The sequence below is a fragment of the Peromyscus maniculatus genome, chromosome 5, assembly GCF_049852395.1.
Source record: "Peromyscus maniculatus bairdii isolate BWxNUB_F1_BW_parent chromosome 5, HU_Pman_BW_mat_3.1, whole genome shotgun sequence".
Classification (NCBI taxonomy): domain Eukaryota; kingdom Metazoa; phylum Chordata; class Mammalia; order Rodentia; family Cricetidae; genus Peromyscus; species Peromyscus maniculatus.
Genome location: NC_134856.1, coordinates 9,613,429 through 9,722,961, shown reverse-complemented (window position 1 = coordinate 9,722,961; position 109,533 = coordinate 9,613,429). Strand labels below are relative to the sequence as shown.

The 109,533-nt window shown below is 46.6% G+C and overlaps 2 protein-coding genes and 1 long non-coding RNA gene across 10 annotated transcripts; 2 read left to right on the top strand and 1 right to left on the bottom strand.

Annotated features, from left to right (window-relative positions):
- Positions 1-42,254: 42,254 nt before the first annotated feature.
- Cfap263 (cilia and flagella associated protein 263) lies at positions 42,255-71,236 on the top strand. Of its 2 annotated transcripts, none has more exons than XM_042277259.2 (9): positions 42,255-42,432; positions 44,532-44,658; positions 46,248-46,403; positions 49,509-49,664; positions 51,491-51,571; positions 54,105-54,260; positions 59,377-59,484; positions 69,577-69,732; positions 71,084-71,236. In XM_042277259.2, exons 1-9 carry the CDS (start codon positions 42,332-42,334, stop codon positions 71,168-71,170), a joined length of 1,128 nt encoding a protein of 375 aa, XP_042133193.1. In that variant the 5' UTR covers positions 42,255-42,331; the 3' UTR covers positions 71,171-71,236. The 2 variants fall into 2 exon arrangements, with proteins under 2 accessions (XP_042133193.1, XP_042133194.1); XM_042277260.2 differs by having other exon boundaries at positions 42,265-42,605.
- A 167-nt stretch (positions 71,237-71,403) lies between these two features.
- Prss54 (serine protease 54) lies at positions 71,404-87,408 on the bottom strand. 7 transcript variants are annotated; one of them, XM_076571618.1, is made up of 7 exons: positions 87,276-87,408; positions 86,561-86,800; positions 86,351-86,445; positions 82,762-82,937; positions 75,817-76,071; positions 75,134-75,265; positions 71,404-72,156 (listed from the first exon to the last, which is right to left on the bottom strand). In XM_076571618.1, the coding sequence occupies exons 3-7, from the start codon at positions 86,409-86,411 to the stop codon at positions 71,626-71,628; spliced, it is 1,155 nt and encodes a 384-aa protein (XP_076427733.1). In that variant the 5' UTR covers positions 86,412-86,445; positions 86,561-86,800; positions 87,276-87,408; the 3' UTR covers positions 71,404-71,625. The 7 variants fall into 7 exon arrangements, with proteins under 7 accessions (XP_076427733.1, XP_006977864.1, XP_042133189.1 ...); XM_006977802.4 differs by having other exon boundaries at positions 75,817-76,075; positions 82,766-82,937; XM_042277255.2 differs by having other exon boundaries at positions 75,817-76,075; positions 82,766-82,937; positions 86,561-86,797; positions 87,276-87,344.
- LOC121829318 (uncharacterized) lies at positions 87,365-109,162 on the top strand. The gene is made up of 2 exons (XR_013051132.1): positions 87,365-87,779; positions 108,161-109,162. It is a non-coding gene; the product is annotated as an uncharacterized LOC121829318 (long non-coding RNA).
- Positions 109,163-109,533: the final 371 nt, after the last annotated feature.

Here is a 109,533-nt window from a genome sequence, read left to right as displayed (position 1 = left end):
GAGCCTACGTCCTCCTCGGGCGCCCCTTTCAGCGCAGCCGCATAGTCCAGCCACCTCGTGTCCACCCACCACGACCTCCCATACTGGCCCTGGTCTGACCTTCCTGTCACCTAGCTGTCCCCACTCCTCAGTGACTTGCTGATACACCCAAGAACCCTGGCCTCAAACTGGCCCCCTCCCTCACTCCTCTTCGCCCTCTGGACCCCACCCTTGCCATCCACAGATCCTCGTTAACTCCAAGACTTCCCATTCCCTCTATGCAGAACCTGTCTAGTCCTAGACCCACCTTTTCCTCCCAATTCCCTCCCGATTCCTCCCTGATAGACCACGGAGTCATCTCTTGGGTCACTTGGTTGGACTAGAGTGGGCCAGGTGGTTTCCCTGTAAAGTTACTGTTTTCTCCCTTTCACTGAACTGGTAATTTGTGGGAGATACTTTGAGACTGTAAATATCCGTTTGTTTGTTTGTTTGTTTGTTTGTTTGTTTGTTAAGAGGGAGAGCTGGGAAGTGAAGAGTCCTGCCTGGAAGGGGAGGCTAGGGGTTGAGCATGGTTAGGTGGGCATCCAAGACTCGGATACTCTTCTCTTTGATCTTCTGGGGTTCCTGGCTGTCTTGCTTTCCTGTCCATATTCTGTATCGACAAGAATGTCCTCATCCAGCTCAGGTTGCTCTGAGTCTAATTTTTTTTCATTGTTTTCTAGATGAGACTGTGTTTCTTCTTTGCATACCTAACTACCCAGGTTCAAGTCCCAGTTCTGTAGCTCGCAAGTGATGCCGATTTGAGGCAATGATTCAACAACTCTGTGCTTCAGATTTTGTAGCATACACCCAGCACCTACTTCAAAGAGTTGTGCAGAGAATTTAACTATGTAAAACAATTGAGACTGTTCAATATTCAGACACTACATGCCCATACTATTTGTTAGTTTGGATTTGGGTTTTTTGTTTTTTGTTTTTTGTTTCCAGACAGGGTTTCTCTGTGCAGCTCTGCTGTCCTGGAACTCATTCTGTAGACCAGGCTGGTCTTAAACTCAGAGATCCTCCTGCCTCTGCCTCCTGAGTGTTGGGATTAAAGGTGTGCCACCACTGTCAGGCCTCATGCTCTTATTAAACTCTATCACCTTCCCTGAGACCAGCACATGTCTGTCTTTCAATTCTTTCTTCCCTTCAGGCTTGCCCAAGGATACCTCACCTTCCCACAGCTTGGCTTTCTCTAAAGTTGATACTTTTTTCCATGTCTTTCATAAAACTTCAGCTTGACATGAGTTCTCTCCTGGTCACCATCTGTCCCTTCCTGTGAAAACAATGTGAAAGCATGACGGGGCACTGAGTGCTCACCACCAGGTCACTTAATGTCTGCCATAGCTGGAGGCCTGCTGGTTACAAAGGGGACCCTGAAGGCCACCACATTACCCATGGACCAACTGACCCTCTGTGTGATCCACTGAGAAAGGACTCCTGTCCAAAGAGTTCAACCTGTGTCAAACTAGACACAGCCAAACTGAGGGGTCACTTGGCAAAGCATCTAGTCTCAACTGCCTAAAATGTCAGTGTCACAGCAAAAAGAAAATGTGGGATGCTACTCTAAATTAAAGGAGACTGAGGGCCACCCATGAGGCTGCCTACTGTAATCCTACCTGAGGGGTAGACTGTGTGTTCAAAGCCAGCCTGAGCTATATAGTAAGATTCTAGTCTTTTGTTGTTTGTTTGTTTGCTTACAGGGGATGTAGCCAGGTGTGGTAGTATATGTCTGTAACCCCAATACTTGAGAGGTTAAGGCAGGAATATCAGGATGCATTTGAGGCCAGTCTATCTGGACTATGGCATTGAGACCTGTCCAAAAACAAAAATAAACCATACACATTTTGTTGCTCAGAAGCCTGGAAAGACAGAGCATTTCTACTGCCATTATCACTCAGAATCAGCAAAGAAGAGCATGCAAAATAAATAAATGGATCGAGCCAGGTTTGGTAGTGCATGCCTGTTATCCTAGCACTTGGAAGGCTAAGTAAGGCAGGAGGGTTGCTTCTGTAATGTGTTCAGGCCAGTGTGGGTTATGTAGACCCTATTTCAAAAACAAGAAACAACAAAAAAGCAGGAGTGTGTGTGTGTGTGTGTGTGTGTGTGTGTGTGTGTGTGTGTGCGCTAAGAATACAGCTAATAGAAAGACTCATTGGGGTAACTTAAATATGGGATGTATATTATATAATACTAATGTTTCAATGTTAAATTGGAGAGTATGAGCTTTATATTGGGGTTAAACAAGAAAAGCCCTTCGATTTTAAAAATTTCAAGTGATGAGGGATGAACTGTTTTAATGTCCACAATGTGTTCTCAAGTGGTTTTGTAGAAGACCAAACAGATAACAATGACATCTGTCCATCCCAAGAACATGGTCATCCATGGAAATAAGGAACCACTGGTTGACAATAAATGAAATAAACAAAATACCTGAAAGTGTACATGCTGATTCCAGCTCTGTGATTCTCGCACCCTGGAGGTGGGCAGGTAGGAGAATCAAGAGTTCCAGGCCCACCTTGGTTTCATAGCAAGACCTTGTCACAAAACAAAAAATTCAAAAAGCCCACAAGTTTGGAACTCTGCACAAATTCAAACACTTTCAGAAACAAAAGCTGAGAGAAAATCAAGCATTTAGAGAATAATGGTCTCTGACCTTTGACTTCAAACCACTGACCTCTGATTTCAGGCCCACCCAGTCTCTGATTTAGCACATTCTCAAGATCTTAAAGCTGCTCTAAGGTTTTTTTTTTTCCTTTATTCATTTCCCCCCCCCTCAGAATTCCCTAAGAACTTGTCCAGATCAGCTAGTCATAATCCTAGCCCTTGGATGGGCTTTCTTAGTTCTAGAAAGCCCACAATGTTGTGCAGAAATTGTAGCTGCTTCAAGCAGTGTTCGTTCTTTCCTCGGCTTGTATCAGATTCTCAAAGGGGGCTATGGCCTGAAGAGGATTCTAAACTGCTGCTGTTGATCTGAGGACTGTGTCCAAACCCAGCCAGGGCCCCATCCTTTGCCTCCTCCACCCTTGCCCACCTCTGGCCACATCCACACTCCCTGTCCCTGCCTTTCATCCTTCACCACCTAGCCCACACCCATGTCTCATAACCTGATCCCACACCTGTGGCTGCCTGAGGAGTCTCCCACACATGGCTCTGGCGCAACACGCTCCAGATTTGGCTGATACTTCATTGGCTCAGCCCTGAAACCTGCAGTCAGCCCTCCCACAGCCAAATGGAAGGTGTTTTTATGGCTTGTTGCAAGGTAGGATGGGTGCCCCACAGAATTGGCAAAGACCCACTTTTTTTCTTTATATGGCTAACTTGGCAAGAGTTGGCATGAGGTGGTACCCTGGCAGCCTAAGCTGAAGGCATCTGGCTTGCGTTTGTGAAGGACCCAGCAGGTACTTCTGCACCAGTCGGCGGAAGGGCAGGGGGAGCCCAGTATTGACTTTTCGTGTCTACTGTGTGCCACTTTACAAGGAAGTGTTATCAGAGTCATATAAAAGGCAATGCAAGAAGATACCTTGAATCAAATCATCCAGCGTTTTCCCGCCAACTCCTTCCCAATTCTATCCAAACAATAAAATGCTTCCCCAAACAAAACCAAAAACATTTTGAAGATCTTAGAGCATTTTCTGTCTATTTTCTCCTGGTACTGGGGATCAAACCTAGAGCCCCCATTCACCTGTCGTGATAAGGTCCATTTTCAAGACATTCGAGAGGTCTACAATCTTTTACCTTGCATCATTTTTTTTTTCTTAAAAAGGTACCTTACAAGTTGGATAGGAGTTGTGTATCTGTGATTCTCCATAGTCTTGAGGCTTAGACAAGACCCTTGAGCCAAGGAGCTAAGACAAGCTCACATAATATAGAAGACCTCGTCTCAAAAACAAGACCAGACAAAACAGAAACCTAGCCTAAAAAACATGAAGATTATAATAGTGATGATAGTTCCTGCATTTTATATAGTTGAATTAAAAAAAAAAACCCCACAAAACTAAAACCACTGAGTTTCCACTTTAAATGAGTAGGCTATATGATATGTGAATTATATCTCAATGAAGCTGTTAAAAAAAATCTATAGTTTATCCAGGTGTGGTGGTGGCACACGCCTTTAATCCCAACACTCAGGAAGCAGAAGCAGGTGAGTCTTTATGAGTTCCAGGCCAGCCAAGGCTAAGTAAGTAGTAAGACCCTATATTTAAAAACAAAACAAAACAACAATTAAAAAAAAAAAAAAAACAAAAAAAAAAACATAGCCGGGCGGTGGTGGCGCACGCCTTTAATCCCAGCACTCGGGAGGCAGAGCCAGGCGGATCTCGTGAGTTCGAGGCCAGCCTGGGCTACCAAGTGAGTTCCAGGAAAGGCGCAAAGCTACACAGAGAAACCCTGTCTCAAAAAAAAAAAAAAAAAAAAAAAAAAAAAAAAAAAAAAAACAGAGAAAGAAAGAAAGGGAAAAATTATGGTTTAGAGATGCAGGACAGCCAGGCGGCAGCGGCGGTGGCGGCGGCACACGCCTTTAATCCCAGCACTCGGGAGGCAGAGCCAGGCAGATCACTGTGAGTTCAAGGCCAGCCTGGTCTCCAAAGTGAGTTCCAGGGAAGGCGCAAAGCTACACAGAGAAACCCTGTCTCGGAAAAAAAAAAAAAAAAAAAAAAAACAACAACCAAAAAAGAGATGCAGGACAATAGACAATACCATACCTTTTCTTTCCTGTTCAGAAACTAAAATATGCTTGTGTGTTTAAATATGTGTGTTGTGTGTTTGAAAGATCACAGAACCAGAAAGGGAATAGTGAGAGGGGAAGAAAAGATTTTTCTTTTCATTTTTATTTTGGAGAGGGGTGGATAGGGTGGGGCATGTGCCGCAGAATTTGTGCTGGAGGCCAGAAGACAACTTTGAGGAGCCAGTTCTTTCCCACTGTGTGTCCAGGGATCAGAGTCCGGGTCAGCAGGCTTGGTAAGTGCTCTTCCCCACGGAGCACCTCCACAGCCTGAGAGAAGAAGACCTCAAGGGCAGCGGGAAGTGGAGAGAGTGATGGAATACGCGTGCTGGCAAAGCACAAAGGAAGACAGAAGGAAGAAGAGGCCCAGCTGGAGGAGAACGTGGGAAGGCAGCGGGGAAGTGGGGGCAGGCAGTGAGTCAAAGTGCCTGCTGTCTGCTGTGCAAGCTTGTAGACCAGGGTTCAAATCCCCAGTACCCACATACCTGTGGGCACCTGGAGCCCCAGTAGGAATGTGGGGGGAGGATTATTACTGGGGCGTTCTGGCTGCCAGGTTAGCTCCAGGTTTAGTGAGAGACCAGCCCTGTCTCAAGACAAGGTAGAGAGAGATAGAGCAGAACACTTCATACACGTGCACACACACCACATACATATTACACACACAAAAAAAAATTAATAAAAAGTAAAACCCACAGGTTGGAGTTTTGCCGCGAGGACTTCCTTTTCTCCAGACGAGGAAACCAAGACCCCGGTGTTAAGGATAATTTGAGGTAGTCAGTATTTGAACTCACAAAGTTATGTTCCTAACCCCTTTCCGATTCAGTCATCCCTCCCTCAAAGAAATTCATTGTGAACTCACAGAGATCCGCCTGGCTCTGCCTCCCGAGCGCTGGGATTAAAGGCGTGTGCCACTGCTGTCCGGCTAAAAAATCATTGTTTTTAATCCTGGGAGTATAAAACAATTTATACGTCAAGCTAAGGGATCAGTTAAAAGAATTACGTACCTTCCTCTAGGGAAATATTAGACAGTGTTAAAATGGTGCTTGTGGTGGTGGCTCACGCCTTTAATCCCAGCACTCGGGAGGCAGAGGCAGGCGAATCTCTGTGAGTTCGAGGCCAGCCTGGTCTACAGAGTGAGATCCAGGACAGGCTCCAAAGCTACACAGAGAAGCCCTGTCTCGAAAAACCAAAGGGGGGAAAATGGTGCTTGCAAGAAATTTTCTGGGATAAGAAGAGTTTTATGATAAAAGGGCTTTTTTATTGTTACAAAAAAGTTACGCCGTTAGTCACGGTAAAAAGAGTGACATGGGACAGTGAGGTGGCTCAGTAAAGTGATTGCCACACAAGCCTTACGATGACCCGAGTTCAAGTCCCAGAACCCATTAAAGGTTGCAGGAGAGAACCTGCTTCACAAAGCTGTCCTCTGACACGCTATAATAAATAATATGTCATAAGTCATAACACAACAATAATGTTTAATAATAAAATAGGCCAGGTGTGGTGCCATGGGCCTAATGATTTTAAAATAAAATTAAAATGAAAAGCAGTTATACCCACTTCCTGCTTTCTAGCTTCTGTAAATGTCACCTTACATGGGAAGGAGTGTTAAGTGGCTGAATTAAAGACTTTGGGGACTGAGAGATTGTCCTGGGTCATCCAGTTGGGCTCAGGTCATCACATGTGAAAGAAGGAGGGGACAGTCAGAGCAGAACAATGATCAGAAGGCTAGAGTTCGGGCTTAGAAGACGAAGGGCTACCTACCCAGCTGCTGTATGGCCTCCTGAAGCTGGAAAAGCCAAGCCAACATTCTCCCCTAAAGCCTCCAAAGTAAAAATGCAGCCCTGTGAGTACCTTGGTTACCAAGGAGACCAATTCAAATCAAGCTGTGTTATGATGTTTGTGGTCATTTGTCAAAGCTGTAGAAGGAAACTCGCTGACCAAAGCTTGAATCCGTTTCCGAGAGTCCCGTCTGAGTAGCCCGGTCAGGAGCTCCCCTCTCTCTTCTTGTCATTGAGCTGATTGCGGCTGGGCAGGAGGAGTCGTTTTCTCCAGTGGTGTAACTTGGGTGAGCTGCCGGTACCTGGGAAAATAACCCCACACCCATGCAGCTAAGCTCAGTAAGTCATAAAATTCAAAACAAAGAAAGACATGAAAACAAGAGGAGGGACTGTTGGAAAGACAAAAGGAGGGGAGGAGATGAAAGCGGGAAAGAGGACGGTAGCAAGGATCCGCAGCGTGGTGTCTTTCTGTTCCTGACGTCTCAGCGCCTCCATCTGTCTTCGGCAATAACGCCCGAGAGAGTAACGCCCGAGAGTCTGGCTAGAAACTGCTTATTCTCGACACTTCCTTCCATCCCACTCGCCCCTACACATCAGCTACAAATCTCCACTTGTCCTTGCTTGAGTTGAGCCGAAGCCCTGATTCGCTGACACACTCTGGTAGACGGTCTCTATGCCTGCCACACCGAATACAGTTCCACTAAGTAAAGTCTGCTTCTCCATCCTCCACAAGTGACACAAATAAGTCGTTCTTTAAAACGAAACCCGCTACTTTGCCAAAAGAAATTAATGTTTCCTTTAACAGTAACAGACATTTTTCCAAAGAATCCAGGAGTCAGTAAGGTAAAAAGCAAAAGCTGTTCTTTGAAGCCTTCTATAATCTCATAGTTTGGTGTATATCCTTCCAGAACTTTCTCCCACAGTAAAAATAAATGATACAACCTATGCCCTTTTATTTTGTTTGGCTTCGCTTCAAAGCAAGATACCCAAATAGATGCCTATATTTAGCAGGATGATTGCAGACAGGTAACAAATGCATAGGGAATGAACTAGAAGGAAATATAGCCAACGCCTCTTGGTCTTAGGATAATGTTCATGTTTATAATCAGAAAAAAAGTCATCAAGGTATATGGACTTGTCCCCATCCTCGCTCAGAAAACTTGACAAGTTGTGGGGACTTTTTAATCAGTCGAGAGGAAGAACAGGGTAAGAAAATGGGTTTTGGGTTCTCAATTTGATATAAGGAGCCCACAAGTAGTGTTGGACTCTCAACTAAGGATCCCTCTGGGGCTCCAGACAGGTGGATAAGCATGTGAAATAGGGTCCAACTGCTGCCCTGGATCCTTTGCACACACGTTTCTTATGGACATTCTTCTTTTATGCTTTTTTCCCTAATCGCCCTTAGAGAGTGACTTGGTGTCCTTCATCCAGACAGTGCCCTACGGGAAGGGCAGAATATGGAACAGCACAGTTAAAAAAAAGGGGGGGGCACAGAAACAGAAATTTTCTGTTAGTCTATCAGTGAGGGCCCCTTTCACTCAGCCCATCTGGCTGGGTGGGGATAGGAGCCCTCAAAGTTAATTGAACTCTCCTAATACAAGGAATCATGGATAAAATCACTCAGAGCAAAATGTAAATAAAATGTTGAACATCTATTAATCTAAAATATGGAACAATAAATTCTTCAAATTTCAAAATCTGTGTGTATGTTTGTGTGTGTATGTATGTGTATGTCTCTGTGTGTGTGTGTGTGTGTGTGTGTGTATGTATGTATGTGTGTGTGTGTGAACACTAGAGGTTAACATCAGGTGTTGCTCCTCCATTATTCTTCACCTTACATTTTGAGAGTCTCTGTGAATCTGGAGCACACCAATTTGGCTAGAGTTGCTGGTCAGCCAACCCCAGGGATCATCCTAGCCTCTTTAGGACTAGGATTTTAAGTGGGCCACTACCTCCTACCTCCTGGATTCTATCTATCTACCTATCTATCTATCTATCTATCTATCTATCTATCTATCTATCTATCTATCTATCTATCTATCTCTATCCCAACAAATCATTCATCATCAGCGTCTTCCTCATCACATCCACCACGGCAACCAGCCACATTTCTCTGCAGATGCCAGCTCACTTCTACCCTCTCACTAAAGTTGCCTGTCCCTTTACATCGGGACTACTCAGAGCCTTTGCCCCAATTTAAGCCTGCGTCACCCCTGCTCCACAGGCTCAATGCAGAGGTCCTCTCAGCAGCAATCCCTGGGCTTTCAGACTCACCCCATGCCAGGCAAAGTCGTGGCTAGGACTCAGCGGGTTCGTGAACTTGGCCAAAGATTTAAATCATCATTCACTAACCTCTATGTAAAATTTAGTATTTCCTTTCATTTTGGATGTAGGGGAAGAAAAAAAAAAAGAGGAAGGAGGGAAGGGAGGGAGGGAGGGAGGAATGAATGAATGAATGAATGAATGAATGAATGAGTCACACAGATACTTGCTTGTCACATTGCAGTTGGTGTAAATGGGGAGTAAGGTTGTTCTCCAGAAAGGCCAGCTGCCCCGGTTGGTATAAGAAAGAATGTGGGGGGGGGGTCCTCCTAAGTCCAGGTGTCCGCTGCATTCCAACCCTCACTCTTTTTCAGTGTAAAACATCCTAGCTTGCCATCAGACTGCTTCTTATGTCTCCTGATGGACACTGGCCACTGCACTCCTAAGAGGAGTAAACTACAGCGTGATACAAATCACACTTTCCTGCTTTGCTTTAGGAAGTGCACTGTGTGCGTGCTTTTGGGTCTTCACAACTGACTGGAGCATCAGCCCATGAAGGCTCAGATAGTAGGGATGTGCCCTATGGCCCTGGGGACCTACCTTCTGGCCTGCCTACCAGAGTAGTGTAATACCAAGTGCCAGGGATCCACCCTCAACTCCAGAAAGCACAATCTAAGCCCCTGAAAAAACTCTGAATGACGCACACCGAGGTGACCAGTCTCTTCATTGAGTCAATGGAGGACACACAGATGGCAGTGGAGAAGGGTGGTGGGCGGAAGAAGACACTATTGAAACCACAGTCGACACTGGTGTCATCCCTGGAACTAACACTGAGTCAAACAGGACCCAGCCTAATTCTCCAGCAAGTGGAAGCATTGTGTCATCAGCAGCCACCTCTACCTCAGAACTGTCTAATTCTAACTCTAACGTCATCTGCTCCGGTCAGCTCCCTTGGAGCACAGGGACATCATGACAGTCTAATCCTAACTCTAATGTCCTCTGCTCCAGCCGGTCCCTCGGAGCACAGGGACACCCTCCAGGCTCACCTACAGCTCTCCTTGTCAGGTGTCTTTCAGCCTCTGCAGCTGACAACAGTTGTTTCCCCACATCTGTTTGAAGACTGAAGACCGACTGCAGAACGTGCAATGGGAGGTATCCGGCCCCATCCTGGACACAAACAACACAGAAATAAAAGTCGGGCTGGCCTCTTTCCATCCTACCGTGGGCATTCAATGTCCATTGATCCACTGCCAGAGACAGTGACGTCAGTCAGTTGATTATCAGGGTACCAATAAGATTTCTCCACTGGAATGTCACCGTTTTACCTTTGAAATGAATACATCTTTGGTTTTGTTTGTTTGTTTGTTTGTTTGTTTGTTTTTGAGACAGGGTTTCTCCATGTTGTTTTGGTGCCTGTCCTGGATCTTACTCTGTAGACCAGGCTGGCCTCGAACTCACAGAGATCCACCTGGCTCTGCCTCCTGAGTGCTGGGATTAAAGGCGTGTGCCACCACTGCCCAGCGGTGGGGGGGATGTTTTTTGTTTTTTGAAAACTATGTAATTCCTCCTGGCCCTCATCAAACACTGTATTTTTTTTAACATAAAAACAGGTTATAATTCAAAACTCAAGGGTTATTTGAAACTGGAAAAAAATTTCTCTATAGAAAATAGTAAAAATGATAACATTTCCCAATAAGCCCTTTTAAGCCAAATAATAGTTGAATTATACATATAAATATTGATTAGATTCTGGGATACAGAAGAAACCTATCTTCATCTGTTCAGAGAGCTATGTTTTACTTAAGTTGTGTAAGTGAGATTCCTATTCATCTTCCCCTTCACTGTTTGATTTATGGCAGACATTTTTCTATAGGCTAATCCATAATCTAAAAAGACTTTAGCCTCCTCTCCTGAAAGTACAGCCAGCATATTCTTTCATCAGCTTGATACGGTACAAATTCTTTTTCTTTCTTTCTTTCTTTTTTTTTTTTTTTGGTTTTTCAAGACAGGATTTCTCTGTGTAGCTTTGTGCCTTTCCTGAAACTCACTCCTTACACCAGGCTGGCCTCGAACTCACAGAGATCCACCTGCCTCTGCCTCTGGAGTGCTGAGATTAAAGGCATGCGCCACCACTGCCCGGCCATGGTACAAATTCTTAATAGTGAAATGTTTCACTAAAGCTTGCCCATTGATTGGGCAAAACCAAAACTTATTATAAGCCACAGTCATCCTAGGGTCCTCCCTGCTAGGTAGCCTCTCTGGTTCTGTGGGTTGCAGTATGATTGTCCTTTGCTTTATATCTAGTATCCAATTATGAGTGAGTACATACCATGTTTGTCTTTCTGAATCTGGGTTACCTCATTCAGGATGATATTTTCTAGTTCCATCCAGTTGCCTGCAAATTTCATGCTGTCATTGTTTTTCTCTACTGAATAGTATTCCATTGTGTATATGTACCACATTTTCTTAATCCATTCTTCAGTTGACAGGCATCTAGGTTGTTTCCAGGTTCTGGCTATTACAAATAATGCTGCTATGAACATAGTTGAGCATGTATCTTTGTGGTATGATTGAGAATTCCTTGGGTATATGCCCAAGAGTTGTATGGCTGGGTCTTGAGGTAGATTGATTCCCAATTTTCTGAGAAACCGCCATACTGATTTCCACAGTGGTTGTACAAGTTTGCAATCCCACCAACAGTGGAGGAGTGTTCCTCTTGCTCCACATCCTCTCCAACATGGACTGTTATTAGTGTTTTTGATCATGGCCATTCTGACAGGTGTAAGGTGGTATCTCAGAGTCTTTTTGATTTGCATTTCTCTGATGAGTAAGGATGTTGAGCAATTCCTTAAATGTCTTTCAGCCATTCGAGATTCTTCTTTTGAGAATTCTCTGTTTAGCTCTGTAGCCCATTTTTTAAATTGGATTGTTCAGTATTTTGATGTCTAGTTTCTTGAGTTCTTTATATATTTTAGAGATCAATCTTCTGTCAGAGGTGGGGTTGGTGAAGATCTTTTCCCATTCTGTAGGCTGCCATTTTGTCTTATTGACCGCCGTGTCTTTTGCCCTACAAAAGCTTCTCAGTTTCAAGAGGTCCTATATATTAATTGTTGTGCTCGGTGTCTGTGCTACTGGTGTTATATTTAGGAAGTGGTCTTCTGTACTAGTGCATTCAAGAGTATTTACTACTTTCTCTTCTACCAAGTTCAGTGTAACTGGATTTATGTTGAGGTCTTTGATCCACTTGGACTTGAGTTTTCTACATGGTGACAGATATGGATCTATTTGCAATTTTTTGCATGTTGGCATCCAGTTATGCCAGCACCATTTGTTGAAAATATTTTCTTTTTTCCATTGTGTAGTTTTGGCTTCTTTGTCAAAAATCAGGTGTTCATATGTGTGTGGATTAATGTCACAGTCTTCAATTCAATTCCATTGGTCCGTATGTCGGTTTTTATACCAGTACCAAGCTGTTTTTATTACTGTAGCTCTATAGTAGAGCTTGAGGTCAGGGATGGTGATGCCTCCAGAGGATGCTTTATTATACAGGATTCTTTTAGCTATCCTGAGTTTTTTGTTTTTCCATACGAAGTTGAGTATTGTTCTTTCCAAGTCTGTGAAGAATTGAAACACTGTACTTATGAACTCACAGTTTCCGATTTTATTCAGTGAGTTACAGTTAAATATTATGAGGTTGAGGATAGTGGTGTACACATATTATCAACATTATCGTGCGTTTTTTAAGGTTAAATTGTTGTGTGTTTGTTTATATGATGTGCATGTGTGTCTGTCTGTGTGTGTGTCATATGTTCTCGAAAGCTGTACATGCCACAGTGCACATGTAGAGGTCAGAGGGCAACTTTTGGAGTCAGTTCTTTCACTCTGCTCTGGGCTGCAGGATTGAACGCAGGTCCCTGAGCTCATACAGCATGCACACTTACCCACTGAGCTGTGTTGTCAACACGTGTTTTTTTTTTTTTTTTGTTTTTTTTTTTTTTTTTTTTTTTTTAAACATTGTTTCTCTGTGTAGTCCTGGCTATCCTGGAACTTGCTCTGTAGACCAGGCTAGCCTCGAATTCAGAGAGATCCTCTTGCCTGTGCCTCCTGAGCACTGGGATTAAAGGTGTGTGCCACCACTGCCCAGCGATGAATTACTTGGATGTTCAAACTGTCCATTATTTTACTAGCGAGATTCCCTTCCAACTGGTTCTGGAGTATCTTGTTTGTTTGTTTGTAGATAACATTCACTAGGCAACCCAGACTGGCTTGAACCCCCAGCTTTCTGAAAGCTGGAATTACAGGTGTGCATTACTATTTCCAGGTATGTTTTAGTTATAATAGACTCCAGGATCATGATGTCATTTTTCCTGCCCCAGCTCTGCAGTCAACTACTGCTTCAAGGTGTCCTTATTCCTTTTTGTAGAGAGTAGTTTTTAGAAGTCATTATTGGGCATGAAGTGTGTTCACCATTATTGCACCCACAGTCCCTCATAATTGCATCAAATCAGCCCCTCTCCCTCTCTCCTCTTTCCCTCCTCATGCATACACACACACACACACACACACACACACACACACACACACACACACACACACACCATTTACTACATTGTCAATATTGAAAACTACAAGTTTAAAGTGTCCATTTCCAGCTAAAACCACATTCTCGCTTTGCCTCTTCTGTGTTCACACCGCCACCGACAGGGAGTGGTCTGGCAGTGCCCAGCTCCTTCAGCTGGCAGAGGGATGTCACAAAAAGCCCCTGCGCGGATGTGAAGGAAGAGCATTTACCACGCAGACTCTGGCACGAAGTGTTGAAGCAGGACCCAGCGTCATCTGCGGTGGCTTGGGCAGAAGTGCTCTGTGGGAGAAACAGCAGGAATCCTACAGCTCGGCCAGCAGGCGACAGCAGCTAGGTAACAGGGAGAGATTTATGGACCTTTGTAAAGAGTTTGATTTTTCAAATGACTGTGATAGGAAGCTATCAGAGCAATCCGAATAGGGGAGGGGCACAGTTCTTAAAGGTCTTGTTCCAACTGTGAACCCCGGAAAGCCTAGAGACCCGCTGTGAACTAGGTAAATGAATGGGATGGTCCACAGGTGTGAAGATACTTGGCTCCAAGTGTCTGGTTGGGAGACTAGTCGACTGGGTGGGGCCTGGGCTCGGAGGGGGGTGGTGTCTAGGAGATGAATACCACTGAAAACCTAGGTACAAGCACTTGCTTGTGTGGTACTTGCTGTCACTGCCTGTCCCCTGGTAAACGATGGAAACCGTGCTTTGCTGTGGCCACCGGCCTCATCTGGTCCTTTGCTGTGTCCTGGAATGTGACAGAGCGATAAGCTTTCAAACTGAGCTCTCTCTATCCTTCCCTACCCTTCTCAGTGAGTCAAAACTCCCACTCTTCTGAGCCCTGATCCTGCAGGATGTGGGTCAGCATCTGATAAGCTAATAAATAATGTTGTATTGGCATCTCTTAGGATACCTACCCCTCCCTGAAGGATCCACTGATTCACTTCTTTTTTTTAGGTGGCAACTTATTTACCTACTTCTGGGAATGTGCTAATAATGAAGGAGCTCCTTTCATTCTGGGCAGCTCCCAGATGGCACTGTCCTAGTTAGGGTTACTATTGTCATGATGAAACACCGTGACCAAAAGCGAGTTGCGGAGGAAAGGCTTTATATGGCTTCCACTTCCACATTGTAGTCCATTAATGAAGAAAGTCAGGGCGGGAACTCAAGCAGGGCTGGAGGCAGGAGCTGATGCAGAGGCCATGCGGGCGGGGGTGCTGCTTACTGGCTTGCTCCCCTAGGCTCGCCCAGCCTGCTTTGTGATAGAATCCAGGACCACCAACCCAGGGGTGGCACCACCCACAATGGGCTGGGCCCTACCACATCAATCACTAATTAAGAAAATGCCCAACAGGCTTGTCTACAGCCCACTCTTACGGCGGCATTTTCTCAACTGTGACTCCCTCCTCTCCAGTGACTCTAGCTTGTTTCAAGTTGACATAATAATACCTGTAGCACGTACCTGTAATTCCAGCACGTGGGAGGTGGAGGCAAGAGGTTGAGAAGTTCACAGCCAGCCTTGGCTAGACAGTGAGTTTGAGGCCAGCCTGGGCTACATGAGACCTTATCTCAAAACAAACAAACAAACAAACAAACATCAGCCAACCAACCAAACAAACAAAAACCAACCAACCAAACAAACAAACAAAACACTGAAGAAAACTGATTCTCCCTCTCCCGGCAGCCTCAGTTGCCAGTAACTCCTCAGCTGGGGGTGGGACCCGCTAGCTCTCTCCTCACTCTATGTGGGGTTTTGTCTGACTGAATTGGCCAGGTCTTGAGGATGCGGTCACAGCTGCTGTCGGTTCACGTGCACATCCGCCCTGGTGTACCCAGAAAACACGGTTTCACTGTCCTCACCTAGGCCCCTGGCTCTTACACTCTTCCTGCCTTCACTTCCGGCCCCCGAAAGGCTGTCCTAGGATATTCCCCCACACCCCTGCACGTTATCAGTACTAAGTGGATTCTACGATTGTGTTTTAACTAGAGAACACATGAAACTGAAAGGAAATCATGGTGGTGGGGTAGGGGAAGAATTGGAAGAGAGGGAATGGGGGCTGGATTTGATCAAAATACATTCTCTGCTTGCAGGAAATTCTCGGGCAAAATTAGAAAAAAAATTGTGTGAATTTCTAATTAGTCCCTACATTTTTCTTGACCAGAAAAACATGCAAGACTAATAGGTGCAATTTAGCAGTTTAAAAAAATATGAAGAGGTAAATAATTTTCATTAACATTACTCACCCCCATCTCTAGCGACTAAAAGTTAAGTGGTCTACGAGTATTTTACAGCAGCATTTTTCTTAATAGCCCCATAGGGGGAGGCAACTCACATATGTACTCACTGACTAATGGCTAAGTACAATTCTGTACATCTGCCATTGAACTGTTATTTGGTAATAAAAATAATGAATTACTGATATATGCTTCAGCATGAATGAACTATGAAATCATTATGCCAAGTGAAGGAAACCAGTCACAAAAGACCCACATATTGTATGATTTTATTTATAGACATCTCTAGAATAGGCAAATCCATAGAGACAGAATGTGGATTACTGGTTGCTAAGGGGTGGGAGGCAATGAGGAGTTACTGTTAATGAGGTTTCTTTTCAGGGTGATGAGAATGCACAACGGTGTGAATATGTGAAAAGCCACTGAACTGTGGGCTTTATATGACTATACGGTATAGGAATCATTTCTCAATAAAAAGTTAGGTTTTTTTTTTTTTAATAAGGAAAACATTTAACTGGGGGCTTGCTTACTATTTCAGAGATTTAATCCATTATCACCATGGCAGGGAGCATGGAGCAGTAGCCCAGAGGTACATCCTGATTCCGAGGCCTTAGGTTTTTTTTTAAATGCAAAGAAGGAAGGGAGTTCCAGGGAGGAGGGAGGAGGGAGGAGGGAGGAGAGAGGATGAATGGGAGTGAGGAAGAGAGAGAGGAAGATAGGAAATGAGGGAAGGAGGGAGAAGGGTGAGAGCAGGCAGGAAGCCAGGGCAGAGCAGTGAGTAAATGAAACCCCCCATGTCTCAGGGGACTGGTCTCGTCTTGCCGAGTGTAGAGAGACAGGAAGATGAGGGTGAGAAAGGACCACAGAAACGTTTTTATTTTCCCTTAGGGACACACTGAGCCTGTGACAATGTGGATTCTCCATTACAGAACAGAGGCTGTGGGACTGGAGAGATGGCCCAGTTGTTCAGGTCACCTGCTGCTCTTTCAGAGGATTGGAGTTCGGATCCCAGCACCCACATTGGGCAGCTCACAATGGCCTGTAACTCTAGCTCCAGGGGATCTAACACCCTCTTCTGGCCTCCAGGATCACCTGCACTCATATGGCATACATACATACATACATACATACTAAAATAGATAAACCTTTTAAAAGCCAATGAAGAGCATTTGAAAACTCCCCAAATTGTAAAAACAAAAGAAGCACCACATATTTTTTTGTGCATTTCTAACAGAGTCCTTAGTGTGGCTTCAGTTTTTTAATTAATTAATTAATTAATTAATTAATTAATTAATTAATTAATTTTTCTATTATCAGCTTGATACAGTATAAATTCTTATCCTAATAGTGAAATGTTTCATTGAGGCTTGCCCAGTAGTTGAGTAAAACCAAAATTTATTATAAGCCACAGTCGTCCTAGGGTCCCCCCTGCTATATAGCCTCCCTGGATCTGTGGGTTGCAGTCTGATTGTTCTTTGCGTTATATCTAGAATCCACTTACGAGTGAATACATACCATGTTTGTCCTTCTGGGTTTGGGTTACCTCACTCAGGATGATATTTTCTAGTTCCATCCAGTTGCCTGCAAATTTCATGCTGTCATTGTTTTTCTCTGCTGAGTAGTACTGCATTGTGTATATGTACCACATTTTCTTAATCCATTCTTCCATTGACAGGCATCTAGGATGTTTCCAGGTTCTGGCTATTACAAATAGTGCTGCTATGAACATAGTTGAGCATGTATCTTTGTGGTATGATTGAGCATTCCTTGGGTATATGCCCAAGAGTGGTATGGCTGGGTCTTGAGTTAGATTGATTCCCAATTTTCTGAGAAACCACCATACTGATTTCCACAGTGGTTGTACAAGTTTACATTTCCACCAACAGTAGAGGACTGTTCCCTTTGCTCCACATCCTCTCCAACATTGACTGTCATTAGTGTTTTTGATTTTAGCCATTCTGTTAGGTGTAAGGTGGTATCTCAGAGTCATTTTGATTTGCATTTCTCTGATGATTAAGGATGTTGGTGGCTTCAGTTTTTAGAGGTGTACCTTTGTTTGATTTGAAGCTGACACTTCATTGGGGCCCAGTGTCTACAGAGTTATATGCTAGTTGACAGAATTTCAGTAGTGACACACACAATTTCTGTCTGCTAACAAGGACAACCCCAGCAGGCACACAGTTAACACACATCTGGAATGGGGAGACTGAAGCAGTAGGACTGAAAGTTTGAGGCCAACCCTGGTTACACTGTGAGGACTTGTCACATCCACATAGAAAAGATAACCCCAAAGGCAATAGTCTCATTGTCCTGTAGGCCATTCATCAATTTTGGTCCTAACCTGGCAGACTGATTTTGGCATGCCTTCTCCTGATAGGCATTCTCCTGTAAGGCATTAGATGGTTCTTTGTACCGTCTAACATTTCCCCATTTACAAATACATCTTGGGTGCATGCTCATTTTAGTAAGAAACTGAAGTTTTGAATATTCTTAAGGTAATAGTTTGACGAGGAACAGGAGTTGATTTCTGTATTACAAAAAAAAAAATTAGGGCTGGAGAGACGGCTCAGTGGTTAAGAGCACTTGCTGCTCTTGCAGAGGACCTGGATTCGATTCCCAGCACCCACACTGGCAGTTCACAACCATCTGTAACTCCAGTTCCAGGGGATCTGACACTTTCTTCTGACCTCTGCAGGTACCAGGCACATGCAGGCAAAACATTCATACACATAAAGAAAAAGAAGTAAATCTTTTAAAATATTTTAAAATTATACTGAAAAGGGATGCCCTTGAATAAAAGACTATATAAAAGAATAAAAGATGTAGATTGCCGGGTGGTGGCGGCGGCGGCGGCGGCGGCGGCGGCGGCGCACGCCTTTAGTCCCAGCACTCGGGAGGCAGAGGCAGGTGGATCTCTTGTGAGTTCGAGGCCAGCCTGGTCTACCAAGTGAGTTCCAGGAAAGGCGCAAAACTGCACAGAGAAACCCTGTCTCGAAAAACCAAAAAAAAAAAAAAAAAAAAAAAAAGATGTAGATCCTTTCTGTCACTGCCATCCTTCCCCTCAGAAAGAGGCCTACTTCCTGTGTGTCTGTCTTTTTATTGACTTTCTGTTCTGCCTTCTCATTGGTTGTAAACCTAACCACATGACCCCTTGTCACTGCCTGTCTGTACAGACCTCTGGGTGTCTATGGTTGGTATTGAGATTAAAGGCGTGTGTCTCCATGCTGGCTGTATCCTTGAACACACAGAGATCTGCCTGTCATGTGACCAGGATTAAAGGTGTGCGCCACCACCGCCTGGCTTCTGCTATGGCTTGCTATTAGCTCTGACCCCCAGGCAACTTTATTTATAAACATACAAATAAAATCACATTTCAATACAAATAAAATATCACCATAAAAGACATCTGAACTTGTACCAGGAAGACCCCCCTTTGCTCTGCATGAATAAAGAGGTATTGCAAAGGATTCTGGGTATTTAGAGCCAGGGGAGATAATACAGCATTGCCATATGAAAAAGGGAGGTGTGAGGAGAGCAACAGAGAAAGATGTCTTGTTCTGGCCTGACATATATGCACGTGAACACCCATACCACACATTTTCATGTAACACACACACACACACACACACACACACACACACACACACAAAAAAAAAAAAAAAAAAAAAAAAAAAAAAAAAAAAAAAAAAACAATCCCCCACACGAAGAGAGAGAGTATGCTTGAAATTCTTATAAACATATGTATAGGAAGCAGGAAAGAAAACCCCAAGAAAGTACTTTTTCCTAATTTTGATACCAGATTTTCGAGGCTTCTACACACACACACACACGCACACACACACACACACCATCATTAAGTAACCCTCCAAGGTTTGCTAAAAGCCACTAGCTGGGCATCTTCTAATTTAGGTGGCGCACACCTTTAATCCCGGTCACATGCAAACCAGAGCTCGGCCTGGAGACAGAGTCAGATCCTGTAGGCTGGGGGTCCAGCCCCCACTAGGAGTTCCAGTCTCAAGTGCACACTGTGATCTGTGCTTCCAACCAACGGGGCGCCTTAACTGAGGTCCCTTCAACCCTGCTTGGGGTCAGTCACTTTGTTAGAACTCAGGGACTGTTCTAGAGAAGATGTAACAAAGATCATAGACGATAGCAAGCGGTGCCAGAGCTGAGGGAAGAGGAGAGAAATGAGCCCCACGCCCCACTGGGTGCTCCTTTCCTGCAGCTTCCAAGAGTTCACCTGTCTCAAAGCTCTCAGAACTCAGTTCTTTGGGGTTTTGTGGAGATTTCCAAGGTAGACATGATTGGCCTTCAGTGTATCACGTTAGCGTTCAGCCTCTCCCCAATCCTTCTCATCACTCTAGAGATTGCAAGGACTTCAGAAGCAGGGGTAGAAACCAAATGCATGTTCTGTGAGCTGAATGTCCCTACTACAAAAATAAGTCTTTTCAACTTAATCCTCCAAATGCCAACCATGCCAGAGCCAAGGAATCCTGCTTTATAAAAACAAAACTACAAGCTGAGCCGTGATGGTGCATGTCTTTAATCCCAGCACTTGGGAGGCAGAGGCAGGTGGATCTCTGTGAGTTCAAGGCCAGCCTGGTCTACAGAGTGAGGTCCAGGACAAAGAGGGCAACACAGAGAAACCCTGTCTCAAAAAAAAAAAAAAAAAAACCAACCAAGCACCAAACAAACAAAACAACAACACCACACACACACACACACACACACACACACACACACACACACACACACACACACCCCAAAGCTACAAAGAAAAAGGCAGAACCTAAAGTGTCCGCACTATGTTAGAATCATGGATCCAGAAGCAGTGGACTCCATCCCCTCCCCACCTCCATTGCCCAGTGCTCTCCGCCTGGGGACGGGATAAGGAACGATAAAGTTGAGTTTTGCTGTTGTTGTTCTTCTCTTCCTTCTCCTGGAATACAGTTCCTGCCCCTGACTTTGGAACATTGCACAGCTATAATAATGAATGAGGAGGATCTCTATATGTGGACATTGGCAATGTCTAGAATATATTAAGTGAAAAAAGCAAATTGCCAAACCATATGCATAGTATGATCCATTTTTATAAATGTTAAAATTATACAAAGGGATATGACTTGCTTGCTTATGTGCATAACGAGGCAATGCCACAGCGATTATATTGGAGAAAAATGGAAAATGTGGCACTTTCAGCTAAAATCATAGACTGAGAAAATCCTCTGTCTCATCTCCAAGACCAATAAAAAACAAAACAAAACAAAAAAACCCTCACAGTATACAGCCCTGGGAGGTTAAACGCATAAAAAGCCATCAAAAGATCAGAGAGGGGACACTAGCAGTGAGAGATGCTACGGGAGGTTTCGGAAGATGGGAAGCAGCTGAACTGACAGAGCTGAAACTGTCTCAGAGGTGCCAGCAGGCAGCCTGCTCTGCTGGTCTGTGCCAGTTGTGTCCAAGCCACCCCTCACAGGCCACATGCCTCCCACGTCAGCCTCAAATGTAGCCAAATATGTTGGTGGTAGATGACATCATATTGCCATGTCCAAGGCTTAAACATGCCAGTGCATAGTCATTATGTGGAGAGGAAATGGCTAATGCTCCCGCAGGGGCATAACTTCCATGGGAGGAGAACTGGCATCATTTGGTGTCCCAGACATTGCACTGATGTCTGCTGAGAAATGATCACCATCAATGGACCATGCTGTCAATATCTACCTGGTAAATTGCCCCTATAAATGTGGGTTTGCTGTGTATTCTTGGCTTGCATGCACTCACATGGGAAGCCTTCCCAAGAAGCAGGAGGGTCCATGAGTGGCAGCCCCAAAATGCTAGGAATTGGGTCAGAATGATACATCAGAGTTGGAGCGGAACTGCACACAGATGTGTGACTAGGCTTCCCATACAAAAAGCAATGAGATCACAGCTTGGATTCCATTTTCCAAAATAGCCAGTGTCTCCTATTTCATGTGCCGCCCCATAACATTACTGAGACCTCCATCCTATTGAGAGATGGAGTCTGTGTTCCTTTTCCTTCAATGGGGGTGGCATTTGATTCATGACTCATTCATGACAACAGAATTCAGTGGAAGTGCCACTTCCCAGGCTGGAGCTCTTATACTGGAAGCTTAAACCTCCATGGCAGCAGTTTGACTTCCCCGAGACCACCAAAGCTCAAAGTAGCCTATGTGGGGAAACACAGGGAGAAGCCCGAGACTGCAGAGAGACAGACAGAAGTCTAGTCAGCTCCCTGTCGTCTTGCTGACTGGAACTGCATGGGAGATCCCAAGCCGGAACCCCTTGCTGAGTCCTCCCCCGATTCTCCACCCACAGAAACAGATTGTAAAATGAATGCTGTTGTTTTCATTACTTTGGGGGTGATACTTCTCACGTCAGTTATCCTTGGAGTTAACCTCCCAGAGGTCCTTTTAAATGTGACATGGCCAGCATCTATTCCTCTGGACCCTAGTACAGGTGTGCTCTACAGACCAGGGAAACTCCCAACCAGCAAAACATTGGGGGGACCGAGAGAGAGATGGTCTAGCTGGCCAAGGTACCTGCTGCGAAGACTGATGACCCGATTTCAATTCCCATGATCCGCATGGCAGTTCCCAACGTGTCCTCTGACCTCCTGCGCATGCCGTGGCCTGTGTGTGAGCACTCTCCCCATACTCGATAAATACAAATGTGATTTAACATTTCTGTTAACGCTAAGGTTGTGGTGCAACCCAGTGGTAGAGCATTTGCCTAGCCCTGGGCCTGATCCTCAACACCACACAAAATAAAGGCAGATAATGCCAGAAAATACCGACTGAGGATTGAGGAAGTAAGACTGGGAAGGAAGGAAGCCGATAAACATGTGTGTGATTAAGCCAATGCAGTGTGGTCAGGTGGAGCTTGACCGTACTGAGGGCCTCGGGGGAGAGTGTGCAGAAAGAACATGGCTCAGAAGTGTTCCATCCAGTGGGCAGGATCCATCATCTGCTTCCAAGCGAGTGGAGCATTGTTTCTTGTAGCTTTCCCTGCACTCAGAATGAGCATGTGACCTGGAAGAAAATCGCCCTTGGGAAGAGTCATAGACATTTACAGTCAGCAGCTCTTTTAACGTAATACTCCAGAAAGCTAATTTGGAAATAATTTAGACAATTAATTTTGAAATTAAGGATGCTAAACCAAGCAAAGATTCAATCCATCAGATTTGAAGACAGAATAAATATATTCGTATATTCCCATGGACCCTATCTTGGAAACTACTAGAGTGTTGAACCACCAGAAGAAAGCAAGCCCTTCCAAGAATGGCTCGGGATCCAGGATGCAGGGAATGTGTCGTAGACATGCAGAGAGGGTGTGATGGGCCACACAGGCACACTGAGTGGAGTGGGGGCAGGGTGGTGAGACCTCTAGAAGGTTCTAGTTGGGAATGGGACCTACAGGTTATCTGTTGTGGTTGGCAGGGTGGACAATGGCTTTCAGAGGGGTCTCTATAGTTCTGTTGGAGAGGAAGGAAGGAAGAAAACAGAAAAGAAAACGGAGGATGAAATTTTTCCCAGTGGGAAATCCTGAACAGGGGAAATAATGCATTCACTGTACTTGGCTTGGGAATAGTAGTTCTTACTCTTGGCTAAATGTCAGTAGCGCTTGGGAGGCATCAAAAAGTCCCAATGGCTGCTTCCTGCTCTCAGCCCGGTGCAAGAGATTTGAACACAACCTGGGCTTTGTGGTCCCTGAGTCATTTAGTGTGCAATTAAGGTTGAGAGCCTTATCTTGGCAAGAGAAAGACTTCACTGATCACAATAATGTAAGAACGGAATAGGACTTAATCAGAAACGTGTCTATGGGAAGAATGGAGAGAGGAGGCATGTGCGTGGGCAGAGCAGGCAGTCTAGAGTCAAGAGATCCAGGCATCACAAGGGAGCAGCTTATTCAGAAACAAGGAGGTAGATGCCAGGAGAGACAGATGCAGGAGTGGCCTTTTCTTAGAGAATCAGAACTCACAGATGGAAACTGTGTGTGTAGGCAGGAAATGAGGACATTACTTATTTTGTCTAGAAATAGTATTTGACTTACTAATACCACCAGTGTGCATGAATTTGACCAAAGAAAGGAAGGAAGGAAGGGAGAAAAAAGAGAGGGAGAGAGGAAGAATGAGAGAAAGAAAGGAAAATTATCTTGATAACAAAATAAACAGTTGAGAGGCTAGAGAGACGGCTCAGCAGTTGAGCTGACAGGCCTCTTTTCCAGAGGACCTGGGTTTGATTCCCGTCACCCACGTAGAGGCTCACAACCATCCAGTTACTCCAGTCCTAGGGGATCTGAGGCCCTCTTCTGGCCTCCCTGAGCACCTGTCTCAAAAGTGGTACACAGGCACACATGCAGACAAAATACTCAAACACAGAGAATAAATAAAATGTAAAAAAAAAAAAAAAAGAAAAAGAAAAAAAAATTGGAAACAACCCAGATGTCCATGAGAAGGAAATAAGTAAGTTGTGCTGTATTCATCTACGAGAACGCAGCACCTCAGAAGGAGGGCCCTGCCTTGTTCAGTGTGTGTGTTAGGATGACAGTGACTAGTGAACAGTAGTTATGATACATCAGTATTTATAGAAACCTCAGGCATACGAATGAAGCTGTGTATCTCTCAGGCGAACAAACAGGGAAGTGGGGAAGAGCCACCTGGTTGTGAGAGGGGAGAATGGTCTCAGATTGCAATGAAGGTCACGTGGGGGGGGGTGTTCATTCTGTTTCTTTTTACTTTCTGAAGAAGACACATTTCTGAATTATTATTGGTGGTGGTGGTGGTGGTGTGGTGTGTATGTGTGCGTGTATGTGTTTGCACACTGGGAATCAAGCCCAGGGCCTTGTGCATGCCAGGCAAGTGCTCCACCACTGAGCTACATTCCCAGCTCCTTTCTATTTCTTGTAAAATTAAAAACTAATTAAAAAATGGACATGCGGAGATGAAATCTAGACTATTCCACACCAAGCCGTTAGTAACAGTTTTCTTGGAGTTGTGGGCCCGGCTAAAGAGGAAGGGAAAGGTTTCTGTGTTTGCTCTAGCCATCCAATAATAATCGTTGTCTACAGCGACCTCTGGGAGGCTTTTGACCAGGAAGGGGTCTGGGAATTCAGGGAGTTCTGGCCTGGCATGTGTCCTGCATCTGACTTGGGAGGAGGGCAAAGGATGAAGGTTCTGGCTTGGCAGGGGCAGGGGCGGGGGCGGGGGCGGGGGCGGGGGCGGGGGCGGGGGCGGGGGCGGGGGCGGGGGCAGGGGCAGGGGCAGGGGCAGGGGCAGGGGCAGGGGCAGGGGCAGGGGCAGGGGCAGGCCCCATCGCCAGCGGATCATCGCCAGCGGATCTGGTAAAACCAGCTGCGGCCGAGCTGTGGAAAGGGCATGCTGACAGGGTGACTCACCAATGAGGAGGGTGGAGGTGGCTCGCCCCTTCCCTTCTCGCCCCTCCCCTTCCCGCTTAGCCACCCCGCAGCTGGAGCTCACCCAGCACTGTCTCCACAACCCTAAAGAAGCGATCCTTTCCACACCCGGAGAAACAAGGGACCGTTTGCCTTAGATCATGCATGAGGGTTTCTTGGAGCCAGCCTGGGCAGGTGGAGCCGGGTTCATTGATTTACTACACACGAGGGGAAACTGGGCCAGAGCCATGAAATCCAGGACCCTTGGGCCTGTGCGCATGGCAGCTGGGATAAGAACATGGTTTTAATCACCAATTGATTACCCTCCATATTCCAAGAGCTCTTACCTCTATGCGTTTTTCTCTGTGACCCTCAGGGATCACTTGTGAAACTTACAGAAATGTGTATAAATATCTCCAAAGTTTTAGACTATTTATTATTTATTCTTTGTTTTTGTTTTCAGATAGGGACATACTCTAGCCCAAGAATGTTTGGGACTCACTCTGTAGTCCATACTCATTTCGAGTCTTGAGCAATCATCCTTTCTCATCCTCCCAAGTGATGGGATTACAGGTATGACTACATACCTGATTTTATCTGACAGACAAGCTAGTGGCTGTATAAAGTGGGGGTTTCAGCACCAGATGTATAAAGGGAGGACCTAACCCATCCAAGGTATGTTAGGGGAAAGTTTTATTGTAAACACGAGGGAGAGAACAGCCAGAGGTACCTGAAGAGTCCAGAGCAGGGAGAGAAAGTAGTAGACTAAACTTGGCTAACGGAATGGACCAGGCCATAAGTGGGGGATGAGCAAGAGAGAGGGGGCCAAATGCCGAGAGAGAGAGAGAGAGAGAGAGAGAGAGAGAGAGAGAGAGAGAGAGAGAGAGAGAGAGAGAGAGAGAGAGAGAGAGAGAACCAAAGAGAGCCAAGAGAGCGCAAGACCAAAATGTCAGGGTTCTATAGGAATGAGAAGCTGGGGGGAGGGAAGCCCATGAGCGGGAGAAGTTTAGGGTGGGGGGGCAGGGTGAGAAGAGCTAAGAGGGGCCAGGATGCCAGCATAGCCTGTTCCAGGTACTTGCCTTGCTGAGAGCCCGAGGCCAGCGTTCCTTCGTATGCTAATAAGCACCACAGTTAGTCATTTGTCCCTTTTCTTTGGGACCTGACAGTGGCTAAGTCCAGTGTCTCCCCAGGCCAGTCTTCTCTCCTCTCTCTCTGTTTTTTGAGACAGAGCCTCACCATGTAGTCCAGGCTGCTTTCCAACTCAAGATCCTCCTGCCTCAGCTTCTTCAGTGCTATGATTACCGGCATGAACCACCTTCCCCAGCAAACCCTGCCCTTTTACCAATCTTGAGAAAGCGTGAGAGACTCCATCACCTCAAGCACCACTCGCCTTCTTTGTCATCTAATGTTAACTTCACACCCGTGCCAGGCTGGCGAAGAAGCTGAGGGACAGCTCACGCTGCGTCCGCCAACACTGGTGGGTCATTTGTCCCCGGGCTACACCTGCAGGACTGTATCTATGGGCCCTGCACGGAATGCCTACAAACCAGACCTCAGTTCAGTTTTTAAGTGAGCCTCCACTGAAGATGATCTAGTCTCACCTACAGTGAGGCTGGCCATCCGAGTGGCTCTGGAACCCTGGTTTTACACTTCTCCAGACTTATTTATCTGCTTCTCTGTGGTTCTGGGCCTCAGCTTAGAGCGTTGTGCACCCAGCCAAGCTCTCTGCCAGAGAACTTCATTCCTAGCTTAGTTCTTGGAAACAGGGTCTTACTAGGTAACCCAGGCTAGCCTCGAATAAATGATACTCTTGTTTCTGCCTTCCCAGTGCTGGCCTGTGGTACATGCAATAGGTTTTCTGTACCCCGTAATGGGTTTCTCGGCTGACGACACGGTAAGCTAGATCAAGCCATTAAAAAGTAAAAGACCATGTTTATTTTGAGCAAAGCCACTCCCTGGTGAGTCCTCCAGTCTCCAGAGATCTAGGCAGGAGAAAAATCACATGGATGAACTCAAGGGGTGCACTTTACGTAGCCTGTAGGCAAGGGGTGATGACATGTCTTCCACAAGCTGGGTCTGTGCCCAAGTATGGTACGATTTTAGGCTGGGTCTTAGGCTGCCGGCAACCTCAGGGGAGGAGCCGCCAAGGATACGGAAGTGGGCTTTTTGGTGGCTCTTCTCCATTGGAGATCCGCTGAGAGGGCGGGGTTTGGAGAGAGAGATGGGGCTTTTGCAGGAGCAGCTGGAGCCTCCAGCCAAACACCATGCTTGACTATTTATTTATGGCCCAGGGCTAGAGAGATAACTCAGCACCTAAGACCACTTGCTACTCTTGAAGATGACCTGTGTTTGGTTCCCAACAGCCTCATTGGGCGGCTTACAACCACCTGAAACTGCAGTTCCAAGGAATCCAATGCCTTCTGCCTTCCACAGGTGCACGCACACTTCTGCAAACACACACATGCACACTTAGAATAAACAAATACATTTTAAAATAGGATCTCAGGGCCTGCTGAAACTCCCTTTATAGGCAGGGATGACCTTGAACCCCAATCCTCCTGCCTCCAGCGCTGGTGGGCCAGATCAGTCTGTCCACCCATTTTTCACTGTTTTCAACGGTGAGCCAGGCACTTCTTGGTTCCCTCTGCCTCTCCCATTTAGTATCAGCTCTTTCAGCATCTGCTCTGTGCTGCTCCCCAGAACGGGAAAATGGTGGAGGACCAGGAGTGGATCCCTCTGTTCTGTGGCTCAGGATGGAACAGGGGTCACTGATGATGATCTTCATCACGGGTTGTCAGTTTTAATTATCACTGAGCTCCATACAAAGTTAACTGGTGGAGGATGGGGGGTTCCTTTGTAGTCACCTGGAAACAAACTAGAGCCACAGCAAGAAGGAAGGGGTGGCTGGGGGTGCCCCAACATCTTGAGGCCTCAATACAAGTGACAGGAGAACTCTGGGTGTCAGCAACTCCTCCTTGTGTTTTTTCACTTTTCCCCTCAAGTCAGGGTCTCACTGTGCAGAGCCTTGTTTGGCCTTGAACTTGCTGTCCTCCAACCTCCACCTCTGGAGAGCAGGGATCATAATATGCACCAGCAGGCCCGACAGCTATCAATTTGTCTTCACTGGGGGAAAGGCAGGCAATGTTCTGCGTGTAAAGAAGGCTGAAAATCTGGGTAGTATGCTTAGGTCTCACAGCTGGTGGGGGGTAGAAAACAGAGGGGGCATTTACAAAGTGTCTGAGTGCATACATCCTTGCTAGTTGCTCTGTCCTTCTGGTTCCCGCCTTTATTATATAAATTCTGCAGAAAAGAAACCAGAACTTTTTGGAATAACAGCTGACCCCAGACTTGGGTAAGGGAAACATAGACTGACATCTGTTCTGCCGAGAAGCAAACAGGTATACAAAAAGTGATGGGGATGTGTCAAGAGGTCACAGGCACCAACTCAAAGGGGCTCCTACAGGCCAAATTTGGGGTGATCCAAGTGTCAACTAATTTAGCAGTAGCAAGATATTACAATTTACACAATAAAGTAAGAACCTAAATCTCCCAGGTGGTCTGGAGAGATGGTTTGGTGGCTAAGAGCCCTTGATGATCTCCCAGAGGACCCAGGTTGGATTCCCAGCACCCAAATAACAGTTGACAATATTCCACAACCCTCCTCTGGCCTCTGCAGTTGCTAAGCATACACATGGTACCCAGATATTCAGGCAGCCAAAATGACCATATACATACATAAAAGTAAACACAAATCCAAAAAGAACTTACCAGTCCATCCTGATAGAAATAAACAAAGTAGAATTTTAGACAAAGAAACATAAAAGGAATGATGGGATTAGAAAAAACACCACTTGGCAGCTGTTATAGTAACAGTGAATTTGGGCAAGAATCACCAAGGAGCACTAAGGCTGGTGGGTGGAGCGTGGTGAGAAACAAGATACTTAAATAGACTCACAGCATCTTCCAACAAAATACCCGTTAACCATAAAGGGACAAGCAGCAGCTGCAGCAGCGAAACCAGGCAGACGCCATCTTAACCAAGGGGCCAGCCCATTTTCAAATTCTCGGGTTGATGGCACTTCTTGACCTCAGGGTGACACTCTGTTTCTCTGATATTGCTGTACAACATGCCGAGCTTGAATTGAATCACAAGAAAACAGCAGACAAGCCCAAACCGAGGAGCACTGTACACAAATAACTGTGTTTACTCTTTAAGAATATCAAGGAGGCTGGGGCTGGCTCCATCACTTGAAGAGGCAGAGACAGGTAGATCTTCATGTTTGAAGACAGCCTATTACACACAGTGAGTTCCAGGACTACATTTTGAGACTCTAAACACACACACAGACACATACACACTTGGAAGAAAAAAAAAAAAAAGAAAAGAATGTCAAGGTCGGGGCTGGAGATGGTTCCGAAGTTAAATACACTTGCTGCTTTTGCAGAGGGCTTGGGGTTTGGTTTCCAGCATCCACATGTCTCACAACCACCAATAACTCCACTTCCAGGGGATCTACTGCCATCTTCTGGCCTCCACGGGCACCAGGCATGCACACAGAGCATATACATGCAAACAAACCACTCACACACATAAAATAAATAAGCCTTTTACACAGTGAGTGTTAAGGTCACAGAAAACAAAGATTAAGGCACCAGTTGAGGACAAAGGAACCTGAAAGCATTGATGCATTCCTTTATCATTATTTATGCATATTCCTTACTATGTAGGGTACTAGCAGACCAGCAGAGAAAATTTACACAAGGAATGAAAGTTAGACAAATCACAGTGACCTTATTCTCTTGGGCATTATAATTTATTAAATGTCACTATTTATTTATTTGGGAGGTGCTAAGAATCAAACCCAGGTCCTCTGCCACGAGCAGCCAGTGCTCTTAACCACTGCGCCATCTCTCCAGACCCCAGCTAAATTTTATTTAAAAAATTATTGATTCTATTTTTAAAAATAGTTTATTATTTATTTATTATTTTATGAACATTGGTGTTTTGCCTGCATGTATGTCTGTGTGAGAATCTCAGATCCCCTGAAACAGGAGGGGACAATTATGAGCTGCCATGTGGGTGCTGGGAATTGAACTGGGGTCCTCTGGAAACGCAGCCAGTGCTCTTAGCCGCTGAGCCATCTCTCCAGCCCTTATTGATTCTATTTTATAGTTTACTAAAATGCCCTTGTTTCTAGGACATGCACACTGAAGTATCTGAGGACAAAGAGGTGCCACAAATTATTCTTAAGTGTTTCAGAGAAACAAATACAGAGAGAATGATAAAGCCAATGTAACTGGTTAATATTCAGGAGTTTTGAAGAATCTAGGTAAGGGTAGATGTCAATTCTCTTAAACTATTGCAACTGAAAATACTGCTGAATCAACGAGTTCTAAAAACAGACTTATAATACCGAGATTTCAATGTGGTCACCAAGGGGACACCTCACAACCTGAGGGTGGTGTCTAGAATAACATTGGCCTATCCACCTGTGTAGGAACTTATCAGATAAAATACAGTAATCTTCAGCTTGTTTTGCCTTTGTATGTGCATGTGCATGCACAAATAGGTGTGTGTGTGTGTGTGTGTGTGTGTGTGTGTGTGTGTGTGTGTGTGATGCTTGTATCCCTGCAGGCCCACGCATGCCATAGTGTATCTGAGGAGTCAGAGGAAACGTTAGATGTTGGTCACCTTGATTGAGGCATACACAGGTGACGTGAGCTGCTAGCTTCCAGCAATTCTCCTGTCTTCTCCCGTCTTGTCAGGGGCACCAGAATCACAGACACTACAGTGACCCCATTCAGCCTTTGGGTTCTGGGGATTCAAACTTAGATCTTCACGCTCCCACGGCAAGCACTTTACCCACTGAGCCATCTACCAGGCCTCATTTTTTTTTCTTTTCTTCAAGACACAGTCTCTCTGTATAGCCCTAGTTGTCCTGGAACTCACTCTGAACATTAGGCTGGCCTTGAACTCAGAGATTCACTGGCCTCTGCTTCACAGATGCTGGGATTAAAGGTGTGTACCACATGTCCAGCTCAATTGTTGTTTTCTGTTTGTTAGAATTCTGAAGGTCATGACTTGTTTTCATCTGTTACTCATCTTAAATAAGTACAACTGGAAAGCTGGTGTGATATACATGCACTGAAGTCCAGTTTCACTAGTGCGTATACATACACACTTACCATCACTTCAGCCTCACTAATTGTTTGATTCTCCCCAGAATCTGGCCAAGTGGGTACCATTCATTTTCATCTCACAGCAAAGAAAATTGAGCAAAGTACATGCTTACAAAAAACAAGACTCTAGCTCCAAACCACGGTCTTTTAGAGCTTTTACTACACTGAGTATTGATTCTACTGCTAATAATAAGCATGGATTGGGTACCTGCCTGAGCCTCATCTCATCCAGAGAATGGATCACAGTAACATGGTTAGTGAGTTAAGACATCAGTGCTGGAAGCAATGTCTCTGAAGCATTTATCTAACTATTCTTTATCAATAAAAATTGAGAGTCAGATATGGGGTAAGAACCTGAATGATCAGAGAAGATGCGGAGAAGCCATCAGTGACCTCCTACCTCTTCCGTTCCTTCCTCCGAAAAGGCTGAGATCCTCTCTAAGCCCCGCCTTACTACTTCCTCAGTCCTCCAAAACCTCTATGGTTAATTTGTTCAGCTAGTGGCTAGCTCTGCCCTCTGATTCAAAACAAACTTTATTGTCATGCAATAAATGCAAACAAAATATCACACAACAAGTCTCCACATAGTAAAATGTTCACATGTCAGTTAAGATTACCCATTATGCACAAGGCACAAGGAATACCATCAGGTCTAAGATGCCATTCTCCACTCCTGGACCTGCTCCCTAGGCAGGAAGACAGGGTACATCCCAGGCAGGTATACAGCTGCAGTGGGCAACTCACTAGTCTGTGGGTCCATAGGCAGGAGGGAGCAGCCTTGGCCAGCATAAATCTGAGATAGGCATTCTAACACTGCTCCTCAGTTTGGGAAGAGTCACTGCCTTTATTGGTAACAGTCCTCCAGGTAAGACTTCAAGCAACCTAGCTGGTCGCCCCTCCCCAACACAGTGCATCTTTCCTGCTACCATCAGAGTAATGGCTTGGTGAATGAGACTTGTCACTTTGCCTGTAGATCCTCCCCACCCCGTTGCCCCTGGAGGTCCCAGCCAGGATCAGCTGGGGGCCAATGGAAAAGAGAACCCTTCTACAGCATCTAAAGAGGACACACTATGGGAGATGGGATGTAAACAATGGAGAGCGGAGAAGCCACCATCATCCCCAGCAGGGGAGGCAAGGGAGCCCCTGTAGATGCTGTAACCATGGCCACAGTGATGCTGAAACAGAAAGGAGGACCCGTAAAGCTTCTTCCCTTCTGCCCACTGGGCTCATCTGACCCCAGGTCTTAGGAGATACAGCCTGAAGGGGTCTGGACCAACCACTTCATTCCTACCTCCTCACAAGAGGAAGGAATAGATCTCAAGGCACAGAGGTAGCCATTTACCTTGGCATTCTAATAACTCATTCTAATTGCTTGACACAATCTAGGCTTGTTTCCAACAAGTTCCTACTCTGTGATCCAGGCAGCCTTGAACTTGTGGCAAGTCTGCCTGGGAGCTAGAATGACAGGTGCACCACCATGCCCTGCTTCACTGGTTGTTGAGGAGGGAGAGCACAGGGCCTTCTGCCCTGATCTTTTTTTTTTTTTTTTTTTTTTTTTTCTAATTTGGGAGTTTGTTTTCATTTTTGTTTCGAGACAAAGTCTCTCCAAGCTAGACTTGAACTTAATACGGAGCCCCAAGTGGCCTTCCACTTAGCATGAAGTCCAGGCTAGCTTCCAACTTACGATCACCTTGCCTCAGCCTCCCAAGCACTGCGATTATAGGTGTATTCCACCACGCCTGACTTAACCTGAGTTCCTTCAAAATATACTATGACCTACCACTTCTACTCCTGAGTCAACACCTAGCAGAAATGTGCACACGTGTGCTCTCTAAGACATACACTAAAATCTTCATCGCGGCACTTACTACAACAGCCCCCAAACTATAAACACCCCAAGAAGCCATCCCTGGTGGAATGGCTGGCTTATCACAATGGCATACTGTGCGGCAGCAAGAGTGAGTGACATATAACCACCCACACAGGGGCGGGTGACACTTATCAGCATGCTGGGTGAAAGAAGTTAGACTTGCATGGCATGATTTGATTGATGAGAGACGGAAGAGGAGGATAGGTCAGTGGCTGGCTTCAGGATTCAGGGCAGAGGTTGCTCGTGGGGGTAGTGATGGCATTTAAGGGGGGTCTTTGGAAGGCTGGGGTTCTGTAGCCCACGAGCACCAAGAGATAGTGTCCTATTTCTTCAGTCCTACGCTGGTTGCACGAGTCTGTTCCGTTTTTGAGGTTGTGTCAAGCTGTACACATATGACTTGTGCACATTTTCTTGTACATAAATCTTTAGTAAGAAGGGAATACCCCAACAGAGAGACCACTTTCTTCTACCACCCCATTTCCCCATCTCAGTCCAGAGAGTGCCCTAGAAAAATGGGTGAAGGAGGGAGCTGGGCTTAAGGTTTATGGCTAAAAGCAAGAAAAACAAAATGAACACGAAGGGCTGTGTTCTGTCGTGTGCCGAGCCCTGGGCTGAGCTCTTGCGGGAACAGGATCATGAGGACTGCAATGCACAGGTGGACATGCAGCCCTAGGTGATGGTAGTGTGATCGGTCAGTGAGGCGTGCAACCAGTGAGTGGTGGGGACAGGATCTGAACTCAGATCACGTTGACGCCAGAGCCCAGGCTCATGGTGCTTTTGTTCTTGACTGGTACAGAATAGGTGGCACAGGTCTTTCATTCCCTCTGTTCTGCCACCGTCTGTGCAATGGCTTGGTGAATGAGACCTGCCCCTTTGCCTGGCAGGCTCACCGCCGGCCCTTAACCGCATGCTTCCGATGCTGATTTTTCTGATGGGAGCTACACTGGCAGTGAACAGGTGCATACGCTCACGCTTTCTGAGAACTTTCTGTCTCTGCCTTCTTGTAGGTGGATTTTTCTGTCCCACCAGCCAGATCCCAAATAACCACAGGGAACCTTCTTATTAATTGTAAATACTCAGCCTCTAGCTCAGGCTTGTTACTAACTAGCTCTTCTAACTTAAATTAACCCATATTTCTTATCTACCCTCTGTCATGTGGCAGTACCTTCTTTTAACATGGCACGTGCATCTTGCTTCTCTCTGCATCTCTTTGAGACTCCTCAGATTCTGCCCTTCTTCATCCCAGTGTCCTCCTACTCTAGGTCTCCTGCCCAGCTGTAGGCCAGTCAGCTCTTTATTAACCAATGAGAGTAATACATATTTACAGTGTATAAAGATTGTTCCACAGCAACTTCTAGATATCAAAGATATCTGGCCATTTCCAATGCCTCCCAGTGCTTCTGAATGGGTTCAAAGACTTTGGAGATCGGGTCTAGACCAGTCCGTGTGACTTTGAGAAGAGGGGAATGAAGTTCAGTGCGGACCCAGGAGAAAGCATCACAATAGCTCACACTGAAGAACTGGGAGGAAAAGGTCGCATGTTAGGAAGGACTCCTGCTCTGTTTTTCTAAAGGGCTGGAGCACAGGCTGGCCTTCTTTCGACTACCCAGTGTGTTCTCTCTCTTTTCTTAGTCTTCATATCACTTCCTTTCTGGGTTACCACTCTTCTCTTGGCCTTTGACTGGGGTCAAAGATTGTGGATCTATATTCTCAATCTTCACACCTTATCTAAGACCTCATTTGTTCTAGGAAACCTTCCTGATGCCTTGAAAGCTGGGGTACCCTGTGTTTCTCCTCTTACCACACTGCAGCTGTTTCCTCAGAGTAGAAGCTCCTGGTGTACACGGACTACTATCAGCCTTGCTCCTCACTGATGTAGGCTCGAGGCCATGCACACAGTAGGTACTCAATGGACATTTGCTGAAAGATTGATGACAAGTGCTCCGGAAGTCATTAGATGAGATCCCCCGAACCCAGCTGGTCTTGTTTTCACAAGTCCCAGACATTCACTTCTCCACAACTGAGTGTCTTCCCCTTTGGGGAGGAAGAAGCCAGGAAGTTCCAGTTCATAGTTAAAGCTTAATACTTGGGTAGATCAGACCCTGTGGTTCAAAACATAGACTCCTGCAGAAATGCAGGCAGGGCAGCATCCACATGGAAACACCAGAGGCCAGGTGAAAGGTAGGGGTCCCAGAGAAGTAGAGGCAACGGGAAGGGAGCATGGAGTCCCTGCTTGAGGCAGTTGTCTGGTTTAACAAGGGTGCATTCTTGCTTCCCAGGGCACAAATGCCTATGACTCCCTCAACCTCAGCCTTGCTGGTATCTGGAGCAAGATAAGTCTTGGTTGTGGGGCTTCTCTTGTTCATTGTTCTGCAGCAGCATGTGTTGAATAGTTTTTCCCCCAAATTCAGGCCCACTTAGAACTCCCAATCGATCCTTAGTTAGAATAAGGATGCCCACAGGTGTAAACAGAGCAGAGCCTGGGGATGAAATACTTATGGATTTAGAGTTGGCTTTTTTTTTTTTTTTTTTTTTTTTTTTTTTTTTTTTTGGTTTTTCGAGACAGGGTTTCTCTGTGTAGCTTTGCGCCTTTCCTGGAACTCACTCTGTAGCCTAGGCTGGCGTCGAACTCAGAGATCCACCTGCCTCTGTCTCCTGAGTGCTGTGATTAAAGGCGTGCGCCACCACTGCGCGGCTTTAGAGTTGGCTCTTAATGTAATGTTCTATAATATTAGTGTTTGATTGAAGATGAAATGAAGGGCTGATGAGATGGCTCGGTGGGTAAAGGTTATAGCCACCAAGCCTGATGAGTTTAGTCCTGAGGACCGACATGGTAGAAGGAGAAAACCAATTCCCGTGAGCTGTCCTCTGACCTCCACATGTGTACTGTGGCACATGTATTCGTGAATATATTTAGTTAATCACCTAAAGAAAAAATAAAATTGAAAAGAAAAAAACATAACAACCTATGAAAAAAAGGTAGAGAACACAAAGATACAGGGAAAAGGCCATATAGAGAGATGTGTGATGTGGGGTGATATGGCCACAAGCCAAAGACACCAAAGAGAGCAAGGAGCCACCAGAAGCCAGGAAAATTGGGAAGAATTCTTCTCTAGAGAATTCAGAGCAATGCTGACATCTTAGTTTGGGACTTCTAACCTTCAGAACGGTGAGAGAACCAATCCCTGTTGCTCAAAGGAGCATTTGTTATGAGGGCTGTAGGGAACTAATACGAACAGCAATCCTGACACCACTGTCAGGTGCCCACAGCATCCTCAGTTACTACAAAAACAGCTCAGATATTCCCAGAAGTCTCCCGGGTGATAAAGGTCTCCTACTCACCCACTGAGGACCACAGTGGTAACAGGGCAGGTGGATTAAAGGATGGAGGGGAGCGAGGTGAACTGAGATCTACATTTCAGCCCTGCCCAGAAGGACTACGTGATGCCGGGCAAGTTGCTTAACTTCTCTGATCCTCAGTGTCCTCATGAGTGAAACAGGGCACACGGAGGCGCCTGTATCTCACAGGATCATCAATGCTGATGCAACAAGATGATGCACAGAATGTGCTTTGCCCAGCATCAGACATACAGCTAGCAACCGAAACAATGATTGGTGTAAGTGCATTTATTAAGCAATAGTAATATTACCTAATGGGTAGCAAATACACAAAGAGCTAACAATGGCGATTTCCACTATTATTATTTAAATCCAGCAAGCTGAATCACTCAGCCATGCAATAATCTGTGCCGTGAGCGGCCTCCACACCCAACACCGCTGGAGTGGCTCTTCCAGGCGGAGGTGATGCTGGAATGTCTATCTTCATTTCATGTTTTCTACGTACTTTTCCTTATCCCATCCTATGGCTCACAGTAGTCTTGTACGATGCACAGAGTAGTCGCCGATTTTATAGAGGTGGAAACCACGAGGCAAAACCATTGGGAGGTTTACCCAAGCTGAGGCAGGCAGCTAAGGCATGGCTGGAACCCTGGGCCAATAAAACAATCTGCTTCTGGGGCTGGAAAGGATGGCTCTGGGGCAAAAGTGTTTGCTGGGCAAGCATGAGGATCTGAATTCAGATCTCAAGCATCCACAAACAAAAGCTAGGCATGGACACAGGGGGGTGCTGGTAACGTCAATGCTGGGGGATGATGTAGAGACAGGAAAAGAGTGGCTGAGACTTACTTGCCAGGCAGCCTAACCAAAAATCAGCAAGCTCTGGGTGAGAGTGGTAGCACACACTGCAATCCCGGCATTGGGGAGGAGGAAACAGGAGGATCGTGAGTTCAAGACCATCCTTGGCTAGATGGGGACTTCAGGGCCAACCTGGGCTACAGGAGACCCTAACTCCAACCAACCAACAAAACCAAATCAAAAACTGAAAACAAAAAGAAGACTGGAGGCTGGTCATCTGAGGGAAGAGTGTCCTGGCGAGGAGGGAGCTGTCAGGCTAAAAGTCCAGAGGCAGGAACCTGCCTGGCCTGTTTGAGGGAACTGCCAGGGAACTGGAGTGACCAGAAAGAATGGAGTCAGGAGATCTAGGTAAGAACTGAGGCAGGAGAAGAATAACAGGACAACTGAGAGAGTCACCCTTATAAGGGACTGTGGATCCTACCCTGAGCCAGACAAGACGTTGTCTGGAGTTCTGGACCAAGGAGGCATGGTTTGTTTTTATGTTTAACCCAAGCCTTTGCTGAGTGGTGGATACACTGCATGATACGGGGGAAGAAAGAAAGTCTTTCCTCTTTCCCTCCCTCCCTCTCCCCCCCCTCCCTCCCTCTCTCCCCCTTCCTCCCTCTCTTACTCTTTTCTTTCTTCCTTCTCATCTTCCTGCTCCCCCTTTTCCTGTCCCTCCCCATCCCCCCTCTCTTACAGTTTTATTGGCACATTACAAAGTTCACAGTGGGATGGTAAATGCAGTCATTTGGGTAAAAGATAATGGTGGTTTAGACTGTGGTGGCTGCAGCGAGGAGTTACATTCTGGATTTGTCTTGAAGGAAGAGTCAGCAGAACCTGGTGAGAGATCAGAAGTGGAGCTGAGGCAGGGGCATTCAAGGGCTGCTCTGGGATGACTCTCAGGTTCGCTGAACTGAGCGCATGGGAGGATGATGCCATCATCTGCTAAGATGAGGAAGAATGTGCAAAGAATAGCTTTGGAGAGAGAGGGGAAAAAAAGATCATGCTTTAGTGGGAACTTGTGAAGTTCCACATGCTTGCCTGTCACACAGCCAGGAGCAGATGTTAAACAGAGGTTGAGTGTGCAAGGCTGGAGCAGAGAAGAGAGCATGCTTACCTTATAGTTGTATTGATTTATAATTGATATACATCAAACTTACATACTAAAAAGTATATGGCATCTGTATTAGGGTTTCTATTGCTGTGAAGAGACACCATGACCACAGCAACTTTTATAAAGGAAAACATTTAACTGGGGTGGCAGCTGACAGTTTCAGAGGTTCAGTCCATTATCATCATGGCAGGGAGCATGGCAGCGTGCAGGCAGACATTGTGCTGGAGAAGTAGCTGAGAGTCCTACTTCTTGCAGGCAATAAGAAATAGTCTCAGATACTTGGTAGTATCTTGAGCATAGGCAACCTCAAAGTCCACCCCCTCAGTGACACACGTCCCCCAACAAGGCCATGCCTACTCCAACAAAGCCACACCTCCTTACAGTGCCACTCTCTATGAGCTTATGGGGGCCAATTACATTCAAACTACCACAATGTCCAAGTTGGTAAGTTTTAGTCTATTTATATCCCTGGTGTATGTTCCTGTTCCTTGTGTGGTCCTCTCCATAGTCCTGTTTCACGGTATGCTCATGTCCCAGGCAGCTACTGATCTGTTTCTGTCATTATAGACAGTGTGCATTTTCTAGATGGCATACACAGGCATCTGCACAGCCTGACTTTGGCTGTCTGACTTCTCTCACGCACATTCTTATTTTGAGGTTTATGCATGTCATTACTGAATTAGCAGTGTCCTTCCCTATTTTATTGATGGACAGTAACTCGTGCGTAGCAATGTCTTTAGTCTTTCATCTGTGGGTGGACATTTGGGTTGCTTCCAATTTGAGACTATTAAAATTAGAGTTGCCTGGGGCTGGAGAGATGGTTCAGCAGTTAAGAGTGCAACCTGTTCCTTCTGAGGACCTCAGTTTGGTTCCTAACTCCCATGCCAAGTGTCTCACAACTACGTATAACTCCAGCTCCAAAGGGATCTGATGTCTCTAGCCTCTGCATAAACATGAAAACACATACAAATAAATAAATGAATTTAATAAATAATAAATTAAAATTTATTAACTTTTTTTTGTTTGTTTTTTGAGACAGAGTTTTTCTGTATAGCCCTGGCTGTCCTGGAACTCACTTTGTAGACCAGGCTGACCTTGAACTCATAGAGATCTATCTGCCTCTGCCTCCCAAGTGCTGGGATTAAAGGCATGCACCACCACTGCCTGGCTTAAAATAAAACAATTTTAGAGCTGTGTGAACATTCCTGTCTTTGGACTTGATGTCTTTAGGCAGACCTAGGTTCCCTCTCTTGGGTGAGCGTCTCAGGGTAGCATGTCCAAGGGGTTGTATCATTCTTCATTTGGACCAGTAGTGACAAGCTTCATCTACTGCTTGATCTGGTCAGGCTTTTGAAGTTCTGTGCACTCTAGTAGTTAATTGGTAAGTTATAGCTTCCCTGCTCATTTCCCTAAAGAGGGAAGTGTTGAGCATCTGCTTCTTTGTGGTCCATACACAGCTACGTGCTGTGTGTGGCAGTTTGGTAAAAAACAGACTAAATCTATGATGAGGTCCCACAGGTAGTAATGAGCTGACCTACATTGTTGCAGCCATCCCAACATCATGGTGCAATGCATTATTGACATGTTTGTGATGCTGCTGGTGTAGCCAACCCAGTATGCTTTCAGTGGCATAACAACTGAGTATTATACATACTTAATAATGAGAGTAACTATTACGTTGGTTAAGCAAAAAGTGGACTTTTCCCCATTGTTTTAGAGTATAGTCTTTCTGCTTACACAAAAACGTCACTGTAAAGCAGTATGCTGTGTTATGTCGGCAGCAGCTTCGTGGGCTTTGTGTTCACCACACCACTGGGCTGCATTATTCTCTCTGGTGTTTGATTTAATCTTGGGATGTTTTGTTCATCAAGGCCATGGGTGAGGTAGGCTGAACTATGAATATTTGCGAGATTTAGCTCAGGAGCGCAGTAGGCTGCCTAAGCGTGTGTAAGTACACTCTATCGTGTTTGCCCAATGATGCAATAGTCTAACGACCCATTTTCCAGTGTTTCTTTATTGCTAAATACCAAAAGACAATGTTCATTTATCTATCTATCTATCTATCTATCTATCTATCTATCTATCTATCTATCTATCTATCATTTTTGAGACAGGTCTCAGGTAGCTTAGGCTAACCAATAACTTACTATGTGCCTGAGGATGACCTTGAACTCCTGATCCTCCTGTCTTCTTTACCAAGGCTGGGATTACATATGTGTACCACCACACTCAGCTTGATTGTGTGCATGTGTTTGTATATTCTTTAGGCAGCATTAGAAGTTGATGATGATCACAAATACAATCTAGGTGTGAATAAATAAACACAGTATCTTTCCTCTCCCCGTTCCCATGACCCCTTAAACAGAAAAAAAAAAAAAATGAAATGTCTCCTCATGGCCCTTTTGGCCACAGTTGACCCTCTTATTTTAAACAGACTGCAGCTTAGTCTTCTGAACCTTTTGAACTTTAGCGCATCCACTAAAGAATTTCAGGAAAGAAATCCTACTGGTATTTCTGGAAGTCTCCAGGTAGTGAGTAACTGTTGTGTGAATGGACTGCACCCGGCTTGAAGATGACTGGGAAGGGACTTCAGCAAACTGAAGGCCACTGGGGAACTAACTATGCAGAAACAAACCCTGTCAATAAGTTCCTGGTTCCTTCATTAAAGCTTCCAGAGAAGGCCACACGTCACAGCTGATCCACTTGTGGCTACAGGTCCATTTCTTACTTCCAGGAGCAAAGTACCAGTGGCAGAGTACCAGAGACCTTCCTGTCTCTGACTTGAACCCCACTACAGTCAGTCATGGAAAAAAGACCTCCCCAAACTTCAACGCCACCGTCCAACTGCGGAGTTCTGGTTTTGACAGCTGTCAAATCTGCTCTAGGTTTACTCCAGCTGGAGAGTTTTGAAAACTTTTGATGGTTTAAAAGAGAACCCACCTATGGAGCCCTTGGTAAAAACCCGACCACTGTCGCATCCATAATTCGCCAGGGATAAGCCTTTCTCTGGAACTTTTCCTTCTTGACTCTAGCTGCCCCATTTTCTAGTTCCTCACGGCAGAAGGTTCTTCCCTTCCCCCTTCCCTTCTTCCTTTTATAGGGGCATCTTAGCGACAGCAGCCTCATTCCTAAGCCAACACAAAGAATGAACTTCAGTATTAATTGTATTGTGCCAATTAATGTAGTGACATATTGACTGTGTGAATTACGGTTTCTGTTTTCCAAACTTACCACACCTTGAAACTCACACTGCTTTACATGTATTTAAACAATTTTTTAAAAAATGGTTTTCAACGACAAATCATAAAACTTACCACCTTAACCACTGCTAAGTGTATCAGAGAATATGCTGCTGTTGTCACCCCAGGCTGCAACTTGTCAGGGCTCCGTTATCTCCCTAACTACAAACCATTAAAATACCCAAAAGGTCTTCGCCACACATTATCCCAGGATACTAAAGACGCACTTGGCTTGAACTCATAATTATTTTAAAATCAGACACAGTTTCTCTTTCTCTTTCAGTCAACGAGAGACATTGCAAATGTTACAAAAACTGCAGCTCACATGTGTGAGGCTGCAGACAGTGAACACAGACTAGGATCCTCACCATGCCATGGGGCAGAGACTTCTAGGAGTCTTGCCAGCTTTCTGGACCTGGAGTTTCTGGCTGGAAGGATGAACAGAATTATTACAAGGTCTTTGCAAGGATTTGCATGAAATAGGCTTAACATGGCGCCAAAGACAGAGACGGTGCTGAGCAAACCCGAGCTGTTGTTGTGACTACCAATTTAAGAACGGCTCGGCGATCAGGCATCGGGATAGTCAAGCGACATTGCTCCACCTTCCTCGCGCGAGGCGCAAGGAAGGGGCAGGACCACCTGAAGCCCCGCCCCTATAAGCGGCGTTCAGTTGTCCGGGCAACGCGCCGCAGGGTCGCAGCTGGAGTGACGCGGGGCGTCTTACTGAAGGCTCACTGAGCACGCTAGGTTGAGAGATGGCTGAGGAGGAGTCGGAGAGCACGGCCACAGACTCCCAGACGGAGGAGAGTGGCGAGCTTCCTGTCATCCAACTGTGCGGGCTGGTGGAGGAGCTCAGGTACTGGCGCCGTGGGCCTCTTCGGCCTCAGCTGCAGCCTGCAGACCACCCAGGCCTACGCCGAGCCCCGCGGGGACACAGCCCACTACGGTGGAGAAGGAGCTTCTTTGCCTGGTTACACTTGCTTCTTGCCTGCTCCTGAGCTGACAAGCCACTGATGGAGCCAGGACAAGGTAGAGCGACAAGGGAGTCAGGTGGCTTGCAAAGACCGGAGAGGATTTGGGGAAGCTAGAGCTTGGTGTCTTCCCTGGTGTCGGGCAGCCACTCTCCCGAGCCACTCTCCATGGGGGCCTTCTAAGCCCCTTTCCAAAGTTAGTATGATACAATGAAGATGGCAGCTGGGTGGAAACGGAGCTGTTGAAATGATGTAGTTGAGGCGTCATGGGCCAAATGAGGGTTCAAGCACGGAGACGGTGAGGAAAGATTATTGGCCCAGTGCTCTGTATTTCCCACAGCCTGTTTTCTACCTACCACAGCAAGTTAACTGGATGCAAAGATTCCATGAGGTGGTTGAGGTTCCGTGTACGATGTGTTGATATTAGACAGGATCCTGTTTCTGGCAGCCCAAATAGGTGTTGCTCCTATCCATCTATAAATAGTTTATACCAGAATCGAGAGATTATTACTAATACCTGCCATTTTGAGTGTCTGTCCTATGCCACAGCCTCATATATGATACAGCCATCCTAGGAGGTACACACTTTCTGAAGTTTCCTTCCCTAAGGTCTTGAAGCAGAGATTCAGACTCAGGAACCCGTGGAAGGCTCCGCTGAGACTATGATAGGTGCTGAAGAGGCAGGATGTCTTGATTTTCCTCTCTTTTCCGTTAGCCTTCTGTACTGATCTCAAATTCAGGAGTTAGTTTAACAGTACACCTAGGCCTCAAGGCCACGGTCTCTTCTGCATGTGTATTTGTGTGTGTACATACAGATAGAATAGGAAGGTTTTAGGACTGGGGAGGTCGCTCAGTGGGAGAGCCTTATTGGTTCAATCCCAGTATTATCCACACACACAGCTTAAAGTTGGGCATGGTGGCTCACACCTCTAGTCCCAGCATCAGTGAGGCAGGTGGATTTCTGTGAATTCAAGGTCAGCCTGGTCTACACTGCACAAGTTCCAGGCTAGCCATGGCTACACTGTGATGCCCTGTATCTTAGCTTCTTTTCTGTTGCTGTGACCAAACACTATGACCAAGGCAACTAATTTAAGAAAGCATTTAATTTAGGGACTCATGGCTCCAGGGGGGCTAGAGTTCATGATCATCATAGTAGGGGGCATGGAAGCAGGCGGCAGGCATGGTGCTGGAGCAGGAGCTGAGAGCTTCCATTTGATCCACAAACTCAGGGTAGAGGGAATGCAGTCATTGGGAATGGCATGGACTTTGGAAACATCAAAGCTCACCTCAAATGACACACCTCCTCCTACAGGGCCACACTTCCCAATCCTTCCCAAACAGTTCCACTAGCTGGAGACGAGTGATTCAAATACCCGAGCCCAAGGGGGTCATTCTCGTTCAAACTACTATACCCTGTCTCCAAACAAACACAAAAGGCACGTTGTATATATGAGAAGTAGTTGTAAAAACCATAACCTTGGCATATACAAGATAAGCTAAATATGTTCAAAGACCTCTTCCGTTTATGATAAATGTCTAATGGGATTTCTAGTCTGTTGGGTGCTGCCAGTGAAAGAGCAGAGAAACAGAAGCCACCATCTGAGGATGCTGGTGGGTATAGATAGCTTCAAGAAAGCAGTCATCACTTTTACACATGACTTAGACGATATCTGAAGATGGGACCAGCAACAACAGCCATCAGTAGGACACCAGCACTCTGAATTTTGGGGCTTGTTAGACACAATAACCAAGAGATCCAATACTCTAGTAGTACTCCACGGCCAGAAGCCGACCTCATGTCATGGCTCTGCTTGACACTGCCCTTAAAGGAAGATGGAGTCATTATACCCATTATAGGTGAAGAAAGGAAGGCACCAAGAAGCTGCATGTCTTACAGAAGGCCATGTGTGGCCGATAATAGACTAATAATTGATTAGCTGGGGTGCTATTCATAGAATTCACTTAGGTACTCTGTATCTTGCAGCTATGGAAACTCCGCTCTCAGAACAGAAACAGAGATGTTTGAGAAATATTACTTTAGACTGGAACCTAGGGATTACCGAACGCCACGGTTATCAGAATTGAAAATATCATCAGCAGAATTCTCACAGGTACATAATGAGAGGTGGAAATTATTTCATGCTGTTGTTCACCTCCATAAACGCAGATCGTCTTGATGTGTCGGCCTTCGGTGTGCCTTCTCGGGCCGAGTGGCCACAGGGCTTTCTCCCTGTTCTGCTTTCTCATTGTTCCTTCCCTTCTAGTTCCTTTCAAGTGAGGGAGTCTCATTCACCTTGTAGTTGACTCTTCCAGAATGCCTTAGTTTATGCGCAAGAATTCCTTGAAGGCTGGTATGGAAGCGCAAACCTCTAATCCCAGCGCTTCAGAGGCCGTGGAAGGAAGGCCACAGAGCTTTAGGTCAGCCTAGGCTACACAGTAAGACTACGTCTCAAAACAAACAAAACCCAAGGGCTGGGAACCTAGCTCAGGAGTAGGGTGCTTGCCTAATAGACACAGGGCCCTGAGTTCAAACCCTTTCACTGAAACAAGAAGTTTCCTTAAATGGGGTACTCAGTTTACAAAGTCTATCCAAACCAGGCATGGTTTCACATGCCTTTAATCCTGGAACCCAGGAAGTAGAGACAAGCAAAGCTCCGTGAGTTTTATGTAGCCAGCCTGGTCTACATAGTGAGTTCCAGATGAGCCAGGGATACACAGAGAGACTCTGTCTCAGAATAGTCACAAACAAGGTCTGTCCAGCCACATCAATGAGTGAAGTGCCCGCCTGCTGGATTTATCTCAAAGGGTCAGTCGATGTAGGTTTATTCTTTGAGGATGAAGCAAACTTTCTTTGAAATTCACACCTTACCTAATCCATCTTCTATGATCATTGCCTTTGAGGGCCCAGAAAATGCATGATTTTTGTCTGTTTTGCTAAACCCGGTGCTCCAGATACATTGCTCCTCTGTGTTGGTGTAGAAGCACTGAGCTCTAGATCTTCCCTGGCCGATAGCTGGAGTGTTTCTAAAATGCTCTCCCTGGGGAGATGTGAATGGTAACCATCCCTTCCTCCTGAGGTCCCAACAAAAGCCAAAGAACAAATCCACCACAGTTCACCCTGGGGACCCCAAAGCAGCCACACTGCCAAGTCTTCACCCAGTATGCGTGATGGCTCCCTGTAGCTTCACAGGGAAGCTCCTCCTGTGTCCTTCTCCCCCAGTCCTCCACAGTCTGCACACTCTTGCCCCTTCTAGAGACCTCATGTAATCAAGGCAGAGTTGCTTGTGAGGAGTGGCCAGAAACTCGGGTGAGGGTCCAGTGACCCTCCCTGTTCCTTCTATGAGGGAATGCCAACAGTCCGCAGGCATGATTGTGATGGACTCTCCAAAGTACATGCAGCTGTTCTTTTGGAGACAGCAGCAGTGTGGCTCAGAGGATAGTGCGTTGCAATACTGACCCTCGGGATACTCTGATATATTTCAACTCATTGTCAAACATAAGCCTTGTGATATTTAGTACAAGGCCTTAGGATGACTTGGGAAATGTCATTTTAGCCCTAATGTCCAACATCCTTTTACCATGTCTCTGGCTCTATCCAGGGCACCTTCTTGTAGGTCCCAGAGCTCATTTTGGTAACTACCTAGGGCTGTTTTATCGTCAGTTTCTCTCTGACCCTGACTTGGTTTTGCTTGGGTTACAGTTTCGAAGTAGGCGTAAATCCAAGGCTCGCTTAGGTGACCGTGCAGGCCTCACTGTAGACCAGAAGCTTGAGCTTGTACAAAAGGAGCTGGAAGACACGAGAGAGGAAATTCGGCACATGCGGGCTAATGCAGAACGGGACCTGCAGTACCATGAGGTACCCCTTCTCCCTGGGCTGCACCTCTCCACCTGTGGGGTGTCCACATCTTGCTGATCCTTGAGAAGAAACCCAAGGAGAATGAGACAAATGAAGGACTTACCTCTCCAGAACTTACCAGTAGCTCGCTCTCTCTCTCTCTCTCTCTCTCTCTCTCTCTCTCTCTCTCTCTCTCTCTCTCTCTAACAATCTTTAAACTTGTTTCAATGTAAAGTATCAAAAGTACTCCAGCATAGAGAACTATCATCACCAACAACACCAAGCTATGACACCCATTGGCATAAAACTACTCTTGTTCCCCGTTCCTCACTGGGATGCCAGGAAATGAACTCTAGGCATATTGTCTACTGCAAGTATTTTGTCATCTGTCTCTAAAATGTGGTTCTTCTTCTTCTTTTTTTTTTTTTTAAGCATAGCCATGGGCTAGAGAGATGGCTCAGAGGTTAAGAACACTTGTTTCTTTTGCAGAGGACTAGGATTCAATTCCCAGCACCACATGGTAGCTCCTAACTGTCTATAACTACAGCCCCTAGAGATCTGATGCCCTCTTCTGACCTTTGAAGGTACCAGGTACATGTGTGGTCTGCATACATACATTCAGGCAAAGCACTCGTATACATGAAAGCAATAAAATAAATAAATCTTCAAAAAAATCCATAACCACAGTGACTAGGCAGGCCCTCAAATTTTTGCAATAATTCTTTAATAACACAAGGAGTTTAAGGTTTAAGTGAGTGAATTAGGTGCAAATGCCCACATCAGCCTTCATATACCACATACATAGTCATGGACATGATTTCTGAACTCCAACACAGCCTGTCCCATTGAGTCCGATAAAATCAACCCCCCCCCCCCGTGAAGAAATAATCCTATTAATTTGGTTTCCCATGGGATAAAATTATTAGATTGCCTCTGACAGCCAAGCGGATCAAAATAAATACTCCTTAGCACAGGACTTGGTATGTCCTTGAAGAAGGATGTCCTTTGTCTCAGGAAATGGCCAAGGAGGAGCCCCACAGGTGAGGTGAAAGTCACAAGGAGGTGATGTAGGTACGAGCTTGGCGAACTCATATTAAGGGGTCCGGTTTGGGAATCAGGTCGAGTAGGGTAATGAGGCCTGAGCACTAGGCAGAGGGTTTATCCAACCTTCCATGTCTTAGAAAGCTGGATCCCACTGAAGAAAGTGAGCAGGAAAAGAATGTGGTAAAAGCAGCGTGTGCTTTTACCTGGTACTCCCACATGGGAAGACTAGAGTCTGGGGAGACCCACTGAAGATGCTAGTTCCTGTTAGCAAACCAGGAAAGGCTTGACTAGAATGACTTACTGTGTAGCCAGATGTCTTCTCATGCTGTCCTCTAAAGGTAGGTGTGTGTGTGTGTGTGTGTGTGTGTGTGTGTGTGTGTGTGTGTGTGTGTGTTTCAATGTTCAATGCAGCCCATATTTGTTAGAGAATATTTGATTTATTTTTTAAGTATTTATTTATTCTTATTTTGTAGGTGTGAATGTTTGCCTGCATGTATGTATGTCTGTGCCTTCCATGCATGTCTGGTGCCCACAGAGGCCGGAAGAGGGTGTCAGGACTCCCGGAGCTGGGGTTACAGCGAGTTGTAAGCCGACATGTGGGTGCTGGGGACATGACAAGGGTTCCCTGCAGGAGCAGCCAGCTCCTGACTACTCTACCATCTCTCCAGCCCTTTATAGAACATTTTAAAGATACAGGGAAGCTAAAGGGACATTTGAAAACATGGTGCTGCCATCTCAGAAGAAGTAATTACTACTCAAACTTGGATTGGCCTCCTAGAGTTCAGATAAATTTCTCTATACATTTGAATTTCCTTTTAAGAGGGATCAAATTCTCTCATGAAGTATACCTTTTGCTTAACACTGTCTTTCTATGTCATTATACAGCTCTTCCTTATCTGCAGAGGACATGCTCAAGTTGTCCTGGGGATTTCCAAAACCTTGGATAATGACAAACCCTATACTCTATTTTCCTCTACATACATGTATAGAACAATTTTAACAATAAACCTTAATAAATTGCCAGCATCATTTATTTTGCATTTTGGGGCCTTTATTAGGTAAAACAAGGGTTACTTGAACCCAAACACTGCAATCTGCCAGCTGCCTACAGTCAATGGATAACCCAAGTGACTACTAATTGACTAACGGGAGGGTAGCATATATAACAGGATACACTGGATAAAAGATGACTTTGTGTCCCAGGTGAGACAGAATGGAAATTTTATCATGCTATTTAGGATGATGCACAAATTAGAACCTGAATTGGTTATTTCTTGCATTTTCTGTTTAGTATCTTCAAATAGCTATTCTGCAGACACGGAAAATGCAGATAAAGAAGGACTTCTGTGCACATATATTCAATTGTAGTATCTTTTCTTCAAGTTACACACACATATAAGAATACTTTGCCGGGCGGTGGTGGCGCACGCCTTTAATCCCAGCACTCGGGAGGCAGAGGCAGGCGGATCTCTGTGAGTTCGAGGCCAGCCTGGGCTACCAAGTGAGCTCCAGGAAAGGCGCAAAGCTATGCAGAGAAACCCTGTCTCGAAAAACCAAAAAAAAAAAAAAAGAATACTTTATCACCTCACTGACTAATTCATCATCTCTCTAGATTTAACTGTGACTCATGCTTTGTGTTGGATTAGCTGGAGTCTTGGTGTTACTGTGTTATTTTGAGACAGGGTCTCACTTTGTAGCCCAGGCTAGCCTCAAACTCTTGACAGCCCTCTTGCCTCTTCCCCTCAAGTGCTCGGATCACAGACGTGTACCACCACACCCAGATCTTCCATATCTTTTGTATGGCTTGACCTTTAATGGATAACTAATACTGCCAATGTGGGAATAGCGACAGAGACCATTGGTCTTGTTTTTTGTTGGCTTGCCAGATTCTGTGGATGCTTTAACTCCCAAGGCATGTTATAAAATAGTAGTTGCCATATAATGGGCTTTGTACTTCCAGATTTCTTTCTAAGCCCCAGAAGAAGCACCTGCACTGAGACAGAGGCAGTGGAGACTTAGGTATCCTTGGGGTGTGCTCTTGGGATTTTTTGGAAACCCTCCTCTCTTGGCCGACCCTCCCAGGCTATCATCGAGGAAGTTGATATTCGATGGGCTGAAGTTCAGAGAGCAGTGCACGACTTTGAAAAAGATATTATGAAAACCATATCCAAGAAGAAAGGGAGCATTCTGGCCACTCAGAAAGTGATGAAGTACATCGAGGATATGAACCGCCGGAGGGTGAGTTGGAATTAAAGAATCGATTCTTTGTTTGTTTGGTTTGGTTTTTCGAGAGAAGGTTTCTCTGTGTACCAGTCCTGGCTGTCTTGGAACTCACTTGGTAGACCAGGCTGGCCTTGAACTCACTCACAGAGATCTGCCTGCCTCTGCCTCCCAAGTGCTAGGATTAAAGATTGTGCATGCTTTAAATCCCAGTACTCAGGATCTACATAGCGAGTTCTAAGACAACCAGGGCTATGTGGAGAGACACTACCTCAATAAATAAATAAATAAATAAATAAATAAATAAATAAATAAATAAATAAATAAATAAATAAATAAATGATTCAGTTCTTAGGGCAATGACACAGAAATGACCCACATGCTGCAGCCTCTGCTATGGTGACCACTGCTGTTGTTACCTGGCTTCCCTGACAAGACAGCAATGTCCTGGGATGAATACACCACTCTAGAGACGGTTTCAGGGAACAGCATCTGCTTAATCCCACGTGGGCAGCCACATATAATGGAAGCCTATTGACTGTGGTTGGTTAGTATATTACCTCGGCTTGGACAGCGAGCGCTCTAACCACCCGGGTTTCTATACCAACTAAGACTCATCTACAGGCCAGCTACTGGCTCCTTCAGAATTCAGTGTTCTGACTTCAGGAGCATAGCGTGCCATGCTTCTTGTTTAGAAGAGCAGTGTGCCGGGTAGGCTGGCCGGCAGGTTCTGCCCGCATTGTCTCCAGGGCTCCACCATAATACTTCCCACACATACATAAAACATGTTTTCAATCTCCAAGTGTGTGTGTGTATCTAAATTTTAAAAAATCATATGTATGTGTTTTCTTTTTTGCTTGTTTGTTTGTTTTGCCTAGGTATATTTATGTGTACCATGTGCATGGCCTGGTGCTTATATAAGCAAAAAGAGGGCATCAGAGCTCCTGAAACTGGAATTATGAATGGTTGTGAGTCTCCATATGGGTGCTGGGACTCAAACCCAGGCCCTCTAGAGGAGCTGCCGGTACTCTTAACGCAGAGCCATTGCTCCAGCCCCTAACCCCAAAGCATGCATTTTCCATATATTCCCCCTCCCTCCCCGGAGCTGAGGACCAAACCCAGGGCCTTGTGCTTGCTAGGCAAGCGCTCCACCACTGGGCTAAATCCCCAACCCCTACATATGTGTTTATTAAAGCAAAAGAAAAAAGGAAACACCAGCCAAGCAGGCAGGATGAGGGTCTGTAGTCTGTCATAGTGTTTCCTCTGGTTGGTCATGTTTCCAGATGTGCGTGTTTCCTTGAGAAAGGTTTGAACTAGTCGGTTACTGTATAGGCTGAGACAGGGTGCTCATAGGTGCTTTTCATCTCCTTCCTATAAGGAGATGGACTCAGACTGACAGGAGAAAGGAAGGGGAATTGGGTGGGGAGAGTATGCTTTCAATTGCAGAGATTTTGTAGCACGTTCAACTTTGGACCCTGGGGTCAGTTGAGCAGGGTCCTTATCCTAACACGCTATGAATGGTAAACATTTGCAGCCTACCGTATGAACAAAAGACCAAAGAGTCCCAAGAGTGTATTATCAGTAAAGTCCGCTGCAGTAGCACCACGCCCAAATAATACCAAAAATGCAGAAGCACCGGAACCCCGGCACGGAGCCAACCCAGTTTCCTCTGCCTCTTGGCTTCTGGTGAAAGGGCCTCTCAACACCTGTTTGGGCAGAGTTAAGAGGGCTGAAAAGAAGTGACCGAATGCTAGAGCTCAAGGTCTGGTTTGTAGGCCCAGATTAATTATTCAGAGCAACAGGGGTAAAGATAAGTAATTGATTAAAATATGCTTTTTTTAAAGGATAATATGAAGGATAAATTATGTTTGAAAAATGTTTCTCTCAAAGTTCAGAAGAAAAAGATGCTTTTACAATTGAGACAGGTAGGTGAGTTTTTTTCTTTCTTTTTTAAAAGGTAGCCTGAGTGCTCTCCCCACCCATCAGCCCACCCACCCCTGAGAAATACTCCTGTCCTAGTCACTGGGGTCTTTGAACAAGTTGTTTTACACAGTAGAAGAACTTTGCAGTTGTTAGTGATGTAGAGGTCTTAAGAAGGGGAGATGTTCTAGCTTCATTTCTGCTGCTATGATAAAATATCCTGAGAAAAAGAAACTCAGGGTAGAAAGGGTATTTTTCAGCTTGTAGTTCCAGGTTACGGTCCATCACTGTGGAGAAGCGGCAGGGACGTCCAACAGCTCGTCACATCACATCCACAGTCAAGAGCAGAGAACGATGAATACACACATGCTTGTTTGCTTGTTTCTTTATGGATTGCTGCACTCTAAATACAGTTCAGGACCCTCTGCCTAGGGGATGATGCTACCCACAGTGGGCTGAACCTTCCCACATCAATTCATCTAGTTAAGACTCCCCCACAGGCCAGCCCAAGGTAGACACACCCTGTTGAGACAGTCTTCCCAAGTGATTCTAGGGTGTGCCAATTGGACAATTAAAGCTATCCCACACAGTAGATGATCTTGGGTTACCTGGCTGTACCCAACACCACTTTCCTCCTTATGAGAGAAAGGAAAGAGGGTGAGAGGAAATATAAAAAGCAGGGGTCATGAGCCAAGGGATACAGGCAACTTCCCGAAGCTGGAAAGAACAAGGAAGTGTTCTTACCAAGAGCCTCCAGAAGGAATGCAGCACTAATAACATTGTGATTTTAGCCCCCAACCTACTCAGCCCCAGAATGGAAAGTAATACATCTACCTGCATGGCTTAAGACACTAGGTTTGTAGCGCTTTGTGGCAGCAACCAAAGGAAACCAGCGTAGCTACTGGGCAGGCAAATTTGAGGCTTTCGGTAGACAGAATTGGCCTAAATTTGAGTCTTAGGACACACATGTGGCTTTTTGAGGGATGTGGCTGAGTGGTATCATTTCACTGTGCAGTGGTAAGTGTTTCAATAGATGACTTCAAGGGCTCCCAGTTAAAGGCAGGAGGGCTGCCGGGGCCCAAGGAATCTGGAACACGGCCTGTGGCTTCATCATTTCCCTTCCCAGTGTTTTCATCGTTATACCAAACATAATGATATTTGCTGAAGACATGTGCATCAGAGGTAGCCGTGGACAGTGACGTGGGACTGGACAGGGCAACTATTGCTGGGTTGACTCAGGATCCAGAAAGACCTCGGCAGGCTGGAGCAGCCCTTATGTGACTGAGGAGAAACGCGAGACTCCCAGAATATCTGCACAGGCACAGGCTTAGACGCAGAGTCTGTGGCCATTAGCAGGGGCCCGGGCTGTCCTAGAAACATGAACCGGACCAGAAGGGACTCCCTGCTCTGCGCCTCCCGGCGCAGCCCCGCCAGTGGGAACTCCACACTCGAAAGAAGCACAGTGTGGCGATGGCAAGATGGAGGGTGGCTATCTGTGCTTAGGGCTGCCGTGGAAAGGCGGAGCCAGTGAGGCCTAGAAGAAGGAACACTGCCCAGGGGCTGCCTGCAGGTGGTGAGCTCCCTGGCCTCCAGGGCTTCCTTGCAGGCTCAGGCACCATGGCGAGGGACTTGAAGTGAGCGTATGTGGGTGACCTTTAACCTATATGCCATAGCTGCACAGAGATGACAGCCGTGTGAGCCCTGTCCCTAAGCACCAGGCTAATGGAGCGCAGTGTCCTGAGAGGAGAGTAAACACAGCTCTGTTTAAAGGGTTGCCCTGGGAGCACAAAACAGGCCGTGCGGTGTTGCTGGGTGAGTGGTATCTGGATTTAAGGAAATTGTGGCACTTGGGAGGGAGCAGCAACCCTGGGGCTTAGTACAGCTCAGGAGAAAGTAGAGGTGGGAACTGTAACAACCACCACACAAGAGGGCACAGGCCTGGACAGGAAGTAGGGGTACAGTGTAGAGAGGGACCCCATATACACGTCTATAAAAATGTTGACTCAAACAAGGGGAAGTTATGGGCAGCCTTTTGTGGGTTTCCAGGTTTAAAAGTTGAATTTATTTATTTGCTTTTGAGACAAAGCCTTGCCACATAGCCTGCTATGACTGCTTCCGTCTTCAGGTCCTCCCGCCTCAGCCTCCCAAATGCTGCGATTACAGGGCTGTGCCACCAAGGCCACATTAAAAATGACTGTGAAATGGCCTGCTTTTCAGGCTGCCTTCATAGCTGTGTCCAAGGACCATTTCCCTGAGTGCAGTCTCCCCATCCCGGCCCTAGAGCTTCTGTGTGCTGCGTCCTGCCCTCTCACACTGCACTGCTGGGTCGCCATCTTTGGCTTCTCTGCGATGTGTAGGTTCCTTGAGTCTGGAGGCATTGTGTTAACTTCAATAGCCAGCCCCAGTGCCGACCGCCCTGCTGATGCCAGGAGGTTTTTAGTGAACGGTGGCAGACCTCCGAAATCTCGCCAGATTACAGGACGGGAGCTTAAGCTAACGGTCACACCTGACCTTTCGTCTCTTCTTTGTGAATCACAGAAGGAGGAGGTGGGCGAGGCCCTGCACGATGTGGACTTTCAGCAGTTGAAAATCGAGAACGCTCAGTTTTTAGAGACGATTGAAGCCAGGAATCAAGAACTGATCCAGCTGAAGCTGGCCTCTGGGAACACCTTACAGGTCCTCAACACCTACAAAGTAAGGCCTACCCCCGGGCCAGGACCCTGCCCGGCTTCCTACACCCACCTGCCCCACCCCAGGGCCAGGGCCCTGCCCGGCTTCCTACACCCACCTGCCCCACCTCAGGGAGGGCCCCGTGCGCGTAAGCGGGTCACCAGGTTGTAGGTGTGTCCTGTCGTCCCGGACTTCTCTCGGCTTGGCGAAGCCTGGTCTCCTAAAATCCCCAGAGTGCTCTCACAGTCCTGGCTGTCCACGAGGCCCACCTGGGGGCCTTTTCCTTTGGGAAACATGTCTGTGCTCCAGTCCCACCATGACTGGTTGAATTAGGAGGTGAGGGCCATGGGTCTGGCTTTGTTTTGAATTCCCTGGGCGATTTTTATGAACAGTGTTTGAAAGTGAACCACATTAGGGCCCCGTTTAATTCAGGGATGCATTCAGCACTCCACTTAAAACAGTCTCAGCCATAAATCAGAAAACTACTAAATGATTTATCATCTGAATGCAACACTTTGGGGAGAGAGAAGAGGCACTATTAATATTTAAGCAGGGACTATGGGTATGAATAGGGCCTATCCCCAGCAGACCAAGCCATCTGGTCACCCTGTGAGTGATAAAGTATCATAGTGGCCAGCGATATGAGTGAGTATATCTCATCCCCCATCCTGCGAGCTAAGAATGGCTTTCACATGTAATTGAATGATGGAGAACATTGTCAAACCAACTCAGAAAAACTGAATTGTGTTCTATAAAGTATATAAAGTATATATATATATTTATATATATAAAATGATGTGATAGATAGATACCATATATATTTATATAAATAATACACACACACACATATATATATATCATCCTATTATTTTCTGTGTGCATGTGTGTGCTTGTGGGCAGGTATGCCATGGCATACATGTGGAGATCAGAGGACAGCTTACAAGAGCCAGTTCTCGCCTGCCGTGTGGGTTACAGGGGTCAAACCCAGGTTGTCAGGCATGGTGGCAAACAGGCCTGCCTGCAGCTCCACCTCCCCAGGCCTCTCCTAAGGTATCACACCAGTTATTATGCTTTTACTTTCACTTGTAGGACTCTGGAGCCTTTCTCTTGTTAGCAGGAGTAACTTGATAGCGTGTAAAATTGTGCCTCTGGTCCTTCAAAGCTGAAAATATTTACTATTTGGTCCTTCACAGAATGAGTTTGCTGGCTCTTGGCCTTGTTCCTAGGACAATGGTGGCTGTAGCGTAGGTGGCTTACACATGAGCTTCATTTGGCCCACAAAAATGTGATTAACAATGTGAATTTATAGCCAGGCGTGGCACCATGTGTCCATAATTCCTCCACTTGGGAATAGGGGTGGAAAGGGCAGTTTGGGCAACATTGAGAGACCTTGCCTGCAAACAAACAAAACCTCCCAAAAATCCTCCACAAAAAAGCAAAGCAAAGTGAATTTGAATGTGTTAGATCAGACTTATGTTTGCTCAACATTTTTATTTTATTTTATTATTATTTTTTTTTTTTTGGTTTTCTGAGACAGGGTTTCTCTGTGTAGTTTTGGTTCCCATCCTGGATCTTGCTCTGTAGAACAGGCTGGCCTCGAACTCAGAGAGATCCGCCTGCCTCTGCCTCCCAAGTGCTGGGATTAAAGGCGTGCGCCACCACCGCCCGGCTTCAACATTTTTCTTTACAAAGCAAAAAACAAGCAAACAACAAACAAAACACAAACAAACAAACAAACAAAACTAAAGCAAAGATGCTGAGGTTTTGTTAAGAGTCAAGTCATATAACTAAGAGCCAGCGGGAGCTGCTAGCCCAGTGTGCGTCCCTCTCAACCTCCTTCACCGCGCACAGAGCCTGAAGAGCTGCAGAGCCAGCATTCTGAAGCTCATGTGTGACTGTCCACATTTGACTTATGCCATCTGAACAATTCCTTCAAGATGAGACCAGTCAGGTGACTTCCGGTCCTCGATGCCTGGCTAGCTGCTCACACTGGGCCTTGACCTTATCGCATGGAGGCAGCTCGGTGGCCCGGGGCCTGCCTTGACTTTCGGGATTTGGGCAGTGGAGCTGCGGTTTCACCTGGTGAAGCTGCCGGATTGCAGAACCTGGGCTCCCTGGGCTGGGTCTGAAGTCACAGTATAGACCACTGGCAAATGGGAGCCGCGGCACGGTGGGCCAGTCGGAATACTGCCTGTTAGCCTGTTGCATGAGAAGGTGAGCAAAGGTGGAGCTGAAAAGGTGCTCCATGGGAGCCTGAGGGTGGGCCCAAGTCAGGAACTGAGGGGGAAGCTATCTTGCTGCCTTCTCCCAGGTCCCAGTTTCTCAGCTCTTGTAGGGGACGTGGAGGCAGAACAGTAGTGGCTCCGGGAGTCTGACGCCACTGGGATTGGATGGGGGCTCTGCTAGGGGAGTGGCGATGTTTCCTCTGGTATAGGTGCTTCAGCTGCCAGAGGCAAGGTCCACGGCTCTGGATGGAGTTTTGCATGAGACCGTGCGATGAGCCCGGCAGCAGAAAACAAGGCTTGCCCAGAGCAGGTGCTCAGCGAATCGCAGCTAACTGGCGCAGTTTGGCTGTGCTTTTGGTGGTCATGGGCGGGTGAAAGGAGGAGCCATTTGGCACACATACCAAACAACCAAGTATGAGACCTTGTTGAAAACATTCAGATTAACTCCCCTCTGTTGGCAAAAGTAACAATGCCCGTGCATGCCGGGTACAGGGCCAAATGCTCAGGGCACAGCTCTGAGACCACACAGGCAGACACACTGTCCTCTCTCCTGTGACTTTCCGAAGAGAGCCTGAGTGTGAATGGTGCTGAAGTTTTCTCTGACTCCATGCCCTCAGGCCTGCCTGGTGGGTCCAGCAGGGAGGGCATAAGCTCACGACGACAGCTGCCATGAACCACCCTTGACTACCTTAAGTGACTTGGTGCCCTGAGGAGGATAGAATTCTAAAAAGTCCCCAGCCCCACTCACGGGAGCACACCCCATGTAATAACGCAAATCCAGACTGGGAATGCGATGGCTCAGGACATGGAGTCATTTCTGTGATGCAACTATGTGGCCAGGTCGACACTAAGGGGAGGAGGTGTCCAAGAGGCCCGATTCATCTCATGAGCCCATCGAAAGCAGATTTTCTTTGCAAAAAGAAGTCATAGATAGGAAGCATAAGTGAAGTTTTGGGGCCAAAAGTCCATTACTGCTTTGAAGATGGAGAACACTTCATGGAAGGAATCCTAAGTGGCCTCTAGGAATTGAATGAACTGCTGACAGCCAGGAAGAAAACCCCTCAGTGCCATGCCTTCAAGGAAATAACCAGCAACCACTGGGCTTAAGAGAGGTCCTTGAGGGCTGGAGAGATGGCTCAGTGGTTAAGAGCACCGACTGCTCTCCCAGAGGTCCTGAGTTCAATTCCTACCACCCACATGGTGGCTCACAACCATCTATAATGAGATCTGGCACCCTCTTCTGTGTACATAATAAATAAATGAATGAATGAATGAATAAGTGAATGAATAAGTGAATGAATAAATAAATTAATTAATTAAAAAAAGAGATGTCCTTAAGACCCAGACACAAGCCATGGGCCTGGCCAACTCCTTGATTTCAGCCTGGTGGGCCCATGGGCAGAGAAGGCAGCTGCACTGTGCCCAGACCACTGCTCTGGGTAAACAGAGACAAGGAGTGGCTGTCGCTTTAAGCACAGAGTCTGAAGTGCTTTGCTAACCTGGAAAGCTGGGTCTGTCTTTTCTGAAGTGACCTCAAGTGGCTGACATTGCACCTGGGTGTCACTCGTGTGGTTTGCATCCCTTTACCCAGCAGAGCACAGTCCATCTGTCCCCCGCTGCCTCTCAAAGTTGAGCAAATGTCTGCCCTGCTCTTCTTCACCCCCACCTGAATGGCTGGCTTGCGGTAAAGCCCTGGCCAAACGCTGACCCCATCTCTGCACCTCATAGCTGACCCTCTTTGTCTGGTTTCTCATCCTCACACAGGGCAGGGAATAGGAAGTGAGCAAGGCCTGGAAGAGCCAGGAGTGAATGGTTCCTGGGTGCCTAAGGTCCGCCAGGCAGGTGGCTCCAGGCTGCTCTGCTTTATCTAAGTTTTGATATTCTGGGGCAATGTCCCTGCATCCTCCCCCTTCCACTTCATGATCTCCTCTTCCGGCGCCTTCCCCTGACACTTTCCTTGCCTTCTCTTCCTTCTTCACAGAGCCAAGTGTGATTTCATCTTTCTCTGTCCTCAGGCCTGTTGCAGGACACCCCCCCCCCCCGACACACACCTACTGGGTGCCCATTGGTACAGGTGCAGTCTCAGAATTCTTTCTGCCATGGTTTTCGGGCTCCCGACCTCCCTTGTCATTAGTTGTGAGGGAGCTTCCGGAAGGCCAGGCCGAGAATGTTTCACTCACCAGTGCCTGGGGTGGGGTGGGTCAGCTCTCTGGGTGTGCATACTCCTCAGCCAGGCAGAGAACATCCCAGCATTTTTGGAGACTTCCTGGTAGGGTAGGGCTCAGGGAGAAGGTTCCAGAGATCAAGCTAAGCATCAGGGGCCTGGGGGAACTGAAGGGCAGCTAATGTCGAGAGCATCCATGAGGCAGTTCCATGGACTTCCCTGACACCAGCAGGCCCAGCTCCTTTAGACAGGGGTGCATAGCGGAGCTCAGAAGCTGAGGAATCACAACTGCCTCCGTTCAAATCCTGGCTCCCTTACTTTTAAGTGGGGAGAGGGTTCGGACCTGCCTCCTGTGCGGGTTCCTCTCTCCGCACCCTCATGAGGTAGTCATGGCAGCTGTTGAGTGACCTCTGATGCTCTGCTGTCTACCAGGATATCCCCTCACAACCTAGCAAGGTGACCATATCAGTGTAAGAGAAGTTTGGCTACATAAAGTTTCTCCTAGGAACAAGTGGAGCAAGAGTTGAGTCCTCTTGTCGGACTTTCTGCATCTCCAGCAGACGCCAAGATCCCAAGATCCCTCCTCTCTCCCCCGGCAGTTCCGAGACACGAGATCTGGACCCTTTGGGAAGGGCAGTCCCCAGTTGATAGGGAGGAATCTGTGTCGATGGAATGGATGGCCTCACCTTGGTCTCCCCTCCTCACAGTTCTGAGAGCTTCTCTTAGCATGTACCATTCTGATGTGTTTCAGAACAAGCTTCATCGGGCAATGGATATATACAACAATCTGGACAAGGAGATCTTGCAGAGAAATGAGCTACTTGGGAAAATTGAAAAAGAAACCATACAAGCAGAGGAGGTAGGGGGCACAGTGTGCCATTTCTGAAGTTTGCCTCCTTTTGTCCGCAAGGGTCACCATCCACCAAGACCCCTCGATCCTTGGTTGTTAATCTAGAGAAGAAGCCCAGACCACAAAAATCCAAACAGCTCTGAGTCATGAAAGCAGATACTGGATTTAGAGCTCAGTAATGTTACATTTACCACTGGGTGAGGTTCTAGGGCCTGTGCACAAAGAAAACAGTCCACAGCACATGCCGGAATACAACCTCCAGAGTTCTAAAGGTCTGTGTCTATGACCTTTTCAAAATACATAAGGTGTGCTGGTGTAACTGAGACAAAACGCACAGTGTTTTATATAAAGGATAAAGATGAAGCGTAGCAGTCCTGGGATGCTCAGCATGAGCAGACTGTAGCAGAGATTGAAGGACTGTGACCTCTGGCCCGTCAGAGCTCACTCCAAGGCCAACAGTCAGTGTGTGGAAGGGTGAGTGGAGTCAGGAGAGCTGCCTGCACATCAACTTTGCATGCTCTGAGAACATGTAGCTGAATGTCTGTAACTGTATACACTAGGGTGTGTAGCTAGAGTTTTCCTGCATTGCCCACAGTTAGGACAAATCTCTGTCACCCGCCAGTCCCACAGCTGCTCAGACCCAACCAAGTAAACACAGAGACTTATATTGCTTACAAACTGTATGGACGTGGCAGGCTTCTTGCTAACTGTTCTTATAGCTTAAATTAATCCATTTCCATAAATCTATACCTTGCCACGAGGCTTGTGGCTTACCGGTGTCTTCACATGCGGCTTGTCATGGTGGCGGCTGGCAGTTTCTCTGACTCAGCCTTCCACTTCCCAGAATTCTTCTCCTCCTTGTCCCGCCTATACTTCCTCCTGCCTGGCCACTGGCCAATCAGTGTTTTATTTATTGACCAATCAGAGCAACAGATTTGACATACAGACCATCCCACAGCAAGGGTGTTATCTAAAGAAGAACCTTTGAGCAGGGTAGAGGAGTCCCTCCAATGGCCTCCTGGGCAGAAGGACTGGCCTCAGCTCATGTCTGCTGGCTTCTAGTCTCAGTGCAGTTTAGTGAGACAGGACTTTTTCCACACATGTCAAATAAGGCCAGGCCCTTATGATGGTGACTAGATGAGTCTACCTATAACAATGCTTTGTCAGCTTCTAAGCCATGAGTGTTATTAGCGTCGTGGTTTTGAGTGGATCTGAAGTGTCTCCGGGAGTGTATGCGACCCAAAGCTGATCACAGTAGCCAGAACACCACAGGGTCACCACGTCAGACTGTGTTGTCATCCACCTCGTGTGCTTGGAGGAGAATGACCTCCTGCAGAAAGCCCGGCCTCAGGACAGAGTGACAGGGGGCAAAGCTGAAGTTCCCAGCGAGGCACTGTGTTTTCGCTTGGATTAGATCACCATGAAAACTTGAAGTCCTGGCAGTCTTGATTAGTACATTTTAGTTTTCTCATTAACTTCTGTTTTTCAGTGCTGGGGATTGAACCCAGGGCTTTACATGTGTTATACAGCGGTTACCCCCCTAGCCTGTCTGAGCTTTTCTGTTGCTGTGATAAAATACCATGACCAAGACAACTTATAAAAGAAAACATTGAATTTAGGGCTTATGATTTAGAGGGTGAGAGTCCATGATGTTGGAGCAAAGGCCCGGTGGCAGGGAGTTTACATCTTGATCTGAAAATTGGAGAGAGAGAGAGACAGAGAGACAGAGAGAGACAGAGACAGAGACAGACAGACAGACAGACAGACAGACCCTGGGAATGGTGTGAGTCTTTTGAAACCTCAAAGGCTGCCCCAGTGACACACCTCCTCCAATAAGATCATACCTCCTAATCCTTCCCAGTTCCACCAACTGGGGGTCAGGTAGTCTAATACATGCACCTGCAGGGCCATTCTCAAACTATCACATGGCCCTTTGTTAACTTTTTTTTCTTTTGTTTTGAAACAGGGTCTCACTGTGTAGCCCTGGTTGGCCTGGAATTCCTTGTGTAGACCAGCTGGCCTCAAACTCACAGAGATGTGCCTGCCTCTGTGTCCTGAGCTCTAGGATTAAAGGTGTGTTACTACCATGCCTGGCCCCCTTGTTAATTGTTTTTGTTTTTATTTTTTGAGATAGGGTTTTTATGTGTGGTCCTGTCTGTCCTGGAATTCACTCTGTAGACCAGGCTAGACTCAAAGGCGTGCGCCATCACCTCCCCGGCCTCTCCCTTTGTTTTTAATAGCACACTGAGTCCATTGACCAATACTCTCCTAGGTGTGGGGTCGTCCACTGGAGTGTGGTGAACCTACCAGCAGCTTCACTAGTTCTCACGACCTAGACGCCATCAGCTCTGACGGCTCCTCAGTTAGAGCTGAAGGCTCATGAGCCTGCCTCCAGGCTAGAACAATGACTGGCTGGATGTCCTGCAGGTCTTGTGCAGGCAGCCACAGGTCCTGTGAGTTGATGGATGCAGTACCCCGATCATGTCCAGCAGTCATTGTTTGGCCCCGGCCTTCCTGACGTCCAGCTCTTACAGTCTTCTGCCCCTCTTCCATGATGGTCCCCGAGCCTTGGGTGTGGAGGGGATGTAGACGTTCCCTCTGTGGTCCAGCATGCCACCAACACCTGTTTTCTGTACTTTACATTCTGTGCTTTCCTAAGTGGTTCCGAGGACTGAACTCAAGTCGTCGTATTTGCCTGGAAAACACTTTTGCCCACTGGGCCACCATACTGGCCCCTTCTGTACGTTCTCATCAACACATCACTATCTTTTTAATGGCCATCCAAGTTGGTGTGAAGTCGTGTGTCTTATTACGGTTTTTATTTGAAATTCCCTGGTGACTAATGACACAGAGCCTCTTTTCCTGCTTGTGGCCACTTGCCTGTTATTTTGGAGAAATGTCCTGTCATGTCCTTTGCTTCATTTTTAGTTGAGTGTTCTTTAATAATTGAGTTGTAAGAGTTGCATATCCTAGACAGTCTCTTATCACGTGTTATTCTGTGGTATTTCTTTCATTTTCATTGTTTTTATTTTATGTACAGGAGTGTTTTGTCTGCATGTATGTCTGTGTGCTATGTACCTGCCTGGTGCCCAGAGAAGCTAGAAGAGGGAGTGGATCCTGGAAGTAGAGTTACAGATGGTTGTGAGCCGCCATGTTGGTGCTGGGAGCCTAGGACCTCGGAAGAGCAGCCAGTGTTCTTGACCACTGAGCTCTCTCTCCAGCCTGCTTTCATGCTTTCAACTCCTCTCTCTCTCTCTCTCTCTCTCTCTCTCTCTCTCTCTCTCTCTCTCTCTCTCTCTCTCTCTCTCTAACTTTTATGGATTCTTTGTGGATTTCACATCATGCATCGGATCCCACTTATCTCCCATCCCCTCACATCTGCCCTCTGCCCTTGCAATCTCCCTTCAAACAAAACCAAATTTTTTTTTAAAAGAAAAAGCAAAAACCAAGCAAAACAAAGAACCAAAACCAAAATAAAAATAACAAAAGCAAAAAGAAGAATTTCGTCGTGGAAGCTGTAATGTTGCTCTGTGAGTCACAGTTTACCCTTTTGTCCGTTCATCTTTATTTGTAAGTGTTCATTGCTATGAGTCATTGGTCTGGTTCGAGGCGTCTGGTTTCTGCTACACTATCAATGCTGGGTTCTCTCTGTTCTTTCAACTTCTTAATGGTATTGTTTACAGCACAGGACTTCAAATTTTAGGTGAAGTTCAATTCGTGTTTCTTTCATACTGTGTTGTGAGGTTCAAGGCACTAAGAAGCCCTGCCTAGCCAGGCACGGTGAAGATCTGCCCTGCTCTTCTCAGGTTTTAGAGCCTGATTTTTTTATTTTTATTTTTTATTTTTGATGTTTTCGAGACATGGTTTCTCTGTCCTGGATCTTGCTCTGTAGACCAGGCTGGCCTCGAACTCACAGAGATCCACCTGCCTCTGCCTCCTGAGTACTGGGATTAAAGGCGTGTGCCACCACCGCCTGGCTAGAGCCTGATTCTTGCGTCTTGAGTTTTGAGATAATTTTTTAAATGGTATGAGGAGAAGATTCAAGAGCTGATGGAAAAGAGATAAGGTTTGATTGTAAAACTTATGCTGTTAATGTGTTTGACCACTTGTGATATCCTTGCTACTTTCCGTGGATTTGAGTTGCCATCTGAAATTACTTCTCTCTCAAGTTGGCTCTCTTTCCACCTTTGTGCTTTGTACTGTCACTGTTCAAATACATTACATTTTCCTTTTATGGGGCATAGGCTCCAAACACTATTTTATGTGTGTTTCCTATGTGCTGCGTTAGTCAGTTAAGAGATCTGTGACTACGATTGATAATGACTCACATATTATCTGTTTTAATGAGGACTTCTGGTCCCCCTGCTGTCATTGTTTTGCCTGAGCAATTTCCTTTAGTATTTATTGTAAGGCAGGCTTGCTAGATCTCTCTGGGTTTTCCTTAATGTGGGAATCTTTTTATTACTCCTTCATTTAAAAAATAGCCCCAGCCGGGCGGTGGTAGCGCACGCCTTTAATCCCAGCACTTGGGAGGCAGAGACAGGAGGATCTCTGTGAGTTCGAGGCCAGCCTGGTCTACAAAGCAAGATCCAGGACAGGCACCAAAACTACACAAAGAAACCCTGTCTTGGGAAAAAAAAATATCCCCAATGATAGGCGTAGTGGCTCACTCAGGAGGCAGAGACAGGCAGATCTTATGAGTCAGAGGCCAGCCTGGTCTACATAGACAGTTCCAGAACAGCTAGGGCTACATACAGAGACCCTGTCTCAAAAAAAAAAAAAAAAAACAACAAAAAAGAAATAGCCCTTTATTTTATAAATTTTATATTTATGGGAAAATCAAGATATTATCCTTTATACCCCATATTTGCTTTCTCCTATTTTAACATTAGTATCCATGTTTGTTACACTTACCAAACAATATCAGTTCATTACTGTTGACTAAAGCCTGTGTTTTTATATATACTTCCTTTGTTTTTGCCTGATGCTCCCTGACTATTGTGGATCCCATCTAGGACATCCTTATACTCAACGTCATATCACTCCAGACTTCTCTTGGCCGTCCCTAGTACTAGAAGATGCTGTGTACTCATCTGGATAAGGATCAGCCATTTTTTCAAGGAGTCCTGATCTCTTTAATTGACAGTGGTTTAGAAACCAAGCACCCAGGGCTGGGATGAAGGTTCAGGCTGTAAAGCACCTACTGTGCAAACCCGAGGACTTGCGTTTGGATCCCCAGCACCCTCATGTGCACAGTAGTGCACATCTGTAACCTCAGTGCTGGTGGATGACGGCTGGAGAAGAGAAGAGTCCTGGACACCTGAGCTGGCCCACTCACCCCAAAGAGTGAAGCTCCAGGTTCAGTGAGAGAACCTGTTTCGAAAAATGATGGGATGTAATCTAGAGACACCCAGTATTGATCTCTGCCTCCATATGCACCTGCCTGAAAATGTGGACACACATACACACACACACACACACACACACACACACACACACACACACACACACACAGAGTTCAGTGTCTTGGTGACAGTTTTTTGTCCCCACACTTAGCATATGTTGTATCCCATTGTCTTGTGGCCTCTGTTGTTTCTGATGAGCAATCAGCTGTTGATCTCACCAAGCTTGTGTACAGGATCGACTGGGTTTTTTTTCTTCTTGTCATCTCCAGCTCTTCCCTTCGCCTATCGTTCACTGTTATGAGAGTGCTGTATTTGGGTTGGGTTTCTCTGCGTTTATCCTCATTGGAGCTTGTTAAATTATCTGGATGTTCAGTGTTTTTAAAACGAAACATTGGGAGATTCTTATCCATGAAAGCTTTGAGTAGTTTTTCTGTTCCTCTCTCCTTTTTCCCTTCTGTATTATCACTACATAGAACATGCCCAGTGCTGTCCACACTCCTCTGAAACTGTTGGTTTTTCTGTGTTCACTTCCTTCCTTCATACTGCACGATCTTTACCAATCCATCTTCAAGTTCAGTGCTTGGTTCTAATAGCTTAAGTCTGCTATTGGTTCCCCCCAATAATGATTCCATTGTTGTATTGCAAAGGACTCCAGGTGCCCCACTTCCTGAGGATTTAGTTCTTTATTATGCGAATGTGTGCATGTCTGCCTGTGCCCACGTGCAGTGAGTGCACACGCCCACAGAGGCTGGAGTCGGCAGACCGCCTTGGAGCTGGAGCTGCAGGTGGTTGTGAGCTGCCTGACGGAGGTGCTGGGAGCCGTTAGGTCCTCAACGTGGTAGGTATAGTGCTCCTGACCACCAAGCCGTCGTCTAGCCCCAGACTCCCTGTTCAAAAACTAGTGATGTGCCAGGCATGGTGACTCATGCCTTCAATCCCAGCACTCCGGGGACAGAGGTCAGTGGATCTCAACTCAGGTTGAGGCCAGCCTGATCAACATAGTGAGTTCCAGGACAGTCAGAGCTACACAGTGAGACCCTACTTAAAAAAAAAAAAAAAAAAAAAAAAAAAAAAAAAAAAAAAAAAAAAAAATGATGATAATGATGTCATCTTTTTATTAATATTCTCTATTTAATGAAATACTCTCATCTATTACTGATTTAAATCTTTTTTTAAGGACTGGTGAGATGGCTTAATGGTTTAGGTCAGTGGCTGTTCTTCCAGAGGTCCTGAGTTCAATTCCCAGCACCCACAAGGGGCTCACAACTGTCTATGCTGGGATCAGATGTCCTCTTCTGGTGTACATGCAGACAAAGCACCCATATACGTAAAATACATAAATCTTTTTTTTTTTTTTTTTTTTTTTTTTTTTTTGGTTTTTCGAGACAGGGTTTCTCTGTGTAGCTTTGCGCCTTTTCCTGGAACTCACTTGGTAGCCCAGGCTGGCCTCGAACTCACAGAGATCCACCTGGCTCTGCCTCCCGAGTGCTGTGATTAAAGGCGTGCGCCACCACCGCCTGGCTTAAAAAAGACTTTTCTAAGACAGAATCTTGCTATGTAGCCCAGGGTGGTTTCATACTCGATCCACCAGCGTTAGCCTTTGAGGGCTGGGACTAGAAGGGCTGCATCACCACACGCAGCTCTCCATGAAGCCTTTCAATGATTTACTCTGGATCATAGCTGCTTTGCCACTGTGCATTTACCCCACCATCTGGAGCCCTCCAGAGACAGTTCATGTTGCCTGGTTCTCTTTTTTTCCTTCTGTGTGGGCCCAAGTTTCCTGTTCCTTTGCCCATCTCACACTTTTTGGAAAGCTGTGAATTCCAGGTAATATAGCAACTCCTGCCACGGTGCTGGCATTGTTTCGTGATTTGGCTGGACCAGGTCGGTAGACCCTGCTTCCTCTGTTGCTGTGGTGTTAGTGGGCACAGCCTTGTCGAGGCCAGTCTGACAAGCAGGCCTGGCTCTGTTTCAGCTCGGTCCTCCACTTTTCATCGTTCTGCTAGACTTCCTTTGCTGGTCTCCCACTCAGCTATCAGCCCATGTTAGTTACTACCCGCCTTCTCTATTCCTTTCAGTAGTACTGTGAGGTATACTGCCTTACATTCTGATTCAATTCCATGCCAGGCCTCTTTCCAGCAAGGTATTGTCAATCTCTGAGGCTTGCTGTAGACACAAAGAGGCTCTTCTTGGTCTGTTGGTCCAGTTCTGTTAGACACCTGGCTGGTCAGCTGTCTTGTTGCCACTTGTATTATTGAGCCTGGCTAGTTTTATATCAACTTGATACAAAGCTGGAGTCATTTTGGAAGAGGAGACCTCATTTGAGAAAACGTCCCCACCATATTGACCTGTGGGTGCCAATAGGCAGTGGTGCATTTTCTTTATGTATTATTGATGCTGACGGGCCCAACTCACTGTGGGCAGTGCCACCCCTGGGCTGGTGGTCCTGGGTACTATAAGAAAGCAGGCTGGGGAGCTGGAAAGATGGCTTAGTGGTTAAGAGAAAGCACTGCTCTTGTAGGAGACCCAAGTTTGGTTCCCAGTATCCACATCTAGCTGCTCACAGCTGTCTGTAACCTCAGCTGCAAGAGAGGCAATGCCTCTGAGGGTACTGTACTCATATGCACAAACCCACACCCATGTACATATAAAAATAAGATCGAAAACAAAGACAAAGGAAGAAAGAAAGCAAGGAAGAAGCAGGGAAGGAAGGAGGGAGGGAGGGAGGGGGAAGGAGGGAGGGAGGGAAGGAGGAGGGAGGGAGGGAGGGAGGGAGGAGGGAGGGAGGGAGGAAGGAAGGGAGGGAGGGAGGGGGGAGGGAGGGAGGGAAGGAGGAAGGAAGGAAGGAAGGAAGGAAGGAAGGAAGGAAGGAAGGAAGGAAGGAAGGAAGGAAGGAAGGAAGGAAATAAGCAAACCATTAGAAACAACCCAGTAAGCTGTTTCCGCTTAAGTTCCTGTCTTGAGCTCCTGTCCTGACTCTCCCGGATGACAGATTGAAAGCTGTCAGATGAAATAAGCCCTTTCTCCTCCTCGATGATTTTGGTCATGGTGTTTATCACAGCAGTAGAAACTGAAGAGTTCCTCTAAGTGGCTACCCAGAGATCTCCATTGTTTCCTACAAAGTCCTTTGGCATGGTCTTTTCATACTCCCTCCCAAATAAAGCCAGTCCCTTAGGCAGATGACCAGAGCTCTCAGCAGCTCTGTCTGTAGGCAGAACTCCTGCCGTGGACATAGAGATGAGAGCAGCGGACCGCCTTTCGTGTGGTGACATCCCTGATGTACAGGTGGAATGTTCTGTTGTTACTGGAGTCCTCGATCTTCAAAGCATGACCCTTACAGCTGTAATACGTTTTCTTGCTTTGTAATCTTCCTCCTCCTCAGGGTCTCACTATGTAGCCTAAGCTATTCTTAAATGCTCAATCCTTCTGCCTCAGTCTACTGAGTTTTGGGGCTACAGGTGTAATGTCAGATGCCATGAAAAAATACCCAATATTCTCTTATCATTATCCTGATGAGAAAGGAAGCTCACCCTGGTTCTGAGCACATCCTTAGGCCTAACCACAGCTGCCTGTCTGTGATAATCAGGGTGAATTACCAACTTCTTTTTTGTTTTTCTTTGTTGTTGTTTTTGGTTGTTTTTTTTTTTGTTTGTTTGTTTTGTTTTGTTTTTTGTTTTTGTTTTTCAAGACAGGGTTTATCTGTGTTAATGGCCCTGGCTGCCCTGGAACTCACTTTGTAGACCAGGCTGGCTTCAAAGTCACCGAGTCCACCTGCCTCTGCCTCCCAAATGCTGGAATTAAAGGATTGTGCCACCACTGACCGGCTTGGATTACCACCTTCTTAAAACATGTGAATAGTAATTTTTTTATTAGTTTGTATCACAGTGAATCAAAACAGTGCTTCTCAGACTGGATACAGGAAACCAATCACTTGGAGAGCTTGTTAGGGTTCAGACTGACAAGAGGGGTCTGGGGTTGCCCAGGTCTGCATTTCTAACCAGCTCCCAGTGCCAAACACATGAGGAATCCAAAGGTGATCCTCAGCAAGGAGGTTGATCTATGACACGATAGCTTTTCAGTTGGAAGTACCCAGGGGTAGCTTGCCTCCCCCATTGTGAGGGGTATTATGTACTTCATACAGGCCTCAAACATATACATACCCATGGATGAATTCAAATTCCAAATCCTCCTGTGTCCTCTTCCCAAGTGCTCAGATTGTATATGTACTTAATACCCCTGAACTATGTGTTTGACATGTTTAAAATGAAAACTTTTGTTATGTGTATTTTACGATACAGGAAGACAGGAAAGTGAATTGAGACTGATAAAATTGAAATGTGTATATACACACACACACACACACACACACACACACACACACACACACACACACACATCTCCTCACACACAAAAACACCTTAAGAAATCTGAACAAGAGAAAGCATAGTCCTTAGTAAAGGGGAGAAAGAGAACAGAGAGGAAAAGGAGAGGAAAAGTTGAGTCTCTCCAGTGCTTCTGAACTAGATGAAAACATCACAATCTGCTAGAAAAACCCAGAATCTTGGGAGGGCCCCCCAGAATCTTGGGAGGGCACCCCCCTTTGCGACTGTCACTCTCGATTTTGGAACTGTATTGAAATGTGGGGATGGAGCAGGAGCTCCCAGAATTTCATGGGCTAATGGGTCCTTCCCAACAGGACAGGGCCAAAGCCCATGCCTTGAACAATAAGTTACGGAAGCAGCTGGCCGAATTCCGGGCTCCCCAGGTGATGATGTACGTCAAGGAGAAAATCTTGAATGGGGAGCTGGAGAAGACCATCAAGATGTGGGAGAGGAAGGTGGAGATCGCAGAGGTGAGCCTGTTGCCCCCAGGAGGACTGAGCCTCTGACTTAGCCTGGACAACATGGGATGGCCAAGTATCTCAAGCCATCAACATTTTTCTTCAGATTTTGTTTATCAGGATGAGACTATAGGGATGTTGGACATGTTGTGTCTGTGAGAAATCTCTGCAGTTGTTTCAACTGTTCAGCCAAAATGAGCGGTGGATTTTTTCCTCCCTAAGCTCCCACTTTTAATGGTTAAGGACATGTTTGGGAGAGAGTCTTGTTACACAAGTGTGTTCAGTTGCTTGTTTGCGAGGTGAATTCTAGAATCTTGTGAATCCCTCTATACCGTGGGTATTTAGCAACTGTTGCTTCTTACATGGAGAAGACAGTTTTTAAGAAAATTAGAAGCCACACATACGGTGACATACACCTTTAGTACCAGCACTTGGAGGCAGAGGCAGGCAGATGTGTGTTTGAGGCCAGGTCTCTATAGTGAGTTCCAGGCTACTCAAAACTACATAGTGAAGCCCTGTGTGTGTGTGTGTGGGGGATGGTTTAATGGCTCTCAGAACCCACGTCCATGCGTTTACGCAGTCTGCGGGCCTCTGTGTTTGTCCCTAAGCCTGTAGCCTTGAAACAGTGGTGTGCACCTAGCTCATGAGATGACCTGCACACTTCGGGTGTCATTTCTGTAATTTAAAACCACACGAGCTGCTAGGGAACCTGGGGTCTTTCTACATCTAGACCCTAGTTCCATTCCCTCCTGTGGTCACTTGGTGACAGGCAGGCCATGGGGCCCTAACTTGGCATTCATCATCCCTGGAACTGAGCAGAGACCCCACCAAGGGCACACACCTCTTTGGACAAAAGCACACTCTTTAAAACGATCTTTTGGGATCTTGATGTTGCTGCTGTGGCCTTTTTCCCCTTTCTTTCTTCTTCTTTCTTTCTTTCTTTCTTTCTTTCTTTCTTTCTTTCTTTCTTTCTTTCTTTCTTTCTTTCTTTCTTTCTTTCTTTCTTTCTTTCTTTTTTTTTTTAATTTTTTTTTGAGACAGTGTCCCACGGATCCCAGTCTATTCTTCAACTTATTGTGTGGCTGAGGATAACCTTGAACTTCTGACCCCTCCCCCACCCCCTAACTTTACCACTGCTCCAGTGTGTACAGGGTGCTGTGGCTCAGACGCAGGGTTTCCAGCATGCTAGGCATGCACTCTAACAGCTGAGCTACATTCCCAGCCCTAGAAAAGTCTTCTGGGTGCACCACAGGACCCTGGCCCCTCACAGGGTCATCTGCATAGATGGCAGTGGCCTTCAGCACAGGCACACACTGATTTTCCCAAGTAACCCTCTCCCCTCCCCCCCCCTTTTGTTTTGTAGATGTCTTTAAAGGGATACCGAAAAGCCTGGAATAAAATGAAAACGTCGGATGAGCAGCTACAGACGGTCGGGTCCCTGGGGAAATAGCCAGGAGCAGCCCATATCTTGCAGACCAAGAAGTGACCCATTAAAGTCCTCTAGTGTTTTCCAGCAGTGGGGTTCTTTCACTGTTTGCTGTGCCCAGCTAGTATAACGCCCCGCCCCCACCCCCAGGCCACATCTACCAGGTCACCAGCAGGGCCACATCTGCCCCTGGGGGTACCGCCCCAGCCTGGCCCCTGGGACCATCGCCCTGAAAGAACCACAGGGCACTCCAATGGTTTGACACTTGTTAGCCCACATTTATCACAAGCATAAATGAAGTGACCTGCCCACACATGGGAGTGGGACAGAGGAGGGAGAGCCAGCCCCGCGCTGCTGTGGGCCTGCCCGCGGCCGCCCAGGTGGCACCTCTCAAAACAGAACAGACACCGGAACAGTACGGCAGATGCCTAGCACCTTGCGCTCTGAGCTTCTTGTCTGTGGGGTAGGTTAGCTGCCAGCTAGACACCGCTGCCCAAGAACACTAGCACGAGGGACATCAAGATCCTTCCCTGGGGCCAGCGCAGCCTGTTCTGGCCGGCCATGGCCCCGCCTTCCCCCACCTCCCCACCATAGTAGTCGTAGTACATGGGTTGAACAGCCACCTTCGAAGGCCAGCTTGATTCCTGAAGACCGTTTACCCTGAAGTTCTGCCTGCCGTCTGTGGGCTGGTCGAACAGCGTGGACATTTTTTGTCCCTGGGAGTAGGATCGGGGCCGCTCAGCATGGCCTTGCACAGAACTCGAATTCTTTGTCAGGGCAGTATTTGATTCTTGAAAGGGGGCCTCGGGGATCAGCTTCTCCCAGGGGTTCAGCACAGACAGGGGAGGGCCAGCCTTATTCGCCTTGGCTATGATCCAGTCGCTGTAGTCTCCCACACTGGCATACAGAAACAGGCCAGGGCACAAGTCGCCTCCACGGGTCACGATTCCTCTGAGGACCCAGAGATCCGACTTCTTCACTTGGCACATCATCGGACTTCCTGGTTCCCCCTGCAGTAAAGGACAGAGGGTCTTAGGTTTGGGAAAACCTTTTTCAGTAGATCCTTGTGCCTGTGTCTGTTTTAGAAGGGTTAGCTTTGATTCTCTCTGGAAATGAGCAAATCATAGGCTACCATTTCAAATCTAGACAGCCACCATCAACTACAGTATGACGACATCACTCTCTCTTCTCTCTCCCCCTTGTTCTTGCTTGTTTGAGACTGGATCTCACGTAACCTCCTCACTACGTAGCTACAGATGACCTTGAACTCTGATCCCCATGACTCCACCTCCTCACTCTGGCATACGGGCCATGCTACCACAACTGGTTTTTAATGCAGGGCTGGCGATCAAATCCCTGAAGCCAAGGTTTTATTCAAGGCAAGCACCCACCAGCTCAGCTCCTTCCCCAACCCAATTTTTCTTTATATTATGCAAATGATTTGTGGCCTTGGCACCCAGATTGCCTGTAGCTTCTTGGCTCATTTTTCACTGTCTTAGCTTTTGCTAATACTCCACATCTTTCTGTCAGTATTTCGGGCTCAGAATGATCACACCTCTGAAACCTTTTCTTTTTCTTCCCAAGGAAGAGCTGAGTGGAGGGGAAGGAAGGCCAGAGTTCCCCCAGGAACTGGGGCTGTCCTGGGTCTACAGCTTCCTAACCCACCCCCCAGCTGCTAGTTACTCCTTCTTGCTCAGCAGCCCTGCCACGCTGTAGCTTTTCCCCTTTCCTGAAAGGGTAGTCCTCTGCGGCTCAGGCGGTCTGCCGCACACACCTTCTCACACGAGGCAAGAAGGCAGAGGCTTGGCACACTGAGCTGGATTTGTGACCAAGGCAGGTGGCCTGGTTCTGGTTCTCTAATCCAGTGTGGAGATTCACTAGTGCCTCTGACACACGCAGCACTGAAGCTGGGCATGTGCCATGCACTCAGTCAAGTGTTTGCTATGACCGTCGTGGGGGCTTATAAAGGCTGTAATTTTTCTGTAGGAAGTCGAGGGAATGGGGAAAGTCCCAAGAAAACTACTAGGTTTCATTTATCCCACCCCAGACCCCTCCTCGGCAAGTGCCAAACCTCTACTCGCCCCTCGTGGTCCATCTGAGTCTGAGCTAGGGGAAGAACTATTATTCACCCTCCTTGCTTGTAGGCCCCCTCGGCTGGAAGAGCCGGGCAAGCTGGCCAAAGATATGTTGCTCTTGCTGTTTGGACGGAGTGAGCAGTGAGCAGGGTGGCAACTGATAACAGCCAACAGTTTGAACAAACTCAAGGATGAGAAGCAGAGAGGCAAAGGTAGACCTTATCAGCTCCTGCTCATCTGCAGCCTGGGTAATGGCCTGCCTGGGGTGTCCCCCCCCTCCGCCCCCCATACTTCCCCTTGCTTAGGAAGTGTGGGCGGAGCAGAGGGGAGGGTGGCCGGCAGAAGAAGGGATGACTGAAAGCAGGGCAGAGCTGAGGCGCATACATTCTGCAGACACTGCCATGCCTGGGCAGCCTTGGCGAAGGCCAACGCCAGTTCAAGGGCACCACATTCTGCACATTGCTCTGTGTTGCTCACTCCAGGGAAGGGCAGCATAGCATCCTTGTATTTCCTCTTTCTCCTACTCTGCTCTGTCACCTCACTCTGCCCGTCGGCAGAGGCTTGAAATGGTATTTCAGAGTTGTGGCTAGTCACTTGGGATTGCTGAACGACCATTGTCCATAATACACTCAGGCTGCGTGGGCATGGAGCTCCCTGCTGAAGAATGGGGTGGTCTCCCTGCTTTCACTGGTCCCACCCCTGTGGGAGCCCGTTCTGGGGTTCCTCGTGGCTTTACCCAGCAGGTCCGAATAGAGGATGATCAGGACCACGGGCCTGAGTGCAGGTGTCTGAGATGGCCTGCACTTGGCTGTGCTGGGGGAGGAGGTCTTTTGCTCCACCCCTTGGCGTCTCTATAAAAACCCTGGACCAGAGACAGTCGGGGCCCGTTGGAATAGGTTCCAGGCCCTCTCGAGGCTATCCTTTATTTTCTATCTGTTTATCTCCACAAGATTCTCTGCTATAAATCCTTCTATCTAATATTTCCTGCTGCTCGCACTCAAGAAAACTCTGGGAAGCTGTGGGGGTGGTGGGTAAACGCCCCACACACCCCCAAGTTAATCGTAATTGCGCACGAGGGAGAAAATGGATGAGATGTAGGACACACAGTTTGATGGCTCGGACACAGTAGTGGGTGCGGATGACCCTGGCTATCGCATGCTTTTGCTGCTAACCCCAGGCACAAAATGAGCTCAGTTTTTTTCTTCTGTCCCACCTAGTGGAGCCATGGTTTCTGGTCTCTGATGTTAAGCAGCAGAGGCCACCGGCCCAGGGCCCTTGAGGCACCTCTGTCTGACCTCCTGGGCTCAGGGGCAGCTACCACACAGAGGGCCCCCTTTCACTGAGCGGTCCTCTCCCTGACACTCCACAAAAGCTCTAAGGGTTGTACAAACTAACGTAAAGGGGAAAGGGAAAGAGCGGCTCTGCTGCCTCCGTGGGGACCCATCAGTCAAATTCTGAAGCTGGAAGTTTCTCCTACACCCGAGAAGTGTGGTGTTCAGGATCCAGACGCCAGAACCCACTTCCAAGAGAGGAAACAATTCCAAACACCAAAGTCACCAGAGATGTTTCGTGAGCAGAATTCAGTTCGAAAGTGAAGGGCTAGTGGATCGGGTGGCTCAGTGGATAAAGTACACACTGAACGAGAGTGAGGAAGAGAGGTTGGGTGCTGAGATTCCCTGAGGGCTCAGGAGGCTGGGTGGGGCACATGGGGGGGGGCTAGCCAGACTAGCTGTATCTAATGATCACACTGTAGGTTTTTTGAGAACTTTCTGCCAAGTGTTATTCCTACCAGAGATGCGAATCCCAAGGCACTGGCCCCCTTCCTTACCCGTTCAGAAAGGAGGAACCCCCAGGACTCCTCGGTGCAGCCAATGACTACTTTGATTTGGCTTCTACTGTATCAAGTTCTTACCAGGCAAACATTGGTGGATTCCTTATTTGTGTGACTGGCACATTCTGTTTTCTGGTCTCTAGGTAAAGGACACAGTTCAATGTCTTTCACGTAGATTCTCCTCAGGATACTCATTGTCATGTGATTTCCTGTCTGGACCATGCAACAGAGAGCCCAAGAATTACTAGCAAGAAGGCAGACCTGAGTCAGCCCAACAGCAACTCACCTATCCCAACAGGAATAAACAGAAAATGTTCCTCTACATCCCCTTTACCCATAGAAATCAGAACTTGTGTCTGAGTTTTTACTGAAAACTACCTTTGCTTTGAATTTAAATCTGTAAACAGGCAGAGAACAAAGCCACCCTCTCTTCACACTTGAAGAATGTGTATTTTCTTGTTCCATTCTCACCCAAGAATGACGGAAAATGGGTGGCTTGGGTAAGCGTACACAGCCCTGGTCCCCCTACTCCTCCCAGAACCTGGTGAGACAGGATGCTGCCTGTATACTCCTTGGGTATAGAGCTAAGAAAAAAAGGACCCGTGGAATATAGTACAAGAAAAGCCCCCAGAAAGGCAAACACTAGGAATCAGCTCTAAACCTCGGGCATCCTGAATGAATAAAACAGGCCCTAGAGAAGTTCATCTGAGTCACCCCCATTGCCAGCACACACACGGCCTCCTCTAGGGGAGGAGTGTATTAACTGCAGCCGTGGGATTCCATCCTGCCACCCAGCAGTTCTTCAAGGTTGGTGCTTTGTCTTGCTTTTTGTCCAGGAAGCAGATGGCCTGGACCATATCGTCGAAATGTATGGCAGATTCTGTCCTCAGGAGGGCTATGTTATTGCTCATGGATCTGTTATTAAAGTTCTCATGGAGGATGATCATATTGACTGGGTACTCTGTGTGATCCACCTTTCTGGGGTCCATGTTAGCTATACCGACAACAGCAATGATCTTCTTCCTAGAGGAGAGACAACAGAGGACTTTTGAGAAGGCAAGGCAGCTAGGAAGCTTCACGCTTCCCTCATTTCTCATTTTCCATGTTTTCTTATTTTCAACCTGGCATGCCCATCCAACTCAGTCCCTAGGTATTTTGTCTTAGTTTTTAATGTGTGTGTGTGTGTGTGTGTGTGTGTGTGTGTGTGTGTGTGTACCAGAACATACTGGAGTCCTTGGGGTTGGAGTTACTAATGGTTGTGAGCTACTTGATGTGGGTTCTGGGAACTAAACTTGGGCTCTCTAGAAGAGCAAGAAGCGCTCTAACTGCTGAGCCATCTCTCTGCCCCCTGGGTTAGTTTTTACTTTGAACTCAGTCTCCAGGGAATCTCTCCCGAATTTCTAGGTTTGTGCTCTCCCTTGTGAGCTCAAGGCCTCTTGGGGATTCTTCTGTGCTGATACCATTTATCTTACCATGCAAAGAAAACCTGTTCACATGTTATTGGGTAATTTTTCTATAGGAATAGTTTTTTTTAAATATAGTAATAATACAAGATATGTAATCATGACTCTCACTCACTGTCTCAGCACTTAACATCTTTTTGTTTTGTTTTTGTTTTTGAGACAAGGTTTCTCTGTGTAACAGGCCTGGCTGTCCTGGAACTCGCTTTGTAGACTCTGCTGGTATCGAATTCACCTCACATTCACAAAGATCTGCCTGCCTCTGCCTCCAGAGTGCTGGGATTAAAGGTGGGCGCCACCACCGCCCGGTCACTTAATGCAGATCTCGCCTCACATACTCCGTGACTGCATTTAGGGAGGGTGTGGCTTACCAGTGGTGGGGTTAAGCTGGGTATTCTCTACTTCTCCCCTGGGACTCACCAAGAAACTGTAAGAATGTAAAGCAGCTGGGCAGTGATGGCTCATGCCTTTAATCCCAGCCCTAAGGAGGCAGAGCAGGCAGATCTCTGTGAGTTCGAGGCCAGCCTGGTCTACAGAGTGAGATCCAGGACAGGCACCAAAGATACACAGAGAAACCCTGTCCCGGAAAACAAACAAACAAACCACAAAGAGGACTCAGCTTCTGAGCAAGGGTTGGCAAAACCAGCAAAAGCCAGCTGGGAGTGGCAGGTGACACCAGCTGCCACTGAGCTCAGCAGCAGCTGGGTGAGAAGGTTCTCAGCAAAAAGGTAGAAGAGAAAGAAAGCCATCCTGCAGCACTGAGGTGAAGGTCAAGTTAGAAACGGCATGAGGAGAATGGAAGACAACAAAGGACTTAGAGAGTCGCTGAGAACAGTGAGCAACGAGACGGAAGTCGGCCACGTTGTCCTGGGCGTCATCTGTTCTCATTTTCTTTTGTGTGTGTGTAGGGGTATGCGTGAGGTTGATGCATGTGTGTAGGGGTGTGCATGTGTGTAGCGGTGTGCATGAGGTTGATGCATGTGTGTAGGGGTGTGCATGTGTGTAGCGGTGTGCATGAGGTTGATGCATGTGTGTAGGGGTGTGCATGTGTGTAGGGGTATGCATGAGGTTGATGTGTGTAGGGGTGTTCATGTGTGTGCATGAGGTTGATGCATGTGTGTAGGGGTGTGCATGTGTGTGCATGAGGTTGATGCATGTGTGTAGGGGTGTGCATGTGTGTGCGTGAGGTTGATACATGTGTGTAGGGGTGTGCATGTGTGTGCATGAGGTTGATGCATGTGTGTAGGGGTGTGCATGTGTGTGCATGAGGTCCATGTGTGTAGGGGTGTGCATGTGTGTAGGGGTGTGCATGTGTGTGCATGAGGTTGATGCATGTGTGTAGGGGTGTGCATGTGTGTAGGGGTGTGCATGTGTGTGCATGAGGTTGATGCATGTGTGTAGGGGTGTGCATGTGTGTGCATGAGGTTGATGCATGTGTGTAGGGGTGTGCATGTGTGTGTATGAGGTCCATGTGTGTAGGGGTGTGCATGTGTGTGCGTGAGGTTGATGCATGTGTGTAGGGGTGTGCATGTGTGTGTATGAGGTCCATGTGTGTAGGGGTGTGCATGTGTGTAGGGGTGTGCATGTGTGTGCATGAGGTTGATGCATGTGTGTAGGGGTGTGCATGTGTGTAGGGGTGTGCATGTGTGTAGGGGTGTGCATGTGTGTGCATGAGGTTGATGCTGGGACTCATCCTCAACTGCTCCTTCACTTTATTCATCAAGGCATGGTCTCTCTCTCTCTCTCTCTCTCTCTCTCTCTCTCTCTCTCTCTCTCTCTTTCTTTTGGTTTTTTGAGACAGGGTTTCTCTGTGTAGTTTTGGTGCCTGTCCTGGATCTCGCTCTGTAGACCAGGCTGGCTTTGAACTCACAGAGATCTGCTTGGCTCTGCCTCCTGAGTGCTGGGATTAAAGGCGTGCCACTGCCATCCAGCTCATTTTCTTCTTTTCATGTGTATATGTGGTGTGTGTGTATGTAGCGTGTGTGTGTGTGTGTGTGTGTGTGTGTGTGTGTGTGTGTGTGTGTGTGTGGTGTATGTGTGTATGTGGTGTGTGTGGTATGTGTGTGTATGTGGTATGTGTGTATATGGTGTGTGTGTGTATATGGTGTGTGTGGTGTGTGTGTGTGTATGTAGTGTGTGTGTGTGTGTGTGTGTGTGGTGTATGTGTGTATGTGGTGTGTATGGTGTGTGTGTATGTGGTATGTGTGTATATGGTGTGTGGTGTGTGTGTGTGGTGTGTATGTGGTGTATTTGTGTGTGTGGTGTATATATGTATGTGATATATGTGTGGTGTGTGATATGTGTGTAGTGTGTGTGTATGTATGTGTGTGGTGTGTGTATGTGTCTGTGTGTGGGGGGGGTGGGTCTGTGTGTATGCCTGGGGTTGTTGATGTCAGGAAACTCCCACAGTCTGTCTTCTGTCTTACTCTGACACAGAAGAAAATAACCATGTGAAGACACACCTAGAAGGCATGTAAGTCCAGAAGGAAGCAAGCCTCTGACACTCTAGCCTGGACTTTCTGGGCTAAACCACCCAGTTTATGATATTTTGTTATGGAAACCAAAGCTGTCTAGGGGGGGAGAGAACTCTGTGTTAATAGACAGAAGAATCGATATAGGAAGATCTATAGATATCCATGAACACATTAGATATTTAAGAAAAACATCCAAAAAAGTGATGACAGAAGATGGTACCGGGGAGAGAAACTAGTGACTGAGGAATGATCCCACTGCAAATCTCCGCTTCTTTGTGGATATTCCACTGTCTGCATGGATTTCCACCTACAGACATAAACTCTGGCTCCTCTGGAGACACACTCAGAATGGTCCGTGTCTGACACACCACTGTAGGTTTTCCTGCAGTACAGTCTCTCACAAGGCTGTCTGGAACCCTTGGCCATAGGACTGTTTACTTTTAGACCAAGAAGGTTGGGAAAGCACCAGAATCTCAGCCAGACTTTGGGGGGGGGGGTTGTGCTGTAAGACCTGAAGTCCCTATGAGGTTGTCTAAAGCAAATACGAACGTCAGCAGGGCCGATGGTGGCTCCGTGTATGCTGAGTATGTCCATGGAAGGTCGGGCATGCTCCCTTGTTGAGGAGCAGAAAGTTGTGAAAGTGTTGAAGGGACAGGCACAGAGTCAGAAAGTGAAATAAGTATGGAGCCTTTTTAAATAATAAAAGCCAAGACCACACACACACACACACACACACACACACACACACACACCACATTCTGACCAGTGTGAGCAAGGGTGAACCATGAACAACAGAAGGTAATGACAGCGGACCGAGCACAATACAATGATACACATGCTTGAAAACACCATCATGAAGTAGACATCTATGGTACCAAGTAAACCTCCAGTATCAGGAATGGGTCACATCTTATTGAGTCACTGGCCAAAGCGGTCCCATGGAATCCCCCAGACATCACAGACTAGTTGCCAAGGCCGTTGGTTACTCTCCACAACTTGATGGTATGGCCCTGTTGCTGAAGACATCACTTATGACATTGAACACAGGGAAGTCGAGCTGGTGTCTAACTGGAAGCTTCACTCCTACTGACTAGTGTTCATGGTCCTGGAAGGTACTCTGCACACTACCGGAGGAGAAAGGTACTCATCAATATCCTCCAGCTATAAACCCTGACCTACAACAGTGACCTGCCTGCAAAATACACTGGTGTAATAATGGCACAAACATTATGCAAGTAACCAACCACATGGTGGGGGAGGGGGGCTGGATTTAAGGCCCACTCCATGAGCTAGAACCCATTCCTGATACAGAGTAGCCAAGAACCTGAGACTAGACAGGTCATGGGCCAGGGGGAAACCTAAAGGAACACAGCAGTAAAATGGCTCCTGATGACGTACTCATAGATCAGTGCCTTGGTCAACACACATCAGAGAAGCTTTTTCTTGAGGTAAGTAGGAATTAAGACAGACCTACAACTGGACAATGTGCAGAGTGAGAGACTTAGGAACACTCAGTCCTAAATGGGATGTGTTCATTAAACTCCTCTCAAGGCTCAGGGATCTATGAGGAAGAGGCAGCAGAAAGATTATAAGAGCCAGAGGTAATGGATGACTCCAAGGAACCAATGTCTTCCAGATATGAAGTCACAGAGATTGTGTCAGCACACACACAACTTCCACAGGTTCCAGCCAGACGGGATCCCAGCACTGAGAGGGGAGTGGACACAGAAAACCCAAGGTTAGAGTATCAGCAGGCTTCTTCCTTCTGGACTTAGAGGCAGCAGCCCTAACCCAGAGGCTGTTTACAATTGATACCTGCTGCCAAAGGAAAACCAGGACTTCAGCCACACTCCGGGGAAGGCCCCATGCCCAGGGGTAGTTGCCAACACAAAACCAACTCAGTGACATTTTTGTGGACTTTTGGTTTCATTTTGTTTTATTTGGCATCTTTTTATCTTATGTCTCTTTTGCTTGTTTTGATTTCTGTTTTCAAAAGAGAGAAAGAACAAAGTTGAGAAGGTAGAGAGGTAGAGAGGTAGAGAGGAGTTGGAGAAGGGGAAAACATGATTAAAGTATATTTTATGAAAAATATTTAATTTAAAAAATAAACAAAAATGAAAATGCCATATGAAGCCTATTATTTTATATGCACACTAAAAGAATAATAAATTTAAAAATACCTCAAATACCGGGTGGTGGTGATGCATGGCTTTAATCCCAGCACTCAGGAGGCAGAGGCAGGCAGATCTCTGTGAGTTTGAGGCCAGCCTGGTCTACAGAGTAAGTTCCAAGACAGGCTCTAAAGCTACAGAGAAACCCTGTCTCGGGGAAAAAAAAAACAACAAACAAACCAAAAAACCAAAACAAAAAACCCATAAAGTATTACAACTTCAGCAGCTACAGAATATTCTATTGTGTGTTTACAATTTCTTTTCTTAATTAAACTGATTGTTCTCTCAGGCTGGGGAGATGGCTCTCTGCAAGCATGAGGACCAGAGAGTTTGGATTCCTAGCATCCACATAAAGGTAAGTAGCCTGCCTGCAATTCTAGCACTCAGGAGGTGGAGATAGGGAACTCTGGGCAAAACCAGCCCCATTAGTGAGCTTCAAGTTCTGTGAGAGACCCTGCTTCAGTAAAATGGAGAGCAGTGGAGGAAGATACGCCCACACACACACACACATACGCGCGCGCGCGCGCGCGCGCACACACACACACACACACACACACACACATCACACACAATGCACATTATACATGCACACGCAAAATCATCACAGGCTTAATCTTTCACATCTCCCATAGTAAAACTAGAAAAGGTTAAAGCACAACATACAAATTCGTGCGTAGGTTGGCCGCCAGAGTGATGACGTCACCAAGCTGATACTTGCTAGACTTTCTCCCTCCGTCTATGTAATGCACACTATGCTCTCACACACAGCGTGTGCAAGAAATTATATTAATCTGCTTATCTGCGATAACTGGATGTTCGCTTTTATTTGGTTGTTTTCTGTTTTGTGTGTGTTCGTTTTTGAGGCGGAGTCTCAGGTAGCCCAGGCTGGCTTCATACTCAACATTACAGCTAAGGATGAAGAACTTGAACTCTTGGTGCTCCAGCCTCCACCCTCCAAGTGCGGGGATCACGGGCCTGCGCCACAGTCCCCCTTGATGTTTACGTTCTTTCTGGCATTTTCTGTGTAATTAGCCACCCAGTGAACAACTTTCTGCAGGACATATTTCTTTCCCAGAGGTTAAAATGATCTCTTTACCGCCGATTCTGAAAAGTTACAGTCATTGGACTAAAAGTGAAGTATTCTACAATTTGCCAAATATTTCCTTTAATCATATTTATGATTTTTTTATCTGTAAGAATTTGAGCTTATGGTATATAATTTGGGGACACAAACAAGCGCAATGAGAAAAGCATTTTGAGAGCAGCTCCGATTTCCTCCGGCTTTTCTCTGTGCCCTTCTGGCTGTGGCAGACATTTGTGACGCCCAAGGTGTCCTGCTGATTTCCTTAACTTATGCCGGAAGGACACCTGGTGGATAGAATTAAAGAACCCACATCTCTGTGGTTGCGGCAAAATCACAAGTGGCCTTCCTAGACACAACCAATGGCATCTCGCTTCACTGCGGCCACCCTCGGCCCTCGTAGTAAAGTCCCCCGAGGCACTGGTGACCCCAGGACTTTGGTTCAGGCGACTACACCCGAGTCTACCCTGCAGGCCCCGCCAGTCCCCAGGGCACCCCGCCCAGCCCTCCCCCTGGGGAGCACTAGCCTGTGTTGGAGAGCCGAGGCGGTGCTGAGGATCCAGAACTTGCTGAGAATGCAGCCGAATGCCAGGTGGGTGTACTGTGGGTCCTGTAAGGACACCACCCAGGGGAACTCGTTGCTGCCCACGAGGTTCTCCTTGGGCTCGTCCACGATGTTGGCTTTCTGGGTGCCGCAAACTGCAGAGGGAGCGTAGGCCTCACTATATGGCCAGGAGCTGGCCCCACGTGGGCACCGCCTTTCCCCAGCCCTCGGGACTCCTGGTCTGCGGACTCTGTTTTGCTCGGGGCTGACTCTACCACCCTGGTGCTTTGTTCATCCCAGGAGAACGTCTTCCAGGTAAAAGACGTTTGCCAGCATCTCTGAACCCTTTAAAAGTCTCCTAGACCTGCTACTGGTACTCTATCTGCCGAGTGCCGCACCACTTGCTAGGCAGGCCTTGTCTGGCATTTTTGCCGGACAGAAGCGGGTGGAGTGGATGGAAACGGGACCTGTAGGCATCCTTGTCTACGCCCTTTCTTCAGGGGAAAAATGTTGCTTGCTTTCCCAACTCTCCCCTCACAAGTGTGTGGTGCAGTTTTCCAGTCAAATGTATGCATGAAATTGTGTATTCTTGTGCTTTAACCTTTTCTAGTTTAATTTCTACCATGGTAGATCTGAAAGAGAAAGCCTGTGATGGCTGGCTTTAGTTATCAACTTGATGCAACCTAAAAATCACTTGGGAAGAGTGGTTGTTTCTTTTTTAATGATTTATTTGTTTTTACTTTATGTGCAGTGGGTTTTGCTCGCATGCATGTCTGTGTGAGGGTGTCAGATCCCCTGGAACTGAAGATACAGACAATTGTGAGCTGCCATGTGGGTGCTGGGAATTGAACCTAGGTCCTCTGGAAGAGCAGCCAGTGCTCTTAACCACTGAGCCATCTCTCCAGTCCAGGGGAAGAGAGAGTCTTAATGAAGACTTACCTAGATAAGGTTGGATTGAGAACATGTCTGTTGAGGACTGTCTTAATTGCTAATTGATGTAAGAAGAACCAGCCCGCTTTGGATAGCACCTACAGGGGTCCTTAACTGTGTAAGAGTGAAGGAGCCCAGGGGTGGTGGCATATGACTTTAATTCTAGCACTCAGGAGGCAGAGGTAGGGAGATCTCTGTGAGTTCGAGGCCAGCCTGGTCTACATAGAGTTCTGGCCAGTCAGTGCCACATAATGAGACCCCGTCCAAAACAACAACAACAACAACAACAACCAGAAGCACAGAAAGCTAGCTGAGCGGACAAGCAGGCCTCGTGTGTGCGTTCATTTCTCCCCGCTCTTGACTGTGGGTGTGATGTGACCAGCTGCTTGATCTCCTCGGGTGGGGGTGTTTCGTTTAGCCACAGCAGCAGAATTTAAACTAGAACAATGCCCCCCGAAGCAAAAAATGGTTTAGGGGGTCCCAAGAACTCAAGAATGTGGAAGGGTCTTGAGCATGGCCAGCATTCACTGCCTGAGACAAATCTTCCTTAACCCTGGAGCTGGACGGGCTCAAGTGGATGGGAACTCCAGCTGTAGGGAGCACCCGTCTCCATCCACAGGTGGAAGCATATGGAGCCAATGCTGAGGAGTCTAAACTCCGTCACCCAGCTTGTCATCCATCATCTGTGTTCCAGACACATCCTGAGCCTCGGATTCATGGTTGCCTTTCCCTGCATCCCCTGCAAGCTGCTGGCAGGCATGGCTCCTCCCACTGGGTCTGTGCTGCTTGTCAGTGTATCCCTAGGAGCTAGCATGATGCCTACTATCTAGTTGGTGCTTAATAAGTTGTCTGGTGTGAGTAACAGGACTCTGTCTGTGATCTAGTCCCTGACCTCCTGTCACGAAGGAGATAAAAGTCCTGGCATGTGGAGGTTGTCTCAGTTCCCCTTCCCAGTCCTACTCATCCTCTGCCTTCCAGACTGGGAAAGCTGGATTTTGTTTCCAGGGAGAGTACAATGTTGTTTAAATGATGTGCCTCTTCTGCCAACCTGAGACTGGATGGACCTGTATTGTTCTTAAAGTTCTATGTTCATACAAGCATAGAGACTACTAGAACAGGAAAGATCATGGAAGCTGGAGAAGGGAGGACAAGGCAGGGCCAGGAACTGACTTCCTTACAGTGCTGGGGCCGGTGAGCTGAGCCCCAACTTTCCAGGCATCATTCATAAGAAGTTGGCAACTCTATGAAGGATGTTGCTCCTCCAAACTGCTGCCTCCCTCCATTGCCCTGGGTCCCCCCTCAGTGGTCGATATACCTTGTTCTGTTGAACTCAAGAACCCACAGGACTCCTTCTCAGCTCCTGGTGGAGTCAGGGTAGAGAGATTCTCCACCTGGCATCTACCAGACTCTCTGGACACTACATTTGCTAAGAAGTTCCCCAGGATAGACCTCGATATGTATTTGGGAAGAGCCTGGAAGCAGACTTCCAAGTCAAGTTAGTGTCAGTATGCTGTGAGATCCCGGGCAAGCCGCTGCTCTGTCTGGTGCTGGTTCCTCTTCTGAAGGGAGCAGTCATGGGCCTGGACACCACTCGGGTTTGTTGCAAGACCACAGCAGGAGATTATGGGAAAATGCAAACGCTATTTCTGTAAATGATAGTGCTGAGCCTTGGAGCAAAACCGGCAATACTCTTTCCAAAAATGCAAACAATCTACCTGCTTGCTCTCAAATCCCAAACTGCAAATGCTCAACTCTTACTTCGGTGTTGGTGGCCTTGGGCTCTGTGCCACGTAACAGGCACTCGGAGCAGATCCTGTGCTTTGGACTCCCAGCGAATGCCTTTTCAGCCATTCAGCCACCTGCAGAGAACGCTGCCAGGCACTGGGTTGGGAACTGAGCTTGCAGGGATGGACTTTGGGAGTCTGTGACAGTGACATTCGATGGACTGATGGCTATACGGGGAGATGTGACCCCAAGGGGGGAAATGCCATGTCTATGTTTCTGACCGTCTCTTGGTCTCCTTGGCAGGGAAAAGGAGGAGGCTGAGGAAGGCGTGGGGCCTATGCATAGTGTGTGTGTGTGTGTGTGTGTGTGTGTGTGTGTGTGTGTGTGTGCTCACCTAACTAGCCAATGGCAGCAAAGGTGGACAGAACCTGTCTGAGTCATCTGTCCCCGCTTCACCTGCCTTTTCCTAAGCTGGACTTGGTAGTCCTGAGCAGCCTCAGGTCAGGGAGGAGGGGACCATAGCGGCCAGTTCTGCTACCCGAGAGCCCCTTGCTGTGGTGGGCCCAGCTAGTCCTGATCAGGATCACAGTTTGCAGAGCTCAACGTACTCCAGGTGGGCAGGGTTGAGCTGAGTGTGAGAGGAAGTTCTCATACTGATCTCTCTGCCCCATGGGCCATTCTGTGCCCTAGAGCTGACTTTCCTAACTGTCCCCCACCCTTAGAATTTGCCCCACACCCATGCCCTGACACTCTGTGTTACCCGGTCCCTGCCACTCACACATGCCACCCAGGACAGAGTTCTGGGGATCAGCTTCCTTGCCGAGTGAGTCCCTCCCTGGGCATTAAGGGCCACTGCATTTTCCTGGATGGCCCGCCACCCCATCCCACCCCAGGCTCCAGCTGTCACACTCACTGGCAGATGACGAGTGGGCCATGTACAGCAGGACCAGCAGTACCTCTCTCAACTCTGCCATCCCCAGAGAGAGACGCAGCGAGCACCATGGGCAGCTGGGAAGACAGAAGACCCGTAACTCCATCACCTTCCCACGCCCGAACGGGGTGACGCCCACTGTGGAAGCCTGTTCCTTTTTACCACCCAAGGCCACGGGTGGGGTCAACTGACCTGTCACATCCCCAGCTCTGGGTTCAGTGCAGACATAGGCGGGAAGCGGCTGCCTGGCTCCAATGCTTGGCTAGCAGTTTGTGAGCCGGCCCAAGGAGAGAGGGTCGTCTGCTTTCTCCAGTTTTCTTCTCGGAGAAGCCTGGGGCTCTGGGTGTGCTAGAGAGTTGGTTCTCTAAAAAGGGTTGGTTTTTGATTTGTGGAATTCAACCCTTGCTTTAACTGTATAGCCATAAAACACTGCTGGGGGGGGGAAAAAAGACAGGGTGTCGGTGGGAGCTTCCCCGGGGATCAGTGTCTTACTGTGATGTCACCCTCCTATTAAAACTCACATCAAGTCTTGCGGGGATGTCTTCACTAGCCAACAGCCTCAGCATTTAGCTCGGTCCATTCATATAGCCACCCTAGACACAGGCGCTCTCGTAATCCCCATGTTACAGACTCAGAAAACGGACACTCAGAGACACCGAGACACAGGCTCAAGGTCACACAACTAAGCGGTGGACCTGGAAGGTGAGCTCAAGACTATCTGAACCCCTAAGCCCGTGGCGCCTTCGCCTCACATCCTGGCCTCAGACTGTGTTCCGTGACCCAGGGAAACTGCGCCCCATTCTAAGTCACCATGTTCCCCTCATGACATGGGATGTTTCTTTTGTCCTCAGGATGGTGCTGCGAGTTCTTCCGTGAACTGTGCCCACTAAAGGAGAAATGAACTCACTGTGGCCTTATGCAGCAGAGCTCTACGGCGGAGTTTCTTCTACGCCTTGGGAAGAATGTTCCATTATGGTGTCACGGTTACCACGGCATCACTCAGCAAACATTTAGACTTAAGAGAAACAGCATGAAATGTGTGTTCTTACCCGGCCTTGACGAGGTTACTCTGGGAGATGCTTTCTGGGTATCACTAAGAAGACTCTCCCTTTGCAAGATGACTAGGTCCTTAGTTGTAGCCACAGGCTACCTCCTGCTCAGCTCCTGCCTCCACTGATACAAGCTGCCTGACAGAGTGAGGTGTCTCCAGTCCCTCATACTGCCAGGATGGTTTCCTGGAGATTGAGCCCAGTTTTCTTCCTCCATGCTCTCAGTCAGCTTGTGGGTCCAAGCTAAACTACTGGACAGGTTCTAGGAAACCATGTGGCCAGGCGGGATCTCCTCTCCAGTTGCTGAGAGCAGCCTTGGTTTCATAAAACTTCTAGACTTGATGAGCGTTGACAACATCATGGTAAGACATAACTCCATAGAAATCCGGAGGGCTCGTGGGCTGCTGGCATGGGCTCTCAGAAGAGATTCACTTGGTGGATGATGGTGACCAAAGAGAGGCGGTTTGGGGAAACGGAATGTGGATCCTAAGAAAGTGGTGGCCCCTGATGTCCCCTAAGGGAGTGGGTTTGGGCAGTGAGAACCAATCTGTCCATTGTTTGATGTTGAAAGTCCCTACGATCTTTCCTGTGCATTTGCTTATTCTCAACCTATAGCCTCCCTGGAAGAACAAAGGAAATGTTTCCCAGATAAGGACACAATGGCCCAGATTGGTCACTTCCCTAGAGTCACCCACCTGGGGATTGGCAGGGGAAGGGCGAACCCAGATGCTTCCAGCCCGGAGGTGGTGAGCCATCTCCATGAGTTTCCTCCCTGCCAGGCCATGACTGGTTTTTATCAGGGGCAGGAGCAGAGCTGGGAACTGGGACAAAGCTATGGCTGCTCTCGACAGGGAGGGGACTGTTAAGTGACCTTTTCTTGAGGAGTCTGTTTCTATTCACCCCAGATAGAGAACACAGCAGCAGACAGAAGGAATGATTTCATCCAAGTCTAGCCTGGTGAACCAGTGATTTATTGGAGGTCACTTACAGGAGTATAATTGAAAGGTTACTTGTAAAACCACGAACTTTTAACAAAAATGGTACTTTTCTTTTTGAAAAGTCCAATACTTTTGAAGGAAATCTCATTGATTCCTCTTTGATTATGTTTATGAAGCCAAGAGACTGCTTACCACCCCCAAAGATGAGGTGTTTGGGAAATCTGTTATTTCCTTCACTCTCCAGGATATCCGATAAAAGAAAATGTTAATTGACTGACCTTGCAAATAATCAGCTCTTCAGTGCCATGCTCAAAGCAGACATCACTAATCCAACCCTGCACCCTTCCCCTGGGCCTGAACTCCCTCCTTAGAATACTTCTCAGAATAGGCAGTCGTTACCAACCAATCAGTCATTTCACAAGAAAAATCCCATTTGTCATCTTAGGTCACAGAATAAAATCAAAGACTCACTTTCTCCTTCAAAGAAAAGACAGATTTATTCAGCAGCTTCCAGCACTTAAAATGAGAATTACAGGATACTAGTTCAACTAACTCAAACTATCAATTTCCAAACTAAACATTGTAAATTATTTGCAAAAAAAAAAAGAAAAAAATTATGGTTATGATTTATGGCTTAAAGTAGATAACATACTGATACTTGAACAAATATCAAGTTTGTTAGTTTGACTTTGGAATTAAACAGCTTGGAATTTTTTGCTGAAATATTTCAAGATTTGTCAGGCTGTTTACAATCCCATTCCCCTTGTTTCTCTGGCCTGGCAACCTCCAGTCTACCTTGCATCCCCATGCATTTCCTTACGTTGAACGTTCATCTTTGCTAGATCACGTACTTCAATGTCTGATATCTTTTATGTGGCATGATGATTTCGAGGCTATCTGTATTCCTGTGTGTGTCAGTGATTCATTCCTTTATAAGGCTGGCTAATATTACATGTATGGACATGCATGTATAAACAGATATATGGACACACATGTACTATTACCCACATTCATTCTCCTCTTATGAGAGGGCAGTTTCTACCTTGGGGCTATTGTGAATAATGAGACTATTCATGTTTATCTGACTTGTTTGTTGGGCCTCTTGTCTCTATAGAGTCACGTTTTCATCATATATGAGCTTTTCTGGCCGTTGTTACCTTGGCTATCTCTGCCCCCTTTCTGTTCCTTTATCTCTCTCTTTACAGTACACATATGCTGTTGTGCTTTGGTATCCCAGTTCACGTATCTTTGTTTCTCAGCCCTGACTATCGTGATTGATGTAAGTTAACCAGTCTTTTCGATATTCTGATCTGCTACCGAAATGCTCTATAGAATTTCTTGGGTGGTGATTATGATTTTCTCCTCCAAATTCTTATGTGGGCCTTTTTTTATGTTCTGGCTATTTATTAATAATATCTATCTGTTCATTCACTGTTCCCATAATTTCCTTTTCTATATTTAGTTCTTTGATTATTCTGAAAATAGCTAGTTGGTCTGGGGACGGTGGCTCAGTGGTTGGGGCTGGGTTCGTCCCTAGCACCGTGTGCAGCACCCACCTCCCACCCCCCACCCCCCACCCCTGCAGACCGTCCTTTCTTGGCTCTTTGTATGCCCCATAATTCTTTGAAAGCAGCGGCGGACTCAAATCAACTAAGACACCACAAAGCTGACCTTCCTGTGGGCTGGCTGGTTTTCTTTCTAGGCATTCTTCTGGTTCCTTTAAGACCCTGGTTTCCAGAGTTCTGAAAAACTTGATCCTAACGATTTTTACTATATTCTCCCACTGGTTTTTATGTAAGGACAGACTTTAAAATTTTTTTAAAAAAATTTATTCTATGTGATCTTTAAAATTTTTTTTTCTAATTTATTCTATGTGTAGACAGACTTTTAAAGTGCCTTACACTGCATTTTTACTAGTTTGCCTTATTCACTGACTTATTTATATTGTGATAAATATACACAGAACTCCCTAAACCTTTTAAGTGGCAATTCAGCAGTGTTAACGTATTAGTGTTGGGCAACCACTGCTTTAAAGATTTATTTGCGTTGATGTTTTGCCTGCATGTATGTCTGTGTGAGGATGTCAATTACCCTAGAACTGGAGTTACAGACAGTTGTGAGCTGCCATGTAGGTGCTGGGAATTGAACCTGGGTCCTCTGGCAGAGAAGCCAGTGCTCTTTACTGCTGAGCCATCTGTCCAGCCCCAGAATTTCATTCTTTATGTGTGTGGGGTGGGGGATGGTTGAGGCTGACATCTGGGGTCTTCCTCAATCATTCTCCACAGTGTTCATGAGGCAGAGTCTCTCACTCAAACCCAGAGACTACCCATGAAGCTAGTGCCCACAGTCAGCTTGCTCCAGTGATTGCCTTTCTCTGCCTTCTGAGCCTTGGAATCAAATGTGGATCACCACAGCCACCAGGCATTATGTGGAGTTTGGATCTCAAGTTTGCACTTTATTCCCTGAGGCATTAACCTAGGTGCCTCGTTCCTTTCTAAACACCACGTTTTTATCCATTCATCACTGGGTGCATTATGGGATGTTTCCAGCCTTTGCCTATTGTGAATAATGCTGCTATAACTTTGGTGTATAGCTTTCTCTCCAAATTCTGGATTCTAATTTTGTTAGACATGTACCCAGTTACAGTTTATTTACCAACTTGCTTTGGAGGGAGAGTCTCATAATCCCAGGATGACCTTAAGCTTGCTATGTAGCAGCGGATGGCCTTGAACTCCTGATCCTATTGCTTCCTGACCCTTGCCACATTTATGCAGTGCTGGGGACTGAACCCAGGACTTTGTGTTCACTAGGCAGGAACCCTACCAACAGAGCTACATCCCCAGCCCTCTGGCACATTCACAGACATAGACACTGATATACACAGACATATATACATAAAGAAATAATAAAATAAATATTTTTTTAAAAAAGATCCAAAAGCTGATAAGCCAATTCAGTAAAGTAACAAGACCATAAATCCAACATAAAGATGTATGGCTGCAGACATGGCTCAGTAGCTAAAGTGTTTCCTATTTGAGTGTGGGTGCCTGAGTGTGGATCCCTGACGCCCTCATAGGACGTGGGCATGCTGGTGCAGGCCTGCCGTTCCAGCATTGGGGAGACAGAGACAAGAAGATCTCAGGGCTTGCTGCTCGGCCACTCTAGCCAAATCAGTGAGCTCTAGGTTCAATGGGGGACCCTGTCCCCAAAATTAATGTGGGGATCATTTGAGGAATGTACCTGACAACAACCTCTGGTGTCCACACGCACACACAGACATGTGTGCATGTGTCTACACACATATTTTGACACACATGAATACACACACAAAGAGAAAACCAGCAGCATTTCTGTACAGTAACAGCAAACAACTGAACCAGGGAATCAAGGAAGCAATCCCATCACGGTAGCACAGAGATACTCAGGGATACGCTTAATCAAGAAGGTAAACATCTGTCGACTAAAAGCCGTGAAACACTGATGAAAGAAGACACAAATAACTGAAGAAATAGTCTCTGTTTGGGGGTTAAAAGAATTAATGTCACTAAAATGTCTGTGAGTCTCAATCTATAGATTGCAACTCTTATAAAAAAAATTTAATGGCAGCAGGTACGGCAACACACACCTTTAATCCCAACACTTGTGAGGCAGAGGCAGGTGGACCTCTGTGTTTGAGACTGGCCTTGTCTTTAGAGTGAGACCCTATCTCAGAAAAAAAAATCAGTGCCATTTCTCATAGAAATAGAAAAAAATCCTAATATTCAAATAGAACCACAGAAAATCCTACATAAAGCATTTTTTTTTTGCCCCAAAATAACAAAGCTAGAGGCCTTTCACTATTTGATTTCAAAGTATGCCACAAAGCTATAGTAATCAAAACAGTGTGGTGCTGGTGTAAGAGCAAGTATTTAGGCCAGTAGAATTGAATAGAGTCCACATGCATTTGTGGACAGTTGATCTTCAACAAAGCTGCCGAGGGAACACAGTGAGGAAACGATCCCTTCAATACACAGTGTGGGGGAAAACTGGATATCCACATGCAGAAGAATCAAATCAGACCTTTTTCTCCCACTGTATTCAAAGGAAACTCAAAATAGATTAAAGCTCAAACATAAGACCTGAAACCCTAGACCATAGTTCATAGAGAAAAACGTAAGGGACAGCTCTCATTTCAGGACTTTTATGACACAGCTCCAAAGCATAACAACAAAGCAAACCGAGATCGATGGGCTGTGAGTTTTGTACAGTGCCAGCCTATGGAGAAAGCAAGCGAGCTAAGAACATGTGCAAAGGAAAAAAATGAACGCCCCCTCAGCCCCCGGGCATGGGAGCGTGTGTTTGCAGGTGTGCATCTGGCAAGGAGCTAACATCCAGGACACCTAAGGAAGTCAACTCAATAGCCAGAAAAAAATCATTTTTCAAAACAAAACAAATGGACTAAGAGCTGGGGCCATGATGCATACCCGTAATCCCACCAAGCACGCAGGAGGCTGACTGCAAGCTTGACCTCAGCCTGGACTACATTGAAAGACCCTGTCCTTTTTTTTTTTTTTTTTTTTTTGGTTTTTTGAGACAAGGTTTCCCGTGCAGTTTTGGTGCCTGTCCTGGATCTCGCTCTGTAGACCAGGCTGGCCTCGAACCCCCAGAGATCTGGCTGACTCTGCCTCCCGAGTGCTGGGATTAAAGGCGTGTACCACCACCGCCCAGCAAAAGACCCTGTCTTAAAAAGGGATAATGCAATCTTAACATTTTTGAAATGGTCAAAGGAACTGGGTAGATATTTCTCAAAAGAAGGCACCCAAGTGGCTGGCAAGTATACAGAAACCACACCCAGCATCGACCATCTGTTAGGACAGCTGATTAAAAAAAAAACAAAACAGAAGACTAGCATTGGTGAGATGAAGAGACAGACACCCATGGCAGAGATGGAAGGGTTTAAAATGATGTTGCTATTTTGGAGAACAGTATGTAGGTCCCTCAAGAAAGACTTAAAAATAGAACTGTGCCAAAAAGGATGAAATCTGAATATCAAAGAGGTAAGTGCATTCCCCTCTTCTTGCAATGTTGTCCTGAATAGCTGCAATACGGAATCAGCCTGTACCCATTTACAGATAAGTGGGCAATGGAAACATGGTATTCACCTGCCCTGGAATATTACTCAGCCTTAAAGAAGGAAATCCTGCCATTTGTGACTGTGGGTGAATCTGTAGGCCATTCTCTCAGAGAAATAAACCAGGCACAGTCCTAACATTTATGTATGGGATTGGAAAAACCCACAGAAGCAAGGAACCAAATGGTGGATGCCAGGGGCTGGGGAGAAAGAATAGGGAAATGTGGCACATGGGGATCAAAGCTTCAGCTGGGCAGGATGAGTGAATTCTGAGATCCAGAACATGATGGCTGTCATGAGCAGCAGTGAGTCCTGCACTTGAAAGTTGCTACGAGAATAGATTGTCAGCGCTTTAGCAAGTGAAATAAAAGATAACGATGCAGAATTAGGGACATGGTAACTAGCTTGTGACAATCCTTTTATAGCAGATATGTATAATAAAATATTATGGTGAGCTGGCTCTGTGGGGAGGTGCTTGCCGGGCAAGCATGAGGCCCTAAGTCAGATTGCAGTACCCATGTAACAGCTGGGCACAGCAGTGTGTGTCTGTAAACCCAATACCGAAGGAGAGAAATGGGGGAACCCAGGGGCTCACTGGCCGGCCAGCCTAGGCTAAGCAGTGATCTTCAAGTTCCATGACAGATGCTGTCTCAAAAAGTAAGTTTGAGAGCAATAGCAGAAGACACCCAGTGTGGAGCTCTGGCCTCCACAGATGCACGCGCAGGTGAGCACACCTGCACACATGCATACACAATACACACACACCACACACACTGCGGTGGTTTGAATGAGAATGGCCCCCATTAGCTCATCTGTTTCAATGCTTGGCCCCCAGTTAGTGGAACTGTTTGGGAAGGATTAGGAGGTGTGGCCTTGTTGGAGGAAGGTGTGTCACTGCAGGTGAGCTTTGAGGTTTCAAAAGCCCCCACATCCCCCTCACTCTCTCCCTGCAACTTGTGGATCAGGTACCAGGTGTGAGCTCTCAGCTACTGCTCCAGCACAGTGCCTGCCTGCCTATCGCCACACTTCCTGCCATAACAATAATGGACTAACCCTCTGAAGCTGTAAGCAAGCCCCCAATTAAATGCTGTATTTTATAAGTTTCATTGGTCATAGTGACTCTTCACAGCAACAGAAGAGTAACTAAGACACAGACTAAAAAAGAAACAACTTGTGTACTATATATACACCCAGTGTGTGTGTGTGTGTGTGCGTGTGCGCGTGTGCGTGTGTGTGTATGTGTGTGTGTGTGTGTGTGTGTGTGTAGATACATACATCTCCAATTTTGTCACCTTCAAGCTGAGTGAAAAACAAAAGAGGAAAAAGGGATGGCTCTAAGTTAAAGAAAGGAAGTAAAGAAGAAAGAAAAAGAAAGTCCACATGAAGGTGACGTTCCCAGTATGGCCCCATGAGGAAGTCCTTCCTCTTCTTATTGCTCTGAAGTCATCAGTAATAGAATTCTGGCGATTTTGCTACCAGTTCCGTGGATCTAACACTTTGTAGGTCCTTACGTGGTCTCACACCACACATATCAATCTGTTCTGTCAATCGTGATTTAAGATCCACCTGCTCCTTTCCAGTGCTACCACATGGCCCACCCTGTAAGAGAGCCTCTGTTCATCCTCTTGCCGCGTTGGTTACTTCTCGTCGCTGTGATAAAGGACCTGAAAAAACGCTTCTTTGAGGGAGGAAGGATTCTGGCTTGTGGGTCGAGAGGGTACAGTACATCACGCTGTGAGGTAGGAATGGCTCACGGCCGGGCAGAGGGAGCGTGTGACGCTGGTCCTGTCACATGGGCAGTGAGGAAGCAGGGCTTCGGATGGAAGCAGGCCCAGGTTATACCCCATAACCTCCTTCCCCACCCACCCACTTCCTCCAGAGCGGCTCGGCCTGCTAGAGGGGCCACAGCCTTCCCTAACAGCACCACCGACAGAGACCTAAGGGTTCAAACGCATGAGCTTCTGCAGAGCATTTCACACTCAAGAACACTTGTCCATGGACATCTGAATGGTTGCCAATCCAAAAAAAAAAAAAAATACTAACAAATAATCCTGCAGCACATATGATCCCACAGGTCTTGGTGGGACCTCCAATGTTCCATGTGATGGCATTGTCTCACTGGAGAGACACTATCACTGGTCCGTACCGGAAGTCTGTCTTCCTAGGTGGAGCTCTTCCCAGACACACACCAGCTTGTGTTCTGTTTCTCAGTGTTAACAACCCAAGGCCTGAAGGAAATGGGGAGCGTGCCTCGCATGCTCTGCTGGGGCTGTGGGCTGCCCTACAGCAAGACTCCGACCTAGCCACACCTCTGCTGCTCCGGGTCTCTGGGACTGGCCATCGTCCAGCTCCACGTGGGACCTCATTGTTCCCAGAGGAGGTTTAGAGTTCCCTTAGGGGAGAGGCACATGGCACCTGGCCACCAGCCGGTGCTTTACAAAGGACACAAACTGTTACCCGCCCTTCCCACCAACCCCCGCCCCGCGAGGATCCCTTTGCAAATTAAGTTGATGGCTTTGTGGCTAAGTTTTTCATGTTAAGGGCCACAGACCATCGTCCCTGGAGAAGATTTACACAGTGATGCATGGGGAGGGAATCTGCAGCCATAGAACAGGGTGAGGTTCAACGCCTGGGCCTCCAAAAGGCCATCCGCTGTGGAGACAAGCTAAGGACAGGAAGTGGAGCTGACTTTTTTTTCTAAACACATTATGAAAAGATCACTTTAGAAAACGTCTGACGGGCTATACATAGCCGTACCTCCCATGGCAGCGAGTTAGGATGTGGGGGTGGTGGGAAGGAGAAAGGGCTCTTTTATTTTGGGCTTTATTCAGTTTTGTACTTTTCCTTTAATAAGCTTGTGTTGCTTTTTTATAGCAAGGGACATCTACAGGACACAAGCTGTCATCCTGCCAGCCTCTCTGTAGTGTCCAAAGCAGCCTAGATAATTTTAAAAGCATTCTAGTATAATTAATTAGTAACAAAGATTAGTTCATGATTCAGAAAATCCATGCTGTCTTTAGCATTGATCAGTCAATAAACATTTCTGAGTAAAGGAGTCAGGGGCCGGAGAGATGGCTCAGCAGTTAAGAGTGCATACTGATCGTGCAGAGGACCTGGGTTCGGTTCCCAGCACCCCCACATCAGGCAGCTCCCAACCCTGAGAACTCCAGCTCCAGGGGGAATCTGACCCTTCAGGCTTCCACGGGCAACTGTGGACGTGCACACGCCCACACACAGACACACACCTGCATACAATCGAAAATAAAAATAGTCCAAGAAAAGAGAGAGAAGATACTTTAGGGAAGGCAAGAGTGATGTCAGGATGCCACAGGTCCCTCCGTGGGTCGCTTGTAGAATAAAGCCATGCAGGAAACATGCGGAGCTGCTGCGGGTCTAGCTTTTGAGACGCTGTGCCTTGCTCAAGGCAGCCATCTTGGACCGCCTACCTCACCTTACTGAGCCCAACAGAGAAGACAGGAAATCAGGGAAGCCTATACCTCAACCCAACAGTTGCAAGAAATGAGGAAAGGCGAGAGGAGCGTTAGAATTCAGCTGCTCTCAGTCAGGCACCGCAGGCCCCTTCCTCCGCCTCCTTGCCTGCCACCCCGCCTCTGCCCCCAGGACACCCCAAGACTTTCTGCAGGTCCTACCCGCTCACTGTGCTCTGCCTCTGCAGTGTTCTGTGTCCTCCAGCCACCTTCCTCCCTGCTGCCAGGCACCTGCCAAGGGCATCATGGTCTAGGACTTCCCTCCCCACCCACAGGCAAGAAGCAACTCAGAAGAGTCACCAAGTCCCTGCCGTCAGCAGCTGCTAGCCTGCCCAGTATCACCCTGATCGCTCCCCTCCTCAGTCGCCCATCTTGCCACACATCACACATCACCGAGTCAGAAGTGCCCGACGTGGCCTCACATTCCTTCCCTTCTGGATGGTTCCCTACCTCTGTCCCCAACTCTCCAGTAATTCTGTATATTAAAGTCAAGTCTTGAAGAATCAAGTTCCATCACCACCATCTAAAAATAGCTGCCCCTGTTAATCAATATGCAAAAATGTCTTTTTCATTCAATTTTCACAGCAAACCCAAGAGCCATAGATCTGCCATTTTATTAATGAGGAAACTGAGGCACAGGAAGGTTGTGATAGCGGGATTGGGATCCAGGTCTCCTCACTTGAGTCTGGGTGCGGACAGTGAACAGCGTCCGAACTGTGCACGTGTCTCTCGTGTTGAAATAGGACAGTCCTGAAGAAAGGGCTGTCTGTGCACGTGGCCAAGAGCACAGGAAAGGATAGAAAAGGAGCTGGAGAGGGACAGCAATGGGAAGTCTCCTGGGGATCATTTCGGGGGTTGGGTTGGGCACTGACACCCCCAAGGACCCACATTTTCTTTCCTCCAACACACGTTAATTGAGGGGCTGCTACATGTTGACCTAGCTCCAGATGAAGGAATCAAATAGCTTCCACCTGGGAACTTCTAATAGTCAAGACAAATTTAAAATATGCATGCTGTGCCTGGGGACATGCTGTAATTCCAGCCACTCTGGAAGCTGGGGCTGGACCCCTGGCTCAGTGGTTAGGAGCACCTGTTGCTCTTGCAGAGGACTGGAGTTTGGTTCCCACCACCTACATGGTGGCTCACAGCTGCCTGTAGGTCCAATCCCAGGGGATTGGAGAGCCTCTTCTGAGGGCTCTGTACACATATGGTGCATGTAAACCCAAGCAGACACATGAACACACATAAAAAACATTTGAGGGCTGGAGAGAAGGCTCAATGATTAAGAGCACTTGTTGCTCTTGCAGAGGACCTGGGTTTGGTTTCCAGTATTCATATCAGGCAACTAACAGCGGTCTGCAATTCCAACTCCAGAGGATCCAATACTCTCTCCTGGCATCTGTGGGAACTGCATGTACGTGGTGCATAGACATGTAGCCCAAACACCCATATACATAACAAACCCTTGAAAAAATAATGAAAACTTTTTAAAAGTTAAAAGAGGGGGTGTACTGGAGAGAAGGCTTCATGGTTAAGAGTGCTTGCTGCTTTTCTAGAGAACCTGTTTGGTTCCATACACTTGTATAAATAAAAAGTAAGTAGGCCGGGCGGTGGTGGCGCACGCCTTTAATCCCAGCACTTGGGAGGCAGAGGCAGGCGGATCTCTGTGAGTTCGAGGCCAGCCTGGGCTACCAAGTGAGTTCCAGGAAAGGCTCAAAGCTACACAAGAGACCCTGTCTCGAAAAACCAAAAAAAAAAAAAAAAAAAAAAAAAGTAAATAGGAGGTTGCTGACACAGCTCAGTGACAGAGCACCTACCTGGTAAGTACAGGCCCTACGTTCAATCCTCAGTGCAGCAAAAACAAGACCCCACACGCATACAGGTCCACTCCGATGTCCAAAAGTGCTAGGAAGAAAAACAAAGCCCAACCAAGGATGGGCTACCTACAAGCTATTGTAGATTGCGGTGGGCAGAGGGGAGAGGCTGTGTGAACAGTCCCAAATGGATGACTTAATCTCTGGAGTAATCTAGGTGATGGTAGCGGCTCCGACTTCAAAGGTCAGAGTGGGGTTTATTGAGATGTGAAATATATTGAAAAGAAAAGCAGAAGAGAAAGGACCCAAGGGTTCCAAAGGCAGAACTGTCCTGATTCTGTTTTCTTTTGTCTCGCCTTGTGACACCAAACCTGGCCTCCCGGTGAGTACACGAGGCTGACCTTGGACTTGGTCCTGCCTCTGCTTCCCAAGTGCTGAGATTACAGGTGTGTGCCACCATGCCTGGGTCGTGAAGTGCTGGGGACAAACCCAGGGCTTCGGACACTGGGTAATGAATGGCTCTAACTACATCCTAGATAGTAACTGGATGATGACTCTAGCTACATCCTGGCTCCTGGCCTAGTTCTTCACCACAGCACACTCATGGTGTGTGTGTGTGTGTGTGTGTGTGTGTGTGTGTGTGTGTGTGTGACTTAAGGTCTTGGATGATACCATTGAAATTATTTTTATTTTTTTAGCTTAGCATACAAAGTTCCAGCATGGCTTGTTCATATGTGTCATACTTTGTTCTCATTAATTCTGCTCCCGTTTCACTCCCTACCCCCACCTCCATTCATTTCCCAGTTAGTCCCTGTTTCTGCTCTCCTTCTGCGTATTGTCCATTACCCCCCTTGTTCCCCACCTTCCTTAAGACCTCTTCCTCTTCACTCATGATCTTTTCTAGCTTTATAACTGACAAACACACACATATAAACACACACATGAGCCGGGGAAACCACATGGTGTCTTTCTGAGTCTGACGTTTTGTTAGAAGATGTCACGCAAGCTTCCAAAGGAAGGGCAACCAGATGTCATATCCAGATGTGACGCCTATGAATCATATTAAGAAGCGGCATGGCATGAGAGCCCTAAGGCTGCAGCAGTGGCACACACAGCTTGGCAGTAACCAACAGTTCTCAACAGGATTTAAGACCTGCTCAACAAGAGGGAAAGCATGCCCTGGAGCTGAAGACCTAGCTAACTAGTCAGTGCTAGTTGAAATGGGTCTTGGAAGAGAACCCACAACATTAGTTTACTAACCCATCACAATCCCTAACAACAACTATAAAAATTTATCCTTATAGCCACAGATACATGTAGTCGTCATGCCCCATTGAGGAAATTTCTCTTTGCAACAAAAGGAGACCAGTACAGAATACCACAACCAATCAGAACACGGAGTTGTGGAGCCCAGTCCCAGTGGACACACAACAAAACACTCCTGCACCCAGGGCTCGGCGAACAGTGTGGAAGAGGGGGCAGAAAGACTGTGTGAGTCTGAGGACGGGAGGGTATGCTGTGAGATTGTGTCTTCTGGTAACATCAGAAGCTACACCCATAGAGTCTCACCAACATGACTGCCCAAACATGAGCGGAACAAGGACACCAATGAACATGTTAAACTGGGGGGAACCACATGAGGCCTCAACTCTACACAAACTACAGGCAACTGAGAAAAGGTAGGAGCAGGGGATGTGGTCTTCCCCAAGAAGAGCACACCAATTGGTTGTCCAGCACCAAATGGTCAACCCTGAAAACATACAAGTAACATTATATAGACTGAACAGATTATATTTAGGAATATGTATATACATGTACAAATACACATGCAATAACAATTAGTGAAAAAATTGGCCATGAATTTGAAGAAGAGTGGGGAGGGGGATAAGGAAGGGTTTGGAGAGAGGAAAAGGAAGAGAGAAAAGTAATTAAATTATCTCAGGGCTGGAGAGATGGCTCAGAGGTTAAGAGCACTGCTTGCTCTTCCAAAGGTCCTGAGTTCAGTTCTCAGCAACCACATAGTGGCTCACAACCATCTGTAATGACATCTGGCACCCTCTTCTGGCCTTCAGGGATACATGCAGGCAGAATATTGTATACATAATAAAAATAAATCTTTAAAAAAAATATAATCTCTAAAAATAAAAAGAAAAGCTGTGAAGGAAAAAAAAACCTCACTTATGAAAGCAAAAACAAATCTCACATCAGAGTTTCCTCAGGCCAAGAAAGCATGGGATAGTATTTTTTCAATCATTGAAAACAAATAACAGCCAAGATTGCTATATCCTTAAAAGCAATTGGAAGTCAGGACATTTTAAGACAAGCACAGTTGGAAGCCACTCGTGGCCACCTCACCAGAACTGCAGAAGACTCTTAATGTCACTGCAGTAAGGGGACGACATGACCGGACGATGTGACTTACAGAGGTGCTTGCATTTTATTTTTATTTTTCAAGATTTATTAGGTATACAGTGCTCTGCCTGCACCACAGAGCAGAAGAGGGCGCCAGATCATGTTACAGATGGTTGTGAGCCACCACGTGGGTGCTGGGAATTGAACTCAGAGCCTCTGGAAGTACAGCCAGTGCTCTTAACCGCTGAGCCATCTCTCCAGTCCCAGTGCTTGCATTTTAAATCCGACAGGTTTCATTATGGAGTCCATTTTTCAGCTGAGTAAGGTGTCTGTAATCCCAGAACTTGGAAAGCTGAGGCAGGAGGATCAAGGTCAGCCTGGGCTATGCTGTGAGACCCTGTCTCAAAAACAAAACTAGAAACCACTCTGCAGAGGACAAGTGAACTGAGACCCTGCTATGGTGAAGGAGGTGAAGGGGTGCAGTCACTGCTGTGGTGAGGGAGGTGACGGTGTAGCGTGCCCACGATCACCATCAGGATCAGTCTTCACCCTTCCCGCCTTTTGTCTCTGTTGGGCTCTCCACTGAGGGAGAGGCACTGGGAGAGGGGATCACAAAGAAGGCCCTGGGTCACTTTCTTCCTGGGGCCCCCTTTTGAGGAGGCCAGTGAAGGGGGGGTACTGAGAAGATATCTCCCTCCTTCCTGAGGTGAAGGCGGGGTGCAAAGAAGTTTTTGTTTGTTTGTTTTGTTTTATTTGTTTGTTTGTTGTTTGTTTAACCTTGTATGGTTTTGGAAACTACAATTTGGAGAGGCCCAGTACACATCCCAGGGCAGTTCCAGAAAATAAGTTTTAAAGATGATTGTCAAAACATGAGTTCATTCGGCATGATCCCTGGGGCCCCCTGTTTTGGCAGGAAAGATAATTCAGCCTCTGTTTTAAAAGGTCACTTTTAGCAGGATCTGGTGGTGCACGCCTTTAATCCCAGTACTCAGGAGGCAGACAGGCGGATCCCTGAGTTCAAGCTCATCCTGGGCTACAGAGAGTTCTGGGACAGCCAGGGCTACACAGAGAAACCCTGTCTGGAAATAAACAAAACAACAAAAGGTCACTTGTAACCAGCCCATGAAGCGAATGGCAACAATCACATCAGCCTCATCCCGTGTCTATGGCAACAGACATCCTGAGCCGTGATTAAACATGAGTCAGGAACCATTGCTCTGGTCCCAGCAGAGAACCAAGCAGCAAAGCACATGTCCTTTCGGGACTCCTGACCCTCTACAGGGAACACAACCCAGTCAAAGCTGCTGTCAATCAAGCCTGTCTGCTAAGGGAGTGGTCCCCAGAGGAGGTCGGCTCTCCACCCCGACTGCTTTCCGTTCATGTGCTGCTTGTAAACTACAGCAAAGACATGAAAGGAAATGATGGAATTGGCTTTGGGATCCTGTTTTTAATTCATTGCTTCACTTTTGGGCATCTCTGTGTGTGTGTTTGTGTGTGTGTGTGTGTGTGTGTGTGTGTGTGTGTGTGTGTGTGTGTGTGTGTGCTCAGGTGTTGCATGCATGAGGAAGTCAGAGGTCACCTTGTAGTTCTCTCCTACCACGTGGGTCCCAGGGATGGAATCCAGGTCCTCATGGTTGGCAGCAGGTGCCTTTACCAACTAAATCATCTCTCTAGCCCCACATTTGGCATTTTGCTTGGGCTCTGGGGGCCAAATTAAGGGCATTGGACTTGTGCCACACTTTTACCTGCTGAGCCATTTCCTCAGCCCATAATTATATATTTTTATTTTTTAATGATATATTTTCAAAAGCAATGTTTTGTTTTGTTTTTTTTTCAATTAGAACTTTTCTAAAATTCAGGGCAGGGCAGGGGATGGCTCAGCTGGGGTAAAGAAGTTGCTTTACAAGATGAGGGTTTCATTTGGATCTTCACAACCCAATTGAAAATGCTGGGCATGGTGCCCTGGGCTTATGGGCTAGGGAGATGGAGACAGGAGGATCCTGGAGGATCCTCCTTGCTGGCCTTTCGGTCTAGCCTAATTGGTGAGCTCCAGCCAATGAGCAACCCTATCTCAGAGAGTGAATTGTGTTCCAGAGGATGATGCCTGAGGCTGTCCTCTGGCCTCCATGTGCACACACACACCTGCATACACACTCACAGTACAGGCATGCACCTGCATACACACTCACAGTACAGGCATGCACCTGCATGAATACACATACAAAAAAGAAAATTTCTGAAATTCAGACAAATATCAAGAAGTACCTGAAATCCTAGCTGGGTTCTTTGCTGTTCATATATCCATATTATATAAATAACATTATATATATATATATATATATATATATATATATATATATATATATATATATATATATATAATATTCAACTTAAGCATATAGTTTTATATTCTTTCTTAATTATCTGCTCTGAACTTTAGTCCCTGTCATTAATCTTCAAAACTACATCTTTTAACAACGAGAATCCACTGTAAGTTACTTTACACTTTAACTGCATGTAATGCTAACCCAGGGTTTTGTGCCTGCTAAGCACATGCTCAACCTCTGCACTACATCCCAGCCCCCAGATCAGTCACTGTTTGCTTTCTCTGCTGCATGGCTTCTCCTGCAGAGACGTGAGCAAATGTCTCTTCACCTCAGATAAGGCCCCCAAAACAGACCAAAGAGAGGATGCCACAGGAGTCTAGTTCAATGAGCCACAGAGTTTACTGAGGCTGCTTCCTTCTCCACAGGTGCAGCTTACTTACAGGAGCATGGCTTACAGGATGACTGGGAAGGCCCACCCCAGCATGGGTGATGACCCCCAGGAAACCGCAGATGACTCCCCTGGACTGTGTAACTGGTACCTCCCAAGTCACATGACAGCTGAGACAGAATTACACACAGCTAGGGAACAGGAATAGGGTGTGGGGAGGGGAACATGGGAGTGGCTGGAATCTCAAAAGTCTAATGACCTTCCTACCACCTCCTATGAGGGTCTATCCATAGGCCCTATCTTGTGAGGGTCATGTCAAGGTCATGTAAGGGTCACTGGCACTCTAAGATTGCAACAGCTGAACTATGCTTGGAAAGCATTTCATGGCAGCCCCTTATCATGTCTCACATAAGAGGCCATTTATTTTTAGCCCCCAACTTTAGGAGGTGGGGCTCTTGGCATTTGCGGTGTTGATCATATCCATTTAGAGCCTCAGCTGAGGCATGAAAGTCAACCTTATCTGGCTGTACGTGTAAAGATATTAATACACTGCGGGGAGTAACTAAGAGAAGGCCATGGGCACACAACAGTGGTGGGCAGCTTCCATCCACTTAGTTCAGTCTTTTTTGGACCAGATAGAAAAAAGGAATAAGGCTATTAAAGGTAAGAACAGACCAGGTGTGGTGTGGTGGCGCATGACTTTATCCCACACTCAGGAGGCAGTGGCAGGTGGCTCTCTGTGAGTTTGAGGCCAGCCCAGCCTATGTGTCCAGTTCCAGGACAGTCAGAGCTACATAGTGAGACCTTGTTTCGAAAACCAAAACAAATAAGGAGAAGGAAAAAAGAAAAAGAAAGAAAGATAGAGAAAAAGATAGAAAGGAAGAAAGAAAGAAAGGGAGAAAAGATAAAGGAAGGAGGATAAGAAGAATATAATTACTACATATTCTGTGTCCTGAACTGTCTTCTGGAAAGGATGGGCTTATTTTCAAGTATGAATGGAAAAAGTTCTAAGTGTCCATCAGTGGATCAATGAGTATGCATACAATGAACCCTTATTCAACTTTTTTGAAAGAAAGAAATCTGACCATATGCTACAACATGGACGAATCTGGAAGTCACTCTATAAAACAAGACAATCCTAGCTGGGTATAGTGGTTCACACCTATGTTTGAAGCACTCAGGAGGCAGAGGCAGGATGCATACCTAAATTCAAGGTCAGCCTGAGCTGAAGAATGAGATCCTGTCTCAAAAACAAAACAACACTAAAAAGATAAATAAACCAAACAAATCATTTAAAATAAGGTAAAAGGGGGTGCTGGGGAGATGGCTCAGTGGTTAAGAGCATAGGCTGTTCTTCCTAAGTACCCAGATTCAATTTCCAGCACCCACATGGCAGCTCACAACCTTCTATAACTCTAGTTCCAGGGAATCTGACATCCTCTTCTGGTCTCCAAGGGCATCAAGCATTGTACATGGTGCATAGACATCAATGCCTGAAGCTTTAATTAATCTTATCAATAAAAAATTGGGAGTCAGATATTGGGTAAAAACCTGAAAGATCAGAGAAGCAGGGGAGCAGCTACAGTCGCTTTCTACCTCTACCATTCCTCATCCAAAAGGGAACGAGATTCTCTTTCAGCCCCGCCTTACCACTTCCTGTCTCCTCTCTCTACAGTCCTCCAGTCCCCTATGGTCAGCTAATGGCTAGCTCTGCCCTCTGACTCCATGCAAGCTTTATTTGTCAGAACACAATCAAAATATCATACAACATTTCCCCCTTCTTGTCTAATAAAAAGTGAAGGTTTTAGCTAACATAGTAAAACTATATACAATAAGTACAATAACTATATGCAAATATATATAGGCAATAATGACGTTAACAATGTTTAGTCCATTAGCATTTCACAAATTCTGAGAAAATACTTCATTATCTATCCTATCTTGGTGAGTCCAAAGTGTTGTACCTAATTCACTTTCTATCCTAACTTGTATTACCAACCCCAAACGATCTTTTTATGTCTCTCAACCTTATAGACTTTATACATCTTTTGTGAGTTTTCTTTTCTGAATTTGGTAACAAGGAAAACTATAACTATTTAGTCTTCAACTCCATCAGAGACCCGAGAAGGATACAATATTACCTGATTAAACAGGAAGTGCAGAGCAAGAAACTTCCAAAACTAAGAAATGACAGAGATATTTGGCTGCCTGGACAGTCACCCCAAGGTTCCTCTGCAATATTGGGGCATCCATTTTCATCCTACAAGCCTAGAATATCTAACAGACTTTTCTGTGAAGCAGGAATTTTAAAGGACTGTCCTACCTTGTCTTAGCAAAGTTCAGCTGTCACTTTCTTTTATGTCCTGCTTGACTGGTTTGGACAGCATACTGTCAGCAATTGAGGCAAGGGCAGTTTCTTTCCCAGTGGTTAACTTTGCCACAATGAAAGCAAATTCGATATGGAGGTTCTTCAATGCTCATCATCCTTTTTAGGGGTAGACTGGTGCTGCCAGGAGCAGACATGACTCACTGTTGTGAAAAGTCTTATGTTATTAAAATATCTTAAATGCCATATTCTGTAGATCTCTGAAGTGTTTGAAGACCTCCTGTTTATCTAAACTATATCTCTGTTTGACCTTGAAAACATATCTAACATGACTACAAGTTTGATTGTAATAGGTGACTATTAACCTGCATTTCTATATTATCCTAAATAGTTTGTAGTAATAACTTTCAAGGACTAGAAATTTACATTACATTGTTAAATGAGCTGTATAGGCACAATACCTTGAATAAGATTAGAAACATATATACAGTATGTTCTAACAAAAATAACCTTAAGTTTGTATCAATATACAAAAATATCTTAAACAAGAGTAGAAACATAATACAGTATACAAAAATATCCTCAAATTTGTATCAATATACAAAAATCCAAACCAATTGTAAAATATTTAAAACTAGTAGTTGCTTTTTTGGTCTAAAAGTAGATTCAATAATCTACCCTTTCATCCTATCATTTCTATACCCACCCCCACTTTATCTTTTCAGAACAAGATCCCTGAATCTAATCACCTTTGTTCAGCTTTTTTCCTGACCATTACCAATAGCAACTTGTAACCAACCCCCTTAAACAATGACAAATATTCATAACCCACTGAATGACCAAAACCATCCCACCCCACCTCTTGGGAATGTGGGCACTGTGTTCTTAAAATTACTTCCTGTTGTCTAGAGGCAACGGCATCTTTAGGGGACCCTGAAAAAAAATTGGGATAATTGTCAAGTCCTGGGAGAGCCAGCTGTCTTATTTGTATTTCCCATTACAGTCTCTGTTTAATGGGAAAATGCAGGGTTTATCTCAGGTCCTGGATAGAGTAGTCTGTGAGGCTGAACTATCTCAGCCACCTTGAAATTGTCCTGAGTAGTTTGTAGTTCAAAGCCAATCTTTGGGTGGTGTTTGTCAGCTTAGTGGTGTTACCATAGTCCCAGTGGAATCATCACAGTGGGGCCCTGTTAGGCATGGTCTCTGTTAGGTATGGTCATGGTTCACTGCAGAAAACTTAAATATTTTAAATGCCATTTGCAGCAGATCTCTGTTAGAGTGAGTGGTCACACTGCTAGATGAACTATCGCCTCTTCTAATCAAGAGGTCTCTCTTGTTCGAATCTAATCTTTATCAATTTCAGTGGTATCCGTAGCTTTTCTTCTCCTGTACAACGTCATCTATTCCAACTTTTAGTTTTGGTCTTTGATCATTTATAGAAGTTTGCCAAAATATTTGCTTTATGGTTTCTCCCAAAAATTTTGTTTTATCTTCTAAAGCTGTTCTATCATCCAGAGCAGTATGGTTTTTTTTTTTTATAATAGTTTAAAATTTTTTACAATAATTTTTACATTACATCCTTTAATTGCTCTGGGGAGGGGTTTCCCCCATGGTGACAGGGAATGACTGAACCAAATCTGACATGGGGTCCTGTAAGAGCCCCCCCAAGGCATTTCCCAGTGGCAAAGGGTTACCTTGTCTGTCCCTTGTTGATCTGCATTTGTTGACCCAATGTTGGCCTTTGCCACGCCGTCTGCATACTCCAGAAGGCAGAGGCTGTCAGTTTGGATTATAACTTGGAAAAAAAAATTGTTTCTAGGAACGCCCTGCCTATCATCTTTTTGTAGATGACCTGTTTACCACAATGAACATCTGACATTTTGGCTATAAATATGGGTGTCTTTTAGATTTTAACAAACGTATCTGGGTGTCTCGGTGAGACATGGAATGTCAAGTCATGAGGCTAGCTTATCTCCCTCTTTTACTTACTTACAAACTAGGAAAGAAGAGGAATATTCAGCGTTTCGAAGTCCCTAAAATGCCTCATTTCCGGGGCACTAGGCTACACAGCCTAGAGAAGAAGAATTGCTTCCAGGGCCGCTGAATCTCCTGCCTCTTTCTCCAATGGACAGGTTAGAACACTCTCCTCCAAGGCCTGGCAGAAGCTGTAGGCAGTGGCACCCAGGAAATAAAGCAGATTATTGGCTCTATCTGTCATAGTTGTTCTAAACATGGTATTCCCAAGTGAGCAGACTTGGAAAATCAGACTCAAGAATATAGCACTAATCTGAGCATGGTGGCCCAGGCCTTTAATCCCAGCACTGGGGAGTCAGAGACAGGTGTATTTCCGTGAGTTTGAGGCCAGCCTCATCTCTGTAGAGAGTTCCAGGACAGCCATAGCTACATAGTGAAACTCTGACTCCAAACGAACAACAAACAGTAACAACGAACCCAAGACAGAGCCCCGAGCTCAACGGCTGTGCTTTGTGACCCGCACATTAAAGTCATCTGGGGAGTCAATGTTGGGTGTGAGACTGGACATCTGGCTTCCATGTTCTGCGGGTGTCTCCAGTGTTCGGAGTTCCCAGTGTGAAGCTGGAGTAAGAGGCTGGAAACACTGTCCATCCGCACCGGCAGAGCAGAAAAAATGCTGCAAGCGAAGAGTCCTGCTCACCCCCAAATCCTACTCAGGTTGTTACCAAAGCGCTGGGCAAGCAACGAAGACAGACAGAAGAAACACTGTTGGAGACAGAGGAACTTCCTTCACCTGCTCACCCAGTCGGCTGGCGCTTGCCGCAATGATCATTTTGGACGGTAGGAGGCGATGTTGCCCACAACATTCCATACTCAAGCTTTCTCCAAGGGGCAGCCTGGCTTCTACCTTGATAATCCATAGCAGAGAAGCTATTTGCAGCTAGAGAAAGGGAACGTGCTCAAAAACAAACGTGCACTAGTTCCTGGTCCCCGTTTTTCGGAGGAACCATGAAAAAGAGACGGAAGGGGAGCTTACTGACTTCTCTTTTTTTTTTCTCCTCTTCCCTCACGTCAAGCGATTTTTCATTTGCCTCCTCCCCAGTTGACTGACACATGAAGAAAGCCCGTGGCTATGACCATCCCTAGATGGCAGAGCCTAGAACTTGATTTCTCCTGGCCTGGGTGGGGGTGGGACTTCCAGCCACGTGGCTTCCCTCGCTGCCTCTCGTAGACCCGAGTGAGGCGCTGCGTATTGACCAGACCCTATTTCAGTCCCGGTGTCTACTTGTGTATTGGGCTCAAAGGATAAGAGTTCATTTAGTGGGGATTCTCTGCGGGTATATAAATAAACCCTCTAAAAATTAGACACCCCGGTGGCACAGAAAGGCAGCAGAAGATT

What these genes read in the sequence shown, in the direction of transcription:
- Prss54 (XM_076571618.1), bottom strand. Translation starts at nt 86,411, where the DNA reads ATGGCAGAGTTGAGAGAGGTACTGCTGGTCCTGCTGTACATGGCCCAC. An exon ending in GGCCCACTCGTCATCTGCCA is followed by an intron (nt 82,938 to 86,350) that starts GTGAGTGTGACA and finishes CTCCCTCTGCAG; the next exon opens with TTTGCGGCACCCAGAAAGCC. An exon ending in AATCCACCAATGTTTGCCTG is followed by an intron (nt 72,157 to 75,133) that starts GTAAGAACTTGA and finishes CCTTTACTGCAG; the next exon opens with GGGGAACCAGGAAGTCCGAT.
- Cfap263 (XM_042277259.2), top strand. Translation starts at nt 42,332, where the DNA reads ATGGCTGAGGAGGAGTCGGAGAGCACGGCCACAGACTCCCAGACGGAG. An exon ending in AGGTCCTCAACACCTACAAA is followed by an intron (nt 54,261 to 59,376) that starts GTAAGGCCTACC and finishes GATGTGTTTCAG; the next exon opens with AACAAGCTTCATCGGGCAAT. An exon ending in GGAAGGTGGAGATCGCAGAG is followed by an intron (nt 69,733 to 71,083) that starts GTGAGCCTGTTG and finishes TTTGTTTTGTAG; the next exon opens with ATGTCTTTAAAGGGATACCG.